The sequence below is a fragment of the Macaca nemestrina genome, chromosome 4 (assembly GCF_043159975.1).
Source record: "Macaca nemestrina isolate mMacNem1 chromosome 4, mMacNem.hap1, whole genome shotgun sequence".
Lineage (NCBI taxonomy): Eukaryota > Metazoa > Chordata > Mammalia > Primates > Cercopithecidae > Macaca > Macaca nemestrina.
Window position 1 is genome coordinate 182677636 of NC_092128.1, and position 144179 is coordinate 182821814.

The following is a 144179-nucleotide window of genomic DNA, read 5'->3' on the forward strand; positions in this document are numbered from 1 at the left end:
GCGGCTTCAACAACAGACCTCAGTTCTCTCCCGGTCCTGGAGGCTGGAGTCCCAGATCAAGCTGTCACAGGGGTGGTTCCTCCTGAGACCCCTCTCCTGGGCTTGCAGATGGCATCTTCCCCCTGTGTCCTCATGGGGCCGTCCTTCTTTGTCTGTGTCCTCATCTCCTCTCCTTACAAGGACACCTACCTGTCTTGATAGGGTCAAGGCCCAACCTGACGACCTCATTTTACCTTGATTACTACTTTAAATGCCATGTGTCCAAATACAGTCACATTCTGAGGTGCTGGGGTCAGGACTTCAACATATGGATCTTGGGGGAATGCAATTCCTCTCCTAACAGCCCCCCTCCTCTGTGAGTACTTCTTGTACCCCCCCTTGTTTGTTCCTTCAGTGTGCTCTATTTTCTTCATGTCACTCATCCCTGCCCACGTTTTACTGGACACTTAGGCATCTCTTGTCTCTCCCTGTGGACTGTAAGCTCCATGAGTGCAAACACTGCCTTCCTGTCTACACTCCATGGCATCTACACAGCGTTTACAGCAGTGCCTCCCACCCAGCAATCCGTTTTTCTGAACAAGTGGATGAGCTTGTGGTTTGAAGGACTTGAGTCTGAGAGTGTTTGACTTTAGGAGCTGGAGTGTAGGTCTGTGACTGCACTGGCGAGGACTACCTGGTGGAGGGGCTGCTGAGTGGGCTCCAGCCAGGAAGGGTGTGAGGAAAGACAGCAGCGGTACCTGCCTCCTGTCACACAGTGTCTTGGAAGAATGAATGTGGGGACATGTTTCATTTCATGCCATTTGAATAGCTACTAGAATTATCCCCACTTTACAACAGACACAAGTGGCCTGCATTCGATTATTAAGAAAGCCAAAGGAGAAATAAACCATGACATCAACCATTCCCTCTACATGGCCTAATGACTTTCTCTAGCCACACAAGCATAATGATTGAACAAAGAAATGCCCTCTCATTGTCATGAGGTCCTTATTTGATTGTGCTATCCTATGAGAACCATCAGGTAGATACAGGAAGGAATTGCTTTGGCAGAAAACCACGAGAACAATGCACTTATGACTGTCTTTAGGATTCTAGGTAATTGCGGTTTACATGTTCAGACTTACGCCTCTGAACCATGACGAAACATTCTTTTCGTCAGGCATCCGTGGCCAGGAACATTGTCCCTGGCAGGCCTCTCCCAGCTCTCGGATCACAGATGTGTCTGTTTGTTTTCTGGTTGTTTGAATGTATTTATTCTATGGTTGTTTGAACAGTGCTGTGGCCCTGCAGGCTTTTTTCGGGCTCTGTTCTTTGTCAGTGCAGATGGAGACTGGAACGCAACAATTAGATTCCTTTCAGTGATGAGAACCTGGCAGTGCCTCACTTAAGAGAATATTTCTATTAGTGCTTTTAGCAGCGGTGCTTTGGGTAATGCTTGCTCATCTCAGGAAAGAAAGAAGAGTGTCAGACAGGGGAGGGACCCTGGAGATCCCCTGGCCCAACCTTTCTATTGTACAGAGGACGAAAGGCACTCACAGCTGCCTTGTCCACAAGAAATGGCATCAGAAACAAGGCCTTCCTACTCATGTCTGTAATTTTAGCTGTTTCTGGATATTGAATGCCACAATAAATAATAGTGCATAAGATGTTACATTGAAAAACAAAACCTTGGCCAGGCACGGTGGCTCACGCCCGTAATCCCAGCACTTGGAAGGCTGAGGCGGGTGGATCACCTGAGGTCAGGAGTTCAAGACCAGCCTGGCCAACATGGTGAAACCTCATCTCTACTAAAAATACAAAAATTAGCTGGATATGGTGGTGCATGCCTGTGATCCCGGCTACTCAGGAGGCTGAGGCAGGAGAATCACTTGAACCTGGGAGGCGGAGGTTACAGTGAGCTGAGATTGCACCACTGCCCTCCAGCCTGGGCAACAGAGAGAGACTCTGTCTCAAAAAAACAAACAACAACAACAAAAATCCTTTTTGTGTTATTTGCTGATCCTGCCATATGTCAGAGAAGACTATAGTTAAGACTATATAAGAGTAGAGAAAACCATTCCATCCAGAGGCTCAGAAAGTTTACTTTTTTTGCCCAAGTCATACAGCTAGAAATTGACCCTGGAGTTTTAACTTCAACTTTACTGCATTAAAGCCTAGAATTCAAAAACAGACCCAAAGGTGTACACCTTAAAGGAGGCATGCTGTAATTCTATGCTCAGACTTCCAGTCGCGTACTGACTGGCACTTGCTAAGCATTCATCAGCATATTTTAGTTGGATGCTTATCATGCACCACAGTTCCTGGTGTCATGAACTTCTTATTTTCTGTTTGCAAACAGGACTTTACAATGCCACATGATATTGCCGGGTGCAAGTGGGTGTACACAGAGAAGGCACCAACAATGTTTTTGTTGTTGTTGTTGTTGTTGTTTTTTGAGACAGAATCTTGCCCTGTCCCCCAGGCTGGAGTGCAGTGGTGCGATCTTGGCTCACTTCAACCTCCACTTCCCGGGTTCAAGCGATTCTCCTGCCTCAGCCTCCTGAATAGCTGGGACTACAGGCATGTGCCACTGTGCCCGGCTAATTTTTGTATTTTTAGTGGAGACGGGGTTTCTCCATGTTGGTCAGGCTGGTCTCAAACTGACCTCAGGTGATCCACCCGCCTCGGCCTCCCAAAGTGCTGGGATTAAAGTTATGAGTCACCACACCTGGCCTCCAACAGTATTCTTGAGAGGCCAGGAAAGCTTTCCAAAGAAAGTGAAGTCTAACCTGAAACCTAAGTAAGATCTAGTCACATGGGAGGAGAAGGGGGCTCCATGGAGAGAGGCCAGCATGTGTAAAGAAGCAAGGGGGTGAGGAGCTGAAGCAGGGGGCTGGGGAAGGGCATGAGGTTCAACACAGCAGGAGCACTGAGTCCAAAGTGCTAGGTCGCAGAGATGAGGCCTGTTATGGTCTGAATATGCCCCTTGCAGATTCACATGTTGAAGCCCTAATCCCCAGTGTAATGATATTATGAGATGGGGCCTTTGGGAGGTAATTCAGTTATGGAGGTGGAGCCCTCATAAATGCAATAAGTGCCCTTATAAGAAGAAACACAAGAGAAATGACCTCTCTCCCTGCCATATGAGGACAGGACAAGAAGGCCAAGAAGGTGACCGTCTGCAAACCAGGAAAAGTGGGGACCATGGCGTGCTATAGAGAATACTAAGGACACAGGGCGAAAAAATCAGGTGGCAGAAATCCGGGCTGCAAACTGACTATTGGTTTTAGTCTTAGCCCTGGACCTTGAACTTTAACCAAGAGACTTAATCTCTCTGAGACTAGGCCTCTGCAATTTTTTTTTTTTTATCAGCAAAATAAAGATAACTATCCTTTCCTTACCTTCCACCCAGGGCCACTGTTGTCCCATAAGACCACCTGTGCATAAAAAACAAAAGCATCCTTTTCTTCTGGCTGTTCAGCTGGGTGTCCTTGGGAAGGGGACGTCCTGCACGAGCTTCAGTGATGGCTGCATGAGTTAGCTGATGCTAGGTAATGAATTACCACTCCAGCAACTTAAACCAACATTTATCATTGCAGAATGTCTTTGAGACTCTAGGCATGGTTAGTTGGGTGTCTCTGGCACAGGGTTGTTCACAAGGCTGCAGACAAAGTGTTGGCTGGTGTCTCATCTGAAGGTTTGACTGAGGATGGGTCCTCTTCCCAGCACACTTGGTGGTGTTGGCAGGACTTAATTCTGTATTAGTTGGGACTCTATCAGAGAGAGACAGCACCAGCAGGAGATGTATTTCTATCCATATCTGTATTTGTAGCTCTACCTCGATGTCTTTATTGCAAGGAATTGGCTTGTGCAATTATAGTTATTGGCCTGACAGGTCTGAAACCCACAGGGCAGGCCATCAGGAAGGGCAGACAGGAATCCTTTCGATGCTGCAGTCTGCAGGTAGAATTTCTTATTTCTCAAAGGGGCTGCAATTTTGTTTTTTAAGAACTTCTGGTTGATTGGCTTAGGACCACCCACATTATCCAGGATAACCTGTCTTGTATAAAGTCAACTGATTGTAGATGTTAACCACATCTACAAAATAGCTTCACAGCAACACCTAGGCTAGGGTCATATCAAATCATGGGGACTGTAGCCTGGCCATAAGGACACACCAGCCTGATCATTACAAGTTTGTTCCTTTGGGGATGTGAGACTGAGGGTCTCAGTTCCTTACTGGCTGTCAACAGAGACCACCCTCGATTCCCTGTCAGGTAGCTCCCCACACTCAGCTCACAACACGGCAGGTGGTGAGTCCATGCAAGGCCCACATCACAATCTTCTTTAGCCTGACCATGTAAGATGCAATGACATCTTGTTTCTTTTGTTGCATTCTATTCATTAGAAGTAAATCTCTGGGTCCCATCCCTACTCAGGAGGAGAGGATTGCTTCAGGGCCATGAGTAGAAGTCTGCAATCACAGTGGCCCTACTCAGCATTTCTGGGAAAAGTATCTGAGATGATATGTGTGAAATAATTGTGTGAGCCTGTATGTAAATATTAGCTGGAACCACAGGAAATTATTTATTTTTCACCTACAAAAATGGCTCACCTATTGTAAATGATTATAGTAAAATAGGGGACTGAGAGGGCCTAAAATGACTTTATAATTTTTGCGGGGACCACGCAAGAATGAAATCTTGGCTAAATGGCAATTAAAATTAAAACAGACAGAATCTGGGGGTAAACAGGGGAGAGAGAAAGAGCAAGAGAGAGAGAGAGAGAGAGACGGGAAGAGAGAAGGAGGTGCTGCTGATTGTAGTAGGTTTACATTGGGCTGATTTTTCTTTCTATATATTGTCTCTCTATTTATCTATCTATCTATCTACATCATCATCATCTATGTGTCATCTATCTATCTAATCTGTCTTGTCATTTATCTTCTATGTATTAATCTATTATGTATTTTGTACTGGTCAGATGCTACACTTTATTTGAGCATACAGTTATGCACCATGTAACAATGTTTTGATCACGATGAACTGCCTATATGATGGTGGTTCCATAAGATTATAATGTAGTTGAAAAATTCCCATGGCCTAGTGATGCTATAGCCATTGTAACATTGTAACTGAGTTTGTGGTGATGCTGGTGTGACCTACTGGGCTGCTGGTTGTATAAAAGTCTAGCAAACATAATTATGTAAAATATATAATACTTGATAATAAACAACTATATTACTTGTTTGTATATTTTCTACACTATGCTTTTGATCTCTTAGAGTATACTCTTTTACTTATATTAAGAAAGGTAACGATAAAACAGCCTCAGGCAGGTCCTTCAGGAGGTGTCCAGAAGAAGGCATTGTTGTCATCGGAGATAACAGCTCCACGTGTGTTATTGACTCTGAAGACCTTCCAGTGGGACAAGATGTGCAGGTGGAAGACAGTGATATGGATGATTCTGACCTTGTGTAGGGCTAGGCTAATGTGTATGTTTCTGTCTTAGTTTTTAACAAAAAAATTTAAAAAGTGAAAAAGCAAAATTAAAACTTAAAAAATATGGGAGGCTGAGGCAGGTGGGTCATGAGACCAGGAGATCAAGACCATCCTGGGTAACACGGTGAAACCCTGTCTCTACTAAAAATACAAAAAATTAGCCGGGTGTGGTGGCGGGCGCCTGTAGTCCCAGCTACTCGGGAGACTGAAGTGGGAAAATCACTTGAACCCGGGAGTCGGAGGTTTCAGTGAGCTGAGATTGTGCCATTGCACTCCAGCCTGGGTGACAGAGTGAGACTCCATCTGAAAAAAAAAATTAAAAAATATAACAGGCTTATAGAATAAATATATAAAGAATATATTTTTGCATTTCTGTATATGTTTTAAGCTAAGTGTTATTACAAATGATTCAAAAAGTTAAAAAATTAAAAAGCTTATGTAGTGAAAATGTTATAGCAAGCAGGGGGTGAATTTATTATTGAAGAAAGAAAAATATTTTTATAAGTTTAGGGTAGGCTAAGTGTAAGTACACTCTATGATGTTCTCACAACAAAATTGCTTAAGAACACATTTCTTAGAGTATGTCCCTATTATTATGCAACACGACTGTATTTAAAATGCAACACAAGGCCAGTGCTTTAGAAATGTTTTGTCTGTACCTTGAGAAATGAATTTGTTCTAAATTTGTAGCACATGGCCTGTGAGATAATAGTGGTGATTGTGTAAGTCAAAAATGACTACCCATAGATGGTACAAAGGAACGAGTTGGATAGAAGAGTTAGGATCTAAACCTCACTGAGAACATCTTGTTTTGTACATTTGACTTTGTAACAATATGAATATTTTTATGATTATACACCAAAATAAAAAAGTAGTTTTCAAAGTGTATTGGAAAAAGCAAAATAAAACAAATGAATTTCGCTGTGTATTGACTTTACAGCATAGTAACACACGGTTTCACAGTATTTCAAGTGACTTTAACACATGGTACCTTGCCTACCCTTAGTAGGATAAACCCTAAAAATCAAAAGAACGGCAAAAAAATATTTAAAACTCTGTTCAGGGATCTTGTCTGTGGTGGTAGAGTTGATGTGGTCATTCCTAGACTATTGTATCTGTAATGTGAAATGAAGCAAGTGAGTAATTATGTTGAGAACTAGAATGTTCAGTGTTGCTGAGAGGAGATGGGAATGTAAGATCTATGAGGTTAAATAAACACATTGTTGCTCCGAACTTGATTTGGCAATATCAAGCTACACTCATGATGTAATTTCTTTCTGTCTTAAAAACGTTTCCTTATTTTTGTCTAGGCTACAGGACTAGAGACAATGAATAATCCTTCAGCAATGAAGACTCTCACTGTCCATATTGTGCTAAACACACACACACACACACACACAAAACACACAATCTAGAGATCCTTGAAGAAGTGGCTGATTTCAGAATTGAGGTAGAAATTGTAGAAGATAAGCTTGAAATATGTTATCCTACCAGAAAGCAGGCAAGCTAGCAAACACACAAGATCATGTCAAAAAGACTCAGGAGCCTGTAGTCTATATAACAAGTCTGTAGTCTCATTACAATTAGTTGTAATAAGAATAATTAGGCTAGGTGTAGTGGCTCATGCCTGTAATCCCAACACTTTGGGAGGCCAAGGCAGGAGGTTCACTTGAGTCTTGGGGTTCAAGACTAGCCTGGGCAATGTCCTGAGACCCCCAATTCTACAAAAATAAAAAAAAAAATTAGCCCAGGATGGTGGCATGCACCTGTGCTCCCAGCTACTTGAAAGGCTGAGGCAGGAGGCTCACTTGAGCCTGAGAGGTCAAGGTTGCAGTAAGCCATGATCGGGCCACTGCACTCTATGCTGGGCAGCAGAGTGAGACCCTGTCTCAAAAACAAATAAACCAACCAACAAACAAACATCATTGTATTGGAATCCCATTAGTTGTCTAATGATACTAAAACACACACACATCAGTCATATTTAGGAAATATCAAGGGACCAATTCACTCTTTTTGGAAGTGTAAACAAAGAGAAAGGGTATAACATGTACCCTGATTTTCCTGTAAAAAATAAACTGCATATCAGGGGTTGGAGAACCAGAGCTTGAGAGTCAAATTGGGCCTGCTGCTCTGTTTCTGTGAATAAAGTTTTATTAGAACACAGTAGGTTTGTCTGTGGCCTCTCTCACCCTATGGCAGTAGAGCTAAGTAGTTGCCACAAAGACTATATGGCCTACAGAGCCAAATATATTTACCATTGGGCCCTAACATAGGTTGAATCCTGCCTTAGGGTATCTATATATTTGATGAGGGGAACTATCCTTTTTAAAACATAATTTTTATTTTTAATTTTTGTGGGTACATAGTAGGCATATATATTTATGGGGCACATGAGATATTTTGATATAAAGGGAACTATCTTTTAATAGCTGTATTGAAGATAATAAATAAAAAAGGAGTGATAGAATACCACCAACTTGCAACTTTTAATACAAATAGGGGAACAAATTAATAATTATAAATGGTTGCAAATAGTATTGAAGAAAAACAACCAGATACTAAGGGCTTTCTGATAGAATTGCATGATACCACCTGTATTAGTCCGTTTTCATGCTGCTGATAAAGACATACCTGAAACTGGCAATTTATAAAAGAAAGAGGTTTAATTGGGCTTACAGTTCCACATGACTGGGGAAGCCTCACAATCATGGTGGAAGGCGAGGAGGAGCAAGTCATGTCTTACATGGATGGCAGCAGGCAAAGAGGAGGCCTGTGCAGGGAAACTCCCCCTTATAGAACCATCAAATCTCATGAGACTTATTCACTATCACGAGAACAGCACAAGAAAGACCTGCCCCCATGATTCAATGACCTCCCACCAGATCCTTCCCACAGCACATGGGAATTCAAGATGAGATTTGGGCGGGGACACAGCCAAACGATGTCACCACTTATGAAATATTCTTGCAAAAACAACAACAACAAAAGAAAAATCAAACCTAAATCAGGTCAGACTTCTATATCTAGCTACCAATCTACAGGAAATACAGGGGACAGAAGAATCTCTTGACTAGCAACACAGGCAATCAGCAAAGTCTTGGACGGTGGGAAACTATGGGACAAACAACTCAGTTTCTTCCACAAATATATTGTAAGGAAAAGAGAATGCAGTGGTGGGATGGGGAAGATCTTATGGATTAAGATAGAAAGAAAGCAACGTTGTGAGTAATTGCAATTTATGGCTGTTTCTTATCTTCTGATTACAACACAAATACTCTGATAAAACATTTGTAAGTGGGGAAATTAAACACATTCTAGATATTTGATAATATCACAGAATTATTGTTAAATTTTAGATGTGATAGTTATGGTTGTGTTTAAAAGCATTCTTGTCTTTTACAGATGCATACTGGAATATTTATGAACAGTAAAATATCTGGTATTTGCTTCCAAATATTTGACCTAATTGGAAGGAAGTGGGTGGGTGTGTCAATGAAGCAAGATAAGTTCATAATATTGAAGTTGGCTAATAGTTACATGTAGGCTTGTCATACTATTTTCTCTACTTTTATATATGTATTAGTTTTCTGTGGGTGTTGTAAGAAATAATCACAAACTTAGTGACTTAAAACAAGGTTAAATTTATCTTACAGTTCCGTAGATCAGAAGTCCAACATGAGTCTCATGGGGCTAAAATCATGGTGTCAGTTGGTGTCTTAGTCTGTTCTGTGCTGCTATAACAATACCTGAGGCTGGGTACTGTATAATGAACAGAAACTTGTTACTAATAGTTTTAGAGACTGTAAAGTCTGAGATCAAGGGGCTGGCATCTGGTGAGGGTCTTCTTGCTGAGTTATCCCATAGCAGAAGTTAGAACAGCAAGAAAGGGTAAGAGAGGGCAAGAGATCAAACTCAAAGCCTCAAGCCCTTTTATAATCAACATTAATCCATTCATGAGGGTGGAGCCCTCATCACCTAAACACTTAAGGCCTACCTCTTAACACTGTTGCTTTGGGGATTAAGTTTCCAACACATGCCTTTTGGGGGACATAGTCTAGCCATAGCAGTGGGCAGGGCTGCATTCCTTTCTGGAAGCTCTGGGGAGAATGTTTCCCTGCCTTTTCCAGCTTTTAGAGGCTAAATATTCCTAAACCTGTGACCCTTTCCTGCACCTTCAAAGCCTCAAGGGCAGGTTGAGTCCTTCTCATGCTGCCATCTCTTTGGGTTCTCACCAGCCATGAAATATCCTCTGCTTTCAAAACCTCCTGTGGTTACACTGGGCTCAAAGGTTAATCCAGGATAATCTCCCCATCTCAAGGTCAGGTGATTAGCAACCTTAATTCCTCTTTGCCATGTAATCTAACATATTCACAAAGTCCAGGAATTAGGATGTAGATATCTTTGGCAGATAGAGTTATTCTGCCTACCACATTATATGTTAAACATTTTCCACAACAGAATGTAGAAAACAATAAACAAAAGTTACCTGAGGAAAAGCATACCCTTCATTTTTTTCTATAGACTGTATTTATTAATTGTCTGCACAGCGAATTAAGCTTAGAGCAAAAGTTGAACATTGTCCACGGTAATGAGGATATTAACTTTGCCCTGTTTAGGACACCAGGAGGAAAATGCAGATGTTGTAATCTCATCACTATGTAGACTGCATCTAAAGCACTGAACAGAAAGAGGAACCATTATAGGATGATGCTACAGGTAAAATTTAGTTTGCCTAATTTATTTTCTTGTTTTCAAAGCAAAACTGTAATTTGGTGGTGAGTTATATAGAAAGAAGCTAATTGGTAGGAAAAAATCCATTAAAAATAGCACTTTACCATTATAAAACACTTGTACTCATTCTCATTCAACTTCACAACAACCTTTCTGTTGGGCAGGATATGTATACTTTTATCCTTTTGCAGTTGAAGAAGTTAATTGAGACTCTGGAAGTAATGACTAGTTTTAACTTTTCTCAGTTAACTGGCAAGATGATGAATGGGACCAAGCTCTTTTGATTCCACTGCACCAAATTGCCTTGGTAACCACCAGAGAAACGCTGGGATGTGTTCAGAATACTCTGTTTATTAAGAAAAAGATGCGTGTAAATCCATATTACATTTTCCATAAACACTAGATACAACCAGGTATAAAATTTAAGGTATCCGTTTAATGGTCACTGACGTTGGGATTTCTCCCCAGCAGCCCTTCCTGCTCAGCTCTCACATCAACCTATGAACTCTGTGAACTCCCAGTGCAGCTTTTTATTTTCCAATTAAAATAGAAACAGTGTCACTAAATCCCATAAGTTTCCTTTTCCTTATACAGCAGAAGATGGCATTTCCCAGCGATGCCTGCAATTAAGCTGAGGCCATGTGACTGGTTCTAACCAATAGGTTGCAAGCAGAGTGTCAGGCGTGGCTTCTGGATTGAAATATGGAAGAGCAAGTGTGAATTCTTCATGCTTTTTTTTTCACCCTTAGTGGTGATTTTTGAGGCCACTTGTTGACATGGTAGAGCCCCAGGTTGGAAGTGGCTTAGGTCTCAGTGAACCACTGAAGTACTATTTAACGCCACTATCAGAGATGTTAACACCATAATAAGAGTTAACCAATTATGAAACAGTGTGTGTTTCCACTGCAAAATCTGAGACTCTCGCAGTGAGCAGGGCTGTGTATTCAAGTTAACATTTCTTTGTTCTACAGTCTGACATCAATATATCTTATTTGCTTATTAAGGATTCTTATTGCCATTAAAGAAAAAAATGGCTTGGCAAAGATGAAAATAAATAGAGGCTAAGCAATATTTGTATCTTGTGAGAATTATAAAGACAGGACAAAATAATAATATAACTGGCCTAGAAAGATAAGAGTGTGTGCTAGAGATTTGCCCAGTCATGGGCAATTATGCCTAAAGAAAGCACATTGTGCTTGTTGCAGCGAGATTGGTGAGATGTAGGCCCATTCTAACTGTGGAGGGCAGCATGCCTTTCCACCCCAGCCAGAGACAGAGGGCACAAGGTGGGGCAGGTGACCTATAGCCGTTTGTGTCACTCTAGAGAACCTCTGCTCAGTCAGCCATTCAGTTTACCAGCCTTAGATTAAGATCTTTGAAAACAAGATAAATGGTGAGGAAGTTTTCTCCCAGCAACAAGGCAACAAACTGATAATTAGAGTAGATAATCTAACATCTTATGTTTGTGTATTTTTAATGATTTACAAAGCGTTTTCTCTTTTAGTGACTCAGGATGACTCTGAGAGGTGGGTAGAGGGGTTAAACCCCCATTTCCTGGGAAGGGGCCCTCATGTCCTCATTCACCCTCATGTCCTTTCCTGGCTTTACTTAGCACTTTACACTCTTTTCTTTGTTTGTCCATTTACAGATAACGCTTTGGCAAATTGTTCTCCACGCAGAGTGTGTTAAGCCCAGTTCATAACTCATGAACTGTAGATTCCCCAGCTGCCCTTGCAATTAGTTTGGGACCAACTCCTACTGGCCGTTGACTTAAGATAGAAGGCAATTAAGAGCCACTGTGCCCTGTCCAAACTTCTCCCTGCTGAGCTGACCTTGGAGGCTGTGTATTCCAGTTGACGGTGTAGCCCACGACCTCTGTCAGCCTTAGGAATCAGAAAGTAGCCTTTCCTGAGTGAAGACGCTGACACTTCAGGGTTTATTTTGTGGTTTCATCATAACATATCCTATCCTGATTAATAAAATTACTTACTCTCCAGCCCTTCTAAGTGTATCATTAAGAGATGTTTCTAAGAATCCTTAGAAACTGGGGCTCTGAAATTGGAATGCTGAAACACTCCAGAACACGATCAGTATCATTTCTACTTTTAACTTTACAGGAGTTTTCCCATAGGCAGAATCGTAAAAAAAAATTCTTTTTATCAAAACTCTACATTTACATAGTGTAAAATGTCACTGGTGCTATCAGGCTTATGAGTACTGACAGCGGCAGCTCTCTGCCCCAGACTTTCTCTCCCAGGTCTGATTCCTTTCTGTGGTTTCCCCTGGCATTTATGTCGATATTTGTAAAACACTTATCCTGCTGTGTCTTGTCCTATTGTTTCAGACATTTTCTATTGACTTTCTGCTACTGCAGATGAGGATTCAGCCACATTTTCCCCCTCACCACCACTGCGCCTCCCCCATCTTCTCACATCTTCTCATTATATCACAATTTTTGGCTAAATCTGAATTTACTATTTATTATTTATAACCATGTAAATGTTGCTGACTGATAGGACAAATATTGCGCTTCGAGTACATATATATTTTTTTCTGTGTAAGTTCCTCTTTATTTTTTATTTGCTTAGTTTGTGTACATAGCCATCAATAATGCTTCTCTCCTCATTCAAGCGCCCTTCAGTTCCAGTTTCCACATGGCTGAAGGTCATGGATCATTTTCTGATTGGAGCCTGTACTCATGGCACTTGCTCTTCCTCCCACGGTTGGGTCTGGCTGGATTGCTCCTCAGCTGCCATCCCAGATCCTGTTTCCTGGAGTCCATGTCTTCCTTCTCTTTATACTCTTTTGTGATAGGAGCACACCCTTTTGGAGTTTCCAGAGAAAAGATGCATGAAAGGTGAAACTCTTGATATCTTGCTTATGTGAAAATGTTTGCTGATATTGCTGTGGATAGTTTGATAGTTTGGACTTAGAAATGGAGTAGAAAATAATTTCCTTCCCAGTCCGTCTCTGGAAGCACACACTGGGAGTGGTCACCCTTGAGGAGGAAAACAGGTTAGGGATGGAGCGAGACTTACTTCACTATATAACCTTTTGCACTATTCAACTTTTAGAAACCATTTGTAGACACTGCTTTATGAAACTTAAAAAGACATTAGTAAACAGAAATCATGAGCAATATGGAGAATATACTGCCCCCAATTTACCATGTGCTACATTATATTTAACATTGTTTTAGTCCTATGAGAAATGCATTTAGTGCAATACAAGAATTTTAGCACTGAAAGGGTTTACACCAGAAATGGTGTAAGCCCAAACATGATCATACTTGCATGTTATAATGGAAATTCATAACCTTGTTATCTCAGAGAATTTAGAAATTAATGAAGATTTGGAAATTTTAGGGAAAAAGAGCACATGTAAACCAAATTTTGGGTATCAAAGATGGAAGTCAATTGGTCTCTAACAGTCTTCCTATATCCTGAAATTCTTACTGCCTTTACCATTACCATTACCATTACTCTCCCTAACAATGCCACCCCAAACCATTTCCACAGAAACCAGGTTGCTTTAAGTGGGCTTTCTTGAACTTTCCCAGTTAAACCAAATAGCAACTCGGCAGAAAGGTAGGTATCTCCATGGGCAATGCAAGACAAGAAAGCTGACATTTGGCTAAGGGCTTACCTGCAACAGTTACATCATGGTACATGAGTTAAGTGAACATATGAGAGGGACGTGGTTCAACCTGTATCTTCTGTGAAATGCTCTTCTTGTTACATAATATTTTACATGTTTATGGGGTACCTGTGATATTGCGTTGCATGCATAGACTGTGTAATGATCAAGTCAGGGTATCTGTCACCTTGAGCATTTATCATTTCTACCTGTTGGAAACATTTCAAGGCCTCTCTTCTAACTACTTTGAAATATACAGTACACTATTGCTAATTATAGTCTTCTTACTCTCCTGTTGAACATTAGAACTTATTCCTTCTATGTAACTGTATGTTTTTATCCACTAACCAACCTCTCTTCATCCCCTTCCCACCCATACAACCCTTCCCAGCCTCTGGTGTCTATCATTCCACTCTCTACCTCCATGAGATCAACTTTCTTAGCTCCCACATATGAGTGAGAACAGGTGATGTTTGTCTTTCTGTGCCTGGCTTATTTCACTTAACATAATGACTTTTGGTTCCCTCCATGTTACTGCAAATGACATAGTTTCATTCTCTTTTATGGCCACATAGGGGGTGTGTGTGTGTGTGTGTGTGTGTGTGTGTGTGTGTGTGTGTATATATGTATATATATATATCTCACCATGTTTTAATGTGATATCTTTCTTATTATAAAAAGCTCTCAGGCTTGTCCTTAGGCATTAGAACATTTAAAAACATCTATCTATCTATCTTATCTGTCATCTATCTGTCTACCTAATCTACCATCTATCTATCATCTAATCTATCTCTATCTGTCATCTATCTATCATCTATCTATCCATCTACCTTATCTATCTATCATCTATCTATCTATCTATCTATCTATCTATCTATCTATCTATCTATCTATCCATCCATCCTACTCCCTGCCATGGTCAACCCAAGAGCATTTTAAATTATACAGATAATCTTTGCTAATCCTTCCTGCGTTTCCCAGTAATTGTGGGGGAAAATGGCCAAGGAGGAGCCTTCAGTGGACACATACATAAAATAATTTAAAATGTTTGCAAAAGGTAAATTCCCATAATCTAGCGACAGAGTGGTTCTTAATCTAGAGAGTGGTTCTCAACTCAGGCTGAACATTGTAATGACCCAAGGACCTTGAAAAATACCGACGCTTGGGTCTTTCCTGAGAGATTTTGATTTAATTGGTCTGGTTACATCCTGGCCGTCAGGAGTTTTAAAAGCTCTCCAGGTGATTCTAATGCAGCCAGGCCTGAGAAGCACTGCTCTAGGGAGGATACTGACCTCTAGAGATGGAAGTGAAAGAGGTCATTATTTATCTCCGATGGATCATAGACACTCTTATCTTCATATGTTTATTTATTTGGCAATATAGATTTTCCATTAGTTTTTTTCCATTTAATAGACTTTATCTCTTAAAGCAGTTTTAGTTCACAGCAAAATTGAGAAGGTACAGCGATTTCCCATACACCCCTCTCCCCATCCATGGATAGCCTGCCCTTCTATCAAGGGTCCCCAGCAGAGTGGTGATGCATTTGTTACAATTAATGAACCTACACTGACACATCGCTATCACCCAGAGTCCATAGTGTACATTAGGGTTCACTTGTGGTGCTTTGTAAATTCTATGGGTTTGGACAAATGTATAATGACATGCGTGCACCTTATCACACCATGCAGAATAGTTTCACTGCCTTAAAAATCTTCTGTGCTCTGCTTATTTATCCCTCTCTCTCTTCTGGCCCCTGGTAACAACTGATTTTTTTGGTAGTCTCCATAGTTTGCCTTTTCCAGAATGTCATATGGTTGAAATCATACTGTATGCACCCTTTTCAGACCGGCTTTCTTCACTTAGAAATGTGCATTTAAGTTTCCTACCCATATTTTTGTGGCTTGTTATCCCATTTCTTGTCTTTTCAGTCCTGAATAATACTCTCTTGTCTTGAGGTACCACGGTTTATCCATTCACCTATTGCTTCTGAGTCTTGACAATTATGAATAAAGCCGCTATAAACATCTATGTGCAATGGTTGTGCAGACATAAGTTTTCAGTTCCTTTGGAAAGATACCAAGGAGTGCGATTGCTGGATCATAGGGTAAGAGTATGTTGAGTTTTGTGCAGAGCTGCCAAACTGTCTTCCAAAGTAGCTGCACCATTTTGCATTCCCACCAGCAATGCGTAAAAGTTCCCATTGCTCCACTTTCCACCAGCATTTGGTGGTGTCAGTGTTTTGGATTTTGACCTTTCTAATAAGTGTGTAGTAGTAGTATTTATTTACTATTTGTTGGATTTTTTAAACTTATTTTATTCAAGGGTACAAGTTCAGGTTTGTTATGGAGGTAAATTGCCAGTTGTAGGGGTTTGCTATAAAGATTAGTTCACCACCTAAGTAATAAGCATGGTACCTGATAGGTAGTTTTTCAATTCTTACCCTCCTCCCACCCTCCACCCTCAAGTAGGGCCCATTGTCTGTTGTTCCTTCCTTTGTGTCCGTGTGTACACAGGGTTCAGCTCACACTTATATGTGAGAACACGTGGTATTTGGTTTTCTGTTCCTGTGTTAGTTTGCTGAGAATAATGACCTCCAGCTCCATCCACGTCACAGCGAAGGACATAATTCCATTCTTTTTCAGGCTGCATAGTATTCCATGGTGTATATTACATGTACTACATTTTATTTATTCAGTCTACCATTCATGGTCATTTACATTGATTCCATGTCTTTGCTATTGTGAACAGTGCTTCAGTGATCGCATGTGTGCATGTATCTTTATGGTAGAATGATTTATATTCCTTTGGGTAGGTAGCCAGTATTGGCATTGCTGGGCTGAATGGTAATTCTGTTTTCAGTTCTTTCGGAAGTCACCACTTTGCTTTCCACAATGGCTAAGCTAATTTACATTCCCAGCAGCAGTGTTTAATCATTGTTGGATTTAATTCCTACTTAAAAAGAATACATGCTAAATGCTCTCCAGACTTAATTAGTGTTGCATTTTTGGTATTACTTGTCTTTCATCTACATTTTCAAATTAAAAAATGAAATATACATGAAACTTGTATATTCATTATAGTACAGTTTAATGAATCACTATAAGGCGAATGCAGGAAACCATAACCTGGTCAACCAGCACTTAAAGCTCATTTCATGCCTTGCCTGAAAACTCCTGATTCTTTTGATAATCCATTTCTTGCCTTTGTAGTTCTGCCTATGCATGTACTCCTAAACAATACAGTTGTTTCCTTGTATTTAAAAAATTGTTTAGCTTTGTAGCTGTAGTTTACACATTACTGCAGGATGTTCCATTGCGTGAATGTAACCTAATTGACCCTCTCTATTGTTGATGGACATTTTCATTGTTTGCATCTATTGGCTATTATGACTGATGTGCTTTGAACCATCTTGGTGATGTCCCCAGTGCCCAAATACACTAATTTCCTTAGCGCATACGTTCCTAGTGTGGCATTGCTGGATGATGCATATTTTCAACTTTAATACAAAATACAAATGTATTCCCAGATTGATTATGCTAACTTAGCCCCACAAACAGTATATGAGCGGTCTCATTGCTTTAAATGCTTCATAGCCCTTGGTATTCCAAGTTCCGTAGTGTTTACCAGTATGGTGAGTGGGTAACAGTGTGTCCCTAAAGTTTTAATTTGAGTTTCCTCAATGAATAAAGAGACTCAGAATATGCAGTGAATGATTCTGTTGCACTATGTTGTATCCCCTTGGCTCACCATCTGTTTCTTGGGTTTTCTTTGCTGTTCCTTTTCTTACTCCTTGAGATGGGTTCTCAGCCCATTCATTTCAGCCCTTCTTCCTTTCTATCTGTGTATTCAGGGCTATGTGTTTCTTCCTACACACAGCTTTAACTGCAACCCACAAGTTTTGACATGTAGTATTTCCACAAACTTTCAGTTAGGTAACGTTTATTATCTAACTGATGAGGATTTCTCAGACATGTACATTAGATTACATTTGTTTATTCATGGTATTTATTTTTACTATTTTTTTGTCTGCCTGTTCTATCAATTACTGACAGAAAAAATGTTAAGATTCTACCATAAGTATTGTGGATTTTGCTTCATATAGTTTGAAGCCAAGTTATTGGATATATATTAATTTAAAAGAGTTATATCACCCTGGTCAACCGAGTGCTGCATCATTGTGAATGACCCATTTTAACTCAAGTAATGTTTTGTGCCTTCCACTCTTGTTGATTTTAATATGTCAGCTTTATCTTTCTTACTTTTTACATGCTGTATTTTTCCCATCCTTCAACGTTCAACCTTAGTATATCCCTATATTTTACATGTGTCTTTTGTAAATAGCATACAGTGAGATTTTTTTCTAATCCAACAGTTTTTATGCCTTTTAACTGAAGTATTTAATATGTTTACATTTAATATAATTATTGACATATTTGGATTTTCCATTATTTTGAGCTTTGTATTTGTATTACCTGTTCTGCTTCCTTTTTTCTCCCATCTTGATTTATTTTGGGTTTAGTTAATTATTTTTGTCCCTCTAATAGTTTGGAAATTGTGAACTCTGATTCTATTGCTTTAGTGGTCACTCTGAAACCACACAACCATAATTCTTTGATAAAAATCTAGAATTAATCAATGCCTTTATCCTCTTCTTGGTTCATACAAAGAGATTAAACATGTTAATTATAGTTATTCTCCTCCTGACACGAGTTAATGTTGTCACATATCATAATTCTCTCATTTCAACCCCATTAATTGTTATTATTATTATTTTATAGGTAATGTTTGCTTATCTTTGCCCATCTCAGATCTTCCATGTGGGATTGTTTTCCTTCTGCAGAAAGTATCTCCTTGAAAATTAATATAGGATTGGAAGTTAGCAGTTGTTTTCTTTTAGGACATTGAAGATTTCATTCCAACCACCCTTTGGCTTCCATTGTTGCTGCTGAGAAACCAGCTATTGGTCTAACTGTCAGTTCTTTGCTTTAAGATTTTTTTCCCTTGTCTGGTATTCCACATTTTCACTATAGATATGGATTTATTTTTATCTCCTCTTTGTGGGAATCATTGAACTTCTTGAATTGCTGATATTTCCAAGGCTGTCTTTTATAATTTGAACTTAGGGAGCGTGGGCGTCTTGGAATCTGTATCCGAAGTCTTGCAAGCCTGTTTTGCCATTTGTTATTCTTCCCTACAGTGCCTTGTGTCCTTGTGTAGTTGACTTCCTTTGATTGGGCGCTGATCATTGCTCTTAAAATTACTTATGGGATTCCCTGAGGCCTAGGATGAAAGCACCTGCCTTCAGCTCTGAGGCCCACTCTCTAGGCATGGAGGTGCACTACCTTTTGGTACACTTCGACTTTACAGCTTGAGGTTTCTCGGAATGCTCCAGTGTGGTGGATCTGGGCTTCAAACCTGCCAAGCACCTGCCCAAGCACCTGCCCACTTTCAGACATATTTTCTCCTTTCTTGTTTTTTTATATTGCACTAAGCACCAAAGGCAGCATTCTTCACAGCTGTTTGTGGGTGAGAGGAAAGAAGCAGGCTCACCCCCACCCTAATTGTGGAGCTGTGTGTGGTTGCAGTGAATGTGCTGGGATCCTAATAGACTCACAAAGTTTACTGGGCCCTGAGTTTTAATTTCTGTCCCTCCCAACTCTGTGAGTCTATCAAAATACAGCTTTATCTTGCAGTCTGGACTGGCTGAAGGTAAAGGGGATCAAGCATTTCATTGACTTCTCTGGGGTCTTGCTTTCCTTTAGGTCTAGGCTTGGTCATTCATCATTATGTTGTCAACTCTTCAATGCATTTAACAAAATGTAAAAAACATTTAGACAGCATTTTAAATTATTTCCAGAAGATTATTGATCTCAACAATTTAGCCCAGTATTGTTCGAGTATGTTCTGTGGGGATGGAAATGTTCTCTATTTGAATTTCCAATATGGTAGCCGCTGCCTTCTGTGGCTACTGAGCACCAAAAATGTAGATAGCACACCTGATGAATTAAATTTTTTATTTTACTTGATTTAAAATTTACATAGCCACACGTGGTTGTGGCTACTATATTGGACAGTGCAGCTCTAGTCCATAAACAGTTACCAGAAGTGAGAATGCCTTTATTCTTTAGATTTCCTTTGGTTGAGCAGATAACTGTCTGCAATGCATCTAGTCCAACTGCCAGAATCTTGGTGAAGCATAGTGGTATTTTTGGGTTTATTTAAATTTCCTATTCATATAGTAAGGCTGTATTCTTTGTATAAAACAGAAGAAAATTTTTGTTTTATTAAAAAATAATTGATTTATTTAGAGACATGGTCTTGCTCTGTCATCCAGGCTGAAGTGCAGTGACATGGTCATAGCTCACTGTACCCTTGAACTTCTGGGATCTAATGATCCTCCCACCTCAGCCTCCCAAAGCACTAGGGGAAAAACGTCGTTTTAAGTATCACCATAATGAGTAGGTAGAATGCCATTTCTTAAGATGAGTCACATTAAGCATAGGAGAGATACATACTTTGTGGACTTTTTTGGTGACAAACTTTAATTCAATAAACTCCAGTTTGCTTGTCATTCAATAAACTCCAGTTTGCTTGTCATTCCAAGGCCAACCTCAACAACATAAGCCCTGTGCTCAGTCTTAGAGAAATATTTATGTAGAGAAATAAAAAAAGCAAAGCAACAAAAACATGAATGGAGTGATTTTCCACCTGGCTGGCTGCTTCCACACAGCTCACCCGGTGCAGGCAGCAGTAGATGTGTGGAGGAGGGCGATGACGTGTCCCGCGGCAAGAGTGTCTCCCTCTAACAGTCTCACAAAACTCTGTTGCCTCCTGCTGGGAGAGGAAAACAGCTTGAGGACAGGGTTTTGTCTCACATGTTTGTTCCACTCTGCAGAACTAAGCTTTGAACTGTACTTCATGCACCATGGGTGCACAGAAAAGATTTTCTGGGTAAAACTATTTTGGTGCCATTGTCTTGTAATTATTAGGAAATCAGAAACAGTACAGAATTATTATTTCCTCCAGTATTCTGGAGGATCCTACACTTTGCAGCACAGCAGCTGGCGTTGGCTTGGCTACAGTCTCCTCCCTTCTTGTTTCTCTGGTAACAAATGTTCACGTCTGTTGACAGGGTGATCCAGTGCTGGCCAATCAGGGTGCCTTACTCCCCGCTCCCTGACCCAGGAATTGTTCATGGACGGCAGCTTTGTGCAAGCCCAGATCAGAGTCCTTCTTTGAGGCTGTTCTTGCCAGAATCTCAGGAGGCCCCACATGTGTCCCTCAGGGAGCCACAAGAATGGGGGCCAGCTGCTTTCCCCTGTAGCCTTCCCATTTGGAGAAGGCCTCTCAGTAGAAGGAGAGAAGGACACCAAGCAGGGAGGCAAGAGGTGCAGGTGATGGCAGAGAGGGTCCCACTGGTGTCTGGTGCCCAGTCCCCATCGCTGAGGCCCCCAGAGCAGGCCAGATTCTCTAGTTCTTCTTTCAGTTCTTTGAACTCTGCTAGTGTCCTTTCAACAAATTAATTTTCTGTTATAAATGATCCTTAATTGGGTTTCTGCCACTTGCAACAAATATCTTTTATCCTAAACGGTTAAAATGAAAAGTGTGTGTGTTGGGGGCACATGTTCAGGGGAAAGGAAATTCCCACCAGCTTTGGAATCAGCTGAGGTGGGTAAGCATATTCTTCCCCATGTTCTTCCAGCGCAATTCTTTTGTCCCTCTGTTGCTTTGATAGTTTTTAGTGGACATTATCCTAAAATTCAAATACCAAATGCATTTCTCATCCAAGATGAGCCGTGTCACCAATGAACAAGAAGAGCACCAGCATCGTGATTTTGTTTTTTTAAACAGAACTTCCGGACACAGAAAATAACACCACCCTGTCCAAATTTAGGGCCACACTGTCATCGAGGGGTAATCAGTTTTTTTTTTTTTTTCTTGAGACAGTGTCTTGCTCTAGAGTGCAGTGGTGTGATCTTGGCTCACTGCAATGCACTCTGTCTCCCGAGTTCAAGCAATTCCCCTGCCTCAGCCTCCTGAGTAGCTAGGACTACAGGTGCCCACCACCACACCTGGCTAATGTTTGTATTTTTAGTAGAGACTGGGTTTCACCATGTTGGCCAGGCTGGTCTCGAACTCCTGGCTTCAAGTGATCCACCCACCTCTGCCTCCCAAAGTGCTGGGATTACAGGCGTGAGCCACCACACCTGGCCTAGTTGTTGTTTTCATTTGCCCAAGACATACTGTTCTGTTCTTCCCCTCAGTCCCTCTGTCTGCAAGTGAAACATTGTCTTTTTAACCTAAATACAAGAAACATGATGAAAACTCAGTAATGGCCATGGTCACCAAAAGTTCATGGCAGCATCTTTCATACTAGCCCTGAAGGGGAAACAATCCAAAAACTGTAATGGATGTATTGTCATTTGTTCATACAGTGGAATACCACCCAGCAAAGAAAAGGAATGAACCAGCTCCACGTACACCATTGTGGGTGAATCCCACAAACGTGACTTAGAGTGAAAACCAAACAAATAGAGAGAACAAAATGTGTTTACATAAAGTCCCCAAACAGGCAAAACTAATCAATGGTGTTGGAAGTCTTGACTATGGTCATTGTCCCTAGCCTGGGAGAGGAAGGGAGTTGGAAGAACTTGCAGGGACGAGGTGGGAGCAGGGCTTCTGGGCTGCTGACCACGTTCCATGATGTGATCTGGGCAGTTACCCATGTGTGATTACTTAGTAGGAATGTATCAGTTTGTGTGCTTACAACTTGTGAACTTTTCTGCATGTGACTTATGAATAAAAAAGTCTGAAATAGGCCGGGCGCGGTGGCTCAAGCCTGTAATCCCAGCACTTTGGGAGGCCGAAACCGGTGGATCACGAGGTCAGGAGATCGAGACCATCCTGGCTAACACGGTGAAACCCCGTCTCTACTAAAAAAATACAAAAAAAAAACTAGCCGGGCGAGGTGGCGGGCACCTGTAGTACCAGTTACTCAGGAGGCTGAGGCAGGAGAATGGCGTAAACCTGGGAGGCGGAGCTTGCAGTGAGCTGAGATCCGGCCACTGCACTCCAGCCTGGGTAACAGAGTCGGACTCCATCTCAAAAAAAAAAAAAAAAAAAAAAAAAAGTCTGAAATAAAGCCAGTACTCTGGAGGGAAAAATGCCACAAGGAATGAGAAGTGCCTGAGAAAAGCTCCCTTGACATTCACCAAGGAGAAAGCAAATGCAAGTTGGATGGGATAGTGGCTAAACGGAACTCATAGGGGAGAAACGATTGGCATTGATAAGATGAGTTCTTTCTCTGGACTCAGAGCTTTGATATTGGCTTGTCATTGGAATTTGGGTGGCAAGACTGCTTTATGATAAAGACTGAAGTTCTTCAAAGGATCTCCAGATAACTCAGCCTTTTGCTAAACTTCTCCAAAATGAGCAATTAATTAGTTCTTCAACCCTCAGAAATTGTAAAAGCCAAAATGATTTAGATAAACCAGGAAAATCAGAGCAGAGGAGACAGTTATGGCATGTGAGAAACCTGTTCACTACTCGAGTTGGCCCTAATGTCAAGCCAGGAATACAGAGAGAGGTTTGACATTGTTGTACCCACCAAATGCTCTTCTAGTCCAAATGCAAAATGCAAAATGGTGGTCTCTGTTTAGACCTGAGGTACAAAGAAAACATTTCAGGGCTGGGCACAGTGGCTCATGCCTGTAATCTAGAACTTTGGGAGGCTGAGATGGATGGATTGCTTGTGCCCAGGAGTTCAAGACCAGCAATGGGTAACATGGCAAAACCCCATCTCTACAAAAAAAACACAAAAATTAGCCAGGTGGGTTGGCATGCTCCTGTAGTCTCAGCTACGTGGAGGGCTGAGGTGGGAGGGTCACTTGAACCCAGGAGGTTGAGGCTGCAGTGAGCTGTGATTGTGCTACTGTACTCCGGCCTGGGTGACAGAGCAAGACCCAGTCTCAAACAACCAAACAAAAAATATTTCAGAAGGGTCTTCTTCTCCCCATGCAAACTGCTAAGCCGACAAGTGCCACGGGGGTACAGATGGAAGGGACCTCTGATAATCCCTGAGAGAGATGTCAGCTGGGGTTGCTATTACAAAGTTAGCATATACTGGGAAGCTTAGAAACAAGAGAAACATGTTTCTCACAGTTCCGGAGGATGGAAGTCTGAGATCAGGATGCTAGCATGGTCAGGTTCTGATGAGGGATTTCTTCTGGCTTGCAGACTAATACCTTCTTGCTGTAGCTTCTCATGGTGGAAGGGGCAAGGCAGCTCTCTGGGTTCCCCTTTATACAGGTGCTAATCCCATTCATGAGGGTTTGACCCTCATATCCTAGTTACCTCCCATAGGCCCCGCCTCCTAATACCATCAACTTGGGGACTAGGTTTTAGCATCTGAATTACCGGGGAGAGCACACAAACGTTCAGACCTCAACAGGAAGCAAGCCTCTTGGCCCCCCGCTAGCATCCATCTGCAGCTGGGCACCCTGTCTGGTTCTCTGACGTAACTTGTACAAAATAGCGCACTCCTTCCCTCCAGCAGCTGCTCCTCTTCTTCTTCAGACCCACCCCCCCCCAATCAGGGATCCTCAAGATTCATGGAAATGACTGCTGGGTTGCATTGTCAGCTCCTATCTCCCCATCCTCCACCGAACTAGTCACCAGACTCACCTCTCGCCTCATCTCAGGAATAATGGTTCTCATCCTCAGCCCACGCTCAAGCCCCTGGAGAGCTTTGGAGTCACAGACACCAGAGACTCTGATTGAGTTGTTCTGGGGGGTGTAGCATGGGCCTTAGAAGTCCTCCAGGGGATTCTGATGTGCAGCCCAGGCTGAGAACCTCCGCTCTGGAATCAGCCTCTTTCTCTGTGCCACTGGGCTGATGGTCCTCATTTCCTCCCTCATTCTCTCTCCTCCGCACTGCAGCTTCCTAACTGGTCTGCTTATGTCCAGTCTCCCTATTCTTGTTCGCTTGTCCTGAACTGTTGATATCCTAATCTAAAACTCTAACCCTGACATTCAAAGCTTTCCAAAAGTTAGTTTCTGCCCACCTTCTGAACCTCACCTTGCTCTGCCCACCCCATGCACCCACACCTGTAGGTGCACAGGTCTGATCCCCTTTCACCAACCTGCTGCACCTTCCTGTTGAAGCTCTCGTCTGTCAACACCCAGCTGGATCTCCATACCTCTGGGAAAGCTTCCTGGATCATTCAATTATTTAACAAATCTCTTCCTTCTCCACTTCCTTACAACATGTGTTAAAAAATTAAAAAAAAAAAAATTAAAAAAATAGAGACAGAGTGTCACTATGTTGCCTTGGCTGGTCTCAAAATCCTGGAATCAAGTGATCCTCCTGCCTCCCAAAGTGCTGGTATTACAGACATGAGCCATCACACCCGGCCAAACACAGCACATTGCTAACGTCCAGGAAACATAGTCTGCCCTGCGTTCCGTATATGTATGGATTTGGCCCCATCCACAGCATATGATAAACGACCTTGCTTCCTCTGAATCTAGAATGGCAATGAAATTCCACTCCTGGGAGAATTGAGAAGTAGCTGCTCAAATAATTTCTTTATTCTGTAGTTCAGATGAAGAACCCAGCTGAAAAAGACTTTTCTTTTTCTTTTTGATGGAGTCTCGTTCTGTCACCCAGGCTGGAGTGCACTGGCGCCATCTAGGCTCACTGCAACATCCGCCTCCCGGGTTCAAGCAATTCTCCTACCTCAGCTTCCCGTGTAGCTGGGATTAGAGGTGCATGCCACCACGCAGGGTTAATTTTTGTATTTTTAGAAGAGTTGGAAGGCTTTTTTTTTTTTTTTTTTTTTTTTTTTTTTTGAGACGGAGTCTCGCTCTGTCGCCTGGGCTGGAGTACGGTGGCCGGATCTCAGCTCACTGCAAGCTCCGCCTCCCGGGTTTACGCCATTCTCCTGCCTCAGCCTCCCGAGTAGCTGGGACTACAGGCGCCGCCACCTCGCCCGGCTAGTTTTTTGTATTTTTTAGTAGAGACGGGGCGAAGGATGTGGATGTTTCTTTAATGTGGATGTCCTGTGACTTTGAAATAAATGAAATAATATATTCTGAACCTCAATTCTAGAGGCAATGGGATTTGAATCAGTGTTGGAACATTCTTTCCATACCCTTTTCCCCTTTTCTTACTCCACTCTAAAGGGTACCAGGTAAAAATATTCCATTTCACTAGCTCCTTTGCAGCTAAAGGGCTCTTTACACAATTCTGGCTGATGAGATACAGGCAGAAGTCCCTGGGGGAGGACTCTCCTGTGCTTTTCCTCTTCTGTCTTCCTGAAATGTAGATGTAATAGCTGGAGGAGCAGCAGCCATCTTTTCACCTTTAGAGTCACGTGATGATGATGATGACGCTGAAGACAGTAAACACCTTGTGAGCAGCTTTGTTGGCTTTGGGCTTTTAAACTCGATGTTATGTGAGAAAATTAACCTCGTTATTTGTTGAAGCTACCCTTTGTCAAGTTTTCTGTTTGTGTTAAAAAAAAAAGCCGTATATCTCCATGCTCTCTCACACACCTGGGAGAGTGTTCTTAAACTAGCCTGCTTTAAGTTCATACATTAGAAACAAAGGTGCACTCTTAACAGCAATAAGATAATTAACAAGTCTTTTATTTCCTGCAGTTCATTTTCCTTTTACCTCTTATAAATTTCTTGCACTCATTAAAAGAACCTGCTGAGAACTTATTATCAGCTGAACTCTGGACATAGCATGGTGAGCTGGCCACACAGCATCACTGGCAGTGGTATGCTGATAAATGCTTGAGGGAAAGGAGACCTGGTTTGAGCATTTGTCAATTTCTGGGATGTAAACGCTCCCATCATGGTTGAGCCTCCAACAGAGACCTCGCTGAAGGGAGATTTAGGAAGAGATATTCTCAATTGGTTCTTGGGAGTCCCTGGAGCCGGCTGTACTACCCCCTGAAGACAGTGCCCCGAGAGAGCAGAGCAGGGCCCTTGCTAAAATCATTTTCTTTTCTTTTTCTTTTCTTTTCTTTTCTTTCTTTTTTTTTTTTTTTTTTGAGACAGAGTCTTGCTCTGTCGCCCAGGCTGGAGTGCAGTGGCGCGATCTCGGCTCACTGCAAGCTCTGCCTCCTGGGTTCATGCCATTCTCCTGCCTCAGCCTCCCGAGTAGCTGGGACTACAGGCGCCCGCCACCACACCTGGCTGATTTTTTTTGTATTTTTAGTAGAGACGGGGTTTCACCGTGTTAGCCAGGATGGTCTTGATCTCCTGACCTTGTGATCCGCCCGCCTTGGCCTCTCAAAGTGCTGGGATTACAGGTGTGAGCCACCGTGCCCCGCCGCTAAAATCATTTTCTTAAAGGTGAGCCTTAGAGTATAGCTTCTCTAGATAAAAGTCTTTTGATGGGTACATGCATCTCCAGGGTAAATAGCTAGGAAGCTGAGCAGGTTTGGTCATAGGTCAGTGGCTTTCCTTTCCTTTGAATTCCCCAAAAGTCTTGGCAAGAGCTCCATAGCCTTCCCATTTTCTTGTCTCTCTCTCTCTCTCTGTGTGTGTGTGTGTGTGTGTGTGTAAAATGCAGGTTTTGAGACACACCATCCTCACTCTAATTTATTTTTTGGGGGGAATTTAATAGACCCATTGTTTTTTTCGTAGAGTTACGTTTGATCATCAATCCTGGGCTGATCTGGTGTGTTTAGAATTAAGATGAATTATTTCTACCTTTAATCAGCTATTAATAATATAACATTTCCTTTTGCTGAAGTTTATATAGAATTCTCTTACTAGGGAGTATCTGAGCCAAAAGAAGCCTGCCACTCAGTGTTGCCAAAGGCAGACTTTTAGTGATGCTAACTAGGGTGCCTCCCCTCTGGGGGTCCTCACCTTCCCCAATCCCACCCACCTGCTTAATATCTTAGAACTTGCCTATGCTCATGGGTTGACCTGTTGAGAGCCTGATTATGCTCACATAAAGTCACAACTTCACTAATTAGGCCCCACTGACTAGGAATTTGTTATACCTCAATGTGTTTAGCTCATGCTTTTTGTTATACTCTGAAGGGAGTGTTTGCTAAGCAAATTAATAGTGTAATCAAGATCCCAGGGAGAATGCTTAAGAACCAAAGCCAATTTACAACAGAATATAATTGATCATTGAGACAAATAGCATAGGATCTTTCCTGAGAAACATCTTTGTAGGCAAATAATCTCAGTTATTTGATACGCCTAGAAATCATAAAGACCTTTGGTCTGAGTGTTGATATGGGTTGGATTTGTGTCCCTGCCCAAATATCATGTCAAATTGTAATCCCCAATGTCAGAGGAGGAGCCTGGTGGGAGGTGATTGGATCATGGGGGCAGAGCTCCCCCTTGCTGTTCTCGTTTTTAGTGTGTTCTCACAAAATCTGGTTGTTTAAAAGTGTGTAGCACCACCCCGTTTGCTCTCTTCCTCCTGCTCCTGAAATGTAAGATGTGCCTGCTTACCCTTTGCCTTCTGCCATGGTTGAAAATTTCTTGAGGCCTCCTCAGCCATGCTTCCTGTACAGCCTGTGGAACCATGAGCCAATCAAACCTCTTTTCTTTATAGATTACCCAGTTTCAAGTATTTCTTTATAGTATTGTGAGAACCGACTAATATAAATGTGCTCCCCCAAAGTTTATGTGTTAGAAACTTAACCCCCAACTGCAAAGTGTTGGGAGATAGAGCCTAATAAGAGGTGATTAAGTCCTGAGGGATCTGCCCTCATGAGTTGATTCATGTTGTTATCATGAAAGTGATTAGTTATTGTGAAAGTGAGTTGTTATAAAAGCAAGTTTGGCCCCCTTCTCCCTCTTGCTCTCTTGCTCTCATCCTCTCTTGCCCTTCTGTGTCCCACCATGGGATCACACAGCACAAAGGCCCATACCAGATGATGTTGCCATGTTTTTGGACTTCTAGTCTCCAGAACCATAAGCCAAATACATTATTTTCCAGGAATTATTATCTTTATTCAATATTTTTTATATCAATTTTCCTTTTTATTATACTTTAAGTTCTGAGATACATGTGCAGAACATGCAAGTTTGTTACATAGGTATACATGTGCCATGGTGGTTTGCTGCACCCATCAACCCATCATCTACATTAGGTATTTCTCCTAATGCTATCCATTCCCCTGCCCTCCACTCCCTGACAGGCCCCAGTGTGTGATGTTCCCCTCCCTATGCCCACATGTTCTCATTGTTCAACTCCCACTTATGAGTGAGAACATGTGGTGTTTGGTTTTCTGTTCCTGTGTTAGTTTGCTGAGAATGATGGTTTCCAGTTTCAACCATGTCCCTGCAAAGGGCAAGAACTCATTCTTTCTTATAGCTGCATGGTATTCCATGGTGAATGTGTGCCACATTTTCTTTATCTAGTCTATCATTGATGGGCATTTGGAATGGTTCCAAGTCTTTGTTATTGTGAATAGTGCTGCAATAGACACATGTGTGCATGTGTTTTTATAGTAGAATGATTTATAATCCTTTGGGTATATACCCAGTAATGGGATTGCTGGGTCAAATGGTATTTCTGGTTCTAGATCCTTGAGGAATTGCCACACTGTCTTCCACAATGGTTGAACTAATTTACACTCCCACCAACAGTGTAAAAGCGTTCCTGTTTCTCCACATCCTCGCCACCATCTGTTGTTTCCTGACTTTTTAATTATTGCCATTCTAACTGGGTGCTGAACCCACTACAGTGCAGCAAAGCCACTGTAGCCAGACTGCCTCTCCAGATTCCTCGTCTCTGGGCAGGGCATCTCTGAAAGAAATGCAGCAACCCCAGCCATGGGCTTATAGATAAAACTCCCATCTCCTTGGGACAGAGCACCCAGGGGAAGGGGTAGCTGTGGGTGCAGCTTCAGCAGACTTAAACATTCCTGCCTGCTGGCTCTGAAGAGAGCAGCAGATCTCCCAGCACAGCGCTTGAGTTCTGCCAAGGGACAGACTTCCTCTTCAAGTGGGTCCCAGAGTCCTGTGCCTCCTGACACCTCCTAGCAGGAGTTGACAGACACATCATACAGGAGAGCTCCGGCTGGCATCTAGCATGTGCCCCTCTGGGACAAAGCTTCCAGAGGAAGGAGCAAGCAGCAATCTTTGCTGTTCTGCAGCCTCCTCTGATGATACCCAGGCAAACAGGGTCTGGAGTAGACCTCCAGCAAACTCCAGCAGACCTGCGGAAGAGGGGCCTGACTGTTAGAAGGAAACAGAAAGCAATAGGATCAACATCAGCAAAAAGGATGCCTGGGTAAAAATCCCATCAGAAGGTCACCAACATCAAAGACCAAAGGTAGATAAATTTCTCTTCATAAAAATTACCCTGTCTCAGGTATTCTGTTATAGCGGCAGAAATCAATTCTAACAAAGCTAGACTTCTTTTTGGATTATTCTAAAATCCAGATTAGTGTGACTTTACCCTAAATTGTGTGAATGAGAACTTTGAGTGTACTTCAAAGACTTTTTCAGATGCAGAATTATATTTTATAAAGATTATATTAGTTTTTAGTCTTAAATAAGATATATAATCTTTTCATATGATTCCAACTTAAATATGGGTAACTTGCTAATCAGTTCACTTCTGTTGTTTAGTTTTCTTAAATTTAAAAATAGCATTTATCTGCCCACATGAAGACTTGACCATAAATGTTCATAGCAGTTTTTATTTACAGTTATCCAGATCAGAAACAATTTAAATGTCCATCAACAGAAAGACAAAGTTTTATTATGTTCACCCAATGAAATGCTACTTACCAATACAAAAGGAACAAACTAATGATACAAGCAACATGGACAAGTCTCCAAAATATTATGCCAACCAAAAGAAGCCAGATATAAAAGTATCCATGCTATATAATTTCATTAATAAGAATCCTAGAAATGTTTAATCTTACCCTACAGTGTCTGAGAGTAGAGAATGGTTGCTCTGGGTGGCCAGCAGTTTAGAACATGGATATCTTTGGGGATAGCTTTGGGGGCTATTATTCAGCCCACCAATTTGCCCTCAGACTCCTAAAGACTTATGTGTGTCTCACATGCAAGATATAGTTACCCTATTCCAACGTTCCCCAAATTCTTAATCTATTGTATCATCAATTCGAGTCCAAAATCTCATCTAAGTCTCATCAGCTCCAAAGTTCCACATCTCATCACTTAAATCATTGAAATCAGGTACAGGTAAAACTCTGGGTATGATCCATCCTGGGGTACAATTTCTCTTCCTCTGTGGACCTATGAAACTAGAAAACAAATTCTCTGCTTCCAAAATACTAAGAAGGGTATAGCATATCAGTTACAGACACAATTGAAAGGGGAGACAATTGAAGGAAAGAAGCCACTGGTTCTTAGCAATTTCAGAATTCAACAGGACAAACTCCATTAGGTTTCAAGACCTAAGAATAATCCTTTGTGGCTTAAGGCTCAAATCTCTGAAGCCATGGGACTGCCTTCTTGGAGGGCCATGTGGTTTGCACACAAGTCAGGCCATCCTCCAGGTAAAATGACATATTGATAGGTTCTTGGGAGTAGGACATAGACATCCTTTGGGAGCTATTTTCCAGCCTAATATGTGTAGTTGCACAGGTGTATAAACTTGTCAAAATGCATTAAAATGTACACTTAAAATGGGTGCATTTTATTTTATTTATTTAGAGACAGTATCACTTTGTAGTCCAGGCTAGAGTGCAGTGGCATGATCATAGCTCACTGTAACCTCGAACTCCTGGGCTCAAGTGATTCTGCCATCTCAGTCTCCTAAGTAGGTGACACTATAGGCCTGTGCCATCATGCCCAGCTACTGTTGCCTAAGCTGGTCTCAAACTCCTGGTCTCAAGTGATCCTCCTGCCTTGGCCTCCCAAAGTGCTAGGATTATAGGCCAAACCTGGCCCATTTTGTTGCATTTAAGAATTATACCTCAATAAAGTTGATATTTTAAGGAAAAATAGGGTTGATTCTTTGTCATATTTGTCACTAAGGATGTTTTCAGACTTAGATGGCTTAAATCCTACAAAGAAATTTGCCATGAAATGTGGAATCAGTTATACAATTATAATTATAACATAATAAATATAATAATTATAAAATTGTTATAATTTACAGACATTGTAAGATCATCCTTCTTATTTCAAAGTGAACTTCAGATAGCAAGAGGCTCATTACAGCTGGTGAACATTTTTGGAAACATTCTTCCCTTTAGCTTCAGATGCAAAATGCATTAAAGCAAGGAGTATACTTGACGCCTTAAGCACTGAAGCCTGTCTGGAGTGCTCTACCTTGAGGCTCTGACTTTGGTAGGATAACTGACAGGATCTTTAGCTTTGCTCAAGCTGGTGGTTCCTCTCTTTATTGTTCGTGTACGTATGATTCACATAGCTCTCTAAAGGGAAGTGAAGCACTTGCTTATGGAGCTGTGTTCTAGAGGCTAAGTAATCAAAGAGTGCATGGTGTTGAGTTGAGTTCAGTACGGGAATAGTTAGCTCCAATGAGACACATGTCATATTCTACTTGGGAATTCATAATTCAGCTCAGTGTTTCTTTTAGTGCCTTCTATGGGTTACTTGCACCAGAATCATCCTGCTTTACATAAGAATTCACCTGGACTTGTTGAATGGTACCTTCTTTATCCACACCAAGACCTACTAAATTGTAATTTCTATAAGCTGGAGGCCTGAATTCTGCATTTCTCTTCTTTTTCTTTTTCTTTTTCTTTTTCTTTTTTTTTTTTGAGACGGAGTCTCGCTCTGTCGCCCAGGCTGGAGTGCAGTGGCCGAATCTCCGCTCACTGCAAGCTCCGCCTCCCGGGTTCCCGCCATTCTCCTGCCTCGGCCTCCCGAGTAGCTGGGACTACAGACGCCCGCCACCTCGCCCGGCTAGTTTTTTGTATTTTTAGTAGAGACGGGGTTTCACCGTGTTAGCCAGGATGGTCTCAGTCTCCTGACCTCGTGATCCGCCCGTCTCGGCCTCCCAAAGTGCTGGAATTACAGGCTTGAGCCACCGCGCCCAGCGAATTCTGCATTTCTTAAGCTCCCCCGGTGAGTCTCTCTGCTCACCAAAGTCTGAGATCAGTAGATAAAAGAGAATGAGAAAAAGTAGTCAGAGAGGTAGAGGAACCAGGTGGCTGCAGCATCCTAGAAACAAACAGAAGAGCTTCCGGAAGGAGAGTGTTTGTTTCCGCCCTGTCATGTGATATGATGAGATAGAGTAGAATGTTATTGACGGCCAGGAGGTCACTAGTGACTTAAGCACATGCTGCTTAGTGGAGTGGGAAGAGGACAGGGTCCAAGGCAGATGCCCAGGAAGCAAAAAAAAAAAAAAAAAAAAAAAGAAAAAAAAAAGGCTCTATCAAACTAGACACATTTTGATGTGCAGTTCCAGACCTGGGTACCTACCCTGATATCACATGTAATGCTGTGCATGTGCACAGAGGTATGAGCAGTAATGTTCTAAAGCATTATTTTTAGTGATAAAAACAGGTTTTAATTGTCCATCAGTAGGGGAAGACTAAATACCCCAGATATTGTACTAAATATCTGTACTAAAGACTAAATATTGTACTAAAGACTAAATACTCCAGTGTTGTGGAGCCTTCTGCAGTATTTACAAAGAATTACATGGAATGCCCTTGGGAGAAAAAAAAGTAAGTTGCAATAAAGCTCTATATTTTATAAATGTATCTAAATGTGGAGGGAATGGTCTAAAGAGAATCATACCATGTGATGATTTTAAGTGGCGCTCTAAGGAGGGGACACGATTGGCGGGGGTGGGGTCAAATATCTTCTTTTGTTAAGACACAGCTGTTGTGAATAGTGCTGTGATGAACACACAAATACATGTGTCTTTTTGGTAGAAGGATTTATTTTCCCATTGGGTACAGATGGACATAAAGATGGCAGTGATAGGTACTGAGGACTGTAACCATCTGATGGGTTCTTCCTGCCTGCTGCTAAAGAAATGTTAGCAGCAGTGAATCTGTATGGACCTGCAGCCACTTCAATTCTCGCCTCCTCAGAAGAAAGGATTTGACCAAGAGGCGTAAGGCAGAGGGAGAGACCAAGGCAAGTTTTTTAGAGCAGGAATGAAAGCTCATTAAACACTTTTAGAGCAGGAATGAAAGGAAGTCAAGTACAGTTGGAAGACAGCCAAACAGGTGACTTGAGAGGTCAAGTGCACTGTTTGACTTTTGACTTGGGGTTTTCTACCTTGGCATGCTTCCAGGGTGTTGTGTCTCTTCTCCCCTAGTTCTTCACTTGGGGTGGGCTGTCCACATGTGCAGTGGTCTGCTGGCCCTTGGGAGGGGCTGTATTTGTAGTGTGTTTACTGAAGTTGTACACACGTTTACTTGAGGCATCTTTCCCTCGCCAGTTGAATGTTCTTAGGGGAAGGTCATATACCAGTTAAGCTCTGCCATTTTTCCTCTTGTGTGTATGCTTGAGTCCACTTGCTCAACTTCTGAGATCTTACTGGGGAGCTGCTGATCACCAGTTTCAGGTGTTTCTATTGGGGGACTGCCTTTCCCTGGTGCCAGTTGTGACTAATTATTATATTATTTTAGAGAGATAGTTTAAGAATCACCTGATGGTCACCTGACATTCCTGGTTGTGGGGGCCCTCTCCTGCCCTGCTCATGGATGACTAACTACCTACTGTAAAACATCCTCCCCTGTGCTCGCTGCTGATTGGTTGGGGCAGAGGTGAAATTATAGGGGGTTGAAGCTGTTCTCCTGCATGCTGAATCACTTATGTGTGGGGCCACAGAATGGGGTGGGTGGGTCTAGGTGGTGCCATGGGTGTCAGACTTGCAAAAAATCTGAAAAGATACCTCAAAAGGCCAAGCTACAATAGTGGTGTTATTTGCAGGAGTAATCGAGGAAGTTGCATAGTTTATAACCTCTGGAATAATGGCTCGTAATCATGCCTGTCTGTACCTTAGCGAGTCTCAGGCTCCTCTCCTCCCCGCAGCCTAATCGCCTCCTATTAGCTTTACAAAAGTGGTTGAGTTCTGGGCAAGGCTTCTTATCATTTAAATGATAGCCTAAATGTCTTTCAAAGTTAGCTAAGCCCGATAGCCCTGGAATAATTAAGGGAAAGGCAAGATGGGGGGCGGGTTAGCTCAGCTCACTGTTAGAATTGCTCTCCTGATACAATTTTTGCGAAGGTAAATTCAGGACTACTTAGGGGGGATGGAGGGGAGCAAGGGATGGAAAACAATCGGTTGCTATGCTTACTACCTGGGTGATGCAATTCGTGCCCCAAATGTCAGCATCACACAATATACCCATATAACAAACCTCACATGTGCCCCCTGCACCTAAAATAAAGGTTGAAATTATTATTAGTTTTTTAAAAAGACACAGCCTTTGTCATACACTTCCTGGGGCTGAAATCCGAGCTTTGCCTTCTACTGTGTGACTTTATGCAAGTTATTTCGTTTATTTGGGACTTAAATTCCTCATCTCTAATATAAGGATAAAATAACATTACCTATGTGTTATACAGCCAATGAGCAAAGTAAAAAAAAAAAAAAAAAATCAGAACGTGCTTCCAGGAGGCTTGCATAGACTAAAAACTCCACAAATGTTAGCTATTATTATATTGTGAGCGGTGAGCAAAAATGACTTCAATGTTATGTAAAGCATCTGAATTTTAAACCGTGAGACTGTATCTTCAATGTATTATAAGTGTAATTAATAATCATCATTTAAAAAATAAATAAAGTAACAAGTAGAAATGCAGATGACTCTGTCAAGAAGTTTAAAGAAAAGGAGGGGAAGAAAGGCAGCTCTGGGAAAAGAAATGAAACATCTCCATTTAAACATACTCAATGGGCTTCACACTTGTTCACACGTCTGCACTGCAGGTTTAAGTTCGAGGCTCAATACCAGCTAGTTGAGTAACATCAACCCTTAAAACTCACTGCTTTACTGATGATGCAAATGACCTGGAGAGACATAAAATAGGAGCAGAAATTTACCTTAAAAATCACAAATTGATGTCCACGTATTAAGGGAAATGTATCAACATAACTAGAAAGCAGTTGAAGCCAAGAACTAAGGTGCCCTATGGAAAAAATAAAGCATGATTTGCACAGTTCCCAGGTTCAGGACACATTGGTAAACTAGATGGCAAGACTAGATTATTCATGCCTCCCCCTTTTAGACCATATAGGATAACTTTTTGACGCTGCCATGGCATTTGTAAGCTGTCATAGCGCTGGTGGGAGTGTAGCGGTGAGGACGACCAGAGGTCTCTTGTGTTGCCATCTTGGTTTTGGTGGGTTTTGGCCAGCCAGCTTCTTTACGGCAACCTGTTTCATCAGTAAGGTTGTTATGACCTGTATCTTTTGCCCACCTCCTATCTCATCCTGTGACTAAGAATGCCTTAACCGCCTGAGAATACAGTCCAGTAGGCCTCAGCCTTATTTTACCCAGCTTCTATTCACGATGGAGGTGCTCTGCTTCAAACTCCTCTGACAAAACCATCAGAAACCAGAGGGAAGGCAGACACCTCAAGGTGACGCTGGCCAAGAACCAAACAGGCATCATGTGTCCCAGTGGAGGCCAGCCCAGGACGACACCTGAGCCACAGACGATCCCTCTCACACCCAGATGCTATCTAAGGCCCATGGCAACCGGATGCCACCCTGAGCGTGAGGTAGGAGGCAATTAACCCCTGGTTGGCTGAATTGACCCAGAGAACTGAGTTGACCTTAAATTATCAGTGTTGAACATTCTTCTAAGAAGACGTGGGGAAAGCTTGAGATAGAAATTAAATTCAGACATACTAAGCATGTAAAAATAAGGGATGTTCCATCTGTTGCCCACCCAAGGATAATGGACTGACAATTCAGGGGTGTTAGCAACATGCCAGGCACTGTGCTAAGTAACTGCCACTGATTAGACCGTTTAATAATTACAACTGAGTGGCTGGTTAATGATTGTTATTTCATTGTTTTAGATGAGAAGCTCAGAAAAGTCAAGTAGCTTCGTTAAGATTGCACAACTATGGCCAGGCACGGTGGCTCAAGCCTGTAATCCCAGCACTTTGGGAGGCCGAGATGGGCAGATCATGAGGTCAGGAGATCGAGACCATCCTGGCTAACACGGTGAAACCCTGTCTCTACTAAAAAATACAAAAAAAAAAAAAAAAAAAAACCTAGCCTGGTGAGGTGGTGGGCGCCTGTAGTCCCAGCTACTCGGGAGGCTGAGGCAGGAGAATGGCGTAAACCCGGGAGGCGGAGCTTGCAGTGAGCTGAGATCCTGCCACTGCACTCCAGCCTGGGCGACAGAGCGAGACTCCGTCTCAAAAAAAAAAAAAAAAAAAAAAAAAGATTGCACAACTAGTAAATGAGGGAATCGGGCGTGCTGGGATTTTTAAGGTGCATTTCCCTTCTGAATGGCAGAAAACTGAAATGTGGAGTCAGTGAGACATCCAGCTATCAGCTTTATGCGTTGGGTCCTATGGTAGAGAGAATGCATCTCAGGTCTGAGCCTGAACTTTCACCCTCATGCTCCTTCATAGCCCCGTGTCTCCAGAGCCTAGGCTTCAGACATTGCTGTGGGTTGGGATTCCCAGGAAACAGACTCTGAGCTGGAGATGTGCATGCAGGTGGTGACCGGAAATGGCTCTGAGGAACAGCCCCTGTGAGGGAGGGAGGGAGCAGGATGCCGCAGGAGAAATTGAAGTGCAGTAGGGATGCAACTGAGGCCTCAGCTGATCTCATGGAGAGCTTTGAAGCTTGGGTGGCATTTCAGAGATGCCTTGAATTAAAGTTTCGGGAGCTGGGTCTTTATATCCCAGCATCAATGAGTCACTGGATGCAGGCTACCCCTAAGGAGGAGGTGAAAAGTTGGATAAGGCAGCTCTCTTTGGCTAAAGACAAACTTGAGGAGGAATTCAGGGGCAAGCCAAGAAACACTGCTGGCGTCTGAGCAATGCGCGCCCTGAACCGAGGGCAGGAGTTGGCCAACAGACCTCAGCAACCACTGCAGTCCACCGGCAGCATTCTGCCACGTTCCAGAAGCTCGCTTGATGTAGGCAGAGCTCCTCTGGGATTTGGTTGATCTCTTTTCCTGGAGAAACCTACAATGGAAAGATTATTGAGACAAACTGATGTCTCTATGCTGAAGTGATCTTGGGACAATGACAGATACTCATGACTTCCCCCATCAACTACCCAGTCTTGATCCTCCTCACCCCCAGCTAGCACTGCTAGACCTAGACTTTGATGGTCCAGGGTGGGGCTGCCCAGACTCTCATCCCTCGGGGTCTCTGTCCTCTGCTCACCATACTTCCTCGGTTCACGACTGAGGTGCCCTCCATTTGTTATCAATATTCGGTCAGCGAGGACTAATAGACACCCCCGTGGATCACGTGGGTGCTAAAGGTGTTCTTCCTTCCTTCCTTGTGCAACAGCAGCTTCCTCTTCTTGGCTCCTGGGTTCAAGCGATTCTCCTGCCTCAGCCTCCCGAGTAGCTGGGACTTCAGGTGTGCACCACCACGCCAGCTAATTTTTGTATTTTTAGTAGAGATGGGGTTTCACCATGTTGGCTAGGATGGTCTTGATCTCTTGACCTTGTAATCTGCCCACCTTGGCCTCCCAAAGTGCTGGGATTACAGGCGTGAGCTGCTGCGCCCCACCAGCAGCCTCTTTTTTAATGATTAGGGCCAATTAGTCCTGCCAGATGGTGACACCTCTTCTTGCTGCTGGTTGTATGGAAAAAGGAGCCTGAAGTGTCAGGGAGGCAGTCCCAGTTTAATGTGTAATGAGACTCTTGCTGTGTGTGTCCCTTAGTGGAAAGAGTCCCCTCTGGGGAGTTGCAAGGATGAGAAGCACAGCTCTCTAAGGGAGCCACTGGGAGCAGTGATAAGTAGGGCAGCACTCCTTCCAGCCACTGAATCCCATACTCACGTTAGACCTCCTGGGGACACAGTGCCATGCCTTGGTTATTGATTTTGAGAGAATATTGCATCTTGGAGTGTAGGGCCCCATCCTTGCAGGAGATTATCTCCAAGCTGTATCCTCAAAGGGTAGCTTCATTGAGCTATCAGGACAGAAGCTCCAGGGCAGTGCGGGATGTAATGGGACCGGTGAACCTGTGCTCACTTGCACGCTGTCAAACGTCTTTTGCCATGAAGCGGGTCCCTGGGTCCAAAGGCACGTCATGCAGGATTCACATGGGTGGACCAGATGTTTTGTAAACCCTCGGATAGCGATGGTGCCTGAAGTTCTGTGGACAGGAAAGCCAAACTCCCACCAGAGTATGAGTTAATTCCTGTCAAGCAGAATCATTCCCTTCCAGAGTGGCTGGTTGGTCTCTGAGTGATTGTGCCGTATTGGGGGCTCAGGGTTGTTCTCTGTGGCTTGCAGGTTGGGTATTTAGTAGCTCGATCAGCCTTGGTGAGTTGGAGACCATGCTGTTGGGTCCATGCATAGCCTCCTTCCCTGTCACCACGGCTGCTTTGTTCATGGGTCCATTGTGCCACTACTGGAGTGAGCAGTGAGTGAGGAGGGCTGAACCTCAGTTGGCTGAGTCATTCTGCCCGCTTGGTTGTTTGATGTCTCTTCCACGGTGAATGCTCTCTTGTGGAAACTCACGTAGGACATGACCATCTTTATGTTTAATGCTCATCCTGACAGGACCATTCACAGGCCTTGTTGTCCCAACCTTTGAATCTTTCTTCTTCTAAGTTACTAACAACCAGCCAAGCCATTCACCACTGCCAATGAATCTATATATGTTTTAACCTCGGGCCACTTTTGTTTCTGCTCCAAGTAGATGACATTGGGAGGAAGTCCCTTGTTACGTCTTTCAGAGGCACCCCGAGTTCTCAGGGGCTGTAGTGCAGGAAGAGTCCATTTTCAGCTAGTTCCATGTAGCAATCTGCCATCTGTGAACCAAGCATTTCCCTCCCTGCTAAATAGGTAAAAAGGGACAAGCCCCTTTCCCTGCCACTGTGTGGTCACAGGTGTTAACTGAAGGGAAAACACTAGTTAGAAGTGGTGAATGACAGGCAGGGCTGGGTGTGGGATGGCGTCTCAGACACCTGCCAGTGCAACTTACAAGTGCCTTCTGGCCCTACTGGTGCTCCGTCATGCGAATTATTTGCAGATTGCTTGTCTGACCTTATGAGTTAGGGGGTCCTGACCTGAACCCAGGTCATGGTGGGCTGGCTGCATGGTCACTTGTTGCCGTGGTTAGGTAGCAGGACAAAGCTTTTTTCAAATAGTGCATATTTTTCTGCTGCTAATGACGTGAGCTTGCTCTAGACCTAAGGGTCTGCGCTGTGATTCTCCTGTTGAGCCTTGTTTTAAATGCCACCTGGTGTCTTTTCCCACTTGGGCCTGCCGGGCTGTGTGGGCCAAGCAGCAGGAACACTTGCACCTCAGCCTGGACCTGCTCTTCCTTCTGTGGGTCTCATGCAAAACTGGCATCTTTCATGTCACAGGGTAAGTGTGTTTGAGCAATGTTCCCAAGGGTGGGAAGTGCTGCTTCCAGAATCCAGAGAAGTCTGCCTGGCCTTGTGCTTCCTCTTAAAGATGGGAGGTGTAAAGTGTAATAATTTTATATTTTACTTTAGAGGGACTGTCCCAGCAAGCCCCAGACCACTGGATCCTTACAAACATTCTGATCTACGGGGTCCCTGGTCTTCACAGGATTTCTCTCTTATCTTTCTTCCCACCTCCTGGCAACATACTTGCTACATTTTGTTCATTCAGCCTTAATGTCACATGGTAGACCAACATGATGCTCTGTGGAATGTCTACGTGGTCCCGGTCTTTTCAGCCTGTATCCTGATATCCTGACAGAGAGCTGGAGAATTAACATCACCCTGGGAAGAGCCGCGAATGAGTACTGCTATCCATCCCACGTGAGCGCGAGCTGCTCCTACTCCTCCCTGCTGATAAAGAGGAGAAACTACATTCATTGGATCCTTGGCTGTGTGCCATGTCTGTGGTCTCTGGCTCTAGGAAAAGTACCACGTGGACTCAGCAGCTGTGCTTGGGACTACACTCGGGTGAGTTTGCAGTCCTTCACTTTCACCTTCTAAGATGTCTGTGGCTTGGAAGGAGCCTGATTAGTGAATGAAAAAGGGATATGATGGAATCCATTGGCCTTGCTTCCCCTGCATCTACTGTTTCCCTTGGGATACAATATTATTTTTGATTTACTGTCTTGGCCTGAAGGCAAACATAAGTTTTTGCTTGGCTCTCCCCGCTTTGATAGCTCTTACCCTGCAGAACAAGGAATCTACACCTGGTGTATCCGTTTATTAGGGCTGACATAACAAGTACCACACTCTGGGTGGCTTAAACACAAGAAATGTGTTGTCTCAGTCCTGGAGGCCAGAAGTCTGAGGGCTGGCTCCTCTGAGGTCGTGAGAAGGGATCCACTCCAGGCTCTCCCACAGCTTCTGCTCGTTGCTGCAGCCGCTGGTGAGCTTTGGCCTATAGAAGCATCGCTGGGGTCTCTGCCTTCATCTTCATGTGGTATCCTTCTTGTGTGTGTGTCTCTGTGTGTACGCTCTCTGTTTTATAAGGACATCAGGCACATGGGTTAGGGCTCACCCTAGTGACCTTATCATAACTCATTACATCTACAATGACCCTTTTTTCAAATAAGTTCACATTCTGAGGTACTGAACATCAGGACTCCAATATATAATTTTTTTGGGGGGAGGGAAGACACAGTTCAGCCCGTAACTTGTGGGTTCTGCCAACTGTCAAGTGTGCCCACTCCAATTACACATGGTGGATGGGGAAGCACCCACTGGGTGAGTCTATGGGCCTGATGGGCCTGGGCCAGGACTGACTGACTTCCTTCCTTCCTTTTCTTTCTTTCTTTCTTTTCTTCTTTCTTTCTCATCTCCCTTCTCTTCCCTTCGCTTCCCTTCTCTTCCCTTCTCTTCCCTTCCCTTCCCTTCCCTTCCCTTCCCTTCCCTTTCCTTCTCCTTCCTTCCTTTTCTTTCTTTCTTTTCTTCTTCTTTCTTTTCTTCTTTCTTTCTCATCTCCCTTCCCGTCGCTTCCCTTCCCTTCTCCTTCCTTCCTTCCTTCTTTCTTTTCTTTTCTTGATATGAGATCTCACTCTGTCACCCAGGCTGGAATGCAGTGGCATGATCTCAGCTCAATGCAAACTCCACCTCCCTGGTTCAAGTGATCCTCCCGCCTCAGCCTTGTGAGTAGCTGGGACAATAGGTGCATGCCACCATGCCCAGCTAATTTTTGGTTTTTTTAGTAGAGATGGGGTTTCACCATGTTGCTCAGGCTGATCTTGGACTCCTGAGCTCAAGTGATCTTCCTGCCTCAAGCTCCCAAAGTGATGGGATTGTGGGTGTGAGCCACCATGCCCAGCCCAGTTAATAATTTCTAATGCTATAAAGGCCTCTTTCTAAATATAAATACATGCTATTGTTTTCATCTGGGCCATATCATTCCAACTTAGTTTTAGTCCAAGTTATAGAGGTCCACGTATTTATTTTCTTAATAATCATCTTTAGCACTCATTCATTCATCCATTTATTTTCCATTGAGTGCTTATCCATGACAGGTAGTGCCCTAGATTCTGAGGACACATTGTAAACAAATAAGAAAATAGATCCTTGCTCTTGTATAGTACACAGAGTGTTATGGCTAATTTTAGCTTGGATTATGAAAGTATAAATACAATTTCATTTTATTCAAGAGAAAATATGGCTGGAAAATGATCATTCATGGACTTTATAATTAGTATAATTTACAGTCTTCTTCCAACTTTAGGATGAGCATTCACAGGATTACTGAGTCGCCCAACCTCACTGAATCAAATGAAATATGGGTGTGTGTGTCTCTGGGGTGGCTGTGGAGGGAACCAACCCAGGGATGTTATTAAAGTAAAATTTTATATCCAAGGCTTTCTCATTCAGTACATCACCCGGCAGTGCCATCTGGCGGTTAGAATGAAGGGAAACATTTCAATCCACACTGATAATTATAGGAACCTGAGAACCGTGGGGGCTCCCGTGCTCACTTCCTAACAGGGTGTCGGGAGGGTCGTGCACTAGAGCCCCCAGTGAGTACCTGTCTCAGTGCTTAGTTGGACCACTGGGGAGGCGTCATCCAGCCTGAAAGTGCCCTCCCTCATGACTTGTCCCTCCCCTAATACAAACACCGCACAGGTGGGGTCCAACCAAAAGTCCCCAACCCTTACCCCAGCTTAGATTCATTTGAGTGATTTATTTTATTTTTATTTTATTACTAGCCACTCTAAAAACAAGAACTTTTTCTTTTTTAAAAAAATTTATTTTAGGTTTGGGGGTACATGTGAAGGTTTTTTTACATAGATAAACACGTGCCATGGGGGTTTGTTGTACCTATTTTTACATCACCCAGACATTAAGCCCAGTACCCAATAGTTACCTTTTCTGCTCCTCTCTCTCCTCCTACCCTCCCCCGTCAAGTAGACCCCAGTGTCTGCTGTTTCCTTCTTTGTGTGCATAAGTTCTTATCAGTTAGCTCCCACTTATAAGTGAGAAAATGCGGTATTTGGTTTTCTGTTCCTGCATTAGTTTGCTGAGGATGGTAGCCTCCAGCTCCATCCGTGTTCCAGCGAAAGACATGATCTTGTTGTTCTTTACAGTTGCATAGTATTTCATGGTGTATACGTACCACATTTTCTTTATCCAGTCTGTCATTGATGGGCATTTAGGTTGATTCCATTTGTTTGCTATTGTGAATAGTGCGGCAGTGAACATTTATGCGCATGTGTCTTTAAGGTAGAATGATTTATATTCCTCTGGGTATATACCCATTAGTGGGATTGCTGGGTCGAATGGTAGTTCTGCTTTTAGCTTTTTGAGGAATTACCATACTGCTTTTCACAATGGTTAAACTAATTTACATTCCCACCAATAGTGTATAAGGATTCCCTTTTCTCTGTAACCAAGCCATTATCTGTTATTTTTTGACTTTTTAGTAATAGCCATTCTGACTTGTGTGAGATGATATCTCACTGTGGTTTTGATTTGTATTTCTCTCATGATCAGTGATATTGAGCTTTTCTTCATATGCTTCTTGGCCGCATGTATGTTTTCTGTTGAGAAGTGTCTGTTTATGTCCTTTGCCCACTTTTTAATGGGGTTGTTTTTCTCTTGTAAATTTGTTTAAGTTCCTTACAGATGCTGGATATTAGACCTTTGTCAGATGCATAGCTTGCAAATAGTTTTTCCCATTTGGCAGGCTGTGTGTTTACTCTGTTGATAGTTTTTTTTTGCTGTGCAGAAGCTCTTAAGTTTAATTAGATACAATTTGTCAACTTTTGCATTTGTTGTGATTGCTTTTGGTGTCTTTGTTATGAAATCTGCCTGTTCCTAGGTCCAGGATAGTATTGCCTAGGTTGTATTCCAGGGTTCTTATAGTTTTGGGTTTTACATTTAAGTCTTTAATCCATCTTGAGCTGATTTGTGTATATGGTGCAAGGAAGGGATCCAGCTTCAATCTTCTGCATATGGCTAGCCAGTTGTCCCAGCACCACTTATTGAGTAGGGAGTCTTTTCTCCATTGCTTGCTTTTGTCAACTTTGTCAAAGATCAGATGGTCATAGATGTGCAGCTTTACTTATGGGCTCTCTATTCTGTTCCATTGGTCTATATGTTTGTTTTTGTACCAGTACTACCGTGCTATTTTGGACACTGTAGCCTTGTAGTATAATTTGAAGTCAGGTAACATAATTCCTTCAGATTTGTTCTTTTTGCTTAGATTGCCTTGACTATTTGGGCTCTTTTTTGGTTCCATATAAGTTCTAAAATATTTTTTTCTAGTTCTGTGAAGAATGTCATTGGTACTTTTATAGGAATAGCATTGAATCTATAAATCGCTTTGGGTGGTATAGCCATTTTAATGATATTGATTCTTCTTATCCATGAGCATGTGGTGTTTTCCCATTTGTTTGTGTCTGTTCTGATTTCTTTGAGCAGTAATTCTTTTATAATTCTCATTGTAGAGATCTTTCACCTCCCTGGTTAGCTGTATTCCTGGGTATTTTATTTTTGCGTGTCACACTTGTGAATGGGATTGCCTTTCTGATTTGGCTCTCAGTTTGATTGTTCCTGGTGTATGGGAATGCTAGTGATTTTTGTACATTAATTTTATATCCTGCAACTTTGCTGAAGTTGTTTGTCAGCTGAAGAACCTTTCAGGCTGAAGCTACAGGGTTTTCTATATATAGAACCATGTCATCTGCAAAAAGAGTTAAGTTTGGCTTCCTCTCTTCCTATTTGGATACCCTTTCTTCTTTCTCTTGACTGATGGCTCTGGCTAGGACTTCCAAGACTAGGCTGAGTAGAAGTGGTGAGAGAACGCATTCTTGTCTTGTGCTGGTTTTCAAGGGGAATGCTTCCAGCTTTTGCCCATTCAGTATAATGTTGGCTGTGGGTTTGTCATAGATGGTTCTTATTCGTTTGAGGCATATTCCTTCAATACCTAGTTTATTGAGAGGTTTTAACATGAATGGATGTTGAATTTTATCAAAAGCCTTTTCTGCATTTGTTGAGATAATCAAATGGTTTTTGTCTTTAGTTCTATTTATGTGATGAATCACATTTATTGATTTTCATATGTTGAACCAAACTTGCATCCTGGGGATGAAGCCTACTTGTTCATGGTGGATTAACTTTTTGATGTGCTGCTGGATTCAGTTTGCAAGTACTTTGTTGAAGATTTTTGCATTGATGTTTATCAAGGATATTGGCCTGAAGTTTTCTTTTTTGTGTGTGTCTGTGCTAGGTTTTGGTATCAATATGATGCTGGCCTTATAGAATGAGTTGGGGAGAAGTCTTTTTCCTCAATTTTTTGCAGTAGTTTCTGTAGGAGTGGTACCAGCTCTTCTTTGTACATCTGGTAGAATTGGGCTCTGAATTCATCACATCCTGGGCTCTTTTTGATTGTAGGCTATTTATTACTGATTCAATTTTGTAGCTCCTTATTGGTCTGTTCCTGGAATCCACTTCTTCCTGGTCCCATCTTGGGAGGGCGTATGTGTCCTGGAATTTATCCATCTCTTCTAGGTTTTCTAGTTTGTGTGCATAGAGGTCAAATGAGAATTTCTGTATTTCTTTCTTTCCTTCTTTTTGTGTTGAGACAAGCTCTTGCTATGTTGCCCGGGCTGGTCTTGAACTCCTGGGCTCAAGTGATCCTCCTGCCTCAGCCTCCCATGTAGCTGGGACTACAGCTGTATGCCTATTTTTATTGCACTTTTCTTCCACCTGACTGTAAGCTCCATGAGGGCAGAAGCCATGTCTGTTTCACATCCCCAAGGCACCAAAACCAGTATCTGATATGTGATATGTGCTCTCTGTGTGTTGAGAGAGTGAATGGGTGTAGGGGGTGCCTGTGTTGTAAATCATGTTCTGGAGGTGATCTCATCTCCTTGGAGGCTTCCCTTGGGCCAGGTCAGGCATATGACGAATCCCTAGGCTCTCTCTGCCAGCGTGGTGGCAGGTTCTTTTCCAGGTCGTGTTCAGGCTGATAATTCATCAGTAGTAATTGATATGAGGAGAGACAGAAGAAACAGACAGGAACTAGAATCCGTAGACTCCTGTGCATGTGATATATGCCAATACAACTTAACACTGCTACACATGACACCACTCTCACTAAGGGTCACTGGTCCCTAAAGTATTTTCCTATAAGTATTACATGTAGACTGTATAAAAAAATCAGTTTGGCTTGGTGTTCATGTGTTCTTCCTGCCATGCTGTAAGGCCTGCTGTATGCTCCAGTCACTGAGGTTAGTGAGGCTGATAGGGAGTCATTTCCACTGGCAACACCCTGGGCCAAGCGTTATTCTCATACTCACAAAGCAATCCTTGGCAATTTGACATGTGGAAACATCTTCATGATTTAGCTTTCGATTAAACTTTTTTTTTTGTCTTAGACTTTTTAAAAATAACCTTTTTGCTTTAGAATAGTTTTATACATACAGAAACTATAGTTTTATACATACAGAAATCTATAGTATAGATAGTTTTATACATACAGAAATCTATAGTATAGATCAGTAGTCCCCAACCTTTCTGACACCAGGGACCATTTTCATGGAAGACAATTTTCCACGAACCTGAGGTGAGGGAGATGGTTTCAGGATAAAACTGTTCTACCTCAGATCATCAGGCATTAGATTCTCATAAGGAGCATACAACCTAGATCCCTCACATACACAATTCACAACAGGATTCACACTTCTATAAGAGTCTGATGCCACCACTGATCTGACAGGATGCTGAGCTCAGGCAGTAATGTGAGCAATGTGGAGTGGCTATAAATACAGATGAAGCTTTGCTTGTTCAGCGGCCACTCATCTCCTGCTGTGAAGTCCAGTTCCTAACAGGCCACAGACCAGGACCAGTCCATGGCCCAGGGGTTGGGGACCCCTGGAATGGAAGGTTCCCATATACTCCATACCTAGTTTCTCGTGTAATTAACATCTTACATAAGTATGGTACATGAAAAACATCAGGCAAATCTCAGTTGAGAAACATTCAACAGGATACTTGACCAGTACTGCTCAAAACTGTCCTAGTGACCAGAAACAAGAAAGACCTGAGAAGCTGTTACAGCCAAGTGGAGCATAAGAAGACCTGATGGCTAATGTAATGTGGTGTCCTGGATGGAATTCAAGAGAGGAAAAGGGCATTAGGGAAAAACTGAGGAAATAAATCTGAATAAAGTGTGGACTTTGGTTAATATTCATGTGTCAATATTGGTTCTCATCAATTGTGACATGTTTACCATACTAAGGTAAGATGTTAATAACAGGGGAACTGTGAGCGGGGATATATGGGAATTCTCTGTATGATCATATTACTTTTTCTGTGAATCTAAAACTACTCTAAAATAATTTTATATAACAACAACAAAAAATCAGGTACTTCAAAACAAAACCGACCACAGCCACCCAAAGTGAACAGAGTCTATGTCACGTGGCTGGTGGATTGAACTGCAGGTGGAAGTAATTTAACCTGTAGAAAGAGACATTTTAAACCATATCTTTCATTGAAATAAAAGTTTTTCAAATGGGAGATTAGATTAGTGAAGCATCTTATAAACTTTATCATGAATATCTGAATTAAAAGATGACACAGTAGAGTGAGAAGAATACAGGGAGACTCTGAAGTCAATGTTAGAGACAAAACTCTTGGCTTCCCAATAGCATGACTCTTGGCAATATCATGAGATCTTTAGAGCCTCCGTTTAGTCCCCATAAAGTGGGTATAATAATACCCACCTCTCACCATTGTAAGGCTGATTGAATGAGACTGTAGGTACAGCCCCCTACAAAGTACCTGGCACAGGAAAGCAATCGTTCCACCCAGGCAATTCTGAAATCTGTAAGACAGAAAACCAAGAAGGGCAGCTGGAACTCGGTGCCAGTGCAAGTTCAGGTGGAAGTCCTGCTTTTTCTGGGAATCCTCCTTTCTGCTCTTAAAGCCATTCAACTGATTGGATCAAGCCCACTCAGACTATCTGGATAATCTCCTTTACTTCAAATCGAATTAATGTTACTCACATCTACAGAATGTCTTCCCAGAAACATCCTTATTAGTGTTTGATTGAATAATTGGGGACTAGAGCCTGGCCATGTTGACACCGAAAACTGGCCGTCTGTCTGTTCCTTCCCTCCCTCCCTCCCTCCCTCCCTCCCTCCCTCCCTCCCTCCCTCCCTCCCTCCCTCCCTCCCTCCCTTCCTTCCTTCCTTCCTTCCTTCCTTCCTTCCTTCCTTCCTTCCTTCCTTCCTTCCTTCCTTCCTTCCTTCCTTCCTTCCTTCTTTCCATCCATCCATCCATCCATCCATCCATCCATCCATCCATCCACCCACCCACCCACCCGTCCATCTATCCATTCATTCATTTTTCCATTTATCCTTTCTTCTTTCCATCCATCCTTCCATTCCATCCATCCACCCATCCATCCATCTACCTACCTGTTTATCATGAACACTGTTCTTCTATACAATAACTGAATGAAAGGTCATACCCATTAAAAAAATTCTGAGTTATATGGGTCAAGGTGAGCACACTTACTTTGTAAAGTGCCAGGTAGTAAATATTTTCAGTTTGTGGTCCCTTTGTCTCTGTCACAACTCCTCAGTTCTGGTGCTGAGTACAAAAGCAGCCACAGACAATATATGAGTGAGTGGGCGTGACTCTGTCTGATGAAACTTTACACAAAATGGATGCCAGGCGGGTCTTTGCCCATGGACTGTGGCTAGCTGACTTCTGATATAAACCAGTTGTAAAGGGGTGTTTCTAGAAAGCACTGACTGAGGGGAAAGGGAAGCTAGTGAAAGAAGCTTGGCTATGGTAGGTCTACAGAAAAAGAGACAGAGGGAAGAGCACTTCATTAGGGTTCAGAGCAAGGCAGGAGTGTGAGACCATGGCAAGTGCTGTACTCAGTGCACCCTCAGTCATGCTCTCACCAATTGTTGGGTTTTCGTCCTTCCAGGCACATGACCTTCTCTGCCCCATTGAAGTCAGGTGTTGCCATGTGATTTGATTTGGACAGTGAAACATGAGAAGAAATATTACGGGGGAAACTTTAAGAGCAGCCCATGTTTGTCACATTTCTGTCCCTAAGGCAGCAGTTTTAGGATGAAGCTTCTACCAACCTGACTGTCTAAGTAAGAGGAGCAGAATCCCCTCACTCACCAGTGCTATGTGAGTAAAATATAAATTTTGGTTGTGTTAAGCCCCCAATATTTTGTGTTTGTTACCAAACAGAACCTGGCCTATCCTGTCTGATATACCTAACGACACCAGCCATATTTAACTAAAATTGCATTCCTTGTTACCGTCTAGCTTTAGTATGCTACCTTATTTGTCTTCATAACACTTTCTACCACCTTACATATATTTCTTTGTTCATTTACTTGCCTGTTTTCTCTGCTGGAATACAAGCTTCCCAGAAGCAGGGATTTCTGATTATTGCTCTTAAATTTTGGCATGTATTTACTATGTGACATCATCAACATCACCAAAAGCATCAACAACAAAAACACGTGCTTAGTCCTTACAAAACTATGTGAGGTAGATAGTACCATTAACGTTGTTTTTCCTTATAGGTGAATTATTCTCATTTTACCTATGAAAAATGCACTAGTTGTCTATTGGTATGTAACAAATTGCCACAAAAGCAGCTTAAAACATCACACATTTATTATGTGTGAGTCAGGTGTCTGGGCATAACTTGTTGGTCCTTTGTTCAGGGTTTCTTGAGAGACTTCAATCAAGGTACTGGTGAGGGCTAAGGCCTCATCTGAAGGCTCCACTGGGGAAGGATGGGCTTTGAAGCTCACATGGCTATCGGCAAGCCTTTATTTCTTGCAGGCTGTGGACTGAGGGCTGAAGTTTCTAACTGGCTGTTCAGGAGAGTCTGCCCTCAGTCTTGATTCCTTGACATGTGGGCCTCTCCAACATGACACCCGCACCATCCAAGTGCACCTGCTGAGAAGGGAATAGAGAGACTCTGCTAGCAAGACGGAAGCTGCAATCCCATGGAATCACAGAAGTGACTTTTGCCGCAGTCCATGATTTAGAAGCAAGAGAAGCAAGTCAGAAGTCCCAGCCCCACTCAAAGGGAGGAAATTACACAGAGTATGATTACTGGAGGCAGGGATTACTGAAGCCATCTGAGAGTTTGCCTTCAACAAGGCACTTGGAATTCAGAGAGGTTACATAGTGGGTCAGTGGTAAAGATCGTGTCACCCTGACCTCACTGAGACCCGATAGGACTATAAAGGTTATGGGTCAAAAGGTAGAATTTATTCCCTAAAGCAAGGCACAAGTATTAATTTTGTTTCAATTAGGGCCAGAATCAGGATCTTGAGTGACACACATCTTCTTTGTAAAAAAATATGAAATCAGAAATGAATCTTTAAGAAATTAGCTGTTGATTGCATGAAATTATTAAACAAATTACTTGGATCTAAAAAATCTTTGGGCCTGGCATGTACGGGCTCAAGCCTGTAATCCCAGCACTTTGGGAGGCCAAGGCAGGTGGATCATTTGAGGTCAGGAGTTCAAGACAAGCCTGGCTAACATGGTGAAACCACGTCTCGCTTGAGCCTGGGAGGCAAAGGTTGCGGTGGGCTGAGATTGCGCCACTGCACTCCAGTCTGGTCAAGAGAATGAGACCCTGTCTCAAAAATTAAAATGAAATAAAATAAAATAAAATAAAATAAAGTCTTGTATCTTCAGGTAATACAATACATTCTTATCTCTGTATTAATAATAGAATTAAGTAGAAATATTTTCATTTATTCCTCTTTATGTGAGTACTTTTATTTGGGGCAACAATGTATCCAGCTAAAAGAATATATTTCTTATCTTTCTTTGCAGGAGGTGTAGACATTTGACTAAATTCTAGCTATTGTGTTATGTGGGCTTCTTGGAAGATTCCTTATAGCTGGGTGATATGGTTTGGCTGTGTCCCCACCCACATCTCATCTTGAATTCCCATGTGTTGTGGAAGGCACCCTGTGGGAGGTAATTGAATCATGGGGGTGAATCTTTCCCATGCTGTTCTTGCGATAGTGAATAAGTCTCATGAGATCTGATGGTTTTTAAATGAGGAGCTCCCCTGCACAAGCTCGCTGTCTTTGCCTGCTGCCATCCATGTAAGATGTGACTTGCTCCTCCTTACCTTCCGCCATGATTGTGAGGCTTCCCCAGCCACGTGGAACTGTAAGTCCAACAAACCTCTTTCTTTTGTAAATTGCCAGTCTCGGGTATGTCTTTTATCAGCAGCGTGAACATGGACTAATACACTGGGTGATCAGCTGGTCATCACATTCTTTGTAGATTCCCTTCTTCTTGCTGCAGCCACCAGCTAGGCAGGGAGAGGATATTGAGAACAAATTTTCATGCTGAGGATGGCAGAGGAGAAAGATGAAAGGAGTCTAGGCCTGAAGACATTGTGAAGTGGTCTGGGACTGTACCTCCCAACTTCTTTGTGCAAGAGAGTAACGCCTTACATGCATGAATCTGTTATTTCAGGTTTCTTTTATATGCATTTGGATTGCCTGTGGCTGAAACGAATCTTGACACAATAGAAAGTATTTACACCCTAGAGAGCTGTGCTAAAGAACCTATTTGCCATCTCATCAGGCGGAAAGTGACACACAGTGTTCAGTAAAACTCAAGCGGATGCTATTCTGTTCTCTGCTAAATGAGCCTGATTTATCCATTGTTATGTCCCGCCATTCCAAATAAAGAGATCAGGATTCCCTTGCTCTATAGCTCTACTACAGAGTCTGCCTTGCCCATTTGACATGTAAAACCCTGAAATGTAAAACTCTGCTGTTTGTAGGAGTGCCAAGATGTTTAAACGTATTTTAGATATTTTTTGGAAAGTTGTAAAGCGTGGCTAATGTAGGAAATGGTAGCAGTTCATAAACTCTACTTGTTGTTCATCACTTCAGATGTCACTAGACTTATGTAAATGGAACAGAGATAGTTTTCTTTTTTCTGTGTGAAGTCAAGCCCATTTTTTCCTCTAACATCGCAGCTACCCCAGAGTGGTTATCAGCATTTGAAAGCAGCAGGGCCTCTTTCTTCTTCTTGGATTTGGTTAAAACAAAAGGGCTACAGACAGTCTCGAAATGTGAACCAAAACCCCAGGTTTTTAAACACCTCAGCAAATCCAAATGAAGACAAGTTTCCTCCTTCAGAGAAAAAACAGGGCTCAGTCTATAAAACCTGCCTTTGAAGCAGAGGACAACTTTTCCCACAGGTGGTGCACAAGTACTTCTAGGAAACACAAACACCTAATTTTGATCTTAAATTTATTAGGATTTGACTTTAATGTGGATCTGGAAAAACATAACTAGCACATCATGCTCATAATTATACAGATCTTACTGTTTAGGAGGAGGTCTAATTAATTGCGTGCAATTAACAGCCGTTAATTGTGTTTTAAGCAGGAGATCAAGTTAAAGAGTAATCCTCAGTAAATCTTGGCTGCAGGTGACTGATGGAAGTTTCGGAGGCTGGACTGGAAGATGAAATTGGGGCGAGATGGCACACAGCATGGCCTCAGGAACCTGGGCTCCAGCAACCTGCAGGTCCCAATGGAGGCAAAGTCAAGGAGGGTCTCAGGGAGTGGTTGATGTGCGAAGTCTCTGTCTGCCCATCTGAATAACAAGAGGTGGGGCTTGTGATTTTCCTCCACTGTATGTTGTCTGGTTCCTAACCCCCTCTTGTTACTGTCAGTTTTAACTGTGTGTGTATCTATGTGTGTTCAACTCTCATGGGCAGGGTGGCAGAACTCGCTAGGGTAGGAGGAGAGACCACGAAGACGGACCTTGATTCCTAAGTGTGCACTTTGAGAGAGTTTTCTCCATCGTTTAGCCTGTGGATTGCAGCATTTTGAAAAATTAACTAGAAATTCAGAAATTAGATGGAGACCTCTAGTGGAGGCCTGGGAGAAGAAGGGTTGGAAGATCAGAATCTGCAAAGGCTGGGATAGTGGCATGTGGATGGGCTGCTTGGAGTGCGCAGAAGGCACACAGGCCTCTGTCTCATGCTGGGGTCCACCAAGGCCTCTGGGTGCCGCATTCGGTGATGTTAGCTGGCCTCTCTCCTCAATCACCAGTGCTCAGGCAGTGGCTGTGGATGGACGAGCCAAGATGGCAGGACAGGGTGGAGGGGGTGCATGCCCCTCACCAAGGCTGATGTAGCTGCTGCCTCCACTGAATGCTGTGTCCGTCCTGTGCTGCCAGCCCTGGGGGACCAGCAGACATTTGATAGCAAGTTGATTACATCTGTCCCCCTCAATTGCAGCTGGAGGTAATTTTTCCCTTACTGGAATTGACACCAGCTCCTAATACAGATTTGCCTTTTCTGCCTGTTCTCCTGCCAGCACCCCTACCTAAGGGCCTCCAGGAGGAATGACGTCTCAAACAGAAACCTGCATAACATCAGCCAAAACCAAGGACCCATTTTATCGTCAAAGAGGTGTGCCATGAATGCATGACTGTGGGATCCGCTCCTTTGACCACATATGGATGACTTGAAAGCTGCCAGCCTTCATGAACAATGAAAAGGCCATTGATGGCTCAGCAAAGGTGCCAGCTTGGGGCCAGTGCTCCCCAGGGTTGGCCTCGAGGGTGGCTACAGTGCTGTAACAACAGCCAATAGGGTGCTGAACCTACAGCCTACCTAAGGTGCTTTGACACCAATTGTCAGAACACACGGGTCTGGAAGCCAAATCTTGGAAGTAGGATTGGTTGCTTTCGTTGTAACTCCTAGTGACCCACTAGTTGAATTTTGGTTCCTATCCCTGAGAACTTAGGTTCCACAGGACTAGAGAATCTGGTTCCTGGGATGAAAGCAGGGCAGCTTCCCCTGAGGTTCACAGTAAAGGTTCTGTTGAACCCGTATGTGACTGTCACTGGGACCCTTTGGGCCTGCCAGTGGATGAGCAGGCAAAGAAAGAAGTTACTCCACCATCAGGGGACAGAAAATTCCAGTTCTCAATGGGGCTATGGTTGCTTCCAGGGGACTGAAACATGGCTGAGACCGAGGAGATTGTTGGTGGCTTCCTCTGGTGCTTCCAAGTCTGGGGTTAATGATGACTGGGCATTTGCAGCCATCAGGGCCTGATAAACACAAGGCAGCCAAGAGCTCAGGCCCTGAGCGGTGAAAGGCCAGCCAGTGCTCAGGCAGGTGACCTGGACCATCATAAGTGCTGATAGAAATATAGGACGTGCGGTGGAGGAGGGAGATGACACATCCCAACCACGGTCCCTGGTTAGCTGCAGGCGGCGTGTCCACCACGCCTTCTCTATGGAGTCATTTGGAGATGGTGGCTGGCCACGATAGTGCAGGCTTAGTGACAGAACAATCTGAGAAGAACGAGGGGTGGGCTGCTGCAGACCCGTGTGGTGCTCTGACTCACGCCCTCTCAGCCTAACTTCTCATTTCAGCAGGGATTGGGGTGTGTTTCTGTTCCGTGGTTAAGTCGCTGCATGCTCACGGCAGCTTACTTCGAGCACGGGCTGCAAGGTTTTACTTTCTTCATCAGGATTCCTCTCATGCCATGAATGAGGAAAGTTTACAGTTGTAGGAGTTGATATACCTAGAGAAAAATGCTGGTGAGTAAAGGCCCAAACCTCCTGTTTCCTTTGGGGACTGTTCTAGAGCCTTCTATGCCCTTCTCATGATGTCTAAGCAGAATGGAGTGCCCATTGTTTACAGCAGTTTCCATGGCAATACTGTTGCTTTTTCCTCCCCAGTCTCACTGTTACAGGTTGAATTGTGTCCCTGAAAAGATATGTTCAAGTCCTAACCCTTGGTATCTGGGAATATGACCTTATTTGCAAATAGGGTCTCTGCAGATGTAATCAACTTAAGATGAGGTTAGGCTGGCTTAGGGTGGGTCATTAATCCAGTATGTCTGGTGTCCTTATAAAAAGACAATGCGAAGACATGTGGGGAGCAGACCGTGTGATGGTGAGACAGAGACAGGGATCAGAGCAATGCAGCTTCAAGCCAAGAAGCGCCAAGTTTGACAACAAATACCTGAGCCGGGAAGAGGCCAGGAAGGATTCCGTCCTATGGTTTTCAGAGGGAGCCTGGCCTTCCCACATCTTGATCTTGGACTCACAGCCTCCAGAAATGTGAGAGAACAAGTTTCTGTTGTTTGAGCTGCCCAGTGATGGTCATGGCAGCCTCAGGAGATGACACACTCACTCTTTCTGCTTCCTCTCTCATGCTCCCTGGGGTCACCTCTCCAATAACCTGCCTGATCACCATCCATTTGTCCAGAGTTTTCTTTATTAGAAACCCAAGCTAGGATAACCTCCACGCCATGCAAAGAGGGAGACACTGCTGCCTAAAGGAGACTTTAGTTTTTGAATGAACTCTTTTTTTGGTGATACAGTTAATCATAATTCAATTTACCATTTTCTGACTGCCTATTATGTGCCTGGCACTTCACAAACATATCAAGTCTAATCCAGTATCATCCCATGCGGTAGCTGCTATTATCACCATTTTGTAGATGGGAAACTGAGTCTGATGGAGGTTGGGAGACTTGCACTATTTGTGACCCCAAATCTACATTCTTTCTAAATACCTAGGACCCAATCTTTGCCCAGTAATTTACTTTCTCTGTAGGTTCCAACTTTTCTCTATGTATCCACCTGGATTAGTTGATATCTAGGTTTGGCTGCTGAGACAAAGACCAACATATGAGTGACTTAAACAAGATGGACATTTATTTCTTTACAGAAAGCTACATATGGGGCACTCCTGCTCCTCAGGGCCCACGGAAGCTCAGATTCCTCCTGTCTACTTGCTCTGCCAGATGTTGTTTTTGGTGGCTTAATGCCACTTTCACTCTCCAGCCAGTAGAAAGATGAGAAAAGCGAAAGAGGAGAACAGAGTTCTCTTCACTGCAGGATCTCCTTACATCCCACTGATCAGAATTTCCACCATGACCATGCCTAGATTCAAGGGGTGAGGTGAGGGGAGGGGCTGGGAAATGCAGTCTGCATTCTGTGCCCAGCTAAAATGTAGGGATGCGGTTGCCATAGAATCGGGGAAAGTGGATATGGGGGCATGGCAGCTGGTGCTCACGGGGCACCCTTTGCCTTTGACAGTGGATCGGGCATTATGCAGAACACGAAGAGGAGCACATTGTAGTCTCTGACTTCAAAAGAAGCAGACAGCAAAGGGGAAGTTTCTTTCCAGGTGGAGGTTGCCGATTGGTCTACGGAATGGTGAGAATACTGTGAAAGACGGAGCACAGATATCCAAGTGTGATCGCTCAGCAGGTCTTGGCCAGGAGCATAGGTAGAATAAACAAATAAATAAGTAAAGAGGGGAGGGGAAAGTAATATTAAGACTGTTCAAGACTTGGATTACAGCTCTCCTAAAAAGCAGCCCTTTGAAGTCTTGGGATATTAGAGAAAGATCCCAACAACCACTGAGCCTGGTTTCGATTTTTGGAGGAAACACACCAGGTGAATAAAGCAGTGTGACACGAGAGAAAGGAGGCCGGCAAAGGTGAATAGGACCCCAGCCTTTCAAGGACTTGGGCAGAGCAACTGGAGGAGGTGTGAGTTCAGCCAGCCATGTGGATCAGTTTCCTAGGCTGCTGTAACAAAGCACCACAACCTGGTGGCTTAGAACAACGGAAAGGCATTCGCTCACAGTTCCAGAAGCCGTAGGTTAGAAACTAAGTGTGGCAAGGTCATGGCCCCTCTGAAACCTAGGAGGGAAGGATGCTTCCCTGCTTCTTCCTGCTTCTGCTCTCCCCTGATGTTCCTGGGTTAGTGGCAGCATAATTCTGGCCTCTGCCTCTGTCTTAACATGGTATTTTTCCTGTGTCTCTTCATATTGCCTTTTCTCTCTGTGCCTCGACCTCTGAGTCCAAATTGCCCCTTTCTATAAGGACACCAGTCACATTGGATTAGAGTCCACTTTACAGACCTTGTTTTTTTTTTTTTTTTTTTTGAGACGGAGTCTCGCTCTGTCGCCCAGGCTGGAGTGCAGTGGCCGGATCTCAGCTCACTGCAAGCTCTGCCTCCCGGGTTCACGCCATTCTCCTGCCTCAGCCTCCCGAGTAGCTGAGACTACAGGCGCCTGCCACCTCGCCTGGCTAGTTTTTTGTATTTTTTAGTAGAGACGGGGTTTCACCGTGTTAACCAGGATGGTCTCGATCTCCTGACCTCGTGATCCGCCCGTCTCGGCCTCCCAAAGTACTGGGATTACAGGCTTGAGCCACCGCGCCCGGCCTTACAGACCTTGTTTTAACTTGATTCCTCTATCAGGACCCTAAGAATCTCCAGATAAGGCCACATTCTGAGGAACTGTGGGTTGGGACTTCAGCATGTCTGTTTTGGGGGTCACAACTCAACCCCTACCAGCTTGCTTGATGGATACTCATAGCCAAAGTCAAAGTAAATTTAATTCTTATCCCCAGAAGCAAGAAAGATTGCACAGCTAAGGCCAACGATCACATCCAGGGAGTTCGTTTCCTGAGCAACGACCAGCCCCTTTGCACAGCACGAATTGCCACAAAAGGCCAGCGTGGTCATTTCTCAGCCATGCACACCTGTGGTGTGGCGAGCCATGTTGACATACCAGAAATGAGGATTCTCTAGTAAAAATAAAATAGAGTAAATTAGATTAGAAGGCTCCGAAGGCAATGTATACTTTGCTGTGCTTTGGGATTCATTTTCAAAACATGGTTCATTTTTTGAAAATCCAGGTTCACGTTCAAGGCCCCTTTGAGTTTGCATTTGGTTCAACTCTTTGTGTGCAATGCATGGGATAGTCACTAATGAGAACTCCTGGCTTAGAGGCAAGAAACCAACAGAAGGCTCCCAAATGAATGCTTTAAAAGACTGTGCTCGTTTAAAGCCCTCTCGCCCATCAGCAAACGCCACTGTTTCTCCAAGGACAAACCAGAGTGTCCTGACAAGGTCTCCTCTTCCCTGGCGGACAGCTGACACCCGAGGCCCATCAGGCTGGGAGCTTGCTTGTCTGGAATGTCTTTGGAAGCACGGGCTATCCTCTCCCACTCCCCCATAGCCTCCCCTCACAACCAAAATAATTTGAAGATGTGGTGGTGTTATAAGACAATCTAGGATAATCCCCCAGTTCTTGCACACTCCTCTGTCGAGAGGTTGGTTTATCGCAGTTTGTTTTTAGGTCTATTACGATGTCTAAGTCCCCTCTCCCAGAATCTGAACTCTGTGACTGTGTGGCTGATAGAGTACCCTGGGTGTGGCTGTGGTGTAAGTCCTGAGGATGGATGTCCTTCCATATCCGCTTCCATTTGAGTGTGGGAGAGTCTGGGAATGCTGCACTGTCACTCTCGTGATTTAGAACAAAAGGGACATGATTTGAGTGGGCCTCGTCTAATCACGTGGACTTTTTATTATTATTATTATTATACTTTAAGTTCTAGGGTACATATGCACAACGTACAGGTTTGTTACATATGTATACTTGTGCCATGTTGGTGTGCTGCACCCATCAACTCGTCATTTACATCAGGTATAACTCCCAATGCCATCCCTCCCCCCTCCCCCTCGGGGCCTATCACGTGGACTTTTTAAAAACAGAGTTTTTCTCCGGCTACCAGCAAACAAGGAAGTCTGAGATTTGAAGCAGGAGAATAGGGTGCATTGTTGCTGCCTTTGAAAATGGAGGGGCCACGTGCCAACCAGGACAAGTGGTTTTTAGAAGCTGAGGGCGGCCCCTAAGTGAATTCAGCTCACACAAGGAATGACCTTGGAAGTGGGATCGTTCTCAGAGCTTCCAGAAAAGGACTCATCTGGCTGACACCTTGATGTTGGCCTTATGAGACCCTACCTAAGAAGAGGACCTTCCCAGGCTTTTACAGAACTGAGAGATAGTAAATAGGTACAGTTTTAAGGCATGGAACTTGTAATAGTTTATTTGCCAATGGAAAACTAACACAGTGACACTGTGTCCAATTCTAGGTCTAGGCTGCAAAAGACTTGTAGCTTTTATTTGTTTCTTGGGGCAATTGCTCCTGGATTCCAGCAGCCATGCTATGAGGAAGCCCAAGCAGCCTCACAGAGAGGTCCAAAGAGAGTAAGTAAGACCCTCAGCCCAGCCACAACCAAGCTCCTAGTCAATGGCCAGGACTGACTTTCCAGCCTTGTGAATGAGCCACCCTGAAAGTGAATCCTATAGCCCCAGCTGATCTGTTCCAGCTGACCCGTGTGAAGCAGGACAGGCCATTACCACTGAGCCCTGCCCAGATTGCAAAATAAGTCGTTATTCTTATTTGAAACCACTAACTTTTGGGGTGGTTTAAATAGAGTGCAAAATTTCTGCTGCTCATCCTCATACCAAAATTGCTAATTATGTCTCCAGTAATATGGTTGATATCTAAGATAACTTAAATGAGACATTAAGTGACAATGTGACAGTCCTACCCAAGGGGAAAAACAGCTCTTGCAACCGTAAGGACATTTTGTTCTAACCTGCTTTCTTTATGGGATTTTGTGAATCAAGGACTGCAATGGACAGAGAATGTTTTGCAAACTCTTAGATATCGGGGGATTTATCAACTTTGTACCCGAATATACCACCCTTATGAAAATGACAATAAGCATTGCTGTTGAAGGTGTAATGAAGTAAGCCATCTCTGACACAACACGTGGGATTATAAATTGGCATAGTTCTGGAAACTAATTTAACTCTGTCAATAATTGTAAAGTGAGCAACGTTTTGACATACAATTCTAATTAAAAGAGTTAAAGAATCTAATTAAGATGTAATTCCAAGCCGGGAACGGTGGCTCATACCTGTAATCCCAGCATTTTGGGAGGCCAAGGCAGGTGGATTGCTTGAGCTCAGGAGTCTAAGATGAGCCTGGGCGACATGGTGAAACCCTGTCTCTACTGAAAATACAAAAATTGGCCAGGTGTGGTGGCATGTGCCTGTAGTCCCAGCAACTTGGGAGGCTGAGGTGGGAGGATCACTTGAGCCCAGGAGGTCAAGGCTGCAGTGAACCATGATCACACCACTGCACTCTAGCCTAGGTGACAGTGAGGCCCTGCCTCAAAATAATAATAATAAAGTTAAAAAAATAAAAAAGTTAAAATGCAATATTTGAAAAAAGAAAAAAAGATATAATACCAAAGACAAAATAAAAGAAAACAATAACCCTCTCTGCATAAATAAATTCATCTCAATATTATTTGCAATATTGAAAAATGGCAAACGGCATAATGCTTAACCACATGGGTATTCTTACGATGTATTTAAAATGATACTAGGTTTTGTATCATAAATGTAGCATATTATTATGAAGCTGTTAAAGCAATGTTCATGAATGGTTTTTAATGGATATGTAACAATGTTTATAAGGTAGTGTTAAATTAAAAAGGATATAAAATTGTATATACAAATTACATTCTACTGTGTAATACATGAAAGTCTATATGGGTGTCCAAGTAAAATGCTTCTAATAGCAAAAGTGGTGCAACTTAGTGTTTAATAATAGTTCTTTAAGTAACCGACGGTACATCCATAAAACATAATATTGTTTAGTGACTCAAAATTATTTCATAATAATACAGAAACTTATGGAAAAACATTTAGGCTACTTGGTTAAATGGGCATATTAGCTTCCCAGGGCTGCCTGGGAAGAGCTCCACAATTAGATAGCTTAAAACAACAGAAATAAACTCTGCCACAGTTCTGGAGGCCAGAAGTCTTGATTTCAGAAGTCTGATATCAAAGTATTAGCAGAGCCATGTTCTCTTTGAAGCCTCTAAGGATGAATCTTCCTCGCCCCTTCCTGGTTTTTGGTGGTGGCTGGCAATTCCTGGCCTTCCCTGGCCATCATTCTAATCTCTGCCTCTTTAGTTACGCAGTCTTCTCCCTGTGTGTCTTTACAATGTCTGCCTTCCGTGAGTGTCTCTATGACTGAATTTCTCTCTTCTTATAAGGATACCAGTCATATCGAATTCGGGCCCAGCATCCTCCAGGGTGATCTCACCTTCATGTAATGAATTACATCTGCAATGACCCTGTTTCCAAATAAAGTCACATGCTGAGGTTCTGGGTAGACAAGAATTTGAGGTGAATACTATTCAACCTAGTGGATGAAGTGAAAAAACAGATTTTCAATATGTAAAATTACTTATACTACTTCAATACAAAGTTAAAAATGATGGCTGGGTGCGGTGGCTCACGCCTGTAATTCCAGCATTTTGGGATGTTGAGGCAGTTGGACACAAGGTCAGGAGTTCGAGACTAGCCTGGCCAATATCGTGAAACCCCGTCTCTACTGAAAATACAAAAATTAGCTGGGCGTGGTGGTGCATGCCTGTAGTCCCAGCTACTTGGGAGGCTGAGGCAGGAGAATCGCTTGAACCTGGGAGGCGGAAGTTGCAGTGAGCCAAGATTGTGCCACTGCACTCCAGCCTGGGCAACAGAGCAAGACTCTGTCTCAAAAAAAAAAAAAAAATACACACACATACACACATACACACACACACACACTCATTATAGTATCATACAGAATAGTTTTACTGCCCTAAAAAATCCTCTGCGCTTCACCTATTTATCTCTCTCTCCTCTAGCTCCTGATAACCACTGATTTTTAGAAAACTGACTCCATGGTAGCAATTGCATTTTCCAGAACTGATTCTAAGGAATCCATCGGTGTATCCTTTTTGATTCAGTGATGCTGGTGTTCGCCACCACTTGTAATGGTAGAATTTAAAAGCAACTGAATTTCGTCTGTGGAAAGCTACTTACAAGTGATGTTATCAAATTGATGGGATTACACTTAGTCACTAAACATAATGTATTTACTGATAGGTATTCTTATGAAATAATTTTAAGTCACTAAACAATGTTATGAACAATATTACTGAAAGGTTTCTAGTACATCAAGTCAATAAAATCTGGTTGTCAAGTCAATAAAATCTGGTTGTCAAACAGTGGGTAAAATATAATCTTTTTTTTTTTTTGAGACATAGTCTTGCTCTGTCACCCAGGCTGGAGTGCAGCGGCATGATCTTGACTCACTGTAACCTCTGCCTCCTGGGTTCAAGCAATTCTCCTGCTTCAGCCTTCCAAGTAGCTGAGATTCCAGGTGTGTGCCACCACACCTGGATAATGTTTGTATTTTTAGTAGAGATGGGATTTCACCATGTTGGCCAGGCTGGTCTCAAACTCCTGGCCTCAAGCAGTGATCCACTCACTTTGGCTTCCCAAAGTGCTGGGATTACAGATATGAGCCACCGTGCCTGGCCAAAGTATAATCATTTTTAAAAAACAAATATATGCCATGCTGGCAACAGTGCTTGTGTCTGTATGATGGTCTTATGAGTAATCTGTTTTAAAATTTTCCTCCTTTTTGCTTTCTTTTCCTAATTTTTATATAATGACTATGTATCACTTTTGTAATAAAGAAAATCATAAAAGTTAGTCATTAAAAATTCATGACGCTTAACCAAGGGTGCTATTGCAATTACAGATGGTTGTTATTTTCTTCCTTATGTTGAGTCTAATAGAAAACTGCTATTTCTATAGATTACAAAAAGTTAAATATTGGCCCCTTAAACTACCTTTAAAAATATTTTCTAAATATTCTATAGAGATCATATGCCTAAATTCCTCATGTACCTAAATTTTTGAAATTCCTCAAAAGCCTTTTGTTAAAGGATTTTTAAAAAGATAACATCATGGTTCTCATGCAAATCGAAATAAATTCCAGCCAAGGATTTAAGTCATGAATGAAGGAACGGGCAAGATGTTACAAGAGATTCAATGGAGAACTCAAAGAACGTGCATATATATGCCATCATGGACACTGAAACATTTACAAATAGGAGCAAAATTAGTCAATATCTGCTGGGCAAAAATCGATGATGTCTCCCCCAAAGTTCACTTGCATTTCCAGGTGTAAAAACTATCTGCATTGCTCTCACCTCCCTACAGCTTGGAGTTGTAAATCCCTTAAGAGCAGCTCAGGCCCTATTAAATCAGATCACTCCACAATCTTTTGCCATTTCAATTTCTTTTTCATAATTTTCCTGATGTTCCTTTTTACACCTGAAGATAAAAGGCAAACTCTTGACTGTGTGCTTGGGCCTGGCCCCTCTGTGGGCTCATCTAAGGCCACCCCTCACTCCCACTTCCTTGCATTCAGGATGCACCAGCCTCTTTAACTTCCTAAGGGGTCCCAGGGCCCCTGGTACCCACCCTGCTGCCTGGATACCCATCGTTTTCTCTGCCCCAAGAGGTGGTCCTCCCCACGCCCCACCATCCTACCCACTTAATGCCTAACATCCGCCCCTCACCTAGTACAAACCCACTTTCCTCAGGGATTCCCAGGGCATCTCTCACTCCATCAACAGTTCCTTCAGGGCCTTGACTGCAATTTGAATTACAACATGAATATGTTTTATGCAAATCTTAACTTTGTGATTTTAAAATAGCATAGGCTAAAAATATTAGTAAAGTCTCTCTTTATGCTCAAACTTTGAAATAATGCAAATCTCCCAAATTACGAAAACAAAAACAAAAAAAACCCACCCCTCAAAGCAAAAGTCTCTCTCAGGACTGTACATTTTTAAAGCTGCATTTCCAAAGGGTTGTAAATAGGGTTTCCACTCTTGCCCCAGTGTGGCCTCTCTGTAACTGGTCAATAGAAACAATCCCGGCCCAGGGTCACTGGGTGGGGGACCCTGTTCTTGCTACGGAACTTCCGGGAGTGGCTATTACTAAGGCATATGCATTGCTGTTATAGTCTTGTTGTTATGACAACTTAAAATCTTCCAGAAGCTCTAACAATATTCTCCAGTAGTGGTGCTGAGGCTGAGGCCAGGCATCTTGGTGATGGGGTCAGTGCCTTCCCGGCCAGCCCTCCCAACTCCTGGTGCCGACTGATGCGTGATGACAGAGGCCAAGAGAATACAAAGCACACAGGGCAAAAATGCGCTACCCTGACCTCAGATTTCTATTCCTGTGGCACATTGTTCTGGAGTTACTTGAATTTTGACTTGTGCTAGGCTTGCAGAGACATGGGCCATGGATAAGATGCAGCAACCCTGTGTATATTTGTGAGATTATTCGACTAATACGTTGTCTCCCTGATCTGTCTGCTTTGTTCACCATTTTTCTTAGCAGCTCCTAGTAGAAGAGAAAAAAATACTTCTTCTTGTTTGTGTGAAAAAAAAAACAACCCTCACCAATCATTGTGCTTTTTCCTGTTCTCTCATTCAACACTGTAACAGCCAGCACAGACTTCTGGCTGGGGTTGGGGTTCTCCAACACAAATTGGCAGGGGTGGGGTTCTCCCTACCACCCAGCAAGCACTCAGCTCTGCATTGGACACTGACTGGGTGTCCTCCAATTCCATTCTGACATTTTCTACTTGGAGACAGCTCAGATCCCACAGGGCGAGGGCTCCGTTACACAAGACAGACCCTCCGTACTTTCCCACCGATCTGCCTGTCCGGGCCTCCAGAACTTCTGACCGACCGGCTTCAAGCTGGAGTTCCCACAGTCCCTTCTTTCGGTTTGATCCGTTTGCTAGAATGACTCACAGAACTCAAGAAAACGCTTGTTTACGTTTACCCGTTTATTATAAAGGATATTGCAAAGCATGCAGATGAAGATGCACAGGGCCAGGGATGTGGGAAGCGGGGCGGAGCTTCCGTGCCATCCCTGGGTGTGTGGCCCTCCAGGATCCTCCATGTGTTCTGGAGACGTCATTGGATATATATCATTGCAGCACGGATGGGTGTGTTGAAATGAGATTGGGCAAAAAGGGTTTGGTCTAAACCCAGCAGGGCCTGTCTGTTCAGATTCTTTTGGCTTCTCTGCAGCATTCCTTCCTCCAAGGGATGCGGCAGGACCCTTTCTGGAATGAGGGTCTTATGACCCACAAACAGGCTAGAGTCCGGCTATGGGAAAGTGAAAGGAGAGTGGGAGTACGTCAGAGAGAGAGATTATGTTTACTCAAGAGAGTACACAGAAGGGCGATGGGAGTTAGGAGCCAGGAACCACGGGTGGAAACTTACTGTGTGTATATATCTATATCATCTATATTTCTATGTATATATCACACTTCTACCCTCTTACATTCAGCAGCTGATGCATTAGTCTGTTTTCACCTTGCTGATAAAGACATACCCAAGGCTGGGAAGAAAAAGAGGTTAATGGACCCCCAGTTCCAGGTGGCCGGGGAGGCCTCACAATCATGACGGAAGGCAAAAGGCACTTCTTACATGGCGGTAGCAAGAAAGAATGGGAGAGAAGCAAAAGCGGAAACCCTTTTTAAACCCATCAGATCTCATGAGATTTATTGACCACCACGAGAACAGTATGGAGCAACCCCCGCCCCAGCCTCTTGATTCAATTATCTACCTCTGGGTCCCTCCCACAACACGAGGGAATTAACAGAGCAACAATTCAAGATGAGATTTGGGTGGGGACATAGAGCCAAATCATATCAGCTGGCAACTGTGAATTAAAGTGACAAAAGATAGAGTCACAGGAGAAAAGGCATACAAATTTTACCTGATAATAATATTTTAATTTTTATGTGCATGGAGGTCTTCAAAGAAAGTGGAGACCCAAACAAGTGGTTAGATTTGGGAGCTTGGATACCATTTTAGCAAAGGGCAGTACATTGTGGAGAGGTGACCAAGGAAAAGGGGTTTGGGCTTCTAGGTGTGGTCACTGTGGGAAAGTAAACACGCAGGTGAAAATTGTGAAAGATTGGGTCATTTAGCAAGGTTTAATCCATGCAGACTCATCTCGGTGCTGTCTCCCCTCTCTGGTGATAGAAGTTGTTCTTCTCTCCCTCGTAGGAGGGATGAGGGAACATCTTCACAAGGGAAATTTATGCCCTCCTCTCTGGCAGATAGGAGGAGGACAGAAGCTTTTTTTTTTTTTTTTTTTTGACAGAGTCTGATTCTTGTCACCTAGGCTGGAGTGCAATGGTGCAATGTTGGCTTACTGCAACCTCCACCTCCTGGGTTCAAGCAATTCTCCTGCTTCAGCCTCCTGAGTAGCTGGGATTACAGGCACCTGCCACCATGCCCAGCTAATTTTTATATTTTTAGTAGAGACTGCCACCACACCTGCCTAATTTTTGTATTTTTGGTAGAGATGGGGTTTTGCCATATTGATCAGGCTGATCTTGAACTCCTGACCTCAAGTGATCCGCCCACCTCGGCCTTCCAAAGTGCTGCAATTACAGGCATGAGCCATTGAGTCTGGCCCTCTTTTTCTATCTCTACTTTTTCTCAATTATCTTCAGCTCAAAATAATTCTTATGGCAAAATGGCATATTTTGGGGTGGCATATTCTGAAACTTTTCAGCATAGAGGTTTATTTTTTTGAATCAATAACTGAGGAATAAATATTCTTACTAAAACCCAATGATTCATCAACTCAGAAGGGTCTTCTGAAGAAGGTGGTCTCCCAGCATGCTCTGGGTTCTGTTTGCTTGCCGATGGAATCCAGTTAATGAGCTCACGGGACTCATGAAGCTTGCATGCAGTGAATAGCAAGACACTTTCAGAATAGGGGCTTAGCACACTGTCAGGGCTCTCAGAGTTTACCATTGTTACCATCATTATTATTAACTATCATTGTTATTATTGCCTACTGTTACGATTTCTAACATGCCTCTATTCACCCTTCAAGTGAGTGAAACATTCCTCAGGCCCTGCCTGGCAAAAGCACCTTGGAGAAGTTCAGGCTGCTGCTAAGGGTCTAGAGCTGACCCCAGCATGCCCTGAGGAAGGTCAGCACAAGAGTAGGCACTTGGCTTGGTTAGTTGCTTTCTTCAGCCTAGGCTAAGTGTTAAGTGCTCTCTGAACAGCCACTGCATGAAATTAGTGGATAACACAACTAACCTGGTGAATTAGTCTGTTTTCACGCTGCTGAAGTCATACCTGAGACCGGGAAGAAAGAGTTCTAACGGACTCACAGCTCCACGTGGCTGGGGAGGCCTCACAATCATGGCGGAAGGCAAAAGGCACTTCTTACATGGCAGCGGCAAGAGAGAATCAGACAGCCAAGCAAAAGGGATCTCCCCTTATAAAACCATCAGAACTCATGAGATTTATTCACTACCAGAGAGCAGTATGGGGGAAATGGCCCCCATGATTCAGTTGTCTCCCACCGGGTCCCTCCCACAACATGTGGGAGGACAATTCAAGATGAGATTTGGGTGGGGACAGAGTCAAACCAGGCCACGTGGCTGTGGGTGCCAGGAACCTGGAAGTGGACTTAACTGTAATATTAAAGAGGAGGCTCTTCTTCCAATACTGACTTAGCAGAACTGTTTAATGAATTAATTACTTAAGAATGATTGGAGCTACCGCCAAGTTAATGAGGACGATGGAAATTCAACACAAGGAAACCCACAGAACCAGGCAAAAGACCACCTAAAATTTTGTTCACCTAAAATTCTAGAGTTCTTTGAGCAAACCATAAATTAACAGGAATAGATAGGAAGTCTAGGTCATTAAAATAATTTGTGCTTTCAGTTCATTTTTCAAATAGGCTTCCTATTGCATTTTTCTTCTGATTCAGTTGAGCTTGGGTGACAACTCCTAAATGTGTGATATTTTCAGCTAAGTGCTAGTGTCCAAGGACAAGGCAACCCTGAAAAGAAAATGGTTTAAGTGAGGAGTAACCAGAGAAACACAGAGTGCACATGAAAAACTTAGGCCAAAAAAAAAAAAAAAAAAAAAAAAACCCAAAAACTGATTCCTATTAAAAATGGCTTTTAATACTAAAGCACTGAAGGATTAAATGTTCATAATTTAGAATTGATGACTATACCAGATTTTCAGATATGGCCATTTTCTGTGGAGGAAGAAGCGCTACCGTCTGTCAGTTTGGACTGCTATAACAAAATCCTACAAACAGGGTGGGTTAAGTAGCAGACATTCATTTCTCCCAGTTCCAGAAGCCAGAAGTCCAAGGTTAAGGTGCCAGTAGAGTCAGTGTCTTGGTGAGGGCTCTCTTCCTGGCTTGCAGGTGTCCTCCTTTACGCTGTGTCTTTACATGACCTTTCCTTGGAGTATGCAAGTGAAGAGAAAACAAAAACAAGATCTTTTTTTTTTTTTTTTTTTTTTTGAGATGGAGTCGCCCAGGCTGGAGTACAGTGGCGCAATCTCAGCTCACTGCAATGTCTGCCTCCTGGGTTCAAGCAATTCTCCTGCCTCAGCCACGTGAGTAACTGGGACTACAGGCGCATGCCATCACGTCCTGCTAATTTTTGTGTTATTAGTAGAGACGGGCTTTCACCATATGGGTCAGGCTAGTCTTGAACTCCTGACCTTGTGATCTGCCCGCTTTGGCCTCTCAAGAGAACGAGATCTTATAAGGACACAAGTCCCATCACGAGGGCTCCATTTTGAGGACCTTATGACCTTTCCAAGGCTTCATCTCTAAATACCAGGACATTGGGGGTGAGGGCTTCAACACAGCAATTTCGGGGGAACACAAGTCCATTTATAGAAGCTAGCAAATAATGTGCCAGTTGTGAAAAGGAATGATTTTTACACTATAATTTTTTTATTTTAATGGAGTGGTTGTGGTCAACTGAAGTTCCACCAGAAGAAAGGAAAACAGCCAGTGAGGTTATAAGTAAGCCTCAGCACTGACTGAATTGTGACGTGCAGCTGAAGTCATCCTGAGAAAGTTGCACTGGATAACAAAAAGGATACAAATGAAACAAATGTCTAGTTATTGTATGACACACACACAAATTAACTTTTCTACTATCTTCTTAGGTTCAGCACCTGGCGCCTGTGGAACAAACTTATAAAAGACAAATTAACGGGAGAAAAAAAATGTTTATGCCTTATGCATGTGAGAGCCAACAAAGGAAGTAGCTGGCTCATTAATAGTTAGAGTTAAAGAGTTAAAGGCTTATATATCTAACGTTGTAGGAGGAGAAGGGGGAGAAAGGCTTCCTACAGAAGGAACAAATAGGTTTCTTTTGGAAAGACAAATAGATTTTTTCTTTCTTTCTTTTTTTTTTTTTTTTTTTGAGATAGAATCTCACTCTGTCACCCAGGCTGGAATGCAGTGGCGTGATCTCCACTCACTGCAACCTCCGCCTTCTGGACTCAAGTGATTCTCCTGCCTCAGCCTCCCGAGTAGCTGGAATTACAGGTCCGCATCACCATGCCCGGCTAATTATTGTATTTTTAGTAGAGATGGAGTTTTGCCATGTTGGCCAGGCTGGTCTCAAACTCCTGACCTCAGGTGATCCTCCCACCTTGGCCTCCCAAAGTGCTGGGATTACAGGCGTGAGCCACCATGCCCGGCCAGTCTCAATCGATTTAGAAAGCTTATTTTGCCGAGGTTAAAGACGCACCTGTGACAGCCTCAGGACGCCCTGACAACATGTGCCCAAAGTGGTCAGGGCACAGCTTGGTTTTGTACATTTTGTGGAGGCATGAGACATCAATCGATGAGTGTAATATGTACATTGGTTCGGTCCGGAAAGGTGGGATACCTCCAAGTGAGGGGGCTTCCAAGTCATAGGTAGACAAGAGACACAAGGTTGATCAGCCTCTCACTGAATACACAATTTACACCTGAGAGAGGGGTAGAGGACTCGTCAGTTATGCCTTGGTCTGACTCAATGAATCTGTATTTCTATGTAAGCAATAGGGCAGAGAAAGCAATCAGATACACATCTGTCTCAGGTGAGCAGAGAGAGGACTTTGGGTTCTGTCCTTTGCTCCACACCTGCAAAGATCAGCTACAATTTACATTGCCAGGGTGAAATTCAACAGAGCTGTTTTTAAGGTAAAGATCTTGAGGCCCACAAGGGATTTTTGTCATGGGCAAATTGTGAGGGATGTATGTAGCTTTTTCGTCTTTATAGCTACGTTATTTAGGAATAAAACGGGAGGCAGGTCTTCCTGATACAGTTCCCAGCCTGACTTTCTCCCTTTGGCTTAGGGATTTTGAGGTCCCGTGATTTATTTTCCTTCCACACCTTCAGCTGGAAGGAACAGCATTCTCCGCCTCCCCCGGCCCCATTTGCTTGTTTCTTGGTCTTTAAATGTGTGAGCTGTATCTTCCGTTGGTGCCTGTTACATGCAGAAATCCTTGATTCTGAGTTCTCTGACAAGATTATCAAAAAGGACCATTAAAAAAGCAGACCTTTCACTGGGTGTGGTGGCTCCCACCTGTAATCCCAGCACTTTGGAAGGCTGAGGCTGGAGGATCGCTTGAGCCTAGGAGTTCAAGGCTGCAGTGAGGTAGGATCGCGCCACTGCACACTCCAGCCTGAGTGACAGAGCAAGACGCTGTCTCCAAAAAAAAAAAAAAAAAGCAGACAGTTCAGTATGGTGCTGAACATCAGGATCTTGGGACACAGTCTTCTAGAACTGTCACAGTGCTCTGCAAAGCCTTGTCCCTGTGTTCATCTCCCAGCATTGGGGGGTGGGGAGTTGGAGCTCTGCCTTACCCACCAGTCCTCAAGCAAACGCCAAGGAAACCACACTTACTCCTAATGGCTGTCTCATCCAGAAGCCGCACCCTCAGGACTTTTTTCTTTCTTAAGAGAATTTGTTCTTGTGGATGTCAAGGTGCCTGGCTGGGAGAAGGAGCCAGTTCCACCAGCCTCTGGGTCTTTGCTGGAGGCAAGGTCAGTCAGCCAGGCAACTGGTGGAAGAGGACCAGGGTGGGGCCTGAGCAGGACCTTGACTCCGAAGGACTTGGAGGAGGAGGACGAGGGAGTGGAGGCCGGAGTGGAGAGGATAGACTGGCCCTGAGGCCTCTGCATTCCCAGCCCGGGGGCCTGGACTTCCTGTGTTTGACTGCTGTTTGGGGCTGGCTCTGGCTGATGATTAATTAGGAAATATGCATTCTGAAGAGCTTCTGCCTCCCTGGGGTGTGAGGCCACATCTGTGTTTATAACACAGCCTGTGATGTGACAGAGACATTTCGTGAGGAACTTCTGGTTCTGGTGAGGCAGCATCAGGACTCTCTAGAGGCCAGACAAGAGTGTGTTCTTACGTTTGTGTGGAGGGAGGACCACAGCCACGAAGAAGCCTTTAGGAAATGAAGCTCCTTTGCTGAAGCTCTCCAGAGGGTTTACCTGTCGTCTGGCGTAAGACGACTCCAGTCTGTGGCTCCCCTGTGACAGGTGTTTGTCAAGTGAGTTTCTCCACAGGGCCCCTCAAGCCCCATACAGGCCGTTATCTGAGTTTCCCAGGAAAGTGCTGGACGTTTACACACATGATCTTCGCTTTCCAATTTCCACAGGGTTAAAAACTACAAGCGTGGACTTCTCTGAGAGTTCAGAAATTCCAGATGGTTTCTGATCAGTGAGTGTCGCTTTCACAGTGAACTGTTCTTGGGATGGGTTGAAAGCTGAGACTAGGCTGAAATTTGGTGGGCTGGGGGAGTCGGGATTCAAATAATAGAAAGTTCTAAAAAACTTTTACAGACTTCGAGGGTACAAATGCAGTTTTGTTACATGGAGATACTGTGCAGTGGGAAAGTCTGGGCTTTTGGAAATGACTGACTCATGACGTCTGCCGTTCATTGGACAAGCTTGTAAATGCCTTTTCCACCCTCTAATGAGATGCCTTAGGGAAAGTAGAATTGTCCCGAAGTCTCTGGAGGTTCCAAGAAGGCAGGCCCTGAATGCAAGGTTTTCAGAGCTGGAGTCTTCCGAGTGCAGGAGAAATGCCAGCGCCTTTTTATTGAGCCGTGGAGGTGTCCAGGGAGCCCATTAGCCCCTTACACGGTTTTTGTTACAGCTATTTCCTTCTTCTTTTTTTCTTTACTTAAAAAAATTTTCAATAGTTTTTGGGGTACCAGTGGTTTTTGATTCCATGAATAAGTTCTTAAATGGTGATTTCTAAGATTTTAGTGCACCTGTCACCCGAGCAGTGTACAGTGTGCCTAATATGCAGTCTTTTATCCCTCACCCTCTTCCTCCCTGAGTCCCCAAAGTCTATTGTGTCATTCTTATGCCTTTGTGTCCTCATAGCTTAGCTCCCACTTGTAAGTGAGAACATATGACGTTTAGTTTTCCATTCCTGAGTTACTTCACTTAGAATAATGGCCTCCAGCTCCATCCAAGTTGCTGCAAAATACGTTATTTCATTCCTTTTTTATGACTAAGTCGTAGTCCATGGTGTATATATATCACATTTTCTTTATCCACTCATTGGTTGACAGGTATTTAGGTTGGTTTCGTATTGTTGCAATTGCAATTGTGCTGCTATAAACATGCATGTGCAAGAGTCTTTTTCATATGACGACTTCTTTTCCTTTGGGTAGATACCCAGGAATGGGATTGCTGGATCGGGTGGTAGTTTTACTTTTAGTTCTTTGAGGAACCTCCTGCTGTTTTTCATAGTGGTTGTGTAATTTACGTTCCCAGCAGTGTAAAAGTATTCCCTTTCACCACATCCACACCAACATTTGTAGCTTTTTCTTTTATGATAATTCTTGTAGGAGTAAGGCAGCATCTCATTGTGGTTTTAACTTGCATTTCCCTGATTAGTGATGTTGAGTATTTTTTCATATGTTTACTGGCTGTTTGTATATCTTCTTTTGAGAATTGTCTGTTCATGTTCTTTGCCCGCTTTTTGATGGACTTATTCTTTTTTTTTTATTTTTTTCTTGCTGATTTGTTTTAGTTCCTTGTAGATTCTGGATACTAGTCCTTTGTTGGAGGCATAGTTTGCAAATATTTTCCCCCACTCTGTGGGTTGTGTGTTTACTCTGCTGATTATTTCTTTTGCTGTGCAGAAGCTTCTTAAATTAGCTCCTATTTATTTGTTTATTTATTGCATTTGCTTTTGAGGTCTCAAAGCATTTGCTTTTGAGGTCTTGAGCTTAGGCACACTTGCTTTGGAGTGTGCCTAAGCTAATGTCCAGGGCATTTTTCTGGTGCCATCTTCTGGAATTCTTAGAGTGTCGGGTCATAGATTTAAGTCTTTCATCCATCTTGAGTTAGTTTTTGTATAAGGTGAGAGGTGGGGATTCAGTTTCATTCCTCTACGTGTGGCTTGCCAATTCTCCCAGGATCATTTATTTAATAGGGTGTCCTGTCCCCAATTTGTTTTTTTGTATGCTTGGTTGAAGATCAGTTGGCTGTAAGTATTTGGCTCTATTTCTGAGTTCTCTATTTGTTCCATTAGTCTATGTGCGTATTTTTATACCAGTACCAAGCTGTTTTGGTAACTGTAGCCTTGTAGTATAATTTGAAGTCAGGTAATGTGAAGCCTCCAGATTTATACTCTACAGTTGTTGGGAAGAATGTTCTGTAAATATGTGTAAGGTCCATTTGTTCTAGGGTATAGTTTATGTCCATTGTTTCTTTGTTGACTTTCTTGATGATCTGTCTAGTGTTATCACTGGGGTATTGAAGTCCCCCACTATTATTGTGTTGCTATCTATCTAAGGTGCATATACATTTAGGATTGTAATATCTTCTTGTTGGATTAATCCTTTTATCTATATAATGTCCTTCTTTGTCTTTTTTTTTTTTTTTCCGACTGTTGTTGCTTTAAAGTCTGTTTTGTCTGAAATAAAAATAGCTACTCTTACTTGCTTTTGGTTTCTGTTTGTGTGAAATATCTTTCTCCAACCTTTCACCTTGAGTTTATGTGAGTGCTTAGGTGTTAGCTGAATCTTTTGAAGACAGTAGATATTTGGTTGGTGTATTTTTGTTTTTTTAATCCATTCTGCTATTTTGTATCTTTTAAGTGGAGCATTTAGGCCATTTACATTAGGTCAATATTGAGATGTGAGGTACTGTTGTATTCATCATACTAGTTGTTACCTAGATACTTCTATTTTTAATTGTGTTACTGTTTAATAGACCCTCTGAGATTTATGCTTTAAGCAGGTTCTATTTTGGTGCATATGAAACTTTTGTTTCAAGATTTAGAACTCCTTTTAGCATTTCTTGTAGTGCTGGTTTGGTAGTGGCAAATGCCTTCAGCATCTGTTTGTCTGAAAAAGACTTTATGTCTCATTTATGAAGCTTAGTTTTGCTGGCTATAAAATTCTTGGCTGACAATCATTTTGTTTAAAGAGGCTAATGATAGGACTTCAATCCCTTCTGGCTTATAAGGCTTCTGCTGAGGAATCTGTATGGCTGTTTCCCACCAAACTTGAGCAGGCACTTGTCCCCTATTCTGTTTGTTTTTGAGCTTCTTGCTGTTGCCCCAAACAGGACATTTTCTGGCACTTTTGAAGATTCCATTATCAAGCTGTTTCCAATAATCCAAAAATAAGGGGCTAAGTGAGATCTCAAATGCACCAATTTTCTTTCTGAGAGGACTAGCTTGGTGAGTCCTGGCTGATCTTCTGAGTGTGTTTGCCTCTTGTCAGGACAGGGAGGAATTGGTGGGTGGCTAATCCTGTCTATTTAATACAATTTAATAAGACTAAAGACTTTAAGAAAAAAAGATTTTTCAACTAAGTGTAGGTAATTCAAGTCTGCTATAATGAAATGAATGAGAAATTAAATCTCAAGTCCTGTTCAGACTACCCTACAGGGATATTAATGAACAATACTTGGCATATGTCTTTATTTAATTAAAGCACCTTGTCTGATTTCAGTTAAACTTGAAATCAGCTTTATGACAGTGTTCCAACTGCATACGCCCTTCAAATGCTGTCGCCTCTCAAATCTGTATCTGTAGCAACCTCACTGCTTGGTTCCTGGAGCTCTGACGGTGTTTTTGCACTGTCTGCCCTGTGATTCTGCTAGATTCTTCTTTCATACAGAGATGAAATGCAGATGACATGTGAGGATGTTGGCAGAATGGAGTGTTGAGTAAGTTAAGCAATCTGTTCTTAGTCTGTTGCCTGACTCTACCTGCTTGTCAGGGACTAGAAGTCTCTCCTAACATACCTTAATCTATTGCTGCGTTGTTTTCTATAACACTGGATTCACACTTGGCTGTGTCTTCTTTTGGTAAAATATGTAATTTTTAATAACTAGATGACTCAATTTCTCTTTCATCCTCTGCTAGAACCTGACGTTCCAGGTGACTACTTGTGGAGTTGTGTTAATCGAACCTTAAAAATCAGTGAATGATTTATTTGACACTTCATAATTCCAGATTTTGGATCAATCTGGGAAGGCTGTGATTTCATTTTGGTTTGTATACAGCTGTTGTACAACTTGCTACTGAGGCATATTTGTAGGGATTTGCTGAGTCTATGGTAGATTATTGCAAGGGGCTGGGTCCCACAATGAAATGTTGCTGCAGCACACGTATTTTAAACCTTATATTAAATTACAGGCTGGGAGTGGTGGCTCATGCCTGTAATCCCAGCACTTTGGGAGGCCAAGACAGGCAGATCACCTGAGGTCAGGAGTTCGAGACCAGCCTTGCCAACATGGTGAAACTCCGTCTCTACTAAAAATACAAAAACAAATTAGCCCAGCGTGGTGGCGGGTGCCTGTACTCCCAGCTACCTGGGAAGCTGAGGCAGGAGAGTTGCTTGAACCCAGGAGGCAGAGGTTGCAGTCAGCCGAGATCGTGCCATTGCACTCCAGCCTGGCCAACAGAGTGAGACTTGGTCTCAAACAAACAAACAAACACAAACAAACAAAAAATTACAGACACGAGTAGTTATAGTTTGATGCATATGTTGAATTTTGCTTTCCAAAGACCTCGGAGAAATGAAGGGGTGGAAACCCCACATTCTTTCTCGAGGCTGTGAATACCAGTAATGCACTTAAATGCTAAACGCGGGTCACAGGCCTGAGCATCTTTGCTGTCCTTCACGCTGACGCTCTGGGTTTCATTCAGTAACTTGGGTGAGATGTCCGCAGATCAAGGTGTGGCAGTGGTTTTCCCATCACGGTTTCAATTCTTGTATTTTTTGTTTCTGGGTTAGCTGTGGGATCTGCCTTCCAGGGCCTATCGAAACGAAAGGAGACTGGAGCCATGGATGTGTGTTGTCAGCACATTAGAAAGTCTCTCCTCAAAGTCCCTGATGGGACCTGGCACCTTATATTCTGGAGGGATGGGTGGACTAGCCTCGCAGGGCTGTGGAATGTGTGTAGATGCCAAAGCTGAAATGAGAACCGTTCGGGTCACTGGACTCCACTCATTGGTGCTGCGGAGGAATGTTTGCAATAAAGAGACCCTTTCCTGAGGCTGAGGAGTGTTGTTTGGCAGGTGGTTCGTGACATGTTTAGCACATAGGTGATCTAACCCTGAATCTTCCAGGAGGACACAACAGTACTGGTGAGTGTCTTGGATAAGTGTCTCCTAGGGAAGAGAAAACAGCAAACAGAAAAAAATGCAAGGGTGGAGGTTGACCAAGAGGACATCAACGAACAAAGGGGGTTGGAAGGAAGGAATAAAAGGTATACATGGAAGAATCCTCATGTGCTGTCAATGGTCTGGCCAGGCCTTACCCCGTCTATCCTGACCTCCCTGAACTCTGACCTCACTCCGTCCACCCACCCCTCGCTCTGCCGCAGAGCCTTCTCTGCAGTTGGTCAAGCACAGCAGGCACAGTCCCCCTGAGGGCCTTAGCACCTGCTGTTTCCTCTGCTGGGAAAGTTCTTCCTGTAGGTGTCCAGTGCGGTGGCTGTTGTCTAACCTCACTCGCTGTGCGTGGTGCAGCTTCGCAGGGGCCTTTCTCTGACCACCCTGTTTGAAGTGGTAACTGGTCCCCCTCCTTGTCCTGTTTTTCCCCACACCTATTGCCACCTTCTAATAGGCCATGTCATCTATGTATTCATTTGGTTGCCTGTCTTCCCTTTTGAGACTGTGAACTCATGAAGGCAGGAGTTTTTTTCTCAGGGATTAGTGACTGAAACAAATGTGATAAGCCCATGCTCTGCATTTTGGTCAGTCATTCAGAGGTGAGTCTACACCGTCTGCATCCCTTCATGATGCAGGTGGGCTTGCGGGTGGGGTAAGACCATTTCATCCAGTTATTCTCAAATTTGACCAGGCACCAGAATCACCTGGAGGGCTTCTTTAAATCCAAAATTCTGGGCCCACCCCAGGGGTTTCTGATTCAGGAGGTCTGAGGTGGGCCCAGAAATGTGCATTTTTTTTTTTAAGAGTCTCGCTCTGTCACTTAGGTTGGAGTGCAATGACGTGATCTCTGCTCACTGCAACCTCCACCTCCCGGGTTCAGGTGATTCTCCTGCCTCAGCCTCCTGAGTACCTGGGATTACAGGTACACACCACCACACCTGGCTAATTTTTGTATTTTTAGTAGAGATGGGGTTTCACCATATTGGCCAGGCTGGTCTCGAACTCCTGACCTCAGATGATCCACCTGCCTCAGCAAGTGCTGGAATTACAGGTGTGAGCTGCTGCACCCCGCCTGTGCTTTCTAACACTTCCCAAGAGAGGCTGCCACTGTCTACACTGTGATGTGCCGATCTAACGTGTCCACGGGCACACACCAGCTGGGGGGTGGGGGAGGGGTGGCACAGAAGACTTCTGAACAGTAGATGCTCGTCAGTGATGGGCGGTTACCTGCTCGCTTTATTTTCCCAGGGCCAGGGAGAACATATGGAGGTGCAGAGCTACGGGAAAGCTGTCCTGACCGTGCTGGTCGTCCTGGCTGGGCTGGCAGGTAGGGGTCGCCTGAGCTTTGTGGGCTGTTCACCAATGTCCGCTTGGAGTGTTGGGGGAAGACGAGGGCCACAGGAGGCCTCTGGAACACACAACTGCCAGAAGAGTCTTTCTCAGCCACTTCCCACTGCAGACCTTCCCATGGCGACCTCTTCTGTGTGACCCATTTCCTCCTGCATCGACTCGACTCCCAGAACGGTCCTTCAGGTGCATGGCATCTCCCCCCATCCTCATCGGGGCCATCACTGTCCTGGGAGTCTGCCTTCGGTTCCTTCCCACAAGTGTTGCACCTGCTGAAATGTCCCTTCCCCTCCCTGGTTTCTCACCTCTTCAATTTCTCTCTGGCCTTCAAGGAAAACCTGACTCAGAAATCACCTCCTCCCTGAAGCCTCCTAACCCTTGCCATTTTCAGGGCGAGAATCCCAGTTTCCATTTACTGACGGGAAGGGTTCTGTTGTGTGTGACACACTCCAGCGCTCTCCAACGGTGTCAGCTGGAGTGAACTCCTGCGTGCAAGGCCTGGGTCTCCTGGTCAGACTACTTTCTATGCGAGAGGCACAGCGTATAGTCTGGGGTGCTGGGAGGAACTGGGGTTTTCACAGCCAGCTTTGGTTTTCATTAGGTTTGTTTAGTTTCCATTGCTTCAGGGGGGTGTTAGTTTTGTGTTCCCAACTAGATAGTAAACTCCTCTTGCATTCCTGATGGCAGTGACTCGAAGGCATTTATTCGAAGAATAACAGACGTACAGAAAGGGGCACATTTCATAAAGGTATAGCTGGGTGACTTTTCACAAAGCGAGCATATTTGTATGATCGACGTTGAGGCCAAGAACCTTCAATGGACAGCTCCCTTCCAGGCACTCCACCCCACTCCCAGTGATCATCATTCTGACTTCTTTTTTTGTTGTTGTTGTTGAGACAGAGTCTCGCTCTGTTGCCCAGGCTGGAGTGCTGTGGCTGGATCTCGGCTCACTGCAAGCTCTGCCTCCCGGGTTTACGCCATTCTCCTGCCTCAGCCTCCCTAGTAGCTGGGACTACAGGCGCCCGCCACCTCGCCCGGCTAGTTTTTTGTATTTTTTTAGTAGAGACGGGGTTTCACTGTGTTCGCCAGGATGGTCTCAATCTCCTGACCTCGTGATCCGCCCGTCTCGGCCTCCCAAAGTGCTGGGATTACAGGCTTGAGCCACCGTGCCCGGCCCATCATTCTGACTTCTAACTGTGTAGACACATTTTGCATGTTTTGTACTTTACAAACATATCTACTCTATTTTAGGTGGCTAGACATTGTGTTTTACAATTCTGGCCATGACAGTGTTTGAAAGAATAAAATGGATAAAATAGAATGGGCAGTAGCAGAGCGTGTTGCCTGCCTAAGAACTGTTTTGTGACATTTTGGCTTTGGGTCTGTTTATACATTAAATCTAAGAGCACCAGAATGTGGTGCCAAAATGTGTTTGGGGATGAAGATATTCTAAAGGCCTGCAGCAAGCAAAGCAAAGTGTTCCAGAGGTGGTTGTTAAACATTTGTTTGTAGAATGGAGAGGAAGACAAGGTCCCTGCTTGTATAGAGCTTAGGGACTGACTGTAGGGTTAACAAACCACCCTCAATATACATCTTAGGCATATGGCATTGTATGGGCCTATTTCAGCCATGGTTACAAAAAACTCTTCCAAAGGTTTGGTGGACAATGGATGAACGCTGGGTCTAGTGTTTCTGAGACACTTTTTCCTGAAAAAGCTGAGGCAGGCTGGTTGCAGTGGCTCATGCCTGTAATCCCAGCACTCTGGGAGGCCAAGGTGGGCAGATCACAAGGTCAGGAGATCGAGACCATCCTGACTAACACGGTGAAACCCCGTCTCTACTAAAAATCCAAAAAATTAGCTGGGTGTAGTGGCACGCACCTGTAGTCCCAGCTACTTGGGAGACTGAGGCAGGAGAATCACTTGAACCCGGGAGGCGGAGCTTGCAGTGAGCCGAGATTGTGCCACTGCACTCCAGTCTGGGCAACAGAGCGAGACTCCGTCTCAAAAAAAAAAAAAAATGCTGAGGAATATGTGCTGTTTTGAGGGCATGGAGGATCTGGGTTGAGGCCTGGAGGTGGCTATTTCAGGAGAGGAGAGTATATGTGGGCTAATTCTAGAGCTCCTGAATGTCCATCCCCAAATTTGTAATGAATGCAAATTTGTAATGAATACCAAAGCGTTCAAATGCTTCATGTTGGAAAGTCTTATGGGTAGAGTCATTTTCATTTGTAGATATCACTCTGAATATCCATTATCAACCTGTGTGTGCACGCGTAATGCTCTTCCCAGCCCTCTCGTTGCCACCTTGCCTACTGTATAATGGGTTATATAGAACTCAACCAACATGTTTATTCCCTCAGTACATAATCATAAGCAGTTGTTTTGGACCACTTCTTTACCTGTCATGTGACGCTGTGCCAGAATCAGGTTGGAAAGCAGGCCGCATTATATAGGGTTCAATGAAACCCCTCTGATGAGACTTTATGGTTTGTAAGGTGGACTCCCCAGCCCCTTAGATAAGAATTTGGGCAAGAGAAGAAAAAGATCAGCCTTCGGTCCTTAGTGACAACCTTAGCTAGTGGCCACAGGGAGGTTCCCAGGCAGGAGGAGACATTGATCTTTCCCAGTGCTCTGCCCCCATCTGACTGTCTGCTCTATAAAGCAAAAGGGAGAGGAAAGAGGAAAGGGAGGTTTTAAGTGAGGCAGGTGATTGTTGGATTCAAGGTCTTCTTTACAGTTTTCTCCTATTCTGTATAGGGGAAGGTTACCGCCGATAAGACACAGCTGAGAGAGGGATGAGCTCCCAGGACCTAAAGTGACCAGAAATACGGCTCCTGAGTCTTGAGGCACAGCTGTAGCGTGGTTTACTTAGGGTTTGTTCTAGCAAGGATATTAACCTTCCTCTAGTGTTTATTCTGAAGAAATGTTTGGCTAGCCTTCCTCATCTCACTGCCTGACCTTGCAGTGTAGAAAAATGCTGATCATTGCGGCTCTTAAACAGTTAGAGCTAAATGCCTAGCTAAACACACGTAACACAGTCAGGGGAATTTGGTGTTTAGAGTTGGATACCTCCTGTTTCACCTGAAAGTCGAATCAAAGTCAAGGAATTTCCATCTGGTGCAGCTCCCTCCTTCCTCCTTTTCATCTCCCAGCTGCAGAATAGGGTTATGTGGGCTGCACAGATTGTATGATTCCGTAGTGACACGTGTGGCCTCCAGGGTACATAAAGATTGGCCTTGGAGTGAAATAATCTCAGCACTTCTCACAAGGCATTGGAAGGAACTGTGGTTTCAGAGGGATGCTGGTTCTGTTGGCGCTGCATGGCCCGGGCTTCTCACTGGGTAAGGCTGGGGCTCACCCATCCATCATCCCCACACTCACCCTGCTAGGCTCTGTCCACTCGACTGCCATTGACCCAGGGTGGGAGTGCAGGGGGAGTGTGGTTATTACAGCATGGACCCTTGGGGCGCAGACTTGGCTATTTTCTCTTCTTCTTAACAAGCAATTCAGAGTTCATGGAAAGGGCATTGCGGCTTCCCTGGGGGAATTGTTTTTAAATTCCATTTCTCACACTTAAAACAAAAATCAAAGATCAAAGAGATCTTGGATCAGAGAGACTTGCTGTGAGGTCAGGGAGAATACCTAATCTGAGTTGTGTTTTAAAGTCATACTTTCTCTCTCTCTGTTTTTTTTTAAATGATGTCCGGGGACAAAACAAAGAGTAGTAATCATGTTTATCCAAACGCTGGCTTAGCCTTAGTGAACTCTCACCTTCTTCAGTTCTGCCTCTCCCAAGCCAGTGGGCCCCTCCTCCACCATGGCATCCTCACCTGCTGGTCCTGCTTCTGGAGGGAACTGTTCCTGGTGGCGGCTTACTCCTTCCCTTTCACCTGTCATTCTTGCAGGGGCAGTTTGGCCCCCATGATGTGCCTGGGTATGCAGGTGAAGTGCTAATGTGCTACTGTGTGTCCAACGGTGTGATTCCTCCCCAGAAACCTTTAGGGCTATAATGAGATTCTTTTAGAACTTGCCGTGCCATTTTTTCAGACAGAGTCTTGCTCTGTTGCCCAGGCTCTAGTGCAGTGGCACGATCTTGGCTCACCACAACCTCTGCCTCCCGGGTTCAAGTGATTTCCTGCCTCAGCCTCCTGTAGCTGGGCTTATAGGCACCCACAACCACACCTGGCTAATTTTTGTATTTTTAGTAGAGACGGGGTTTCACCATGTTGGCCAGGCTGGTCTTGAACTCTTGACCTCAGGTGATCCGCCCACCTCGGCCTCCCAAAGTGCTGGGATTACAGGTGTGAGCCTCTGCGCCTGGCCTACCTTGCAATTTACAAGACAGAAGGAAAGGGAGGAGCTGCAGTTTTGGGTGCTACCCACTGTATATGATGGCAGGCTACCTGGTTCACCCACAGGGATCCCACAACACTAGAAGGTAGTAGGACGTGTTGCCGTCTCATTGATAGGGTGGGCACGAATGAGGAGAAGCCACGGTCTGTGGTGTGCCAGGGTGTCTTCCTGCTATAAACTCTGAATGACATCAGAAGAGAAAAGAGGATGAAATTCAGAGCGGGAAGGTCTGAGTTTGGGTCCCAGCCCCACTGCTGTGAATGCCAATCCTGGGATGTTGCCAGTTGGCAGAGTTGGTTTTTTATGGAGGCTCTGAGGGAGGGTCTTCCGTGCCTCTTCCTTAGCTTCTGATGTTGCTCCAATCCTTGGCATTCCTTGGCTTGTAGATGCATCACTCCGGTCTCTGCATCCATCCTCACATGGTGTTCTTCTCCGCAGGCCTCTGTGTCTCAAATCTCACTCTGCATTTCTCTTGCAGGGACACCTGTGATTGGATTTAGGGCCCATTCTAAACCCAGGTCGATTTCATCTTGAGATCCTTACCTAATTACATCTGCAAAGACCCTATTTTCAAAGGTTCCATTCTGAGGATCCAGTGGACATGTGTTTGGAGGAATACTACTCAACCCAATACAGCTGTAGAGTTAGGGGGTAGAGTGGAAAGGAGGGCATGGCCGTGGCTTCCACCGGAAGCTCCTGATCTGCCGGGGAGAGCTGGTGTTAGGATCCAAAAGACACAGAGTCTGAGCCACTGGATGGTAACCCTGGGGGTTACCACTGATAAATACAGAAAGGTTACAGCACACAGTTGATTTATGGAGATCCATTCATTTACCAACTTGAAAAATTGGCTGCCTTCCAGGTTCTGGATCCGGTAATGAAGTCATAGAAGGCCCCCAAAATGTAACAGTCTTGAAGGGCTCCCAGGCTCGCTTCAACTGCACTGTCTCGCAGGGCTGGAAGCTCATCATGTGGGCTCTCAATGACATGGTGGTGCTGAGCATCAGGCCCATGGAGCCCATCATCACCAATGACCGCTTCACCTCTCAGAGGTACGACCAGCGTGGGAACTTCACCTCGGAGATGATCATCCACAATGTGCAGCCCAGTGATTCGGGGAACATCAGATGCAGCCTCCAGAACAGTCGCCTGCATGGATCTGCTTCCCTTACAGTCCAAGGTGTGTATGCAGGTGGCTTCTGAATGCCACATCTGAAGTCCATCGGGTTAAATGTCAGAGGGCAGGAAGAACCTTCTAAAGTTCATGCTGCGTATGATGGCAGATGTGGTCTACCTTCAGTTGGTGTTGACGTACAATCATTCTGAACTGATGAATGCTTTGTGGTTTGTCGCCTCCTTCCTCCCTCATGCTCTCCCTGCCTCCTCCCTTCCTCTTCCCTTCTCCCCATCTCTTTCTTCCCTCCTATGTGCTCTAGCCTTCAGTTGGCAATAGGCTTAGAATTATTCTGGATGGACTAATGTTTATTGTTTTGTTGATTTATCCCACTTCTTCCTCACTTCCTCCCTTCTTTCCCTTTTTCCTGCTTCATTCCCTCTCTCCTTCCATCTTTGCTTTCCTTCTTTTTTTTCTGGTTAAGACTAATAGAGACAGATTTTATCACTTCCCCTTTGAATCTATTTCAGTATTTAATAGCCTTTCTGGAAATATATCCTGCAATTCTTCTGGGGCTAGTCGCAGTCATTTTTCTTTGATTTAGAGACAGTTGGCAATCACTGCCCTTTCTCTAGTTTTTCCATGTACATGACCATATTTCTCTGCTTACATCATTTATCAACTCTGAAGTATGCTTTAACTTTTTCGTCTTCCCAGCAGAATCCCCCCAACTTATTTCTGTACCCTGCCTTCAATTACAGTAGGATAGTTACTACAGTCAAAGTTGTGTGTTCACTAAATATATCGTCATTGAGAGAAAAGGAAAGAATAAACAAAATTTATAATAATAGATAGCTTATTTTTCATTTTAGAGGTAATTTGGAGGCACTGAAGATAATGTTTCACAGTAAAAAAGTAAAAGGATGCTTCACAAAGATTTGGAATAGTCTTACCAAAATTTAGTCACTTTGCATTCTTTACAAGTGTATTTATACTCTACTTAAAGATATAGAGTTCCTGATTTCTATGGCAGCATTTCTTATAAGAGGATATATTATATCTTATAAATTATTTCTTATCTCTATGTATTTACTTGTCTGGAGAAATTCCCAAAGATTTTGTTCATATTTATGTTGCTATTAAATCAGATTTCATAACCTTTGGTGGAGACATGTTTACTTATTTCTATTTGTGCTTTAAAAAATGTTTGCTTCCTTTAGAAATTTAGCTAAATTGGTATGTCTTTACTTTTGTGTGTGTTTAATTTTGTGTAGTTTAATTAGGGGCACAATTGTATTTTCTAAATAAGTGATTTTATAAGGCTATTTAGGACTGTTGGCCTATTTTGCACGACCAGATTCTTATTATGATAATTTGTGATATAAGAGAAAGAACAGAGGAAAAAAGAATCAAAGATATAAATTCTGGTTTTGGCTTCATCAGTTATCTATCAGACAGACCCCTGAGATGGCTCAATTTCTTCATTTTTAACCTGGAGATGAATCTTCCCAGCCCACCTCAAGGGTTTGCTGTGTGGATCGGGTGAAAAAATGACTAAAGATGGTTTGATGACTCCAAAGTCCTGTCTGATTTAATTCCCTGCACGTTAAGATGGGAGCCAGAGTGTTCTAGTGGTCAGGAGTGCAGACTTTGGGCTTGGCTGCCTGGGTCCATGTTACTGCTTTATGACAATTTGTGACCTGGGGCACAACTACTTAATGACTTTGAGTCCTAGTGTCCTCATCATAGGGCTGCCATGGTGTCAAATGAGCAGGTCTATGTAAAGCCTTTACCACACCTGGTGCATAGCAATCACTGCATGGCCATTTGCTATTATTTATTGTGTTCCCAATTGTATTGGGATGCTATTGTATTGGGTATTTAAGAGTGACTCAAAGAGGAATGGAATAAGACACAATTTCTTTCTTTTAAAACCTCACAAGAAGAGTGGATAATGCAAGTTGCACAAATAATAGGGATGCCAGTCACCCAGATGCTGGCAAGTGAGATGGAAGGGAGGCAAACTCGGGTTCCAATCAAGAGGGGAGCTTGACAGAGTCAATAAAGCCTTCATGGATGATTTCATGGAGAAGGTGCCATTGAAGATGTACTTTCCAGGTCTGTAGATGGTAGACAGAATGGGAAAGCAAGAGAGAAGGAGGGCATCTCTGGAGCAGGGAAACAGGATCACAGGCATGGCTTATTACTGCTATACTTATGACACATCACATTCAGAAACCATGTGGTTTTGCAGCATGTTTTCCCAAAGTCACAAGTCTACAAATTTGTCTGAATCCCCCAACATGACTTTTTATATATTGGTAGTTATGGTAGTTTTTAGTTTTAATACAGATGGAAGAGCAAGCATTTAGAGGAGGCAAAGACGTCTCCAAGATATTGCGAGAGGAACCTATAGAGCTTGGACAGAACTGCATCCCTTTATCCTCGTGTCATTGCTCTGAATGGTACTTAGTTCCTAGAGGAGCAAATGTTCTCTGAGCAACAGGGTCTCCCTCAAGGGAGAAAGAATCTTGAAAAAAGAGGAAACAACCATGAATTATTTTATAATTGTTTTCCCCTCCTTATATGTCAACAAAATAGAGATGATATAACTCCAAATTGAGTCATCTGAAGTCCATGGGAATATTCTAGTATCACTTTTGTATAAAGTGTTCGTCATGCTACTGGATAACCTTTGTGAAAGCTGGTGGGGGAAGGTGGTATCCCAATTGTACACAGAAAAAGGAAATCCTTCAGATTGCTGAGTTGCTCCACTTGCTGCCTTATCCACCAGTCAATCGAACACCAAATTCTAGACCTCTTATGTTTTGAGGGCTGCAAGGACTTGAGTTCAAAAGTTTCTGTTATTAACTGAGACAATATCATTCCTCCCAGTTCTGGCATCTGAAACCATCTCTGTCACACAAAACAAACACAAAATCCTTTAGACTTAAGGGACAAACGCTTTCTCCTCTCCTTGTTGCATTTACAGTAGCCCTTGAATTAGCAAAACTTCCTTTCTTATTCCAAGGGAATATTCAGGAAGGAATAATTGAGAAGCTAACATTTCAGAGCAAAAAATCTTTCAGAGCTGACCCAGTTCACTGTACTCTGGGGACTCCTCGATGCACCCTGAGGTCCTTTCAGGGTGGTCTGTGAAGTCATGATTGTTTTCATAATAATATGAAGATTCCTATTATTGTTGCCTTTTTCAGCCTCCTCACAAGTGCACAGGAGAGCTTTCCACTGTACATTGGGAAGGTCTGCATGACTCAGCAGAACTATGAAGATTCGTATTATTGTTGCCTTTTTCATTCTTATTCTCACAAGTGCACAGGAGAACTTTCCACTGTACATTGGGACGGTCTGCATGACTCAGCAGAACAGCATTTTCCAGATGACTGAAGTGTAATAAATTCATGCAAGAATAAAAGGTCCATTCAAAGTGCCAGATAGTGCAATGGGTTTTAACATAACAGAAAATGAAAGTTCCTTGATAGAATTTCAGATTCCACTGTGTAAAAAACATTTAAGAAACCTCAGCCGGGAACGGTGGCTCATGTCTGTAATCTCAGCATTTTGGGAGGCCCAGGCGTGCAGATCACTTGAGCCCAGGAGATTGAGATCAGCCTGGGCAGCATGGTGAAATTCCATCTCTTAAAGAAAAAAGTGCTGGGTGCAGTGGCTTACGCCTGTAATCCCAGCACTTTGGGAGGCCGAGGAGGGTGGATCACCTGAGGTCGGGAGTTCGAGACCAGCTTGACCAATATGGAGAAACCCCGTCTCTACTAAAAATACAAAATTAGCTGGGCATGGTGGTGCATGCCTGTAATCCCAGCTACTCGGGAGGCTGAGGCAGGAGAATCGCTTGAACCTGGGAAGTGGAGGTTGCAATGAGCCAAGATGGCATCATGGTACTCCAGTCTGGGCAACAAGAGTGAAAATCTGTCTCCAAAAAAAAAAAAAAAAAAAAAAAGAAAAGTAAGTTTTGGTATTCAAGAATATCCACAATTATCTGCAAAGCTATTAAATACTCCTCACTGTTCCAACTACATATCTGTGTGAAGTTAGGTTTTCTTTATATCCTTCAAACAAGGCTGTATATTGCAACAGACTGAATGAAGAGGCAGCTATGAGAATCCAGCCAGACATTACAGAGATTTATATAAGTATAAAACAATGTCACTCCTCTTATTATTTTAGTTGAAAAGTGTGATTCCTTTCCATAAAAATATGTTAATCAAAATTAACATGTAATAAATTATTATTATTTCTAAATATATACTTTAAAATAATTGTTTAACTTTAATGTAAAATATGATAAATGTTGGTAGATAAAACTCACATAAATGAAAGGTCTTTGGAGTCCTCAGTGATTTTGAAGAGTGTAAAAGGTACTGAAACCAAAATGTTTGAGAAGTGTTGATCTGGTCAAACTATCTCATTCAGTAAGTACAACAAAGAGAGCCAAAAAAATTCAGTGACTTGCCCAAAGTGATGACAATTTTCTGGCAGAACCAAGATTGGGAAGAAATTTTTTGATTCTTAGTTTAGTATTCTTTCCCTTATGTTGTGTAGTCCAGAGTTTCAGCATGTTTTTGCTTGGACATTTATATGTATATGTGTATATATATATATATATTTCACTAACGCTGTCTTTACTGGGGCCAATCTTCAGGTTGTTTTAGTCACACTTGTGAAAACAAGTATTATTTTCATATGGGTTGTTTTCAGTATGAATGCTGACCTATGCAAGAGTGTTCTTAATAAAAAATAACCTATCTAAGTTATTCTGACACATGATTTGGGTTAGTTATTTCTGTAAACATTAGATTGGATTTTGATTTAATTTGTAATGAGAAACCTGTGTTAAGGCAATATCCTAAGAAGTTATGTTTAAGACCATATGCCCCTAGAAATAAATAAAAATGTATCTGATTGACCAAAACTCCAGGGGAGACTTGCGTCCCACTCTGGGCTGTGTCCTCGTCACAGTGAGAAGAAGGTGAAGCTCGTTTCTCTTTTTCGCTTTGCTCCCTGGACAGCCCAAGATAATTCTGTAGCTCACTTCAGGTACTGCATAGCCTCCTATGGCACGCACTCTCCCTTTTCTTTCCCATATAATTATTTCCCCTGGTTTCTGACTTTTATGAAGCATTTTCTGTGTAACTTTGTGCTTTCTTGTGAGCAACCTCACCTTCTTCAGAGACCCTGGCAGGTGTGCAAAAAAGACCCAGATAAAATCTGAGTTAAGATTTCCCAGTAGAGACGCAGCCCCTTTGGGCTTGGGAAAATAGGTCTCACAAAACGTAATTTGAAGCAAAATTAAAAAAAAAAAAAGAGAGAGAAAAAGAAAACTTAGAAGTGAGAGTCACAGTCATGTCTTCAGTGTGTTTCTCTCTTTTCTTCTTTAGTTATGGGAGAGTTGTTCATTCCCAATGTTAATCTTGTAGTCGCTGAGAATGAGCCTTGCAAAGTTACTTGTCGAGCCTCGCACTGGACCCGGCTCCCGAATATTTCCTGGGAACTCGGTCTCCTGGTCAGCCATTCAAGCTATTATTTTGTTCCGGAGCCCAGCGACCTTCAAAGTGCAGTGAGCATCCTGGCTCTGACCCCACAGAGCAATGGGACTTTGACATGTGTGGCTACCTGGAAGAGCCCGAAGGCCCGCAAGTCTGCAACTGTAAATCTCACTGTGGTTCGGCGTCCCCCAGGTAAGTGATGACTTTCTGCTTTACATGAAATGAACGATTATTTCATGCTTCACTATTATGTAGAATACTCCTTCATCCACGATGCCTGGAAAAACCATATGACAACCTTGATTTCGGGTAGGGATGATAAGGCCAATCACATCTTCTGTCAGCTTAATAATCTTTTTTTTTTTAATTATTATGCTTTAAGTTCTAGGGTACATGTGCACAACGTGCAGGTTTGTTACATATGTATACATGTGCCATGTTGGTGTGCTGCACCCATTAACTCATCATTTACGTTAGGTATATCTCCTAATGCTATCCCTCCCCCATCCCCGCACCCCACGACAGGCCCCAGTGTGTGATGTTCCCCTTCCTGTGTCCAAGTGTTCTCATTGTTCAATTCCCACCTATGAGTGAGAACATGTGGTGTTTGTTTTTTTGTCCTTGCGATCAGTTTGTTTGCTGAGAATGATGGTTTCCAGCTTCATCCATGTCCCTACAAAGGACATGAACTCATCCTTTTTTTTGGCTGCGCAGTATTCCATGGTGTGTATGTGCCACATTTTCTTAATCTGGTCTATCACTGATGGACATTTGGGTTGGTTCCAAGTCTTTGCTATTGTGAACAGTGCCACAATAAGCATACGTGTGCATGTGTCTTTATAGCAGGTGGGACTGTAAACTAGTTCAACCATTGTGGAAGACAGGGTGGTGATTCCTCAAGGATCTAGGACTAGAAATACCATTTGACCCAGCCATCCCATTACTGGGTATATACCCAAAGGATTATAAATCATACAGCTTAATAATCTTATACCCTCATCTGCTTTTAAAATTCCGTCTTAAAGTTTTTTCTCTTATTACATTTGAAAGCCATTTAGAATCTTGCCAATTATTTATCATCAAAGAGCATCAAGTTTGGAGAGAAATGCTTGAGTTAAACATTTTTTTCTGTAGCTTTTACCTGCCACTAGATATAAAGCAATAGATATTGTGGGAATATCCTGTTTACCCACCTAATACAAAAATTTTTAAAAAACTTTTATTTTAGGTTCAGGGTTACACACGCCGGTTTGTTATACAGGTAAACTCATGTCACAGGGGACTGTTGTACAAATTATTTTATGACCTAGGTACTAAGCCTACCCATTAGTTATTTTTTCAGTTGGATTCCACCCACTGAGCCAGTACGAAGCAGGTCCTCATCTTGCAGGAGGGCCTCAGGTCTCCCTGAATTTCTTCCAATCTTAGTTGAAGTATAATGCTTCATTTTTTCCCCCAGCAAATCCACAATGTATTTGAAAGTGCCAAGTCTATATGTATATAGTTTAACTTGACTAAATGACATAACTTTAAAGTTTAGATCCCTCTAAAGAATCTCCTGTGGGTTTTTTGGCGTACCAGACACTCTAACCACATTCCTTGAAGGGGCCCATAGAGCCTGTGTGCTTTGAGTCAGCCTGGACAGAGTGGGCCCGGGATGTTGGAGACTGACTTTAACTTAACATATTACAAAAGAGGAAGTGAGGCCTAGGGAAATTCTATGCTTCCATCTGGGTCACACAGCCAACGTGGCAGAGCTGGGTCTAGAAGCTGAGAAGAGCTTTTCTTCTCGACTAAAGCTTTTCCCACGATGACAACACCCTTACCTGAGATCTTCCAAAGTTCAGAACAAAGCCACAGCCACAGCCAAATAATAATGGTAACGATAATAAACAGCACTCTATAGCACTTACCCACTTATCAGGCACTGCTCTGAGCACTTCTCAAGTATTCACAGAATTAACCTGCCCGACAGCCGTGTGAGTGTCGCTGTTATTCCTATTGTTAAGGCAAGGTGACAGGGACAGTGCTGTTGGGATTTCGCCCACATCTGTAGCGTGAGTAAATGACAGGGCAACCTCTACTCACCTGTAGAGTGAGTAAATGACAGGCAGTCTGTCTCCAGAAACTGCTCACCTGGCAACTCCGCCCGCCGTGTGAGAGCCACTTGGAGAGTACATGAGGTCCCATGGCTGCTGTAACAGAGGACCACAGGCTTGGTGGCTTAAACAACAGAAATGGATTTTCTCACAGTCCTGGAGGCTGGAAGTGTCAGCAGGGCTGGTTCCTCCTGAGGGCTGGGAGGGAGCCTCTGTCCCTTACCTCCCGCCTTGTTCCCTGTGGTTGCTGGCCATCTTCCACCTTCCTTAGCTTGTAGAAATGTCACCTTCCTCTCTGCCTTCATCTTCACTTGGTGTTCTCCTAGTTTTTTGGGTCTTTGCTGAGATAAACATTTTCGAACGGTACAGGTTGTTTTTGCAAGATGCCTCTCAATTTGGGTCAATTTGGATTTTTCTAAAATGTTTCAGCATACTTTGATTTAGGCTACAGATTTTTGGCAAGATATAGGTAATATCATGTGATCACAGGATCACAGTTTTCATCGGTGTAAGTTGGACCCTTTGGTGAAGGTGGCATACCCTGAATTGATCCAACATAAAAGTACCTTTTTGCCTTTATAATTAATGTGTAAGCAATAGATATTGTGGGAATATCCTGTTTACCCACCTAATACAAAAATTTTTAAAAAACTTTTATTTTAGGTTCAGGGTTACACACGCCGGTTTGTTATACAGGTAAACTCATGTCACAGGGGACTGTTGTACAAATTATTTTATGACCTAGGTACTAAGCCTACCCATTAGTTATTTTTTCTGCTCCTCTCCCTCCTTCCACCCTCCACCCTCAGATAGACCCCCGTGTGTGTTGTTCCCCTCTATGTGTCCATGTGTTCTCATCATTTAGCTCCCACTTAGAAGTGAGAACAGGCGGTATTTGGTTTTCTGTTCCTGTGTTCGTTTGCTAAGGATAATGACCTCCAGCTCCATCCATGTCCTTGCAAAGGAGACGACTTTGTTCTTTTTCCACCTACTAACTTTTACATTCATTGATGAATCATTGCCTGAATCAATTACTTCTATGGTGGTTGTAAAGAGTGATTTCCTGCTTCCATTATTCTTTCCATATCTATTAATTGGCTTTCTTTTGTTAAACAAGAGACTTCCCTCCCCTTTCTTCCTTTTCTTTTTTCTTCCTTTTTTCCCCTCACAGTTTTAGTAGGGACTCAATTTTGTTCAATACATTCTAATCTATTCCTGTCATTTTTCATTTTGACACTCAGATTGCTCCAGACGTGGCCAGTTGGTGTCCCTTCAAGCTGGTGCTGGCGTCCTTCTGACATCCCCCTATTAGTTTTCGAGCACCTGGACCCATTAGGTTTTCCAGACTCACTTTGTACTCCCCTGTCTCCACCTGGAATCAGTCATTTTTCCAGGGAGCCAACCTTAAATATCATACGTTAGTCTACTTAAATATGGTAAAGGATGGTCCAGGCTTTGAAAGAGAAGATATTTTAAAATTCCATTAGCACCAAATGGAATAAAATGGACTGGTTAAAGCATATATCCTAACAAGGTAATGATACAACAGGAGCTCTGGCCTGATTGATGGTACCTTAGAGAGAGAGATTTTAGAGACTGGCTTGCCTGCAAATGTTTTCTTTTGCAGTGGAAGGGAAAGGGAGCACTTAATTTCCCTTCATCAGGTTTAATTTGCTGAATTCTTCTTAGACCAGGACTAGTGCCTTAATGACGGCAGCTGGAGGCATGGCTGCTGGGAGCGGGAGGCTCAGAGGGTGCTTGCAATGAGTCTAGCTTTATTGAATTCATTTGGAAAAGGGTAATTTGTTTCTAAATTATTCATCAAGATCCAGTGCAGCTGATGGCTGGCTGCATGTTATGTGTTTTATGTAAGTTTTATTAGCTGAAGACCTCATTGCAGCCTTGGCTGGCAGAGCTGGTGACCAGACGAGGCTATAAGGAGAACAGCCAGGTTTCTAGAGAGCCAAGCGTTAATGGGTCTATGCCCATTCAGTCTTCTTCAGGAATCACATAAACATCCATTTTTCCCCCATTTCCTAAAAGTGCAAAGCATTTGTTTTCATTTCTGAAATGATCCCTGCAAGTCATTGAAAGAAGAATGACGTCAACTTTGGAAGCCTATCCAATCAGGGCAAGTCACAGGGTTGTATGAAGTACTTCCTGGTTTATAGTTCAAAAGGTTTCTTTAGAGAAAAGCATTCTGGGAAGACTAACCCTCATTTCAGATCTGTTTTTTAGAAATTGATTTTCTTAACTACAGAAGTGATACAAACCTCGAGCACTGCAGATGTATCCAAAACTAGAGAGTGAGGCCCTCTCACCCTGACTTGGGAGAAGCACTGTCAGAGCCATCTGCCCGTCGGGGTGCTTTTCTTTGTGCAGTTATTTGTGTGTAGGTTGTGAAATGGTTAAAATGAAGTAGTGTTTTTAGGACACACGAGCACCTTGTAGAATGTAGTGATTCTTGGTTATAACCTTACCGTGTTGAGAAATGGCAATTTTGGGCGCAGAGAAGAGTAGTAGAAGTGACAGTCCTGGGCCTTTGCCCTGGCACTGATGGTGCAACTTTGGGCAAGTCAGCAATCTTCAGGGCTCAGTTTTCTCACCTGTAAAGTGGGTAGGAGAAGAATAGAGAAGTCCTCTCTCCCGGCTGTGGGTCAGGGCCAGCAGAGGAGCCTTCTTCATAAATACACTGAGGCTCAGCTGCCTCCTGGGGGTTTTGTTTCATGGGTTTTTGTGGATCCTGGGAATTACAATTGTAAAAAACGTTCCCAAGTTACTCTCATGGGCAGCCAGGATTGGGGGCTACTGAACTGAAAAAAATCTCTAAGGTCCAACCTTCCCATCCAGCCCGATCAAGTGCTTTGTCTACACAGACTTGGACATTAGACAACCTGGGATCCAGTCCCGGCTCACCCAATCACTAGCTGTGTGTCTTCTGGACAAGTTACTTACCCTCTCTGAGCCTCAGTTTTAGAACAGTCCTTGCCCCAGAGCACACAGGACTGGAAAGGGAGTAATTGTTATCATTCACACTATTGATTCAGAGATCTCTTGTGTCGCCTGTAGTGGGCACAGGGATGTGCTTTGCGCATGATGGTGGTGACATTTGGTATTCATATGTACTTGGCACATGGTGGTGGTGACATTTTATATTAATACATTTGGTTTCAAGAAATTCTATACCTTTTAAAACCTCTATGCATTCCTTTGAGAGCATCTGGGAAATGCTATCTTCCTTGTCTTCACAGATGGGAAAAGGACAATCTCCAAGCAGAGGTTAAAGCACATGGTAAAGTCAGTAATGAGGCCCTAACAAGCAGACAGTGGTGTGAAGGAGCGTAGGGGGAAAGGCAAGCGGCGTTGACCTTGGAGCTCATCTTCGTTAGTCACTATTCAGCTCTAGTATGCTCGTCCTCTCCAGCACACCCGCCATTCACCTGAGCCAGGCACACCCACACCCTCCAGAGGTTACAAGGCCCAGACCAGCACCCCACTGTAGACTTTATGCAAATATGTTTATGTCACCTCTGGGCCATATTTTCCTCAGAAGGATTATTCTACATTGGAGACAACACATGGCAGGATGGAAAGATATGAGCCAGGAGCCCTGTGGCTTCCTGTTCTGGACTCCCTGTGCCATCTACTTAGTTCCTCTGTCCTGAGCATCTTGTCTGCATGAAAATTGGATTATGGATGACATCATTCCAAGAGTCTGTTTTCTGTCCACTGTCAGATTTTTGATTTGTCAGTAATATATGGCTACCACCTATTTTTCAATCTACAGTAAATGCACTCTTTTAAAAAAGAAATTAGCCCCATACTAAACAAAAATATCCATGCATGTGGGTATACTTATGTATATACATATCATATATGTGTTATACATGATAAACTTGAAATGGTTATGAAAATAAGCAAGGGCTGTCTGTGTAGCCCCAGCACTAAATCATGCCTCTTGCTGACTTATACGCTACACTTTGGGCTCCACTGGATTAAAGGGAGACTTCAGTTTAAGTCTCACCTAGGCATAAAACTCCTCGGAACATTTGCCTTCCACTGGAGTGTGGTCACAACAAATAGGAAGCGAAAGAGTAAGTGATATGGTTCCTAATACCAGCTCCATTTTGGTCAGCGTTTGGGGCTTTTAACTGAATGCAGGCATCACTTTCTGAACTTTGTGGTTAAATTAAGGGACAAAAGAGTGTTTAAAGTCCCTCTGGCCCTCAGTCTCTCCCTTGACTCAGTCACCACCCCCAGCAAAATGTCCCTTCCCTTCTGTTCAACATGCACTCCCTGAAAATAAGGCAGGCTCTCTGTGCTAGATTAAGGCGGGCCGCCTCCATGCTAGATCAAGGCAGGCCGTCTCCGTGCTAGATCAAGGCAGGCCGTCTCCGTGCTAGATTAAGGCAGGCCGTCTCTGTGCTAGATTAAGGCAGGCCGTCTCCGTGCTAGATTAGAGGAAATGTCACGTCCAGATTCAGGAAGTTTGTCACACTCATGTTTCTGTCTAGTAGGGGAAGAAAAGTCTACCGATAGGGAGTGTGTGAGTAAGTCCACAAGCATACTGTCTTGTGTCAGTGAGAATTTCAAGCCTGTCTCTTAAATCTTGAGCCAGACCTCATTGGTTAACCCCAGCCAGCTCCCTTATTAAGAAAACTTGTTATATTTGCAAACTTCAGTTCGTAAGAGTTCGTTAAATTGGAACTAGGATGACCACTGCCAACTGGAACCTGTGCGCTGTAACTTACAGCATTCTCAGAACTTTCACACACACCCCTGAACAGCCTGGTGGGAAAAGAGCCATTATTGGCAAGTGAGCCAGAGGCCAAAGGTAATGCAGCAAGAAATGCTGGTCATGAGATTTGACTGGTTCCAACCACAGGAAACCTAAAGTTCTTTCTCAGTCACAAACCTCCCACATAGTGGTCCAACCTCCAACTCAAGACTGTGAAGATCATTGATGCAACTCTGGACTTCATCATTTTATTATCACATCTGTGGGAGGGGGAGTGTGAGAGCATCCTGTCATGTCGTGGGTAGCTTGGGCAGTGTTTACATTCTGGCTGCATACAAGGGATCCCCAAAATGTGGGTCACCGACTGTCTGCCTCAGAATCATGGGGGTATCATTCGGGATATCCTGACTCTGTGTCCCCTGAGGTGGGCTTTGAATCTGCATGTGCAGTGATATTCCAGGTGATGCTTGGGATTCTGCTGTCTGTGGAGCAAGGGGATAAATGTGCTCCTCTGCAGGCGAAGGGTCTGCCTTGTGTCAGTGCTTCAACTCTGGGAAGGTGTGGAATGGGAAGGGTGTATTCTGTTCCTTCCGTCTTCACCATTTTTGGGAGAACCCTTTACAAGTCTCTGTCTATTCCAGCTCATCTTGGATGGTGGGAGAGGTGGAGATAGATAGCATTAGGAAAGTAGTTTGACTTCCTTACAGTCCTACAGTTCTGCTCTGGGCATCTTACTATGGGGAGAAAGGTGATCCCTAGACCTGGTTCAGCTGCAGCTGACTGCCTGGTGCATAGACTTCTCTTCTCCATGTAGAGTCATTTAACTTTGACACAGGAATAGCCAACTACTATTGCACAGTCAATTTTCCAGGAAAATTATAAGGAGGAACATCTAAGAGCTGTTTTTGAACGCTAGTCTCTGGTTCCAAAGTGGTGGATGGCCATTGATTTCAAGGCAAACCCCATGTTCCTGTTTCAATATTTTCTAATGACTAGTATCTAATGAAATAGCATGCATTTACATTAATATACCACCCAAGCATGCAGGGTTGAGAACTGTCTCTTAATCTTTCCCTTCATCCATGCATCCACCCACCCACCCACCCACCCATGCATCCATCCATCCACCCACCCACCCACCCATCCATTCATCCATCCATCCATTCATCCTATATTAGGGTTCTCTAGAACCTAAATAGCATGCATTTACATTAAGATGCCACCCAAGCACACAGGGTTGAGTGACAGCCTTTCATTGAATAGCAATTCACAATTAAACAGATCAACTTAAATGTGTGTGGTTTGACGTCAGCGTGGTGTGCTAGGGAGAAGCGAAGGGCTAGATGAAAATTTTCTTGCAACATCAGTGTAATTCCCATACTGTCTCTTTCTGTGATGATAAAAATGTTCTACATCTGTAGTGACTGAGCACTTGAAATGTGGCTAGTGCAACTGAGGCACTGACTATTTAAAGACTCATACTTTTAATTAACTTAAATTTGAATTTGGGTAATCGTGTGAAGCCACAACAGCTCTGCCTAAGACATAGTGGAAAAGAATCAAAATGGCTTTTTCCTCTGTCCTTCTCTCCCTACATCCATCTTGCTTCCTGATTGCTCTGCCTCACTTTACCCTTTTTTCCTGCTGCCTCCATGACTACTAGGTAAAATAAGAGGGAAACATACACACTAAGGAAGGTGCCTCCTGAAAAGCTATGGAAAAAGCAATTACTGTGTGAGGAATGAATTTGAGGAGTCGGGGAGTTGGATGGGGCAAGGGTGAAAGCCATGAACCTAAGTTCCTTTAGAAGTGACCCTCCCTCAAAATACCCTTGTTTCCTCTGGGCTCTGGATTCTCAACGAGTGGGGACTTGGAAGGGAGAACAAAATGTCTTTATTCCAGTCTTGTCCATTTTAGTGCTCAGAAAGTTTCCTTGGTTAAATAAAGGATGTCAAACGTGACCATCACTATGCCAGCCTCAGGGGATTGTCAGCCGAGCCCTGCCTTATCTACCTTTCAGGGATATTAGAGACATTAAACAACCAACACCTGGACTGGGTTACTAAGAAGTTGTTTACTGGCAGAAATAAATATTGTGATGGAAGGTACTGTAGAGTATTGAATAATTAAACACATTGAAAGAAGCTTGACCTATGACGCCTAGCCATAGCACGCTGAATGGTTATAATATTACTAGAACACATAATGCAACTTGTAATGAGGCAGAATCTGTGATTCTAGGCAGTGCAAGTATCACTAAAATATATATTTTTCTCCTTTAGGCACCGGAGGTGGTATTAATATTCCAGGTATATTATCAAGTTTACCAGGCTTAGGTTTTTCATTGCCTACGTGGGGCAAAGTTGGACTTGGATTAGCAGGCACCATGCTTCTGACGCTGACGTGTGCTCTTACAATACGCTGCGGCTGCTGCCGTTTCTGCTGCAGAAGAAAAAGAGGTAACTTTTTTGTTCATTTACATTTGTACATACGTCTGAGCTTTTGGTACAAGCAGTTGAAGTTAATGAACTCATCAGCTCTTTCAAAGATAGATGAACCACAATGTCACTTTACCTCTATTAGAATGCTATTATAAAAAAGACAAAAGATAACAGGCGTTGGAGAAGCTGTGGTTGCACACTGTTGGTGGGAATGTAAATTGTTACAGCTTTTGTGGAAACACTATGGAGGTTCCTCAAAAAAATTAAAATAGAGCTATCCTATAATCCAGCAATCCCACTCCTGGGTCTATATCCAAAAGAAATGACGTCTTCATATTGGAGAGATATCTGCATTCCCATGTTCATTACATCACTGTTCACAATAGCCAAGATATGGAATCAACCTGTGTACATCCGTAGATGAATAGACAAAGAAAATGTGGTATATAGACACAATGGAACACTAGTCAGCCTTCAAAAAGAAGAAAATCCTGTCCTTTGCTACACCCTGGAGAGACCTAAAGGACATTATGCTAAGTGAAATAAGCCAGACACAGAAAGGCAAGTATTATATGATCTCCACTATAGGTGGAATCTAAAAAAGCCAAGCTTGTAGAAATAGGAGGTAGAATGGTGGGCGTTACCAGGGAGTGGGAATGGGGGTTGGGGAAATGTTGGTCGAAGGGCACGAGTTTCAATTAGACAGCAAAAATAAATTCTGTAGATCTACTGTATAGCATGATGACTGTAATTAATTATGATGTATTGTGTACTTGAAAATTGCTAAGAGAATAGATCTTGGATATTCTCACCACAAAATAGTGATGAATATGTGAGATGATGGTTATATGAATTAGCTTGATTTAATCATTTCACAATGTGTACATAGCTCAAAATAGATTCCTTCTAGTCAGTCTATGGATCCACTGACTAAAAACATTAGCAATTTAATGACAGTTTTTTTGTTTCGTTTTGTTTTTTTTTGTTGTTGTTGGGGGTGGGGGCACAACTGTATCAGTTGATACTATTGGTACATATTGATTGAAAATGTATCTTTGAATTAAAGAAATATGGTAATATTAATATAACAGTGTCTAGTCTGTTAAAACAGTAACACCTACTTTTGAGTTATTGTAAAAATTAAATGAGCTAGTACTTTGTACAGAGCCTGCCTGGTGCTGGCACATGGTAAGAATTGAATGAAGAGCAGCAATGATTGGTAACACAAAACATCTTTTCTTGGTATATGGAGTCTTTATAGTCTCACTAATCAAATTCAATATTCACAAAGTAATAAGTAAATACCCCTAGGTATCTGAAATATAGTAAGTACTATATAGTCTATATTTCAGGTACCTAGGAGTTATTTATTTTTCTAATAGTTAACAGTGAATTCTACTCTCCTATGCTTGGAAGTCATTTGATACTTTGGTATGGGAAAACTTAATAATACCCTTTGGGTCACAAATACTAACGTTAGGTCTGTTAAAATAAGGGAGTCTATAAAAATTAATGGGACTCGATTTTTAGAATAAGTATCCTGATTTTTCTAATGTAATTTTGTTCTTTTCTGCAGGATTTCGTATTCAATTTCAAAGGTAAGTTTGAAACCACATCTATTTTCTGAAAAAAAAAAAATTGAACAACAACAATAATAACAACAATACATACACACAACTGTGGGAGTTTTGGATTTATATTATCCAAAATTAAGTACTGAAAGTAGACAATGCTGAAAAACACGTATGCCAATCACAAACTCATAGGGCAACATTAACTGTGGAATGAAATAGGTGGGTTGCCACTGCCTACCTTTGACTTGCTCTGGTTCACTTAGGGAAATGGAGATTTTCTTAGTGTCTGGCATTTGCAACTCTTTCCACAAGAGGACACTGTGCACCATGACTGTCATCCTGCCTGCTTTGGGTGGAGGCCAGGGCCACCAGCAGAGGTCCTGCTGGAATTTCTGGGGTAGTGGAGAGCAGTGAGCCAAGCGGATGCCTGCAAGGCACGTGAAACTGTCCAGGCAGACAAATTAGGCAGTGTTCGGTGCTCATTCAGCCACGGGGAGTGGACAGGACTGAAAAATTCCTTTCCTTCCCAGGCTGCCCAGAAGTAGCTGCAAGCACTTTTAAGGTAACTGTGTCAAGGACTTATAATAAGTAGCCAGTAACCCTTTTAAATATCTGCAGTATTAACATAGCCATATGTGCACCAAGGGGAGGGTTTTTTAGACAGCTGTTGTTTCTTGTGGGTAATATAAGAACACATGTAGTTATCAGTATTTTATTAGAATATTTACATTTTTAAGTGCTGAGATTCTAAAACACCCTTTGGCTACATTCTGTGAATGAATGTGCACCATCACCATGTGGCAAAGGCTATCCCTTCTCCCTCTGATCCCTGGCGATCACAAAGTTTGGAGAGAGGACACCACCAAGGAGCAATCCAAAAATATTCCTCCTTTGAGGCCTGACTTAGGGCAAGGGAAGAGGAAGAAAAATGGACCCTGATAATTATTCTGGCATTTCTCTTGATTGCTACTACTGGCAGAACGGAAGCCTGGACTCTTGGTTCACCGTTGTTGACTGTGCCAGCATCTTCCATTTCTGTTCTCTGGGGTCTTAGGTGATTTGAAAGCACAGCAAAGTGATCAATAGCTAGTCGAGATAATGGGTAGAGGATAACAACAACTGTAGAATAATGACACTGGGTGCATGAGAAAAGCTAGTGTATCTTGAGTGCCTGATGTACATGCCAGGTACTCACTGCTGCATGCTTTGTAGAGTTGTTTGAATGTGAACTGGGCGGACCTGACCCAGGGCTTGGGCCCTTCTCTATGCAGCCCCTAAAGTTAGGCGAGACTGCATTAAGCTCCAGAAAGACAATGGGGGTTGTCCATTGCATAATCCAATCCCACTTGCTTTCCCCTTTCACGATGTCCATGGTGCTCACTCCAGCTGCTCAAGGATTTCTTTTGCATTAAAATAATATATATATATGTAGTTATATGTTTATTATAGAAAAAAATCAATGCATGTTTAAATAAATATAAAGATAGGCACAAGAAATAGTTTTAAAAAAATCACCCACACTTCTATAGTTCCAAAGAAATTATTGTTAACTATGTGTGTACCTACATACATAGTTCATGTATATACCCACAGATATGCACACAAAGCATTTTGTGAAATTTGGATCATAGTAACCATTATTCCACAGCTTGCTCTTTTCACTTGGCACGTTCTGAAGATTATTTCTATTAACAAATACTTGCACACAGCATTTTTGTATTATTTGATAGTTTTAGATAGATACTTATAAGTACAGAAGAAGTATAAGATAGTTTTAGATAGATACAGATAGTACAGAAAAGTGCACAAGTTGCAGGTGTGTAGCTTGATCAGGTTTCGCAAAAAGCACAAACGTCTGGGCTTGATGGCTGAAAGTCACAGCTAGAACACCCTCAGCATCCCCAGAGTCCCCTAGACCCCTGTCAAATTGCTGCCTACCCCTCCTCCCCAAAGGTGACATTTTTCTGACATCTTTCCCACATCCCCAGAGATGAGGGGCATGTATCAATGGTGTCATTTTGTGTATACTCATTTATGTCTGCCTTCTCGAGCCTCTCACTGTGAGGCTGATCCATACCATGGCACGTGGGTGTCAGTGGTTCATTATTATGTAATATTACATTCTGGGCACATATGCAATGCATTTTTACTTTTTGCTTTAAATGGGTGTTTGAATAGTTTTCAGGTTGGGACCATTGCAAACACTAATGCTCCGGCCAGGCACGGTGGCTCACTCCTGTAGTCCCAGTGCTTTGGGAGGTCAAGGCGGTGGAGCCCTTGAGCCCAGGAGTTGGAGACCAGCCTGGACAACATGGAAAAACCCCATCTCCACAAAAAGTACAAAATTAGCTGGGTGTGTTGGTGCTTTCCTGTAGTCCCAGATACTCAGGAGGCTGACTTGGGAGGATCCTTGGAGCCCAGGAGGCAGAGGTTACAGTGAGCCGAGATCACGCCACTGCACTCCAACCTGGGTGACAGAGTGAGACCTTGTCACCAAGAAACAATAAGAACAACAAAAACAACAACTATTCTGAGTATTACGGTAGGAGTCTTTTGGTGAACATAAGTACTTATTTCTGTTTGGTTCTGACCAAACAGAATACAGCTGACCCTCTATATCTGCAGGTTCCATATCCTCTGATTCAACTAACTGTGGATCAAAAATATTTGAAAAAAAATAGTAACAGTAAAAAATAATACAAAATAAAGAAGCAGTACAGTATAACAACTATTTGCATAGCATTTACATTGTATTAGGTATTATAAAGAATCAGGAGATGACTCAAAGTGTATGGGAGGATGTGTGTAGGTTATATGCATATGCAAATCCTACACCATTTTATATCAGAGGCTTGAGCATCTGCAAATTTTGGTATCTGCAGGGGTCCTGGAATCAATCCCTAGCAAATACCAAGGGAGACCGTATCTAGTCCTAAAAGCTGGGCCAGAAGGTAGCATATCTTCAGCTTTAGACGGTGCCACATGTTTCCAAAGAAGGGGTACAGGCTTACACTCCTGCTAGCAGTGTGTGAGAGCTCTCATATGTAATAATTTTGACAGGTGCCATGGAATTCCATTTTAGAGAACTATCATCATTTATTTAAAAGTCCCCTCTGATTGGGCACTTGGTTGTCTGTGGTTTGCTTTTATAAATAGCTCACAAATCAACATTCTTTCAAGTACATATTTGTACATATCCTTGATTGTTTCCCTAGCATACGTCCTTAGAGGTCAAGTATGACTATTTTAAATTCTTTGGCTATCCATCGCCAGACTTCCTTCCAGCCTCCAAACCCTAGGAGGCTGCACCGACTTTTGCTTTATTTCAGCAGTTGGCACATCTTTTTCCATAAAGGGCTACATAGTAAATATTTTTAGTTTTGCCAGCCATATGGTCTCTGTCATAAGGACTCAACTCTGCTGTTATAACATGACTATGGCTACATGTTTAGGTAGTTGTAGACAATATGTGAGCTGATAGGTGTAACCGTGTTCCAATGAAACTTTACTTACAAAAACAAGGGGTGGGTCAGATATGGTCTGTGGGTCACATAGTTTGCTGACTCTTGCTTTATTTGGTGAATGGTTTCTGAGAGTTGAGGAGCAACTGGGGAGTGGAGTCCATGGACCATGATAAACTTTCATCTCTCCCCATAATGGGAATGTGTGAATAGGCAGACGTCTACACCTGCCACACAGTGACACAGCTATAGGTTGCCTGTGTTAAGTTCCACATGTAAGCATACTCTTGAGAGTAACCATGTGAACTACGTAGGTATCCATTGCCAATTAACGTTTGGCAATGTTAATGTCAACAATTAACATGAAGGGCCAGGCGAGGTGGCTCAAGCCTGTAATCCCAGCACTGTGGGAGGCCAAGACGGGCGGATCATGAGGTCAGGAGATCGAGACCATTCTGGCTAACACGGTGAAACCCCGTCTCTACTAAAAAAATACAAAAAACTAGCCGGGCAGGTGGCGGGCGCCTGTAGTCCCAGCTACTCGGGAGGCTGAAGCAGGAGAATGGCGTGAACCCGGGAGGTGGAGCTTGCAGTGAGCTGAGATCTGGCCACTGCACTCCAGCCTGGGCGACAGAGCAAGACTCCGTCTCAAAAAAAAAAAAACAAAAAAAACAAAAAAAACTTTTAACATGAACATAAAATGGTCTAATTGTAGGAAATCTGAAAAAGAGAAGACAAACAAAGAAACTAAGACAGAAAGTGGAAATGAAAACTCTGGCTACAATTCAGATGCACCAAAGACCACAGGTGAGTAGACAAGAGGGGGTGGTAGAAAGACCTGGAAAAGAGAAAACCGGAAGAAGGGTTGGCTTGCTAGATACCAGCTGCACAGGGAGGACAACTTGACAATGGTGGTTATTATTTTTTGGATAAATTTTAGAAGAAATTCTAGAACTTGGAATATTCTAGGAGTAGGTTAACAGTAAAAATCCACCTATTTGTCTAATGCTTAAAATAAAGTGAGGAAGAACCCTGAAACCTTTAAAAAAAAATTGTTTTTTCCCCATGCTTTCTTTTTTGTTTAAAGCCTTCTACATTAAAACATGTGGGGAGGTATTTTAATACATCGGGGGTAACTGCCTCCCAATTTCAAGTAGAATCAAGTAAGAGATCTGTTCCCCTTGAATGTAACAGGGTGTTGGGAATGCTGGAAAACCAGACCCTCTCTTGGGGAGTCTTGCTGTAGTATCTCATTTTCTTGCCATGAGACAATACAGAGTGATAATGGGATGAGGCCATCTCTAAGACAATGTCACCAGGAAGCAGCAGCAGTCGAGTTTTGAAGGCCAAACACACCCCTGCTCTGCAGGATGAATGGGACAGCTGCCCTCACAGGCTGCTGGGAACACCAAATTCCATGGGAAGGTTTTCAGCCAACCGATTCTCACTGAAGGGCCTAAACACCTTCGTTTTCCACAAAAATTGGAGCTCTATTTTCAGCAGCCCCATTTTTTTGATTTTACCATGGCTGCCTCCCATGTGTATTCTAGATTGCATCTTTCAGATTAAAAAAAAATCCAGAGAGCATGGACTGTTTCCTTTGATAATCTGACCACAGCTTCTTGCAGGTTCCTGTTAGTGAATATTTACTCATTAGTATTTTGAGCAATTAATTATCTTGACAAAAATCATGGCCCAAATCAAACATCTCTGTCTCTTCTATCTCCATTTGTCTGGCATTTATCTTCGTTGATCAGCTATTGAAGCTTTAGATCATTTTGTCTCTGGGTGAAACTAATGTGTCGAGAAAGAAATTGATTTTGAGTTAGTTTTCCATATTTTTATTTCTTTAAGGAAATAACGTTCTAAAGGGATGGGATCTCAGGGAATTTAAAACAAGTGTTTATGGTTAAGGATTATGCCAGGGGTACTACATAAAAGCAAATGTGTTTCTTTATAAATCAGAATTGTTAGAGCACACAGCTTGGTTTTTGCCCCTTAATGACTCTAAAATTGTTCTTTTATTGCAGAAACCGCTTCTCCCCCTCCAAAATCCTGTGAATCCAGTGATCCTGAACAAAGAAGCAGTTGCTGTGGCCCTCCTTGACAGGTGGTTTAGACCATTTCCCCCCTTTTTGGACTTTTTTGGCCATTTAAAAATTCTTACCTTGTGGTGGGTGATTCTAAAATGGTGCACGTTGTGTATTCATGATGGCGGCACATTGCCTTTCCTCCCCTCCGTATCAGTTGGTCAGCGTGGAGAGATGGGGCTGAGACATGGACTGTTTCTTGCCCTCAGTAGCAGTGGCTCCAAGATCAGGGCTGGTTCTGGGTGACAGCTCTGGGTTCACATTTTGGGAGGATGTGACTTGCTTTGGGACATAACCACCTGAGTTGGCATAAGAGTGAGCAGCATATATAATGTGCCATTTGTTCTCATCAAGCCATGTTCTCCCAGGACTCAAGTCCGTTCTGCTCTCCTGGTTACCCGGCTCCCACGTGGTGCTCATCTGTACTTGGACCCTTGGGGTCTTTGGGCTCATGGAAGGATGTACTGGGTTTGAGGATCAGGACAGAGAAAATGTGGCTTGCTCTGCATGCAAGTTCTATGCTGATAAGCTCAAGGGTTGAAAAAATCCTGTCGGGGTTAGAATTTTAGGGGAGAGAGGAGGAGTCCTTGATGGTTAAGGAATATGGCCAGAATGGCTAAGAGGCTGGAGGTGCCATTAACCTAGATAAGGAATGTTATGGGTGGAGCAGTTTAGGGGGAAAGATCAGACATCTAATCTGGAGCTTGTAGATTCTAAGGTCTCTGTTAGATATCCACATGGAGACACTGGAAGTGTAGTTGAATTCAGCAGTCTGCAGTTCCAGGGAGAGGCACTAGCTATACATGCCGGTTGGTTGGTTGGCAATGTTTCGACGGGAGCTGTCTTTTCACAGGGTGGTTCACTTAAACTAAACAGTCAACTGGCAGCACTGAGAACATAGTATGTTAATTTGCTGATGTAGAGTCAGCACTGGTTATCACACATGAACGAATTAGCGTTCTTTTTTTTTTTTTTGAGGGGAGTCTCGCTCTGTCGCCCAGGCTGGAGTGCAGTGGCACAATCTTGGCTCACTGCAAGCTCCGCCTTCCGGGTTCACGCCATTCTCCTGCCTCAGCCTGCCGAGTAGCTGGGACTACAGGCACCCACCACCACGCTGGGCTAGGTTTTTGTATTTTTTATAGAGACGGGGTTTCACCATGTTAGCCAGGATGGTCTCGATCTCCTGACCTCGTGATCCGCCTGCCTTTGTCTCTCAAAGTGCTGGGATTACAGGCGTGAGCCACGGCGCCTGGCCTAGAGTTCATTTTACATCCCAAATCATAAATTAGGTAGAATATATATAACCAATACCCCTTTCTGACCTGTACAAATGCAACTTCGAACAAGAAGTATTTCAATGAGATTCTGTGATTTTGTCCCCAATAAGTATAGATGCTATCTTCTTTTAGCTTTTGGAAAAGGTAAACTTGCAGACTGGGTTTCGGATAGCACGCTGGGCCAGATGGGTTGGGTTTGTTCTGTTAGGAGCTGCTTTACCTGAGGGGACGGTGCTCAGCAGGTGCCTGTGCGGCCCCTGATCATTCTTTCTTGGCACAAGTATTTACCTGAGTTTCCAGGGAGTTCTGGGAAATAATATTCCTCCCTGCAATTGGGATTCAGCTCAATAACCTACATCTTGCAAGTGATGTGTGTTTTTCAGGCCTGGAAGGAGAAAGGGAGGGCTGATTGATGCTCAGTCATGTACTGGGAAACCTAAGATGATACTATTAATATTAGTGTCAATACAGGTAGCCAGACAACAAGACATATGAGGGGCCTGGGGTGTAAAGGAAGCTGTGCCTGAGTAACAAATCGTTAGCTCCTGGTACAAGTTCCAGCGACTTTCAGGCTGGGTGTCAGGAAAATGGAGAGGTAATGTTTTTTTCCATCAGGACCACTCTCTTTGGCCCTGATGGAAATCTTTTGATGCATTTAATTTGCGTATATCTTTTGATGCATTTAATTTGGAGCTGGAAGGGAAGGTGATGCAAACAGGTTTCCTTTAGAAGGACGTCTCTGAGTGAGAGGTAGCGGTGGAAGGGAGTAATTGTCAGGCTGTGAGGTGGCTGGCTGAGGGCTCTTTCCCACCCCAGCTCCAAGCACGGACAGCCAAGAGCACATTTAAGCCAACCATGATTTCCACAGCCCTTCTGTGGTTATCTTTGTCTATGAAGTGTGTTTCTATCAGACAAGCCAAAGTGTTCAGGTCTGGTGCTGTGGGGAGGGTATAAGCTGAGAGGAGATTCAGAATAGGGTCATGCCATGTAATTCTCTTTGAGATACATCTAGTATGAATGAGGAGGAAGGGGAACGTGAGGTGCATTTGGATACCCGAGTGGAGAATGACGTTTTGGAGCTCGGAGTGATGCTTCTTGATGCTCGTAGTGTTCTTTTGAACATACACAGGGAGAGAAACTTAAGAGGTTTCTGCTACTGAAACATGTGCCCAGCTAAATAATCAATTGGTGGAAAAAGAACAGTGACCCTCGAGGTGCTGAGCCCTGGGGACTGGTAACATATCCTCGTGTTTCTTATTTCCTGAAGGGTTTGTCGTCTTCTAGGGGAGCCGGGCACCTCATCAGAGAGTGCCAAGGCCCTTAAGAAACAAATCAGGACTCTAGGAAGTTGAATTATCTTTGGCTGGGCTAGAAACTGGTGAGGGTTATTAAATAACTGGATCTTTCTACTCATTGTGGGGGGACTTTAGGACAAAGTCCTAAAGAAGAGGTCTATCTTTGATTATGACCAAAGAAAGACTTTGCAGTCATGGGCCCAGGCACGGCCTCCACGTTGCCCATTTGGAGAGCCTGGATACAGGATGTACCATGGGCCATGTTTCCTGGGAGGCACTTAGAGGAGGAATGAGCAAAATGGGCCACAGGGGAAAGGCTGGGCCTGGGGACACAGCCGTTCCCTTCCATTTCCTTGGTCCAGAGAAGACATAGACCTTGTTGTGGTCAACTGGCCACTTGAGAGCTGCCAGAACGGCGAAGCCACAGCTTGTAGAAGCAGTCAAGGTGACGTTGGCACAGAGGTTCCTTTTAGGAACTTCCCCAGGCCCTGCAGCCCTGCCAGGCCTCTGTCACCAGGTTCTTGCTGTGTGGGCTGATGAGAACCTCCGAATTCTGAATTCCTTGTTCCAAGGTGTGAAAACAGTGCAACTGTGCCTTCTTTTCTCAAAACTTTCTCCATTCTGCAATAAGCCTTAGTTCCTTATAGGGCCCAGGAGAGGCAGCTGAGAGCTATTCAGAGCGCCATCTCAGTGTTCCTTTCATCCTCCTCTCCGCATGCCTCAGTATGACTCCAATTTGTCAGAGCCTCCCGCGCTGCTGCCGCATGTTTCCTGCACACAGGCCTCCCAGGCCCAGAGCTGGGGCCCAGCAGGGCTCCTGCCCGAGAAGCCGGCTTGTTAGAGTTCAGGGTTGTTGACTACAGATTGCACTATTTTGCAGACACCCCGCATGAAGCTCAGGTCCTGAAAAGCCTGTAGATTAGACTGAAAGATCTCAAGCTGTGAGCCAGCCTGACGCAAATGCTTTTCCGATCACGGTTGCTGAAGAGCTAGTTGGGTCAGATAAATGGCCTATCCATGGAGACGCGGCAGGCACAATAGCAACTAAAGCTCCTGCTTTGTCTTAATAGATCGCAGAGCAGGATAGTCGGTTTTGTGAACAGGAGGGCAACTGCTGATCACATACTTGCTCTCTGCTTACGCTGCATTCTCCTCTGCTGAAACTGGGGATCTGTTAACACTCAGCAGTTTCTGGAGGACTTAACTAATGGATGACGGCTAGTCCAGCATTTCTAGGTGCTCAATAAACAGTTACTCATTAAAGTGGGGAATACCTTCCATGCCGAGCATTACGCTGTCACAAGCAAGGTACTATAAGGTGCGTGCATGTGCAGATAGACAAAGTTCCTTTGCTTTTTTTTTTTTTTTTTTTTTTTGAGATGGAGTTTTGCTCTGTCACCCAAGCTACAGAGCAGTGGCGTGATCTCGGCTCACCGCAACCTCTGCCTCCCGGGTTTAAGCGATTCTCCTGCCCCAGCCTCCCGAGTAGCTGGGATTACAGGTGCCTGCCACCTTGCCCAGCTAATTGTATTTTTAGTACAGACGGGGGTTCACCATGTTGTCTAGGCTGGGTTCGAACTCCTGACCTCAGGTGACCTGCCCACCTCAGCCTCCCAAAGTGCTGGGATTAGAGGCGTGAGACAGCGTGCCCAGCCTTTTAAAAAGTTTTTTGAGACATGGTCTTGCTTTCTTGCCCAGGCTGGATTGCAGTGGCACGATCATAGCTCATTGTAACCTTGTACTCCTGGGCTCAAGGGATCCTCCTGCCTCAGCCTCCCAAAGAACTAGAACTACAGGCACTTACTACCATGCCTAGCTAATTTTAAACATTTTTTTTTTTGCAGGAATGGGGGTCTCACTGTTTGCCCAGGCTGTTCTTAAACTCTTGGCCTGAAGCAATCCTCCCACATGGGCCTCCCAAAGCATTGGGATTACAAGCACGAGCCACTGCACCTGACCCCTACTTCCTTTGCTGTTAATCCCAATCGGTTATGACAAAACTGTGATTAGATCACTATAGATGAATATACCACCTAAAAATAGCATCATGTTTTGGGTCATTTAGAAAAGTTAAATAATTTCATATCAAACTGCCTTCCCACTCCTTTGTGATTGGGGACACTTTGGTTTTCTCCAGGGGTCCATTGCTTCAATACGCCCCCAGGATGGGGAAATTTGATGTGCCAGGGTTGGCCCACAGGTCGTTGATGAGGCCCTTGGGAAGTCCAGATTCATGGTCTTCACCTCTAGACATCAGGACTCAGGGAGTTGAGGAGGTGTTTAAGCAGCTCTGCTTTTTAGGTCAACTCAGTGTGGCTAGACTTAAGGGTTATTGGTTACCTTACAGCAAGAGGTGAATCAGGAGTTTTGGAAAGGGAAGAGTGGCAGGTCCCCAAGCACCAGTCTGCCTCCTCCATAACTTCACCCTGCCCGACGGGTACTCAGCGATTTCGTTTTGCTCAGCATCCTGAGGCCTTCATAATGGCCCGTGCTTACCCACCTGGAGTGGGTGCTACTGGGGTTGGTGGTGCCCGTGCTCTTGCTCTCTCTGCTGGGAGTTAGCTATATTTCTGCAAGTAGAGAAGTGTCTGGACACTGAGTCTGGAGTCTAGGAAGGCACCCAGCTCAGGGTGGTGTATGGCGTTAGTTGGAACAGCAGGTTTCCAGGTTACTTGTACTGCCACCTTCAATGTGACAACCCTCCAGCTCTCTTCCCTGAGTTGTACACATCTGTGTCTACATCTCAAGGCTGCTGTGGGTCTCTGCATACGGCATCTTTGTCATGAATCACCCAGCTCAATTTTAATAACATCCAACAGTTACTAAAACAGGAAACTAGAACTTGAATATTTTAGGAAAGGACAGAATTTGCTGCTGCCCCAGCCTCCCATAACTCCTGCCCCTTTGGCATCCTTTCAGTTAAGGGCCAGCATGCCAAGAGCACACACTGCCATGGAGACGAGCAAGACAAGATGCAGTGGTGAAACCATGTTTTCAAACCCTTAGTTATCCCCTGATGCTTTCAGTGCCTGGAATCCTTAGAAAACTTCAGAAAAGTGGGGGCATGTCTCAGGAGCAGTGTCATGGGAGACAGGCTGGGGTTGGAGTTTTGACCCACCAAAGACCAGGCACTGTGGCCAGGAACTACAGGCACAATGGCTGACATAGGCCGGGTCCTCAGGAGGACGCTGGGTTGTAGACAATGGGAAGAGGCACCAGTTCCTAGAATTCTTGGCCCCCAGGCTGCCTGGAGCTCCCTCTTTTGCTCATCTCCATCTCTAAGCACCCTCTCCTGCCAATTTCTTCCCTGAACATGAGACTTCCTGCTCAAGAAATGGGGCAGTTCTTGTTCTTGCCACCACCTGGCAGAAATGGTGGATGTATTTCCTGAATTCTCTATTCCAGTTTTCCCAAAGAATGCTTGCTGATCATGGAGGTGCACCCGGTGCCTATAAATACCTCTGCCTTGGTACCCTGCTGGCGTAGCAGCAGCTCCCAGTACAGCTCTGTGCCAGGAACACACTGGGTACTTGTTAAAATGCACACTCTTGGGCCTCCGCCAGACTTTCTGGATCAGACTGTCTGGGAGATAGGGCCAAAGAATGAGTATTTTTATCAGATTCTCCAGGTGATCTGCTTTGAGGTGATCTGCTTTTTGTCTCAGGGTGAAAACTCCACAGACAGGTATAGCATTGTTTCTAAGGGAATGTGTTCCCTGATATCTAGAAGTCTTCCTGCAACTGTGCATTGAGAATGACTTGCACCTCGTGTGCCTGCTCCACTGACCTTGCTGCAAAGCACAGAGAAGAGTTTGAGATGCTTATGGTGGTGCCATGATCAATGCCAAATGAAAGGCCTTGACACCAAATACTCCACTGTCCATGTGGCACCCTACCAGGGGCACTTATTTAAACCTTCCATATTTTAGATGGGTCCTAAAGCACATTACATTAAACATAAATGAAAAAGTAGAATCCTAGACTGTAGAGACTCAATCATGGATTAAATTGTAAGAAGGGTCAGAAGGAAAAGAAGATTGATTTCCAAAACTGGCATATACAATATGACACTTTTCTTCTCTGATTATTTCTCTGATGACTGAATCTACAGTTAGAATACGTAGTACTGACATGGTTTTCTAGACAAGAGTTTCCCTATTGGTTAAATAGAATGAATTTGGGTGTAACTGTAGCTCAAACACATCAGGGTAAAAGTAATAAGTAAAATTAGAAATTCTTACTAAAATTTGTGATCAGTTGCTGGGAAAGGCATGCTTTTTTATTTTTATATGAAGCCAGGGGATTTGCAAATGTTTTGTATTTTAGTGAATATTTAAAACAAAGAATCCTCCTTTTTCTCTCTTTGTCCTGTGCCTTAACTCACTGTCAGTGTATTTTTCTGGTTGTTTTAGGAAATTCTCTGTCTCTGTCATTTTCGGAAGATGGGCATATGAACAACTTGAGACCTGGATCAAGTCTTCCCCACAAATCACCCCCTCATTGAAACAAACAGAAATACATACTTGATAAACTTAGAAAACAGCGATGTTTGCACAACCCAGCAGTGAAAGCAAAAGCAAACAATGCAGGAATCTCTAGCATATTCGCAGCAGAAGGCGCACATCTTAAAGCATTGCTGACATAGTTTCATCTGCTGTCCAGTTTTTTCTGTTATCGGGAGTCAACAAATTAAAAGCATTAACCAGAGTAATTCTAACCTCAAGACTCGCTAGCATTCCATTGCAATGTGAATAATTTATCATGCCCAGTTACATTATTTAATATGTTAAATGCAGCTTCTGTGCCCTGGAACCTGAGCTGCCATTCTCAGGACTGGCAGGAAAAAGGTTTTGCACACATTTTAATAGGGCAATGTTATGAGACAGGCATTGGCGACTCTGGAGGATTAAATGGTTGGTTTGGGATTACATTTCTGAATGAGAACAGGGAAGACTATGTTTCTCCCTGATAGGGAAAGGAGACAGATGGGTGATCTATCTGCAGTCAGTTCTTCAATTTTGTCCCCCTCCTCTAAAAACAATGCGTGCTCTTTAAGAAGCTTAGAAATATTTTATATTTTCATAAAAAAATCTAGTCAGTAAAGCAAGAACTTCACAAATCCTGATTCTTGGAATTGGATTGCTCTTTAGGACCTGAACTTGGAAAACTTCTATATTGTGTGTTATCGGAAATAATGCAAGAAAGGAAGAGCTTATTTTAACATTTTTGTTCCTCTCTGTACCTTAATTTTATCTTAACAGATGAGTGAAGCTTCCTTTTCAAGTATGCATTTTACAGTGATCTCAACCCACTAAACTGACTTTTTTTCCTCCTCTGTTGCCAGGAGGCTGATCAATGTCCACCCAGACCAGCAAGTCATCCACAGGCTTCTTTTAATCTGGCCAGTCCTGAGGTCAGGAATACAATTGTAGTATAGCAAAGACTTCCCCAAGCTCCACTGAGCACTTGGCTGACAATTTACAACGCGGCGATGACATCCTTCCTTTCCATCCTGAGACTGGCCTGCAGCTTTGCCAACATTACCTGAAGAGGAGATGTCAGAGTCATCAGAACTGATACTTGACAGTGAGAGAAGGAATTGATTTTTCCAGATTTCAAAGTAGAATGTGACTTTTAAGAGGTTTCAAGGTTTTTGTGAATTCCATGAAGTTACTAAGTAAAAGCTGCAAATTCATCATAATTTTTCTTAACACTCAACACTCCTACTTGTGAATCCAACAAATGGTAGATGAAAGTCTGTATTCTACCATGACTTTCAAAAGTTTTTATTATCTTAAAGCATATGAAGATGATATTTATGTATATTTAATATGTAGGGGTATTATTACATATTATTAATGAAATACAAGTATAAAAATTAGGGTCAACCAAAAATCTACAATTGACTTCAAAACTGAGCTCAGTTAAAGTAAGATTCAGTTCTAACATGGATGTGCATGTTCCTAAATATCTTATGATTGAATATTTACATGAAGACATTCATTTTTATCTGCCCCCTTATCAAACCTATTTGCATCTCCTCAAATGAAAGAGATACGGCTTATGCTTTGCAGAGGATGGACCTCACCTATTCTGCACACCATGAAAAAACTGGAAATGGGCATTGTAGTATTTAATTTATAAAAACACCAAAAAATGTGTATTACCTTTAACTCTTCACTATTCAGGTGGTAGTTTAAAGAATCACAGTGTTCAGGAATCAAGCATTTTCTGAGATGGAAAACAAGAGCCTTCGGCAAAAATCCTTCCCATCTTCACAATTATCTTTGCTGACTGTACATTCGCCTCATTGAAAGTTAACATGAATGTTATTATGAAGAATAAATTGCTGCCTTTGCCAAATATTTTTCTTTTTCCATGTAGATACAGTCAGTGAATTTCACTGCTCATTCTACCCCTTCATATTTAACCTAGAGGCAAGACTGTGATTTGACCGTGCTCTGAACTGGTTGGTGCAGATTTCTATGCTGGTTATAATTAGCAACTGCTTTGAGGCCCTCAAGCTCAACCATGCTATTGCTAAAGTCGAATTTGACTTTTAAAATGTGTCAGGATTTTAGTGAATTCCTTACAGATACTTAGTAATAGATGCACATTTGTCATGGCGTTTCTCATCACTCACTCCTGCTTGCTAATCCAACAAATGGTAGAGAAGTCTTACACTACCATGATTTATAAAATACTTTTATAATCTTAAATCACATTCAGCCCTACCCTGGACTGTCCTATAAACTAACAACTAACTGAAGGGATGTATTAGTCTGTTCTCATACTGCTAACAAAAACACACCCCAGACTGAATAATTTTATAAAGAAAAAGAGGTTTAATGGACTCACAGTTACACATGACTGAGGAGGTCTCACAATCATGGTGGAAGGCAAAGGAGGAGCAAAGGTACATCTCACATGGTGGCAGGCAAGAGGGAACTGCCTTTATAAAACCATCAGATCTCATGAGACTTATTCACTATCATGAGAACAGCCCGGGGAAAACCCACCCTTATAATTCAATTTCCTCCCACTGTGTCCCTCCCACAACATGTGGGGATAATGGAAGCTACAATTCAAGATGAGATTTGGGTGGAAACACAGCCAAACCATATCAAAGGGTATTTCCTGGCACCATGTGGAGCTAGGCATGTGTTTTGATAGGCTTATGCTCATACTGTATCCATTCTGATTGGTCAGTGCCCATACAATGTCTGTTCTAATTGGGCAGTGTTCATGGCTTACTGGTTGTCATCCATTTTGAGTATCATCTCTGCTTAGAGGATCCTGAAAAAAAAAAGGTCATCTCTTCTAGGACCATGTCCCTAATGTGAGAAAATTGGCTGCCTAGATTCTAGGGAGTAGAACTGAAATGCAAAATCTCAAAAACCCATAAATATTGCTATATCATATTCCTAAGAGTCTTTTCAAGGGAAAAAGTTGCCAATTCAACCGGTCAAAAATGAGACTCATTTATTATACTAATTTCTTTATTCCCTGTCAAAATGGTTCTGACTTTTCACTATCATTCTTGAATGGATACAAGGAGAAGAGAAAGACAAGAAGGTTCTTGAGTCTCTTTAGGCAGAGCTAGTGGGTGAATGCTATACTCTTCACTTAATAATTTATTCTCCTTAAACCACCACAGAAGTCAGATCCTAAGATAAGGCAAATGACATGTCATTTATGCCTTTTGTAACTTTTGCAGCACCTCCTATTACTGCAAGTGTTGAGTAAATATTGACATCAAACTGGTCAATATTAAGAAAGGCTACATATTAAATACAATAAATATTTTTGATTTGCTTGCTGCTATAAGAAGAATATTTTGTGGCAATTTTGAGAGTCCAAGGGGTTGCATATAAAATATAATTGAAATTTAAGTTTTGAAATCTGGAGGACAATGGTAAATAATTTCCACAGAAGGTTCTCCAACTTAGTACATGCTTGTTGAGTCACACTCAAACTATTCTTCATTTATCAGATTATGGGATTTTTTTGTGGTGTCACTTATGAATAGGTTCTTCTTACTGAATCTTACTCCAGGAGTAGGGTTTCTCAAAGGGATCCCCTGGCCAGTTTTTATTTCACATTAGGTAGATGCATTACTTGAACAGAACTATCTAGAGTTGCACTGTCCAATACTGTAGCTACACAGTGCTATTTAAATTATTTAAACTAAATATACAATTCATTTTCCCGGTTGCACTGGTCACACTGCAAGGGTTCAATAGCTACGTGTGACCAGTGGCTACTCTACTGGACAACGCACATGGTAGGTTTCCATTGTTGCAGCAAGTTCTGCAGGAATGCTCATCTAGAGATAGCTACTTGGAAATGACCTTGATGTGTCATATCATCTTCATATGCTTTATCCTTTTACATAAACACACAATCTGTGTTTTCTTCAGTGTATGTCTGTGCACTCAGCCAGTTTCTATTTAGGAATCCTACAACACCCAAGGCAGCTCTCAAGAGAAAATGGTGTTTTGCTGATGTGGTAAATTTCCATCTCACTTCTGCAATGCAGAGAGCTGTGGCAGGCTCAGGGGGGTGGGATGAGAGGAGTCAATCAAAGCAAAACTTCATGGTCAAGGTTGTTTCTCAGGAAGATGCAGCTCTCTGCTAATGAATGTCCTATGAGGGCTGCAATTTTATTTAAACAAATACCCCTTAAAGTTTTATGCCATAAAACCCTAGCCAGGGAAACCATACCTGCCCATCCCTCCCAGTCGTCTTTTACTTCGGTTGGTCTGTCAGATTCCAAGCAGGACCCATGTGATCAAGGCTCTTCCATAGTTTACTAAGGGTAGGACCTAAGTGGTGATGCCAATGCCTTGAAGACAACTGGAGAGCTTGAGAGCTTCCTCTGCTCTGTGTGGCCCTGACCTTGTAAAACTGTTAGGGACACTAAAGTTTGGTCGCATGTTCCTAAGAGTTTAATGACATAAAAGGTTAATGGATGAGGCTGGACGCAGTGGCTCATGCCTGTAATCCTAGCACTTTGGGAGGCCAAGGCAGGCGGATCGCTTGAGGCCAGGAAGTGGACGCCAGACTGGGCAACATGGTGAAACCCGTCTCTACTAAAAATACAAAAAGTAGCCAACTGTGCCTGTAGTCCCAGCTACTTGGGAGGCTGAGGCACAAGAAGGTTTTGAACCTGGGAGGTGGAGGTTGCAGTGGGCCGAGATCGCACTATTGCACTCCAGCGTGGGTGACAGAGTGAGATTCCATCTCAAAAAATTTTAAACAATGGCCAATAGATGCTTCAGAGCAAACAAGAGATACCATGCCAGTACCTGAACCCCTCTGTTAAAGTGCTTGTTGATGTCTTTGGGGAAGAACACCATCTTGTGTGAAGATGAAGGATGGTCCGCTCTGTGGGACATATGAGAACTTGAAGAGTTCAGAGATGGGAGAATCAGGTGAGAGCAGGACAGGAAGCAAGCGTTCAGGGGAAGGTAATGTGAGGTGAAGGTCTTGACAGGCAGGTGGTCCAGTAAGCTGGGAGCCATGCCTATAGGCCTGAGGAGCTGTTACCATCCACTGGACCAACGGGGCAGAGAGAAGATGATGGGCCAGTGTGGAGAGTCAGAGTGACAGGGCTCCAGCCATCCATTCTCTCCTTTCAGTCTCCTGCGTGTGCCTCCCCCTGATCACACCCAACCAGAGCCAGAGGTCCTGGAGCCCATCAGTGTGGTCCATATGGGTCAGTCCCCTGGGAGGACTGTGCTGGATGCAGAAGGTGGGAAATGGATGTGGAGGGGCAGGCAGAGCATTTAGCAAGGAGAAATTGATGAATGGAGAATGTAAAGCGGATGGGAGGAGAATGAATGATCCATGTAAAGTCAGAAGGAAGGGCGTTTTGCCTGCTGGTGCTCCATTGCTTACCTTCCTTAGGGATGAGGCCATTTACTGAGAAAGGTGTAGGGGCTAAGAACTCAGCTCACTGAAAGTTTGCTGAAAGTCCTTTACATGCTGCAGATGGGTAGGAGAAAAGGCATACAAATTTATTTAATGTATGTATAAGGGAGCCTTCAGAACAAAGACCCAAAGATGCAGGGGAAATTATTTTTATGCTTTGGCTTAACAAAGTATAGACTGCCATGTAAAAATGTGATTGGACGAAAAGGGTAAGACCTAATGCTGATAGACTGAGTGGGGAGATCCAGCATGACCTGTCTGCCTAGATTCTTCTTGGCCTCTCGGAGTATCATTCCTTCCTGCTGGGCGTGGGGCAGGACTCACTCTGGAATGGAAGTCTTGTGACCTGCAGTCAAGCAAGATAGGTCAGATAATTTCCTCATGGCCAGTTTTTATGTAGAATATGTTTAAGTGTTATGGCTGGCTTTAGAGAAAAGGAGTTCTGGTTTCTATGGCCTGCCTTGGGAAAGAGGGATTATTGTTTCAGCTCGCCTTGGGAAAGAATGAGACTGAGAGACAAGAGGGCAGGAAAAGGTCAAATAAAAACTTCTGCTTCTGAGGCCTTCACTTTGGGGTATTGTTTTCTGAGCCCCAACAGAGCATCACTGGGAGGAAAGGAATTTGGCTGCATTGAACTTGAGTAGCTCCCATCTTTGTTGCCTACTTCCATCTTAGTAGAAAAAGGGAATTGGATGGCAGGCCCTTGAAGTCCCTTCTGGCACTTATCTTCATAGAGATATTCTCTCTCTCTCTCTCTCACACACACACACACACACACACACACACACACACACACACACACACACACACACTCATCCTCACCTGACATGACCCAGCTGTTAGGACCGAGGCTGCGCTGTCTGAATGCGTGCAAGCTTCCCTTGTCCCTGCCGCATTGGGAGGGAACTGTGTTTTCGCGGACGGTAAATATTTAATTCTCGCCTAGCACAGTGTGTAAATCATGCCACAGGTGGTGATAGCCTCAGGGAAAACCCGCTTTCCAACATTTATGAAGCACATGCTCCGACTTCAAGCACAGACCTTTACAAAATGCAGAGTGTGGGGAAGCAGGCTGGGTCCCCGGCTGAAAGCAACCAGAAAATTGTCATTCTTCTGTTCTTGGGGAAGCCATGTCATTTATAAAAATACAATGGGATTCTGATCCTGAGGACTGGTGGGAAGATTTGTGAGAATTATTGCCCCGTCAATGTTTTCAGACATTCGTGCTCTGCCTCCTAAGAATACTGGGTTGACGCAGTGGAAAATTGATAAGGTTCCAGGAAACTCTATGGGGAAATGTAGTACAGAATGCATTGATTCTATTTCTCTTCAGAAACCTTAAGGATGTATGCACAGGGAAGTGCATTTTGGAACAGGAATGTTTACCCAAAGCCTGTACCATCATTTTGCCTTGGAAGTAAATCACTTGTCTTTGGTTTTACAAGCTCACTGGTGGAAGGAACTTGCCTTGAGTCTCAAATGAGACTTTGGGCTTTTGAGTTAATGCTGGAATGAGTTTAGACTTTGGGGACTATTGAAAAGGGATGACTGTGCTTTGCAGTGTAAGGACATAAGCTTTTTGGGGGCCAGGGGTGTAATGATATGATCTGGATGTTTGCCTTCCTGACACTCATGTTGAAATGTAATCCCCAGTAGTGGAGGTGGGTTTAGTGGGAGGTGTTTGGGCCATGGGGGTGGATCCCTCATGAATGGCTTGGTGCCTTCCTTGTGGTAATTCTTGAGTGAGTTCTTGCTCTGAGTTTATGTGAGATCTGGTTGTTTAAAAGTGTGTGGCACCTCCCTCCCCACCTTGCTCTCTTTTTTACCATGTGGTGCACTGGCTGTCCCTTCACTTTCTGCCATTATTGTAAGCTTCCTCAGGCCTCACAAGAAACTGAAAAGATGCTGGTGTCATGCTTGTACAGCCTGCAGAAGTGTGAGTCAAAATAGGCCTCTTTTCTTTATAAACCTGAGGCTTTTCTTTATAAGCCTCAGGTATTTCTGTATAGCAATGCAAGAATACCCTAACACAGCTCTCGCCATGCCAGCAGCAGGTGATGGAAGAATATGTCCACCCTCTTAGCTTCTCCCGGTTGCATGGCATGTGTGCCTGTGTATTTGTGTGCATATGTGTGTATATGTGCATGTTTGGGTGTGTTCTGGTTGTGTTCGTGTGTGGATATGGTGTGTCTACGTATGCTGTTGTGTATGTGTGTATGCATGCATGTATATATATGGTGTGTGGTGTGTCTGTGTATGTGTCTCTGTGTATGATGTACATTGTGTAAATGTGCGTGTGTGTGTGTGTAAATATATGGTATGTGTGGCTGAGTGTGTCTGTGTATGTGTGTATATGATACATAGTGTATATATGTGTGAATGTACATGTATATGGTATGTCTATATGATTTGTCTATGCATGTGTCTGTATGTGTGTTTGTCTCTGTGTGCATATGTGGTCTGTATATGTGTGTTTTTGGGGATTTGTGTGTTTGCATGTGTGTGTCTGTGTGTGAAAAGCAAGGAAAGGAGAGAGACATTTGCTTTGTGTCTGCCACAGGGGTCAGCAAACTATAGCCCACAAGCCAAGTACAGCCTGCTGCTTATTTTTATATGGTCTGCAAACTAAGAATCATTTTTACATTTTCAAGTGGTTGACAAAAAAATCAAAAGAAGAATTATATTTCATGGTGTGAAAATTATATGAGGTCCGAATTTCAGTGTCTCACAAGTCAAGTGTACGGGAAGGTGACCAGTGCTCATTCACACATAGTCTGTGGCTTCTGTCATGTGACAGTGGCAGAGTTGGGTGGTTGTGATAGCAACTGTGTGGCCTATGAAGCCTAAAAATGGACTACCTGGCCCTTTGCAGAAAATGTGTGCCAGCCCCTGGGAACTTTTTCATGGTTTGTCTCGTTTAATCCCCCCTTAATCCTGTGGTGCTTTTTTGTCTCCATTGTACCAATGCTTGAGGTAACGGCAGGAGCCTGGAGTCACATAGCTATTGACCTGAGTCTTTCAGACTCCACGGTGGGCACATTGTCTACTCTCCCTGCCAGGTGACACCTCCCTCTCAACCTCCATCACTCTTAGGATAAAATGTAGGCTGGATGCGGTGGCTCACATCTGTCATCCCAGCACGTTGGGAGGCCGAGGCAGGCGGATCACCTGAGGTCAGGAGTTTGAGACCAGCCTGGGCAACATAGTGAAACCCCATCTTTACTAAAAATACAAAAATTAGCCTGGCATGGTGACAGATGCCTGTAATCCCAGCTACTTGGGAGGCTGAGGCAGGAGAATCGCTTGAACCTGGGAGGCGGAGGTTGCAGTGAGCTGAGACTGTGCTTTTGCACTCCAGCCTGGGCAACAAGAATGAAACTCTGTCTCAAAAAAAAAAAAAAAAAAAAAAAAAAAAAAATCCTACCATGGCTTAGGAGGCCTGGCCAGGTCTAGCCCCAACCCAACCCTGGCTGTGCACCTCTCTCTCCCAGAAATCACACTCAGGTCCCTGTAGGGCAGAAAGTCCCTCAGGCCTCCATGCCCTGCCTGTCTCAGGGCCTTGGTGCTTCTGCTTGGGCACCCCCAGCAGCCACTTCCCCAGATGCAGAGGCAGCAGCTTGTTCCTTCCCCAGCATGTCCTGTGATTTCATGAAGGCTTATTCCTATAATAGATCACTGAACACATATCACCTGTGTCATAATGCTTCCCTGATGGGACTCTAAGGGATACACCCTCCCTGTGCCCTACCAACTTCCAGACTGGATTAGTGCCTCTGTTAGTATGTCACCTTAGACTTCTCCTTCAGTTGTGCTGATCACTAATGACATAATTGTTTGCATAATTATTTATTGGATGCTTATTTTCCCTTTAAATTCCATGAAGGTGGGTAGGCTCCATGCCAGCCTTGTCTCTACCGTGGCTACTTAGATCAGAGCATGCATTTTCTATGCAGAATACTTACAGAATGAATGATTTATTCTAAAAGCAGAGGGGACATGAACATTGATTTTGTTGTTAGGTGGTGGTTGACATTGTTTGCAGAATCTCTCAGCTGTCTAGAACCATTGACAAGCGCATGTGAGTGGCCACTTTCCACTAGCTGGCTCACCTGGTGCCCCAGCTTCTCAAAACAGGGGGACACAGGCACCCCATGTGGCTGAAAGACACACCTTTAGGGTAATTATAATGACGTATTTTGTTTGTTTGTTGTTGTTGTTGTTATTGGTCAGAGGGTCATTGTAGAGTTGGATTTTCCCTTTGTGGAGTCCCAGAAGCATGATGCAGAGGAATGAGCCTGGAAAGAAGAGACTGAGCCTAGTGTCAACTTGTTTTGTGGCCTTGGGCATGTCACCTGACTCATCTGAGCAACATTCTCATTGGTAAAAGACCTGGTTCCTCTCCCAGTGTGCGTATGGGTGCTTGAGTTTCTTAATTATTGATGGGTGCTTGTGAACTTTTAGGTGGAGGGAGGATTCCTGGATGTCCTACAATACTTAAGAAAAGACTGCAAAACTTTCAAATATCCCCAGAGACATTGATGTAATTGATAAGCTTGCTTATCTGAGACAATTTGTTATTATAATTATTTCACCGTATATAAAAATATAAAATATGTTGGTCATGCGTGTAAGGTACTCTGAATTTTCCATGAATACAATACCTCAAATATCAAGGGAAGGCAAGGGAAGGCTAAATACCTTGAATATCAAGGGAAGGCTAAATATCAAAGGGAGGCATTCTATGAATGCTATACCTCGAATATCAAGGGAAGGAATATCAAGGGAAGGTTAGCTTTGTTAGGAACTTCAAGAATTGTTTGCAATTTTAGAAAACATATCACCAATAACACTGCCACTTGTAGTCTTGAGTTGACAATAGAACACACATACACCCATTTAATTTATAACTGTTGCATTTCTTGTGATTCCAAGTATAGATTTGACAACTTCATATGTCTACTGGTGTAGTCCTATTGAACATTGCATTTGCTAGATCATAAACAACTTTCCTTTTACGTCAGCTTTATATAACATATAGTGAATCACGTTGGAGTTTTTTGTCTAGAAGTTTAGGTATAGAGGTAAGTTCCCTAATCAATTAATTTCAGAATCGTAAAATAAGCATTGCAAAATAATTGTTATTCAAAATTAGGCTGCATTGGAAAGCACTGGAGTCTTTAGACTATCTGAATGTGAATATCCTTTTAGCTTTAAAACATGTCTGCCTTTTCCCCATTCCACAATGCCACATTTGATTTCTAAAGGAGGTTTGGCAAAGGGAAAAGAGAGAAAACCCAAAATTAGCATGTTCAGGTATCGATATCTTCTTCCATCTGTTCTTCTTAACTGAATATTTGCATAGTTATTGAAAACTTTTAGAGCAATGGAGGATCACCAGTGACTTCAAAGCTTCTTGGGAATTGTGTTGTGCTTGACATTGTCTTGTTTGCAAAATAGATTCTTCCAGGTGCTGAATTTAGCATTTACATGCAACAAAACTTGCCGTTTAACATGAGATATGGGTTCTGTGTCTGCCTAGGATATAGGAAACTGGAAAGAATGTCATTCCGACTTTAAGGCGAAAAAGCCAGATTAACTACCAAATCATGGCTTTTCCTGAACCCATCAGGGAGCCAGAGAGCTAAGATCATGGGGCAATCAAGTAGCTGGCCATCCCAGGAAGGAGAGTCTCTCCCCCAAGAAAAGGCAGTGCACAAGCACTGAAGCAGAACACAGGAGGGAAGCAACTGTCCCATATAAGGGTTTGGAAGAAACCAGCCAAAGTTTGAACAACTTGCTAAGGCCTAGTGGGACTAGTAGAACAACAGAGAAACCCTGGGGGTAGCAGCCACAGGGGTTCACGCTCACTCACAGACTCTTCTGTAGACTTCCACCAGTGACCCCTCAGAAAGATCGCGGAGGGGAGCAGGAGAGAGCTTCTTTGGTAGTGCAGGTCTATAGGGCATGATTGGCACCACTGAAGGGGTAGGGGGCCTGGGTGGCAGGGAGGAGGGGAAGAAGCAGAAAACCCCACCCTTCTGCCTGGTGCTTCCCTCATCACAAAAGCCTTCAGCTGTTGACAGAGGAGGCGGTGGAATTTGTAGCCTCCAAGGCACAGAAACAGACCCATTGCTGCTAAGGGAAGGATAGAAGACAAAGCCTCTACTCTGGGGCAGAAAAGGCCCTAGGCTAGTGTATTAGTCTGTTTTGTGCTGCTATAAGGGAATACCTGGGGCTGGGTAATTTATAAAGAAAGAGGTTTATTTGGCTCATGATTCTGCAGCTGTACAAAAAACATGATGCTGGCATCTGCTTGGTTTCTGGTGAGGCCTCAGGGAGCTGCTACTCATGGCGGAGGGTGGAGGGAGAACAGAAAGTCATATGGAAAGAGAGGGAATGAGAGAGGGTAGGGAGGTCTCAGACTCTTTAACAATCAGATCTCATGTGAACCCACTCATTACCATGAGGATGGCAACAAGACATTCATGAAAGACCTGCCCCCATCGCCCAAACACCTCCCACTAGGCCCATCTCCAACACTGGGGATCAAATTTCAACATGAGATTCGGAGAGGACTAAAATTCCAGACGATATCAGCCAGAATACTATTCCATCAGCACTAGGATCTCCTATCCCTAGGGGAGGGTAGGAAGGCTCACAGCAGCTAGAAAGCAGAGCTTGGCTTTCATGGGAAGGAGGGTCGGGGATACTTAGAAGGCTGCTGGAGGGTGCCAGGATATTCCACCCTAAAATATATCTCTTCAGCATATGGATTATTTTGAGCTAAAGGCCACTGACAACCAGCAGATGCAGAAAAAGCTCTAAAAATAGGGCAAAGTTTTCTTTATGTAAAAGAAATTTGCATTTAGAAAGGAAATTTCCATTTGGAAATGTGTCTCCTTCTCCCATACCAGGAAGAGGAGGACTCTTAACTTTTATCAATGGAGAAGACACAGACTAAAATTTGCGTAGCAAATCTAACTAAATAACCTTTGTTTACTTTCTCTGGTCCAATTCCCGTAACTTGCCACCTTCGGTTCCCACTCCCCAGATTCCCCTAACCCCCCTTCCTTTGTTTAACCTAATGTGGTATATAAGCCTCAATCATCTGGCACCTCCCTGAGGTAGACTTTTTTTTTCTTTGTGAACTCCCAAGCATTTTACATAATTAAAACTGTTTTTTTTTTTCTCTTGCTAATCTGTCTTTTATCAGTTTGATTTCTTGACCCCAGCCACTGAACCTAGGAGAGCAGAGGGCAAAACATTTTCCTTCCTTATGCTGTATTCTTAAGCCCCAAACACACAAGGACTATCTAAGACTGATGCAAGCCTAGGGCAACAGAGATCTGCTTGCAACCTACCATCAGCCTTGCAAACACTGAGTGACAAACAGCAGCATCTACTGATGGTGAAGGACACAGCTTGAAGAAACATTCTCTGTGAGGCTGGCACATAGGATTGTGCAAAAGCCGAGGGTGGAGTAGGATCGGTGAGAAAAACCTCCGAGCACTAAAGCCCTCATCCTAAGCCAACGCATTGTTAATGGGATGCAAAAGCTTTGGCACAGGGATGGTAACTGTATGAGTTTGCTAGGGCTGCTGTAACAAAGTGTCACAGACTATAGGAGCTGAAAACACAGAGATCTATTTTCTCGTAGTTCTAGAGGCTGGAAGTCTGAGATCAAGGAGTCAGCAGGGTTGATTCATTTGAGGCCTCTCTCCTTGGCTTACAGATGGTCATCTTCTCCCTGTGGCCTCACATAGCCTTTTTGTGTGGTGTGTATGCATCCCTGTCCTCTTTAATAAAGACATTAGTCAGATTGGATTGGGCCTTAATTATGATTTCATTTAAACTGAATTACCTCTTTAAAGACCCTATGTCCAAATACAGTCACATTGTGGGTTAGGGCTTCAACATAGAAATTTTGGGAGAGGGGACACGATTCAGTCCATAATAGTAACCATAGCTAAAACAAAAACCCAAAGCAGTTCAATCCTAACTAGATTTACTCAACACCACTTCTTGTCTTAAAAAAAATCACCTATCACTGTATTTTCCCTATTGCTGCATAGTCTTCATGGCTGCCATTTTTGATGGCTGCCAATGGTTTCTTTGAGTGCATTTCTTGTTCTTTACTTATGCCTTAGGTTTGTTCCATTTTTTTTCCTGTAAGGAAAAATCATTATGCACATCGTTTCCTATAGTTTGGAATAGTCTCTTAAGACAGGTTCTGAAAAGAGAAATTATTGCACCAAAGGTCATGACTCCTGTCATGGGCTGAATTGTGTCCCTCCAAAATTCATATATTGAAGCCCTAGGTCCCAGTGAGATGGTATTGGGGATGGGGCCTTTGGGAGGTAATTAGGGTTAAGTGAGTCCACAAGGGTGGGGCCTTAAACCAATGGAACTGGTGACTTTATAAGAGGAGGTGGAGACACCCAAAAGCTCTCTGTCTCCAGCTGCCATGTGAGTACACAGCAAGAAGATGGCTGTCTGTGAGTCAAGAAAAGAGCCCTCACCAGAAATGGAATTTGCTGGCATTTTGCTCTTAAACTTCTAGTTTCCAAAACGGTGAAAAAATAAACTTCTTTGTTTAAGCCACCCAGTCTGCAGTATTCTGTGTGAGTCCAAGCAAACAAATGCAACCCCTTTTATATGCATTACTTCTCAAAAAATGTATCAACCTGCCCTTGCCTATATTAACAGCCATCTGCCTTTTTTTTGACTGTTTATATAAACTTCTTTGTGTTAATCCCTTCTAAATTAAGTTTTCTGTCATCTGTAAATGACAATTCACATGCACTCCCTCATGAAAATAATTTACAAAGCTATATGTCAGATTCTAGCACTAATATCCAATAATTCAAAATCATACATTTTGTATCTTTAAGCCCATCAATAGCAAAGTAGTCCTTCTGATTCTGATATTTCTCTTTTTCTCTCTATTTCTTGGATAATCTTGTTGGTGTTCAAGGAAACACACACATAATAAAAATCATCTCCCTCCAAAAAACTCAAACAAACCCCAAACCCCAAATAAAAAAATCCTAAAGTCATACAAATTCATTCCTAACCCCTATAGGTTTTAACATAAATATTTTTAACATAAATATTTTTCTAAAGTATATTTATATGTATCTTAACACACAAAAAGTGTTAGTTAAATCCTTGTTGCTATGAAGTAATTTGTGTTAGTTTAAAAAATGGAGAGGAAAAGTTAAATGAAACATTTTTCTTTCATGTGAGTCAGCAAATACTATGAGTGAAAATTACACAGAAATTAAAAATGAATAGCCAAGGAGAGATTTACCATAGTTGAAAGATTTGACTTCTAAGATAAACCATGACTCTCGCTAGAAAATGGCCTCTCTGAGACTCCAGAAGGATCATGTCAATGGAAGGCCAAATTTTGTTCAGAACATTTATTTTATTATCTTTGATAGAAGCTACTTCAAAGTCAGGCAATAAACATTTATTAATCTCCAAGGTTTCTTAGGACATAAAGAATAAAGTGCTATCCTTATAGAATTTTCAAGTTATTGGTTTTGTCAAAGTGTTGTTTTAAGGTTGAATGATGATTGCAGTTTTCCCTGTGGACTTGCATTTGAGTTCTCACATGAGCTAATACTCTCTGAAAGAGAAAAATTTCTTTGCTTCTCAGGTCTATTTACTTTATATTTCTTCTCTATTTACTTTATATTTCTTGCAGCCAATGTACAGGTCAGGACTTTTTGAGGTATTAGTGAAATTTTCAGATGATCCAAAATTGTCACTGTCTTAGTTTGTTTTATGCTGCTATAACAGAATACCTGAGAATAGATAAGTTAGAAAGAACAGAAATTTATTTAGCTTATAGTTTTAAGGGCTGCAAAGTCCAAGAGCATAGTGCTGGCATCTGGTGAGGGCCTTTGTGCTGTGTCATCTCCTGGTGAAGGTGGAAGGAAAAGAGAGAAGGAGACAAAGCAAGAAAGCATGCTTGTGAGAGAGAGAGAGAGAGAGAGAGAGAGAAAGAGAGAGAGAGAGAGGAGGGGAGGGGAGGGGAGAGAAGAGAAGGGAAGGGAAAGGAAGGGAAGGGAAGGGAAGGGAAGGGAAAGGAAGGAAAGGAAGGGAAGGGAAGACAACTGAACTCATCCTTTTGTCAGGAACCTGCTCATGTGATAATACACTCCTGTGATATAATGGAATGAATCCACCTATGACAACAGAGCCCTCATGACCTAATCATCTTTTAAAGGTCTCACCTGTCAATGCTATTGCATTGGAGATTAAATTTCCAATATATGAACTTTTCAAACCATAGCAGTTACTTGGGATTAAAATCGACTCTTAAATTCAGTTTCCTTATCATTCAATTTCCTGACTAAACATGTGACCCAGTAGTAGCAAAACTGATGGAGAGGAGGATTTGTTTGAGTCTCCTCCCCCATCAAATAAGGTGATTCCAGAAAGCAGGAGTTAGAGAGTAGGGAGATTGACAGAGGGTTTGACAAACGAGGGTACCCTCATATGTTATCAATATAATACATAAAGCCAATAGGGGATGCTGCTGTAGTTGTTGAGGGTTCAAGCCCAGTGGAGCCCCTGTGAGGAGCATGGGATACCTCCCAGAAAGGTCTGCTTGAAGGACAGGAGGGTGCAGCACTTATTCATCTGTTCCCATTCCCATTGGTTGGGGATATTAATCTCCTCCTCCCTCCCTCCCAACTACGGAGAAGACCCCAGAGCAGGCAAGAGAGAAAGACCCAAGGTGGCCATCTGAGGTACGATGCTGCAAAATGCAAGATGGGTGATATGTTTTGGCTGTATCCCCACCCAAATCTCATCTTGAATTTTAGTTCCCATAATTCCCACATGTCATGGGAAAGACCCAGTGGGTGGCAATTGAATCACGGGGGAGAGTCTCTCCCATGCTGTTCTCATGATAGTGAATAAGTCTCATGAGATCTGATGGTTTTATAAATGGGAATTCCTCCTGCAAAAGCTCTCTTGCCTGTCACCATGTAAGAAGTCCCTTTGCTCTTCCTTTGTCTTCTGCCATGATTATGTAGAACTGAGTCAATTAACCTTCTTTCCTTTATAAATTACCTAGTCTTGGGTATGTTTTTATTAGCAAGCTGAGAACAGACTAATATAATGGGTTTGAGCTCACCCAAAACTCTTCATCCTATCTGGAGGCAGTGGGTCAAAGAGATGGGACTTGGAACACCAAAGGCATCTACTTCAGGAAATTTTGCCTCTTTTCCCTTTTTCTATTTGACTTCAGAATCAAATAAGCAAATATCAGGGGAAGAGTAGAAGCAGAGGATTTTAAAAAATCCCAGATTTGAATACTACAACTTCTGGCATCAAGAACTGACTTTTTAAGTCTTTCTGTTTTATTGGCAAACTGCTGAGAAATTGTACCATACTTGCAACTACTCTTTGATTATGATAATTGTAAGGAAACAAACAAATAAATCTGGGGGTATTAATGAACATTCTTCTGTTGTTCTTGATATGCAACTGGTTCTTCTTGTACAGATCTGTAGGAATAGCTAGACTTAAAATTAGTGCATGTGACATGCTTTAAACATATTTGCTTTTTCAGGGAAAATGTGGGATAGCAGCCTGCAAAAATGTAAAATTTAGGTATATTCTCTGGAAAATGCACAACCCTAACCTTCCAAGACATGGACAAATTGTAGTAAGAGCATTGACTATGGTCAGCCATGTTTAAGGATAACGCCAGAATACTCTTGACTTTTTATTCCATCATTAAGATAAAAATAATAACATGTGTCTGAGCGTGACGCTACATAAAATCAAGCTGTGATTTATGCCTTCTTAAAAGCTTAAAGTACTGAACGGATTACTGAGGTTAGAAATGAAATAATGTAGAGTCAACCAGGTGAACGCTTAAATGAATGTTTTAAAAAGCAGGCTGTTAACATCATTACCAAGTAGCAAGGTAGTTAGTATTGTTACGAGATTTCATGTTTCCTTTGGGGAGGGTGGGCTGGGAGATTTTCCCATCGTTTTCACATAGTGGTAAGTTTTTTTTTGGAATAAATGGATTTCAAGGACTGCCTAAATTTAGGATGAGATAATAAGAGAGGAGATTGGAGATGAGTAGACTGGGATTCCAAAGATGACTTGAAGATGAAACTGTGGTCAGCAGTGCACTTAGTACATTTTCCAGAGAAGAACAGATACTTTAGGCATTTCCAGAAAAGAATACATACTTTAGGCAATCTAGCAAAAGTTGTTGCTGTTAATAACACTGAATTAATGGATAAAGAGAGATGTAGATGTGTAAAATGAAGAAGCCCAGTGAAGGTTGAAGAAATACATGGAGGTGATGGATTTTGTCCTTCACTATGAGGGGAAAGATGTTGGAGAGATCCAAGGGGAAAGAAGTGAGAGGAAGAGGAAGAGGAGGTCAGGGTATAGCCCAAGAGAAGCCAAGCAGCAGACACATGATCTAGTGAGAAACAGGCTTTAATGAAAAGCAGGGATGAACCAGAATCAAGAACATGGAAAATATTATTAAGGACCTATGCTAGGGCAAGGTCTTTGATAATTCATGGGTGATGGGTTACTGAGAATCTCCTGAGGAATTGAGTGGTTTTGAGTGGCCAGATTCTCCTCAGAGCACTTTTACCATAAATCATCTTCCATTGTGTAACTGAAGTCCCAGTTTCACTTCCCATTCTTTGGTTGTTAAGTCCACTCATTGATGACTTGAGGAGAGTCTGCATGGAAGCAGCTCTCCAGACAAGAATCTCTTCCGTGCTGCCAAGTGCATAGCTAGGGATTTCTCCTAGAAAGTCTGCCAATCTCTGGCACACCTCTCATGGAAGCATTTAAGGTAAGGGACACACAGGGCACAGTAATCCTTGCAAGACTTCTCCTTCCCCAGCCTCTCTACCTGTCTGAGGATATCATTAGGGCTACGTATCCACTGTCTCCTAAAAGACCATGAGAAATAATCTCATCACTCTGTATGTCTCAGTCTCCACCAGAATGTCAAGGCTTTGAGAAGACCCTTTCCCGCCAACCTGACTTGTGCCCTCAGGAGGTTCTTCATATTCCTTAAGAGGACTCAATCTTCCAGCCCTTCCTTACCAAGCAGATACTTCCACTGTGCCCTCTGGAATCAGCACTATCATCAGCAAAAACCCCTGTACTTCCAGTCTTTTCTCAGAAAGTTCTCTTCTCTGAGATCTGCTGTCTCCTGAGGACCCTGCTTTCTCCTGTAGTCTTCTTGAATGGTGGTTATTTCCTCTCCCATTCTGCATGGAGTACAGAGTTGGGAAGTATGGCAGGCTTTCTTTCTGATTTGCATGATCTCTTCTTGATCATTTTCTTCCCCCTTTCCTGAAAAATTCTGGTCCTTTGAGGTAACTGCCATTACCATATGAATTAGTCTGGGTTCTCCAGAGAAACAGAACAAATAGGCTATCTATCTACCTACCTATTTATCTATCTATCTATCTATCTATCTATCTATCTATCTATCTATCTATCTATCTATCTGTCTATCTATCTATCTTCTAGCAAGTGATTTACTGTAATAAATTAGCTCATGCTATTATGGAGGCTGAGTTCAAGATCTGTGGTCAGCAAGCTGCAGAGAGTGAATGGTATAGTTCCTGCCCATCTTGGAAGGCCTGGGAACCAGGAGAGCCAATAGTGTAAGTTTCAGGCCAAGTCCAAGGGCATGACAACCAGGAGAGCTGATGATATAATTTTTAATCTGAGTTCAAGTTCAAAGGAAGGAGAAGACCAACGTCTCAGTTCAAAGACAGTCAGGCAGAGAAAGAATTCCTTCTTACTCAGCCTTTGGTTCTATTCATACCTTCAATGGATTGGATGAGGCCCACTCACATTAGGAAGGATTATCTACTTGACTCAGTCTACTAATTCAAGTGTTAATCTCATGCAGAAACACCTTCACACAGACACCTGAAATAGTATGCATTATTGTTTGGATAAGTGGAGTATTGGAACAATGGCTAAAATGAGAATAGAGAAGACAAATTTAATCAAATATCTGGTCACCGTGTGGCCCAGTCAAAATGACACATTAAAATTAACCATCACTCCGCACTTGTCACAGGCCTCAGCTCATCTTCTGGTTACTTCTCCTTGCTTACTAAAGGTTATTAACATTCATGTCATTCTTACTAGCTAGGGAACTATAGAGAAAATATTTCTGTGTTCCTGGAGTTAGAATTTTCTGGGCAAATTTTATTAAAATCTGGGACCTGGGCTAAAAGAATATGGCTTGAAAGCTAAAGAATGATTGGATACTGAGAGACTTTCCAGAGAGATTTATCCTCCCAAAGGTATGTGTTTACATTTCAAGGGGGATGAGACCTGGGACCGTGGGCGTATTCCTGGGATCCAAATCTGGAGACACTAGTCTTCTCTTCCTTTTAGAGACATTTATTTATATTCTGAAGTGTAAAATCCCTGGGTATTTTCTAAAGAGAATTTATTTAACTAGGGAGATTATTTCTTTTTCTCAGAGCAGAGGAGGGCTACTGTCTAAGTCAGCCTCAGTAACTACTCAGGTTTATGATGTCATTGCAGACCATGGTATACAGAGGGTGATGTCTGATCTGGCTTTCATTGCACCACCTTAGAGGTAAGAATGAGGCAAGGAGGGAAGAGTATGGTTATTATAAGTAAGAATTATTAATCTGCTTTTGCTCCAGAACTCCTGTCTTTTCAACTTAATATGAACAAATACAAACATTAAACACTTCACTTTGTCTTCAAAACTGCTCCTAGCATTTTCCTAGCATTTTTGGTGATTCAACATTCAAGTCAAACCACCACACTTGGGTTCCTCAGTTTCTTCATTTCCTCATTGTTGCATGCATAAGTTTTTCTCTGCTCTATCTCAGCCACATCCTACCCCTTTGGTTATTCCTTAGACCTCCACAATTTTAATTATAAGCATTTTCCTCCAAGATATCCCTCATTTCTTTACTTATCTTAGTCATTCTCTTCCAACAACACTTCATCTGTTTTGGGAACGCCAACGAACCTGATTTCTTTTTCACTGATCATTACCCCTATGTCTGCTCTTTCTTTTATTGCTTTTTATTGACCCCATTTAGAGTTTACAGAGTCCTTAAATATAATCACTACTTTGCAAACATCCTCAGCTCTTTTGCTCCTCTTGACTTTGCTTGGCAAAACTCAGCCTTGGCTAAAACTTCTGGCCATTTCACACCTGCATCCAAGTAACTGAAGGTGACTAGAAACAATTGCTACCAGCATGGACTGGTTCCACTTTGAATTCATAGCACAACCTCCTGTAGCTCCTCAGCACTGCCTGACTAACCTATTACTTTCTCTTGTCAATTTTTTTTCCACACCCAGAAACAACTATTTCATACTTTCTTATCTCCCCTCAAAATGCCAATATCCTTCTGTATCAGTCAGTTTTTGCTGTGGAACAGGCAAGGACACAATCCCAGTGGCATACAGTGGGAAGAATTTGTAATCATTCTCACAGGTTTGTGCATCAGCTGGGGCTCCTTGTTTCATGTGTCTGTCATTATTTTGGTACTGCCTGCTTGCCAAGGGCATATTCTTCTCATGCCAGTGGCAAAAGCCCTCTGTTCACTTCATATTTACTCAAATTTCATTGGCCAAACTAAGTCACAAGGCTAAGTCCCATGTCAATGAGGTGGGAAAGTATATTCTTCAGATGGAGATGGCAGGGAAAGGGAGCGAATATTTGCTGAATAATAATCGCTCCCAATTGATGACCTTGCTTTATTTCATTGAGCAATCACCAGAGAACTACCTTATGTTTTCCCCACCAAATCTGCTAACCCAACAGCATTTGTCTGTCTCATGCATTCTGCCTTTGCTCCTCTGATATACGGCCTGCTGTGTCTAAGCCCAACCCATGCAATTGTGCCTTGGATACCATTGCTTCTGTCTATACAGGTGGCTTCCTTGGGTCATCCCTTTTCCCTTCTCTCATGGAAATATGCTGTATGATCTCCCATACCAAAATATTGTTCTTTGACTTCTCATCTGCTTCTAGTCACGAACTTAATTTGCTGATCTTTACAGCAAAACCTTCAAAAGAGTTACTTGCCCCAAATGAGTTTGCACTCTCTCATCTGCCAGGCTCCCCTCTTTCTATTCCTATGAAGGATTAATTCTCCACATTGCAATTACTTTTGTCAAAGTTGTCAATCACCTCCATCTTGTCAAATCCAAGGCACAATTTCTGGTCCTCATCTTGTGTGATGCACCAGCAACATTTGATGTACTTGATCACTTCCTTCTTGAAATCTCATTTGGTGTCTATAAACCTTGATTCTCCCCATCCCATGTCACTAGCTTCTCTTTTTATGCTTTTTCTTTTTAGGATTGTCCTCTTCTTGTGACCTCTGAATATTGGTTGAGACTAAGAGTCATTCTGGACTCAGTTTTTTGTTCTCTTCTCTTCTTTATCTACAATTCCTCCCTAGGTGGTTTCACTGTCTCATGGCATTAAAAACCATAAATATGATGATAGTTTCATGTTTTTTCTTTATCTTTGACCTCCTCACTAAACTCAATATTTGTCATCCAATTTGCTATTTGGCATCTCATGTGGATATTGAATGGACACCTCGGGATACATAGGAATATCAGATTTCTTCTCAAACTCACTGCCCCTCAAATCAGTATTTGGTGCTGCTAGAAGTCAGGCTACCTGGCTTTGGTTCTCTTCTTTACATATTTCATTCATTGTCTTGTTGGCAATATCCTTAAAATACATCTGGAATTCATCTATTTGTCATCCCTTCTGTGGTAGGCAGAATAATGGCCCCACAAAGATGTTCATGCTCTAATCCTTAGAACCTGTAACTATTACTTTACATGACAAAAGAGACTGTGCAGATGTGATGGTGGTAATAGACCTTGAGATAGGAGATTATCCTAGATTATCTGAGTAAGTCCAGCCTAATTCACATGAACCTCTAAAAGTAGAAGAGAAAGGCTGAAATGTGGGTCAGAGAGATATGACATTAGAAGGACTGAACTGCTGCTGCTGGCTTTGAAGGTGAAGAAAAAGGGATCACAACCAAGGAATGTGGCAGCCTCTAAAAACTGGAAACAGCTCTTATTTTACAGCTTGAAAGAAAACAGAGACCTTGGTCCTATGGCCAAAAAGGAACTAAATTCTCACAACTCAAATGAACAGGAAATAAGTTGTTCCCTAGAGCCTCCCAAAAGGAATGCAACCTCGCCCACACCTTGATTTTAGTCTCATGAGACCATATCAGCCTCTGATCTACAGAACTGTAGGATAATAAATCGTGTCATTTAAGGCATTAAGTGTGTGACAACTTGTCACAGCTGCAATAGACAACTAATATAACCTCAATTACTATCATCCCATCAAAGCCAGCGTATCTCTCCCCTGCAATAGTCAACTGATTGCTTCTACTCCATTAAATAATCAGAGTGATATTTATTTATTTATTTTTTGAGACAGAGTCTCGCTCTGGCACCCAGTCTGCAGTGCAGTGGCGCTATCTCGGTTCGCTGCAACCTCCACTTCCCGGGTTCAAGTGATTCTCCTGTCTCAGCCTCCTGAGTAGCTGGGACTACAGGTGCCCACCACCACACCTGCCTAATTTTTGTATTTTTAGTAGAGGTGGGGTTTCACCATGTTGGAAAGGCTGGTCTTGAACTCCTGACCTCAAAGAATCCACCCACCTCAGCCTCCCAAAGTGCGAGGATTACAGGCATGAGCCACAACACCTGGCCCAGAGTGATATTTTAAAACATAAATCAGATCATGCCCTTCTCCTACTCAGAAGCCTCCAAAAGTTTACCAATACATTTAAATAAAACCTAAGTTTTTGGCCACGACCCATAAATCTCTGCATGTCTGCGTGAATTAACATGATCTTGCATTCTTCTACTCTTTTCTCTTGTTTTACTCTAGCCAAACTGGTCTTCTTGCAAAATTCTCAAACACACCAAGCTCATCCCTGTCTCAAGGCTTTTGTCCTTTTAGTACCTTTTCCCTTGAATTTTCACTTCTTCCCCAGATACTCACCAGGTTTGTTTCCTCATTTTATTCAGGTCTGTACTTCCTTGGTTCCTCCACCAGGGGGACTCTGACAACTATATCTAAAATCACTCCATGTCCCACTCCTGCCACCTCTATTTCTTCACCTGCTGCATTGTTCTTGGTAGCATTTATTTGTATTTGAAATGCGTATCATGGATTCATTTCTTTACTAGTTTATTGTATGCCTTTGTTCCCGAAAGCTAGCTTCATGAGGGTCTCCAAAAACTCTGTTTTGTGCGTTGCTGTATTATGTTTTTCCGGCTAGACAGCTCCTGGTATATAAGAAGGGTTCAATATAGTTTTGTTGAATGAATAGGTAAAGGGCAGAGCGTGGCTAGGGCATCTGAGTCTTTGATTCAATGAATCCATCTCTTCCATGCCTCACATGTATGGCAGAGGGAGTGAAGAGAGACACTCTGAATTTTCTAAATGATTAATTTTTTATCAGACTGATCACCACATCAGTGAGTTCACTGGGTGCAGGTCTCTGTAGAGCTACAGAAGGCAGTGTTGCTGAATGGGTCTGCTGGCACATTGTGTATTTCCTACTACAGCAGAATCAGGGTCCCTGAGATAAGTCAAACGAGGAGCATTTGAAGGCCTGGTCAGCTGCTGCCTCAGGGCTTTGGGGCTCAGGCGTTTAAGAGTTCATGGCATTTTTCTTGCTTCTTTGGTTTTCTGCTGAACCTACATGCTTCTCAAATATAATGATTGCTGGAAGAAGATTCTCCCCTCTTTCCACTCACAAGATGAGCTGGTCCCATGCTGTCACCACCTGGGGCAGAAGTCACCGAACATGATCTTCTGATTAAGTCATGCATCTAGCATCTCTCATTTCTGATGACATCACTAAAATGTTGACAAGGGCAAATGATGCTAACAAATACTTATTCATAGAACAACCCCCTTTGTTTAGGGAGGTGAGTCTGGCAGGTGTGTCCTCAGGCCTGCATGACTATTATGGGAAGACTTTCCCATTTTGCCACTTACGTCTTCCCCCGCATGCTTCAGGACCCAATTTGCACAGCAGAACTCCACCTTCTTTGTTCACATCATGAGTTTGTAAGTTTGACAAAATAGTGCTTTGTTCTGGTCAAGTGCCTCTGTTGGTGACCTTTTCCAGGATCAAGTAGCATCTTGTAGTGCACATTGATTTTAGGATTTCATATGTAGTGATCTACAACTCGGGGGCCATGCCGAGCTGCATTCAAGTGCCTTGTGATGGGTAACAATAAACCCTTGATATTTATTGGAGATGACTATGTGCCAGACTCTGTGTAAGAACAGCACTATATAGGCACAGTCCTTTCTCTTCTGTTCTCTTTCCACCAGCTTCATTCTGGCTTCTGGTCCCATCACAACACTGAATCAGCTAAGGTCAAGGTTACCCATGACCGTCATCTTGTCAAGATCCAAGAGAATCACATGTGTACTTACCCTAGTCCTTTCAGCATTTGATTCATTTGACCACTTGCTTCTTTTCTCCCCCCATTTTTTCTATTTCAATAGGTTTTGGAGGAACAGGTAGTGTTCGGTTACATGAATAAGTTCTTTTATGGTGATTTCTGAGATTTTGATGCATGCATCACCCAAGCAGTGTACACGGTACCCAATGTGTAGTCTTTTATCCCTTGTCATCCTCCATTGTTTCCCCCGAGTCCTCCAAGTCCAGCGTATCATTCTTATGCACTTGCATCCTCATAGGTTAGCTCCCACATGAGTGAGAACATATGATGTTTGGTTTTCCATTCCTGAGTGACATCGCTTAGAATAATGGTCTCAAATTCCATCCAGGTTGCTGCAAATGCCATTATTTTGTTCACTTTTGTGGTTGAGTAGTATTCCACGGTATGTGTATATATTTCTTTATCCACTTGTTGATCGATGAGCATTTGGGCCTGTTTCACATTTTTGCAATTGCAAATTGTGATGCTATAAACATGTGTGTGCAAGTATCTTTTTTGTATAATGACTTTTTTTCCTCTGGGTAGACACCTAGTAGTGGGATTGCTGAAGCAAATGGTAGATCTACTTTTAGTTCTTTAAGGAATCTTTACACTGTTTTTGACAGTGGTTGTTCTAGTTTACATTCCCACCAACAGTGTAAAAGTGTTCCCTTTTTACGGCATCCATGCCAACATCTATTGTTTTTTGATATTTTGATTATGGCCATTCTTGCGGGAGTAAGGTGGTATTGCATTGTGGTTTTGATTTGCATTTCCCTGACTATTAGTGATGTTCAGCATTTTTTCATATGTTTGTTGACCATTTGTATATCATCTTTTGAGAATTGTCTATTCATGTTCTTAGCCCACTTTTTGATGGGATCTTTTTTTTTTTCTTGCTGACTTGTTTGAGTTCTTTGTAGATTCTGGATATTAGTTGTTGTCAGAGGTGTAGATCATGAAGATTTTCTCCCACTCTGTGGGTTGTCTATTAACTCTGCTGATTATTTATTTTGCTGTGCAGAAGCTTGTTAGTTTAACTAAGTCCCATCTATTTATCTTTGTTTTTGTTGCATTTGCTTTTGGGTTCCTGGTCATGGGGTCTTTGCCTAAGCCAACGTCTAGAAGAATTTTTCCAATGTTATCTTCTAGAATCATTATGGTTTTAGGTTTTAGATTTAAGTCTTTGATCCATCTTAAGTTGATTTTTGTATAATATGAGAGATGAAGATCCAGTTTCATGTCTCTGCATGTGGCCTGTGCATGCCTCTTGCCAATTATCCCAGCACCATTTATTGAATAGGGTGTCCTTTCCCCACTTTATGTTTTTGTTTGCTTTGTGGAAGATCAAAGTATTTAGGTTTATTTCTAGGTTCTCTATTCTATTCCGTTGGTCTATATGCCTATTTTTATACCAGTACCATGCTGTTTTTGTGACTATGGCTTTACAGTTTGAAGTCAGGTAATGTGATGCCTCCAGATTTGTTCTTTTTGCTTAGTCTTTCTTTGGTTATGTGGGCTCTTTTTTGGTTCCATATGAATGTTAGGATTCTTTTTTCTAGTTCTGTGAAGAATGATGGTGGTATTTGATGGGAATTGCAAAGAAGTTTTAGATTGCTTTTGGCAGTATGGTCATTTTCACAATATTGATTCTACCTATTTATGAGCACAGGATGTGTTTCCATTTGTTTGTGTCATCTATGATTTATTGCAGCAGTGTTTTGTAGTTTTACTTGTAGAGGTCTTTACATCCTTAGGTATATTCCTAAGTATTTTATTTTATTTTATTTTTGCAGCTATTGTGAAATGAGTTGAGTTCTTAATTTGATTCTCAGCTTGGTCACTGTTGGTATATAGCAGAGCTACTGATTTGTGTACATTGATTTTGTATCCTGAAACTTTGCTGAATTTGTTTACCAGTTCTAGGAGTTTCTTGGATGTGTCGTTAGGGTTTTCTAGGTATACGATCATATTATCAGCAAACAGTGACAGTTTGACTACCTGTTTACCAATTTGGATGCCCTTTATTTCTTTCTCTTGTCTGATTGCTCTGGCTGGGACTTCCAGTACTATGTTGAATAGAAGCAGTGAAAGTGGGCATCCTTGTCTTGTTCCAGTTCTCAGGGGGGAATGCTTTCAACTTTTGCTCATTCAGAATTACATTGACTGTGGGTTTGTCATAGATAGCTTTTATTACATTGAAATATGTCCTTTGTATGCCGATTTTGCTGAGGATTTTAATCAAAAAGAGATATTGGATTTTGTCAGATGCTTTTTCTGGATCTATTGAGATGATCATGTGATTTTTATTTTAAATTCTGTTTGTGTGGTGTATCACATTTATTGACTTGTGTATGTTAAACCATCCCTGCATCCCTGGTATGAAACCCACTTGATCATGATGGATTATCTTTTTGATATGTTGTTGGATTCTGTTCACTAGTATTTTGTTGAGGATTTTTGCATCTATGTTCATCAGGGACATTGGTCTGTAGTTTTTAAAAATTATGTCCTTCCCTGGTTTTGGGATTAGGGCGATACTGGCTTCATAGAATAATTAAGAAAGATTCCCTCTTTATCTTTTGGAATTCTGTCAATAGGATTGGTACCAATTCTTCTTTGAATGTCTGATAGAGTTCAGCCATGCATTTGTCTGTTCCTGGACTTTTTTCTTGGCAATTAAAAAATTGCCATTTCAATCTCACTGCTTGTTATTGGTCACTGCTTGTTATTGGTCTCTGTTAAGAGATTCTATATCTTCCTGGTTTAATCTAGGAAGGTTGTGTATTTCCAGGAATTTATCCATCTCCTCTGGGTTTTCCAGTTTATGTGCATAAAGGTGCTCATAGTACCCTTGAATAATCTTTTCTATTTCTATAATCTTTTCTATTTCTATTCTATATCAATTGTAATATCTCCCATTTCATTTCTAATTGAGCTTATTTGGATCTTGTCTTTTCTTTTCTTGGTTAATCTTGCTAATGGTCTGTCAATTTTATTTATGTTTTCAAAGAACCAGCTTTCTGTTTCATTTATCTTTTGTATTTTTTGTTTGTTTGTTTCTGCTAACTTGGTTCTACTCTGATCTTCATTATTTCTTTTCTGCTGCAGGGTTTGGGTTTGGATTTGGATTGTTCTTGTTTCTACAGTTCCATGAGGTGTGACCTTGAATTGTCTATTTGTGCTCTTTCAGACTTTTTGATGTAGGCATTTAATGCTATAAACTTTCCTCTTAGCACTGCTTTTGCTGTATCCCAGAAGTTTTGATAGGTTATGTCACTATTATTGTTCAATTCAAAGAATTTTTAAATTTCCATGGTTATTTCATTGTTAACCCAGTGATCATTCAGGAGCAGGCTATTTAATTTCCTTGTATTTGCATGGTTTTGCGGGTTGCTTTTGGAATTAATTTCAAGTTTTATTCCACTGTGGTCTGAGAGAAAACTTGATATAATTTCAATTTTCTTAAATTTATTAAGCCTTGTTTTGTGGCCTATCATATGATCTAGCTTGGAGAATGCTCCATGTGCTGATGAGTAGAATGTTTATTTTGCAGTTGTTGGGTAGAATGTTCTTTAAATATCTGTCAAGTTCATTTGTTCTAGGGTATAGTTTAAGTCCATTGTTTCTTTGTTGACCTTCTGTCTTGATGACCTGTCTGGTGCTATCAGTGGAGTATTGAAGTCTCCCACTCTTATTATGTTGCTGTCTATCTCATTTCTTAGGTTTAGTAGTAATTGTTTTATAAATTTGGAGGCTCCAGTGTTGGGTGCATATAAATTTAGAATTGTGATATTTTTCTGTTGGACTAGTCCTTTTATCATTATATAATGTCCCCGTTTGTCTTTTTTAACTGCTGTTGCTTTAAAGTTTGTTTTATCTGATACAAGAATAGCTACTCCTGCTTGCTTTTGGTGTCCATTTGCATGGAATATCTTTTTCTACTTCTTTATCTTAAGTTTATATGAATCCTTAAGTTCATATGAATCCTTATGTTCAGGTGAATCTCCTGAAGACAACAGAAACTTGGTTAGTGAATTCTTAACCATTCTGCCTTTCTGTATCTTTTAAATGGAGCATTTAGGCCATTTACATTCAATGTTACTACTGCAATGTGAGGTACTGTTCTATTCATCATGCTTCATCATGCTATTTGTTGCCTGAATACCTTTTTTTTTCTCATTGTATTGTTATAAAGGGAGTAGCAAATTCTCTCAACATTTGTCTCATTGTATTGTTATAAAGGGAGTAGCAAATTCTCTCAACATTTGTCTCATTGTATTGTTATAAAGGGAGTAGCAAATTCTCTCAACATTTGTCTGGAGAAGACTGTAGAAGTCTTCTGGAGAAGACTTCTTGGAAACTTTGTTTTTTAAAACTTCCTTTTTCTTTGTCTCTGATGGATTGGATTAATTCAAAAACCTTGTCTTTGAGCTCTGAAGTTCTTTCTTCTTCTTGTTTGATTCTATTGCTGACATTCCAGTGCATTTTGCATTTCTCTAAGTGTGCCCTTGATTTCCAGAAGTTGTCATTGTTTTTTTTATTTATGCTATCTATTTCACCAAAGACTTTTCCTTTCACATTTTGTATCATGTTTTTGATTTCTTTAAGTTTGACCACTAGCTTCTTCTGAGCCACCTTCTTTTTTGGCTCCTATGTTGCCTCATTTTCTTGATTTTTCCTGCTACTTCAAATTGCTTTCTTTAGTGCTTGTTTTTACAAGATTGCATGTTGGACGACCATTTCTCTTGTCCTTGTTTTCCTGTTTGTTTACAATGTCTCATTAGGTAATTTTTTTATGGTCCAGTGACTTTACATACCACTTATATGCTAACAGCTTCCAAGTTTATCTTAACCTTGTATATAAAATGCCCCCTTGACATCTCTACTTTGATGTCTACTAGGCTGCTCAAACCAAAATGTCCAAAATAGAACTTTTGATCCTGTATAAAATATGGAGAAAAATCTGGAAGTAGATCTTAATTCTTTTCTTTCCTTCATTGTGACATACAAATCCACAGCAAGTCTTGTCAACTCTACCTTCGTAATATATTTCCTCAACTCATCCACTAGGCTCATCCCCATGGCTCCCAGGCAGGTCCAAGCCACCATCACCTCTTGTCTAGAAAACTACCCTAGATTCTTCATGATCTCCTTGCTTTCACTCTATCTCCAGTATGTGTCATTCTCTTAACAGCAAGAAGAGTCTTTAAAAATGTAAATCAGATAATATTATTTCCTTATTAAAACTATCCAGTGGCTTCCCATTATACATAAAGAAAAAAAATCCTCCAAGCTTTCTTAACCTGGGTGTGCCTAATTATTCTGACTTCAGTTATCCCCCAACCCCTGCCCACCCCACCAGCACACATATGCACTAGACGACCATGTTGCAGCTTCTCTGGTCTACCTGCCTTCCCCACATTGGTTGACCTTCTTTCCATCTCATGACCTTTGTATTTGCTGATCCTCTGCCTTCAGCACTGTTTCCACACATCTTCACACCATTCAGGTCTCAGATTTATGTCACCTCCTCAGAGAGAGCCTCTCTTCCTTGCCTGATAGGTAAACTGAGGCTCAGAGATGTCCAATAACTTGCATGAGGTTACCATGCTAGTAAGTAGCATATGTGTAATCTGAACCTGGAGGGTCTGATGCTACATCCTGTGTCTTGACCACCATTTTATCTGTCTTTACTTACCCATAATAGGAGCAAGAGAATACAGCACAGTGCAGCGCTTGTTGGGGGCCACACTTGCAGAATATACAAAGAATGGAGGAAAGAAAAGGAGCAGAAGAAGGAGGAAGTGAGCCCATGAACATTTTTTGGCAGCAGTAGCAGAGCCCAGTAACAGAACAATTGGATGTTGAATAAAATGAAGAGTGAGCCATTAACGCCTCAGTACAGGTTACAAGGTTAAGATATCAGTACAAGGTTAAGATATCAGATCATGATCCAGAGATGAGAAGATCAGGACTGTGAAACGAACATGCTGTCCCAGCTGGATAAGTATTATTTATTTCCCGGGGAAGTAAAATAGGAATAAAAACCCAACTCGTACTTGTGTCCATAATTAGCATCTTATTCCTGATTTAACAACTCACTTGATATCCTCAGTAATTTATCACAGTGTGAGTGTTATTTTCAAGTGAGTCCTTTAGTTCACTATTACTATTAAAATAACTGCAATGGATATTGGTTGAAATAGAAATATCTGAAACTGGTGGATTGGCATTGAGCAGGAGAGAATGATGGAAATAAGAAGAAGAAGAGTGGACATCAACGTCCTTTTAGGTCATTTAGGTGTTCCTTTTGGGTACATCTCTACGCCAATCTTCTGGGGAGAAAGAAAGACAAGAGGCACCTATGATGGGGCCAGGGAAGAGGGTAGTAATTACATAAGCACATTGAGACACTGGCATAATCTTTAGTGCATATACTGACTTTCATACTGTCTTCCCAAATTCATGTTCATTCAGAATCTGTGAATGTGACTTTAGTTGGAAATAGGGTCTTTGCAGATGTAATCAAGTTAAGATGAAGTCATTGGGGGAACCCTAAATCCAACATGAATGGTGTCCTTAAAAAAGGAGAAATTTGGATGGAGAGACACATATGCAGGGAGAATGCTGGGTAAAGACAGACAGAGGTGAAGATTGGAGTAATGCGTATACAAGCCAAGGAGCACCAAAGACTGCAGCCACCACCAGAAGCTGGAAGAGACAAGGAAGGATCCTGCCGTGGAGGCTTTGGAGAGAACATGT

General features: G+C 42.8%; 1 protein-coding gene across 1 annotated transcript; it reads left to right on the forward strand.

Annotated features, from left to right (window-relative positions):
* The first annotated feature begins 53787 nt into the window (after positions 1-53787).
* On the forward strand, positions 53788-114284 carry LOC105472932 (immunoglobulin superfamily member 5). The gene is given in 9 exon segments (XM_024790030.2): positions 53788-53852; positions 77894-77972; positions 83210-83527; positions 88876-89175; positions 98103-98279; positions 99838-99859; positions 104012-104103; positions 105327-105406; positions 113302-114284. Coding segments are annotated over 8 exon segments (1146 nt in total). The 5' UTR covers positions 53788-53852; positions 77894-77908; the 3' UTR covers positions 113395-114284.
* The last annotated feature ends 29895 nt before the right edge of the window (positions 114285-144179 follow it).